This window comes from Cottoperca gobio, chromosome 9 (genome assembly GCF_900634415.1).
Source record: "Cottoperca gobio chromosome 9, fCotGob3.1, whole genome shotgun sequence".
In the NCBI taxonomy this organism is placed as follows: Eukaryota; Metazoa; Chordata; class Actinopteri; order Perciformes; family Bovichtidae; genus Cottoperca; species Cottoperca gobio.
In genome coordinates, this window is record NC_041363.1 from 22586045 (window position 1) to 22730223 (window position 144179).

Consider the following 144179-nt stretch of genomic DNA (forward strand, 5'->3'; position numbering starts at 1 on the left):
CAGCACGTGGGGTGATGATGGCCTAGTGATCTAGTGATACGCCTTAAGAACAAAACACTAGAAGTTCAATACCAGGCTGCCACCATTGTACCCCTGAGCAAGGTACTTAACCCTGAGTTGCTCCTGGGAGCCCTATACTTAGTTCAATGTAAGTCGCTCTGGATAAGAGCGTCTGCTAAATGACATGTAATGTGAAATAAATGACGCCATGAAATTTGGTAGAGACATTCATGTCCCTCTCAGGATAAATTGTAATACCTTTGGTAATAACTTTCCATTTAGCGCCAATTTGAATTTGTCTAATAAAAATAGCAAAATGCAAAATTAATGGTGCTTGTGCTTATTGCTACTTAGCAAATGTTAGCATGCTATAACGCTAAACTAAGACGGTGAACATGCTAGGCATCACCATGTAGGCGTAGTCATTGTGAGCATGCTTACAATTGTAGTACTTTGAGCCCAATGCTAAATTGGGCTCAAAGCACTACTATGCCTATGTGCAGCCATACAGAGCTGTATAGTAAAGCGAGTGAAAAAATATATTTTATTTGAAATTTATTGTCCCTTTTACCCTTAACCTAAGACACAAAACTTTTTCCAGCCTATTTCCTCATGCAGCACCCACATAAACACATGCAGCATCATGAAACAGAGGGAAGCTGAAGTCAACAAATCCACATCAGACATCATTTCAGCCAGAGCAACCAAAGAAATGGATCATTTTCTACAAAACGAATCAATATCAGAAGAGCAAACCAGCCAAACACTAGTGACAGGGACACTTACTGTCCTGAAAAAACAGACGGACAAAGATTTGAATGTACAGAATGTGCATATTGGACAGTTCCTTGTTTTCTCTAGCTGAGGAAAAAAGCTGAAATACAGCAACCTCAAGTCAAGCCAAATATCAGTTACAAGGCACATACATGGTATGTCAGGAAATACATCTAAATACAAGTAAAAACAAGCTGTGACAAACAATTGGATGCTTATACACGCTCTAATAAAATGCATGACTGGGAAATGCCCAAAGGCCCTATCATTTATCCTTCTGGGATCCAGCAGTTTGACAGTTCAAAAATAATTATTATTTTATTAAGGAATTATTTGTAGGTGGTATTTCCCAAGCGTGTATTGAACTGACACAATGCCTCTGGGCACGGAGCTTTTTAAACAGCTGAGAGTGAAACTACTGGTGACATGCAACAGAAGCTGTGAAGTTATTTACCTTCCATATCCTTGAGCCTGGCTGTCACCCTCTGCTAAACATAACAATTTTCCTTGTAAAAACTGTAGATCACAGCTGCAAACAGCATTTTGGAGCATGTATTTATTTATAGCCAATGTGTCTTATAAAATGTAACCATTCTATGGTTGGTTGGGATTTCTTTCCCTTCTCTCACAGTCCTCGGGATCTCCATGAAACTCCTCTTCCTGCAGACCCCAGAGGATTGCAGGAATGCAGATAGATGGTTTGCCTACATGCCAGCTGAATATTTGGTCAGGAGGGTATGTGTGGGAAGGCTGCAATATGGACATACAGTATATCTCAAAAGTGAGTACACCCTTTAGATTTTTGCAAATATTCTGTTATATCCTTTCAGGGGATAACATTATCCTACTGAAACTTTGATATAACTTAAAGTAGTCAGTGTGCTGCTTGAATAACAGTATAGATTTATTGTCCTTTGAAAATTACTCAGTACACAGCTGTTAATGTCTAAACAGCTGGCAACAAAAGTGAGTACACCCCATAGTGAACATGTCCTAATTGTGCCCAATGATGTTGTTTTCCCGCCCTGGTGTCATGTGACTCGTTAGTGTTACAAGGATTCAGGTGTAAATGATAAGCAGGGCTGTTAAATTTGGTGTTTTGGGCACAATTCTCTCTGAATGCTGGACAACATGGCACCTCATGGCAAGGAACTCTCTGAGCGGCTGAAAAAAAGGATTATTGCGCTTCACAAAGATGGCCTTGGCTATAAGAAGATTGCCAACACCATGAAAATGAGTTGCAGCACAGTGGCTAAGATCATACAGCGGTTTTCCAGGACAGGTTCCACTCGGAACAGGCCTCGCCAGGGTCGACCAAAGAAGTTGAGTCCACGTGCTCAGCGTCATATCCAGAGGTTGGTTTCCAAAAATAGACGTGCGAGTGCTTCCAGCATTGCTGCAGAGGTTGCAGAAGTGGGACCAGACCATACGCCGCACACTGCATCAAATCGGTTTGTATGGCGGTCGCCCCAGACAGAAGCCCCTTCTGAAACCGATGCATAAGAAAGCCCGCAAACAGTTTGCTGAAGACAATGAATCCAAGAACATGAGTTACTGGAACCATGTCCTGTGGTCTGATGAGACCAAAATAAACCTGTTTGGGTCAGATGGTGTCCGGCGTGTGTGGCGGCACCCTGGTGAGGAGTACCAAGACAAATGTGTTTTGCCTACAGTCAAGCATGGTGGTGGCAGCATCATGGTCTGGGGCTGCATGAGTGCTGCCGGCACTGGGGAGCTGCATTTCATTGAGGGACACATGAATTCCAATATATACTGTGACATCCTGCAGCAGAGCATGATCCCCTCTCTTCGGAAACTGGGCCGTAGGGCAGTTTTCCAACATGATAATGACCCTAAACACACCTCCAAGATGACAACGGCCTTGCTGAAGAAGCTGAAGGTTAAGGTGATGGACTGGCCAAGTATGTCTCCAGACCTAAACCCAATTGAGCACATGTGGGGCATCCTCAAGAGGAAGGTGGAGGAGTGCAAGGTGTCCAACATCCGTGCGCTCCGTGATGTCGTCGTGGAGGAGTGGAAGAAGATTCCAGAAGCAACCTGTGCAGCTCTGGTGAATTCCATGCCCAGGAGGGTTAAAGCAGTGCTAGATAACAATGGTGGTCACACAAAATATTGACACTTTGGGCACAATTTAGACATGTTCACTATGGGGTGTACTCACTTTTGTTGCCAGCTGTTTAGACATTAACAGCTGTGTACTGAGTAATTTTCAAAGGACAATACATCTATACTGTTATTCAAGCAGCACACTGACTACTTTAAGTTATATCAAAGTTTCAGTAGGATAATGTTATCCCCTGAAAGGATATAACAGAATATTTGCAAAAATCTAAAGGGTGTACTCACTTTTGAGATATACTGTATATGTTCACAGACATCCAGAAAGATTTAGCAGTTGCATTGCCTTACTGTGTTTTTATGATGAAAGACTTCAAGTGGGGTGAAAAATTAAGGAAAATACATCACAGGCTTTTAGAATGTGACTGTCTTTATCTGAAATAACTCGTCCCTTTGAAGTCCAGTAATGGCACATATTCCACGTACTTCTACGTATGCTTGGTGAATCATTGCATACATAGATTTGTTTTCCCTAATGACAAATCACGACCACGGCACAGACCTCGTCACTGCCTGCACAGATATTGTCTTGTTCCATTTTCCCTCTCAAATCCAGAAACATTGTTCTTGACAAAATTTCTCATCAGCCTCAGTTAACAAACACATCATTGTCACTTCTTATCTTGTGTGCGATTAGAATCTAAATGGATTAAAGTGCCTGTGGATGCTGCACTTGATAACATGCTGAGAATTTTTTCCAACACCCACACGCTGCTTCTTCAAACTCTAGGGAACACTTAACGTCCTTAACTGCCGCTGACTCACTCCTTATTGTCAAAATGCACAGGACCATGGATCCAATTCCAATTTCTATATTCATAAAATACAAAGGAATCAAATATGGATTATTTCTTTATATATTTTTTAAGAATCAATGTGGATTTCAACAATAAAAATCAAATTTGATCATTTGCTTTTTGGGATGTCATTTCACATGTTGTCTGACACGAGCAGGACACGAGCAGGACACGAGCAGGACACGAGCAGGACACGAGCACATGAATGGCGAACCCACAAAGAACACTGAGACAGACAGGGATATATACACAGACACTAAATGAGGGAACGAGACACAGCTGGGAGAGAAAGGCAAAAACACAAGGGCAGGAAGTAATAGAAGACATGACACAAGGGGAAGAGAACATTTTAAAAAAAACAGGACACCAAAGAACCGGCCTGGAGTCCGGACTGGAGGAAGCACTAGGGTCTCGGGAAGAGAGGGGAGCGAAGGGGTCTCGGGAAGAGAGGGGAGTGAAGGGGTCTCGGGAAGAGAGGGGAGCGAAGGGGTCTTGGTAAGAGAGGGGAAGCGAAGGGGTCTCAGGAAGAGGGGAGCGAAGGGGTCTCGGGAGGAGATGGGAGCACAGAGGTCTCGGGAAGAGATGGGAGCACAGGGGTCTCGGGAAGAGATGGGAGCACAAGGGTCTCGGGAAGCGATGGAAGCACAGGGATCTCGGGAAGAGATGGGAGCCCAGGGGTCTCGAGAGGAGAGGGGATCACAGGGGCTGGGATCCCGACGGACAGAGGGATCACAGGGGCTGGGGTATCGAGGGATAGAGGGAGCACAGGGTCTGGGGTATCGAGGGACAGAGGGAGCACAGGTGCTGGGGTCTCGAGGGGCGGAGGGAGCACAGGGGCGGATGTCAGCAGAGATCTGGCAGCGGGTACGGGGGTCTGCGGAGGTCCAGCAGCGGGAACTGGAGTTTGCGGAGGTCCGGCAGCGGGAACTGAAGTCTGCGGAGGTCCGGCAGTGGGAACTGAAGTCTGCGGAGGTCCGGCAGCGGGAACTGGAGGCTGTCGCGGCCCGGCAGCAGAAACAGGGAATAGAGAACAGAGGGATTTGTTTCTCAAAACTGACTTTCTGACTCATACTGGCTGGGAAGCATATCACACAGTAGTGTATTTCACAATGGGACAAATTACCTCTTCACTTTTTCTGTGGGATCAATACTCTAACTCGTTATACCTCCCGAGTTATTTTTTGTGAATGGGTCTTTTCAACCTTCAGTCCTTTGTAATTTACCATCTGTGGTGCCTTACTCCTCCCTTTGCTGCTGGGCTTAATTGGTTGCTGATGGATGTAGATTAAAATCCTAAATTGCTTAATGCCACTTTAAGGAGGAGTCATTCTCTGAGAGTTCTGTTGAGGGTGGAATTAAATGCAGGTTCAGTTTGTAATTGAGTCCCTCATCTGAGCTGGAGGTGATGCCCAACCAGCTTCTTTCAAAATCGATCTCCTCAGGTTTATGCATAAGTTAAATTGAGTTTAATGGTATTTAGCTCTGCCTCCCACCACTAAACGTTAAAGTAACTCTTGTCCCTGAATGTGCTTTATTTTAACAGTATCATCCAACAGACACAGAGTTACATTAACATTCATTTGGAGTCATGTCAGATATTGTCACTCTCCTTTTATCTCAGTTTTGCTCTCCACATCTGAAACAAATATCTGGCTCTTTAGCTGTTGAATACTACACTACATGTTCAACAGCTAGTGGATAACTTTTTAGTGCTGCAGTTTGCTGGTGGATGGTTGTATTAGCAGAACTTTCTTTCGGCTGAAAACATGCTGCATGGTTCTGCTGGAAACGGGTTGATGAGAGCTGTGAGAGTGAACCAAAACAGTACATTTGCAATCTGGAAAATCAAAACAATGAGCTAAAAAGACAAATCAAATCAAATCAAATGTATTTATATAGCCCAATATCACAAATTATACATTTGTCTCAGAGTGCTTTACAGACTGTACAGGATACGACACCCTCTGTCCTTAGAGCCTCGCACCGCACAAGGAAAAACTTCCTAAAAGAAACCCCACAATTAAAGTGGAAAAAATGGAAGAAACCAAAGACACAAAACACTTTGTAAAGCAGAAGGGAGATACAAACAATAATTCTCACATTTGGTTCTTTATTTATATATATCTTCATTGAACTTTTATTGTTTCAATAACTCTTCATGCAGATTGTGGTTATTTGTATTATTTAACACAAGGCAAGTTTATTTATAATGCATACTTCTTTTTTTAAGTTATTTTTGGGGGCTTTTTATGCCTCTAATGGTAGTGTAGTGAGGATTAGGAAAGGTGGCAAGGACTCAACCATTGTACATGGGTCGCCCGCTCTACCGGGTGAGCTACCGGGGTGCCCATATAGCATATTCCATACATAAAGGCAATTCAAAGTGTATTACATAAAGCCTAAAAAAAGCATGGACATAGGTAACAAATAAAACAGGAAAACAGACAACTTATGAAAGAAAGAGATACAACAAAGTAAATACACTGAATTATAAAGTGCTTTTATGCACGTGGTACCATCCATGGTGCTGCTGGCCCAACCATCTGGAGCATTTGGGGGTTCAACGTCCTGCTCAAGGGCACTTCAACATGTGGGGAATCGTAACACCAAGGGACACAGCTACCATCTGTCCTGGGACTACAAATGAAAAGTAGCCTTGGCTCGTACTACTGTACTAAGACCTTTGGGGCAGCACTGTAAACAGACTGAAATGGAAAAAAAAAGCCTAAGCTCAGATGGTGCAGCTGCAGAGGAAATGTTATCAGAAGCTTGAGCGGCTGAGCCAACAGGCTGCGATCGTCTCTTTCTACAATCAAGCCACCTGCTACGGCGGCCGCTTCTCTTTCAGATGTTGAATTCCTCCTGAGCACATCATGTTCAAATGGTTGAATGTAGAGACGACTTGAACACTGCCCACACGCCAGGCCTTCTTCTTCATTACACTTAGTTTGTCAACAAAGATGATGTTCCAGATTTTGTAATCTTTTTCAGTCAAAAGGCTCTTATATGCTCCTTAAAAAGTGCTGGCCCAACCATCTAGAGCATTTGGGGGTTTAACGTCCTGCTCAAGGGCACTACAACATGTGGGGAATCGTAACACTAAGAGACACAGCTGCCATCTGTCCTGGGACTACAAATGAAAAGTAGCCTTGGCTCGTACTACTGTACTAAGACCTTTGGGGCAGCACTGTAAACAGACTGAAATGAAGAAAAAAAGCCAAAGTTCAGATGGTGCAGCTGCAGAGGAAATGTTATCAGAAGCTTGAGCGGCTGAGCCAACAGGCTGCGATCGTCTCTTTCTACAATCAAGCCACCTGCTACGGCGGCCGCTTCTCTTTCAGATGTTGAATTCCTCCTGAGCACATCATGTTCAAATGGTTGAATGTAGAGACGACTTGAACACTGTCCACACGCCAGGCCTTCTTCTTCATTATACTTAGTTTGTCAACAAAGATGATGTTCCAGATTTTGTAATCTTTTTCAGTCAAAAGGCTCTTATATGCTCCTTAAAAAGTGCTTGGCCCAACCGTCTGAAGGCAGAGTAAATGCTTTGCTCACAGACTGTCTCCTCGACTTGCCCTTTTTAAATAAATTCTGTGAGATCTGGATAACTTGGATTGAAAATGTGTTCTTGACTTTCAAAGTTCTAATTGCAGACACATGAAGGGAGATTGATGTTTCAAATGTACTTTGAATGGTAATAATCTGTTCAGCCACTTTGGAGATATCAGTAAAAAACATGAGGCATGTAGCTAAGTGCTTTCATAAACATAAAACCCTTTGAAGATTCTTGTTAATGTGTCATATTACAAAGATTTTAAGTTGGGGAACCTATAGGAACCTGGGAACATAGATACGCACCCAACTCCATCTACTGAGGAAGATTGTGTGGTGGTTCATAGCAGCAGTCACATTGTGAGAATTTGGTCCTGAATTTCTGACACAATCCAATCTTCTGTCGGTTGACGTGTCTCAAAGTGAGAAACCCATTTTGGAAAGATTGTACCTTTGTTCTCTCACAATTCTGTCTCAGAAAGCCCAAAATCACACAGGCCTTTATTTAGGGATATTGCAGATAGCAGGAACAACTTGTTGTACACAAGTTAAATGTATACTCCTCGCTTGGTTGCATTTGGCTTACCTTTGATTTTACTAGCTGCATAACTACCATTGTCTTCACACCTTATGTGAAGACTGTTACAGGATACATGTGATAACACAAAAGCCTGCAGCATAATGTAAAGTCAAATCGTCAGTGGGTTTACTTTTCCACCATTTTTATATTATCTGACAGTTTCCAGAGTATACCGCTGCAACAAGAAATAGATAAACCCCCATAATCACCAGAGAGAAAATTGCCTGACAAACAATGGCGGTGGAGAAGCATCACACAGCATCTCGGTTTTTACCATCAAAGTGAAAACAATATAAATCACACGCGGCCAAGAAAAAATATGCTGCTAATGTCGTCATACGGTGAACAACTTTAAACAACGGCCATGTTCAGAGCGACATAAACACACAGCAATCCTTAAAATAATTCTCTTTATCGGGAGGAATCCGAGTGACGCCGGGATCGGAAAGTGGTTAATGGTTTGCCGTTATGGTTCAGCAGCACATGCCGAGAGTGGTATGTTGCTCGTGTTTCACCCGCATACACCGTTTCTGCTTGAGAGTGATATGTCCCTGTTAGAATGTCACCGCCGTAATGTCCCCTGATGCATATTTCTCATACATTTATATTTCTTGTCTTTAATAAGGGATTGTATAACATTAAGTCTCTCTCGTCGAACACCGTAGCCAATGTGACTAATTGATAACTAAATAATACTTGTATTATGTTGGCATGTTTAATAGCAGAACGTGATCACACATTAGGCTATACAAACGCAGCGGAACATTAACTAGGCATACGTCTGTCACCATAAATACTTTGAATGAGTACCTCTTGCCATTGTGGCATTGTGGCATTAACCGTTTTGAATACCGGCATATCACTCTTTTCCAGTGGCATACACCGCTTTTTCATTTGTTTTATACCGGTACCAGGTGTAATCAATGCATACACACTTTGTTAAATCAGACTATCCAAAGATAGATCATAGTGAGAAAATACTCAGCCTATCATATCTACGGCGGTAAAAACTGTTCTTGACACAATGAAAGCAACAAGTAGGCTACTCGTTTAAAGTATTTATGGTGATAAATTAATAATCCATACATATGCCTGATTAATGTTCCACAACGTGAGTTTTATTGTGTGATCACATTCTAATATTAAACATGCCAAAAATAATACCATTATAATTTAGTTAGTTGGCTCTAAATTTCTGTTATTGATTAGTCAGTCAACGGCAGGGGTGCCCACACTTTTTGGGCTTGTGAGCTACTTTTGAAATGATCAGGTCCAAGTGATCTACCTGTATTAAAAAAAATGCTGCAACTTTGTCAATTAAAACATAAAAGAATATACATGTATGGGAAATACGCATCAGGGGACGTTACTGGTGTGACAGTCTGACAGTTGAATACCACTTTGAAGTGGCACCTCCTGTTTGGAAACAGCATGTGCTGGTGGAACACCAGCGGCATGTGCCGCTGAACCAAAGCGGCCGGTAGATGACAATAATCTTGGTGCCAAGATAAAAACCTGTGAAAATGTCTCTTTTATATACAGATATTAAACAGTTTGAGTTACACACAAGCACACTACACCACAGCTGATCCCCCTTACATTGCTCCTCTCACTTGGCCAAATGTCATACCCTTCAGACATAATTATGGAATATAATAAACATGGCGGACTCATCCCACCATGTTAATGGACTGGACGTGGGCGGCTTTCACACAAGCTGAATGTTGTCACATGGTGCTATAAGAAACTTAATGTGCATTAATACTCCAGTGCATTGGGATGCGGGGGGTTCAGGGTCCTTTCTGGTGGTCATATTTAATATGAAATTTCTCTCCCTGTCAATCGCTGCACCACAGAGGCCCAGAGGCCAGCAGAGGACTGAATCAATAATTCACCCCTACAGCTCTTTGGTTTAAACCTGAGCTCTTGTGATACTCTTTTGGAGCCGATGTGGCAGAAAGGGCGTTAATTTAAAGCATGTACCAACATTTTTACATATTAATATAATTTTAGGTTAAAAAAATGAATGTTAGTATGATCAACAATAATTGCTGTAGTATTGATACACAAACCTAAGAGAACATTTCTTTTTTTTTTATGTTGTTTTTATTGTTAAAGACCTCATACTTTTCGATAGTTACATATTGAACTAGCAATGCAATTTACTGGCATAATATTTGATCATTTCTAGAATCTTTTAAGAGAATATTGACTGAATTTACTTCTCTTCCTTGAAAATATGCTGAGGAGTTTGCAGTATTTTTCAGTATCGAGTAGTGCATACAGGCCTCCTCAGGCTGCAGGTACCACAGTAGCAGTAGCCTGTATCTGAAAGGCAGAACCCGGGTCAATTAAAGCCCGGAGATCACTCATCGGTGCTCATGATTAAATTATAATAGAATTAAAGGAGACTAAGATGAGTGTATCAACAAAACTATCGCCTACTCTTTTTCCTCATTTGGATTTCAACAGCTGGACAGTAAGAAGATAATGTAAAGATATTTTAGTCAGTAACTAACTGAAACTGTCATGTTCTGCAAGAACTGTGAATCTATTTTAATTTTTTCTTCCCTAGTAGTCATTTGGGAGTAGTTCATTATTTTTTTGTTGACTTCCTGCTATTGTTTTCATTGGTTGTTGTAGTCATGTGACACGACCAGGTCGCAGAGCTCCAGGCTGGGACCCATGTCCGTCGCCATGCCCCATGGTGGAAAATCACGTATGTTTATTACGCTTCCTTATCAATAAATAACATTTACATGCCACTGTGTTATAAGCTAACCAATACAACCTTAATTTATATAACTAACTAAATAAGTTAGCTAATAACAAACATCAGTTTCTAGTAAATGATTTACATAAACTTCACCAGTTTAAAAACCCTAAAAGAAACAGCACTAGCATGGATGCAGCAGGAAAGCTAAAGTTAGTCTAATGTAAGCTAGCTATGCTAAGCCGTAAGAAAATGTTAACATTCCATAGCTTTATTCCTGTTGTTATTCCTGTTGTTGTGCGAACGTTAGTTTGCTTAGCATAGCTATCTAACGTTAGCTAATAACTTTCCTATTTGATAGCTTTACTGCTATCAAATAGCAATATTTACAAGTTATGTAGACCTACAGCTATTTATAGGCTATAGCATTCAGATGTGGTAAAGTTACACTGTAACGTTGTAGCTGTCATTTACATTATTTTATGCTTGTGGACGTGTGATGTTCGTATAGCATTCAGTAATTGTCCAATCCTGCATAATTTCAGTTTTACAAAAAATCCTTTCATGGAAATGGCGACAACAGTAAAGAGCATTTAACTTCACTCCAGCCTCTGACTTTCTCTTGAAGCCTGTTAGCCATCTGTCGATTTGTATACAGACATCCCCCTACCAAACAACAACAACAAAACTGGAGTGGGTACAGACTCAATTACTGGACAGAGTAAAGAAACAGTCAAAGTGACCTCTCTGGACTCATGGAGAACCAACAACAAGCTCCTGAGCACACATGAAGCTTCACAGCTCTGTCCCCGTCTCCTCCCTGTTTACTCTGACCTGCTGGTATTTGCTGTCACTGTAGAACGGATGATTTAAAGCATGTAGATGTTTACCTCTCAGGCAGAACAACATCAACGGAGTGAAACATCAGAGACAAACAACCACAATTATGGGGTTTCTTTTAGGAAGTTTTTACTTGTGCGATGCGAGGGTCTAAGGACAGAGGGTGTCGTAACCTGTACAGTCTGTAAAGCACACTGAGACAAATGTACAATTTGTGATATTGGGCTATACAAATACATTTGATTTGATTTGATTTGAAGCTATCAGAGTATCTACCAGAACTGATATTTCAACAGAACATGTGTCTGTTTCCCTCCAGTCAGTCAAGATTATGGAAGTCTTTAGTTTGGGCAGTCAGCGAGACCGGCTTAATGCTATTGTTGCTATGGCGACGGCGGCACATGTCGATGCAGCGGCCGATAGCTCCCATGAACTGCAGCGGACTGAAAGTTAAAGATGCCGGCCACATCATCGGCCCAGATATTTCACCATTGTTTTTGTTTGTTTACATTCCTCCTGTTAAAAAAATGCACTTAATGATGCATCACTAGTGCCGTGTTTGTTATATTCTGTTCTGTCATGTTTTTTATTTGTAGCGTCATGGACTACGCTACAACTACATTTCATATGGTAATAAATTATCCTTGAATCCTTATTTCTAAGTTTCCAAATATACCAAATATGTAAAAACCTTTTTGCGATATTTTGAGTTTTTTTAGATTTTCTGCCTTTCCACTGTGTAAATTCAAACTGCACATAAAAACAGGTGGATGGAAATACATTTAACAACTTCAATTCAGACAAGATTGAAGGTAAAAAAGGGAGGGAAAAGTCAAATGCGTTTGTCTGTCAACATTTGTTAGAGGTCCAGGCCTCATTTCTGAAGTTTTGATGGACGACTGGATGGATAGTTTGGCACGACTTTAGTAAATCGGCTTTTCCTATCACAGGTGTGTTTGTGTGTGCAGAAAAACCTCTAACTCAGACTTTATGGGATGTCCTTCAGCATTCCTCAGTATCAGGAAATAAAACAAACTAAATGTCCAATATAAATCAACTTTGACTGATTTGACTGACAGTTTTATGGAATAACTGAATTATGTGACCAATCCACAACATAACAGATAATTTCATTTAAAATAATGACTGGTAATAGGAAACTAATTCAACATTTCAGCAAGCAATGAGCATCTTTTGAGAGCACATGAGAATGTGCAGTTGCAGAAACAAAATAGTTTACTTCGCTCTGTCTGTTTTCAAAGCTGTGCTCAGGGAATATGTGGGCTGAATCTTCAAACAATATGTCTAACTGTAACACTCAAGTTCGATATTCTAAACACTTAATTTTCAAGTTCATGTCAGTTATTTCACTTAAGTTTCTATTTGTCAATTGCTGACTTTGTTCCACAGACCTTATTGAACCTGCAGAGCAGAGTTGATTTAAACTTTTATCTAAAGAAAGAAAAGTGAAAAATAAGGTACTTGTTCTGGAGCATGTCCCCCCTGTAATAGAACATGCCTCAATTAAATGTATTTATAGAGGTGCTATGATTAGTTGTTGGTCTTTTCTAGCCAAACAGCTATCGTGGCACTAACAGATCTCATTAAAGCAGCTAGGTGGCTTTCACGCTGTGGTTGTGCCATACCGAGGCTCGACCCTCCGATCACTTCTCTGCAGACTCTGGCTCCAAATGACATCAAAAGCACAAGATGTTAGCGCCCATATCCAGGATATATTGGCTTCACTTATATATAATTGTTTCACGATTGCAGTGTTTCCTACAGGATTTGATCTGACAGTGTTGGTTGAAACTTTTTTCTTCTTTTCTTTTCATTTGAAAAGGTGCAACATGAAGAGATGAGATCTATGATGAACTTTTGTTGTATAGATATAAAAAACCTAAAAATGTCAGACCCACAAACATGGAAAACGAGATGAGGTCTTTATTGATGTTGCTACTATCACAACCATGATGTGTCAACACTGTCTTTTGTAAAGAAATAATTATTTTATATTATGACATAAATGTATGCATTTTAAGTAAAGACTAGAGGCTGCTAGCAACAGAGAGAAAACAAAATGGCTTCTGTATACAACTCATGCATGACATGTCAGAAAGTGAGTTCTTGTCACCACCGTCAGGTTTTCTGTCTTATTTATGCTTAAAACATTGCAGTTGTAGTGTAGTTTTTATCTTGCCGTTCGCCATTGTTAATATTTACAGAAGGAGAACATGTACATAACAAATAGTTTGTTGTAATCAGGCCACTGTCACCACCGTGAGGTCTCAGTCACCACTGTCAGGTCCGTGTCACCACCGTCAGGTCTCAGTCACCACTGTCAGGTCCGTGTCACCACCGTCAGGTCTCAGTCACCACCGTCAGGTCTGTGTTACCACAGTCAGATGGAACTTTCTTTGTTTTAAATGAATATGACTACAATATGTTCCTCCAATGCAGTTGATGTATTGAAGTAAATCCATCCATCCATCCATCCATCGTCTACTGCTTATCCGGGGTCGGGTCGCGGGGGCAGCAGCTCCAGTAAGGAACCCCAATCTTCCCTTCTCCGGGCCACATCCTCCAGCTCCGACTGGGGGACCCCGAGGCGTTCCCAGGCCAGTGAGGAGATATAATCTCTCCACCGAGTCCTGGGTCTTCCCCGGGGTCTCCTCCCAGCTGGACGTGCCTGGAACACCTCCCTAGGGAGGCGCCCAGGTGGCATCCTTACTAGATGCTCGAACCACCTCAACTGGCTCCTTTCAATGTAAAGGAGCAGCGACTCTACTCCGAGTCTCTCACGGATGGCTGAGCTTCTCACCCTATCTCTAAGGGAGACGCCAGCCACCCGTCTGAGAAAACCCATTTCGGCCGATAACCTTCTCAGTCAAAGTCAGCAGGGTCCCACCCTTGCTGTACACAGCTTGGATGATTCCCCGCTTCCCCCTCCTGAGGTGCCGGATGATTTTCCAGAAGCACCTTGGTGCCAACCGAAAGTCCTTCTCCATAGCTTCTCCGAACTTCTCTGAATAACCCGGAAGGACTCCTTCAGTCGGACGGCTTCCCTGACCACCGGGGTACCACCACGGTATTCAAGGGTTACCGCCCCTTGAGGCACCTAAGACCTTGAGACCACAGCTCATCACCGCAGCTTCAGCAATAGAGGTTTTGAACATCACCCACTGTTAGAAAAATATTCTTAATAACGCCACAAAGTCAGGATTCAAATCAAATAAAAGTCTTGATCAATATTCTTATAAGAAGAAGCCACATTTTATTTCATACAAAGGATGATCAATAAAACTCACACAAATACAGGTTTGTAAGGTCTGCTGTGCTGCTCAGAGAAGCAACTGTCTCAGCCCTAATATATAAACATATTCACAGGATCAGGTCTCAGACTTGCGAATTCAATAGACTCCGCTATCAGACGTGCTAATTTACTAGGCTGAGAGCCTGGTCTTTAGAAAGTGCAGTTCACCTCCTGTCCCCTGCTGGGTTTAACACTTCTTTGTTAACCCTGTCCTGTCTCCTGTCTCCTGCTGTGCTTTACACTCAGTATTACAATCAGTATTATAATCAGTATTATAATCAGTATTACCTGTATCTTCCTATCACCCACTCAGGTTCAATGCCCCCAACCTCCACAGGGATGTCTGAAAAGCTCCGCCGGAGGTGTGAGTTGAAGATCTCCAGGACAGGGGCTTCCTCCAGACATTCTAGTTCACCCGCACTACCCGTTTGGGCTTACCACGTCTGTCCAGAGTCTTCCCCCACCCCTTGATCCAACTCACCACGAGATGGTGATCAGTTGACGGCTCCGTGCCTCTCTTCACCCGAGTGTCCAAAACATGCGGCCTCAGATCAGATGATACGATTACAAAATCGATCATTGACCTTTGGCCTAGGGTGCTCTGGTACCACGTGCACTTATGAGCATCCTTATGTTCGAACATGGTGTTTGTTATGGCCATTCCGTGACTAGCACAGAAGTCCAAAAACAAACGACCGTTCGGGTTTAGATCAGGGAGGCCCTTCCTCCCAATCACGCCTCTCCAGGTGTCTCCATCGTTTCCCACGTGTGTGTTGAAGTTTCCCAGCAAGACTACGGAGTCCCCTACTGGAACCCCCTGCAGGGCTCGATTCAGGGTCTCCAAACTGGGGCATAGGCACAAACAACAGTCAGAGTTTTCCCCCCCCATAACCCGAAGGCGTAGGGAGGCGACCCTCTCGTCCACAAGGGTGAACTGCAACGTAGCGGCGCTCAGCCAGGGAATTTGCCCTGACCCTACCAGGAGCACTAGGCTCCAGCCAACACAGCTCTCAGGTTCAAAGGGACACACAAACGTCTCCACCACGATAAGGTGATGGTTCCCAGAGAGGATATTGAAGTAAATGTCGATTTGAAATAAAAAATGGGATTTTTTTATGTCCACAATTATTATTTTGTATATATAATGCTAATGATGAAAGTGATACTAAGCAATGACAGGAAAAACACATCATTTATGAAAAAATGACAAAATCAGGAGGTTTCCCAGAAATATTGCTCAATTGCTGAGACCTTGTTCTATAAACCCATAAATTTAGATTTCTTAACAATAAATCTTTAATTTTTATCCAAATTCAAGAATCAGTGCAATAATAAAGAAAATTGGGAAAAGCAGAGTTCTTTTTCACAGCTTTATGGTACACTATTAAACTATATTTAAAAAGGTTTATCTCAAATTCTGGAAAACGATATTTGTAACAATGTTAACGGAGGTTAAATGATCAAAATTTGGCTCCTGATGCCAACATATTATTTGTGACAAAGTGTTACTGATCAGAAAACCACTGGAATAACTTCTGGGGAGAAAAGTATAAAAATAAAAAACCTTCTCTTATCTTTCAACAACCACTTTTTAAGCATCCTTCATGTGTACTGGCTGACAAAGAAAAGCAGGCATCTGCCCAGGGCTGCAGGGGGATGAAGGGCCCTGAAAATATGCACCAGAACTACGTTAACTTAAATGATAAGGGCATTAAAGCGACATATGAATTATGAGGCCATCTTGTCAAACACTTGTTTTATCTTCAGTTGGTACTGTACGCATGTGGGGCCAGGTGTGGCAGCGGAGGAGTACTGGTCAGTTATAGCAATATAATATAACTCCACAACACCCAAACTAATATTAAACTGCAAATATTACAGTTAATCTCAGGTTTGCAATTTCACTATATATATATATATATATATATATATATATATATATATATATATATATATATATATATATATATATATATATATATATATATATATATATATATATATATAGAGAGAGAGAGAGAAATTGCAAACCTGAGATTAACTGTAATCTTTGCAATGTTTGCAATTTCACTATATATATATATATATATATATATATATATATATATATATATATATATATATATATATATATATATATATATATATATAGTGAAATTGCAAACCTGAGATTAACTGTAATATTTGCAGTTTAATACAGATTAAGTATGTATATACAAGATACTGTTATGGGTACGTCCAGAGGAGACCCAGGCGCAGAACACTAGACTCTGGAAACGGAGTAAGTTTAAATAGTTTATTAATGCAATACTCTCCAGTAGGCAGATGGTGAGAGAAAAATGGTACAGCAGGCAGGCAGGCAGGAAGGCAGACTGGTAGACAGACGGTCAAACAGTAGTTGAGCGACAAATTATGCAGTGATCCTGGAAAGAGCAAGACAACAGGTTATCCATAAGATGCAACGTAAACTCAGATAGTGTCTATACTGAGCGGCCGAGATCTAAGCTACCGGGGTAGTAGAAACAACAATCTGGCGATGAGTGGCTGGAAGACCGGGGTACATAAACTGTGCTGGGATGAGTTGATTGTAGACAGGTGAGCAGATTGGAGTTGATGGGTTGAATGAGATCAGCTGCTGAAGTCTTTGGCCGCGCCCATGCCACACACACACACACACACACACACACACACACGCACAAACACACACACACACACACACACACACACACACACACACACACACACACACACACACACACACACACAAAGAGACAGGGAAAACATGTACAGGAAAACACTGGGAAACAGATGGGACCGTGACAGATACCACCATCACACAGTGGCTGTGATGAAATGCTACAAATGTTGATTTTTTTTGTTTGTTTGGAGCGATCCACAACAAATAAATAAACTAGCTAATATGTCAAACAAATTATCAGGGGTAGCTGTACGTGTCTGTTCCCAAATGATATTAAAATAAACACTGTTTTCTAACACAGAGTGTGGAAACGCTTTTCAGTGGAGGATTTCTTCCTGGGCTCTTAGGAAGCGACAGTCTAAAGAAAGTTATGAAATCTGTTTGTCTATTGATGCCAATTAGCTCTCATGTTGCTGCCAGTGGGACTGATTCAGGCTCCAAGGAGAGACTCATCTGATGTGAACACCCGCAGCCTGAGGTAGCAGCACCACTTTTTCCTTGTTCACTGGTGAAATCTTCCACATCAGGGGACTTTCCTTTGTGCAGCACAATTTCTGATATATGCAAGTTCATGCTGTTATTAATTTATCAGACAATGTATACATAGCCATCAATTTTCTATCTGAGAATTATAGATGAGTTATTCTTTGATTGCTTTCATTACATGGTGGAACATTTCCTGTACGGGGAATCAAGTATTGTATTTCTTCTGCCATTTTTATTAAGCTGAAAGCACACCAACCTGTATTTGTATGGAAATGTAACATACAAATGATTTAATGTACTATAACTCTATTTACTTGTCTTCATAGAAAGAACCAGACATTTCAATTATGTTCTGTTAAAATAAATCAGGGGGAAAAAGTATGTTACCTGCTTTAATAACATTGCGGAAGAGTGTTATAACCATTAATTAACAACAATATTGAAAATGTTTTTTACAATCTTGGTTGAGTGAATCACATACCGTCCGTACTGTATACCAGCTTGAAACCACATTCTGCAAGCCCTATCATGAAGCAACCGATCTTTATAACGCATATCCGCATACGAGTGCAGAATCTGTTGGGAACGGGACAACATTCAGGTACTCCGAAGTAGTATGGACCAATCACGTTTGAGCAGGTTTGAGCGTCATCCCCAGAGCCTAAAACATCATCAAACTGACAGCCAATGGGCTTCCGAGATTGTGAAACAAGTAGCTCATTAAAGTACACACAAGTGATTTCAGTTTATAAGTGCAGGTTTTAGAATGAATACATTATCAACAATCTATCTTTAAAGGCCAGTACAACAGTGTCTGCCATACTCTATGTCAGTGGTTCTTAAACTGGGTTCGTTGAGTCACTCTCAGGGGTTCGGCAGCGGTCAAGACACACAAAAGTATAGCCCGGTTCACACTAGCAATGTCGGGCCGTTTTTGTCGTCAATTTGGCAACACACAATTTTTCTTCGCTGTGTTAGTGTCACAGTCTGCTCCAGTATTTCATGACCAGTTTCATGACCAAGCCTGTTTTGGACCTGTCTGCCTTGCCTGTTTCCCGACCCTCCGCCCGGCCCCGACTTACCCCTTGCCTGCTACCTATTGGTTGGTCTTTGTGGATTATTATCATCCCACTGTGGATCAGTACACTCGGCCATAACCTGCTCCTGATTACTAATAAAGATCATTACCAATTATCCTTGGTTTCCTGTGTGCTGCACTTGGGTCCACCCTCGACTTGTGACAGTTAGATTACAAATATTTAGTTGCTTAATAAAAATGTGTTACACAAAATGAATTCAGCCCATCATTGGCTGCAGCTGATCACTGCCACATTGCTTGGCTTTGATATCTGTGCTGCAGGGAACTTGGTGCGCTCAGTAGTCGACTTGTGGCTGTTGTGATTGTACGTCATTTGTGATTTTCTTTTAATCTTTCAATCCCTTCATACTAACTGTCGAGCAAAAAAAGAAAGTGGTTGGACGAATACGTACAATATGGATTCACGTGTATAAAGGAACGTGATGCGAGTCAGCGTCCTCAATGCGTGATTTGCAATGCCAAGTTGAGCAATTGTAGTCTAGCACCGGCAAAACTAAAGGAACACTTCCTAAAGCTGCATGGAGATGGCAAATACAAGAACACAACGCTCGCCGAATTCAAGGTGAAGAGAGCCAGATTCGATGAAAAGGCTACTCTGCCTGTTCTCGGCTTTGTATCCATCGACAAACCGATCCTCACATCATCGTACGAAGTTGCGTACCTGATCGCAAAGCAGGGCAAACCACACACCATTGGTGAAACACTCGTAAACATGAACGGCAAATATCACTCTAGTTTTGGAGCGCTGGTGAAATCCGATGCACCGCACATCATCAGTACGCACTGTGTTCTGCACAGGCATGCGTTGGCAACAATAATCTTGCCTCCAAAACTGGCAGAAGTATAAAAAATTGTAGTGTAGTAGAATGTGTGAACTACGTGCAAAATAGTGCTATGAAGCAACGCATCTTCAAAGAGCTGTGTAAGGAAAGGGGCTCTGAATTTGAGGTACTTCTGTACCATTCTAACGTTCGGTGGTTATCCCGGGGAAAGGTGCTGAATCGTGTTTTTGCCATGCGTGTGGAATTAGCCCTGAGTACCAACATTGTCACGCAGATTGCTTCGAAGGTGGTAAGCTAACTTCATGGAAACGACGAACAGAGAACGATAACTTCGCAAACCTTCCAGTGCTGGACGACTGTGTAAGTAAGATCGAAGACGTGTCTGGAATTGGAGACATTTCTGTACCTGAGGATCTGAAGCAAGCAATTGCCATGCACTTAGATGAGCTGACAAAGTCTCTCATCCCCACCTTCCCCACCAGAGAGTCATATCCAGCATGGGTGAGACAGCCGTTCATGTTTAGTGTTGCGACAGCAGATGTCAACGAAGAATACCTAGACGAAATCATTGAACTTCAGCAGAGCCAGCTTCAACAGCAACTCTTCAGAACAACAACGCTCTCAACGTTTTGGTGTCACCAAATCGTACCATACCCTCTTATTGCTAAGAGAGCCCTTGAGATATTCACACCGTTTGTTACAACGTATCTTTGTGAGCAATCCTTTTCGAGGATGGTAGACATGAAAACTAAGAAAAGGAACAGACATTGTTGTGATAATGATCTGAGATTGGCACTTCCCAAGGTGAAGCCACGCATTTCTGAACTTGTATCTGAAAGGCAACAGCAAAAGTCACATTGATTTGCAGTAAATATTCATTGTGTTATGTTTTGTTCTTTGAACACAGGGATTTTGTGTGCAACTGATACATGGTTCATTTTGTGCCCTAATAAAATATATACCTATGTTTCGAAGAAATCATATTTCATTATTCCAATTAAGAAGGTGAATGCACTGATGAAGCTTGCAGGGTTCAGTACCTCCAATAAGGTTAAGAACCACTGCTCTATGTATTTTTATATAGCACTTTAAATTTAAATTTAAAAAACTATTAGAGCAACAACAAAAAGACATAGCAGATGTCTACAAGCCTACACACTCACAAGGAACAATATCTTAGTTAAATATGAGTTACATTTACATGTAATCTTTCTGCAACCTGCACGGCTGTAAATATAGTACAGCACTAGATGCCAAAAGCAATCTGAGAAATGTCTTCACTCCAGACAGAACTGAGAGGGAGGGAGACAGGACAGAGCCGGTTTAAAATGGCAAACAGTAATAGCATGTCTACAATGATTGTGAAGGAGAAAGATTGCCAAAAAGAGGAGCTGGGTAAGTTCTTGTCCATGTGTGTTGACAAAGAAGACATAAAGGTTGGCAGGACAAGTGGTGGAGGAGGAAGATTCCACAACAAATAAGGAATAACTCAGCCCTCCCTAAACAAACACAAGACAGTCCTGACCTGAAGACGTCAAACAAGAGACACATGAGAGACATGAAACTGAATGAAAGAGAGCACAGCTGGAGGCATCTCTGATGAAGAGCAGGTCAGAGATTTAAGATGGACGAGGCCATTGTAGCAAAGGAGCAACATCTTAAAAACAGCTTGAGAGTTCCTCAAAAAAGTGAGGACAAATCTGTGGACATTAGAACAAACAGCTCAAACAGCGAGCTCAAACAGGAGAAGTGAGATTGAGAAGTTAACTGATAAAATAGGAAAGATTGCGGATATCCTGAATAAATATACAAGAACATTCTGTTCAAGCTGTCGCCTCCGGAGTGGCAGGAGGCAGAGGCTTTGAAAGCTTAAGTCCTGTCTGACAGAGACGCTCAGGATCAACTTGAACTACTGTCTTCCACCACAACCCGTGCTGTCCTCAGACCACAACGACCGACTGGTCACAAATTCTGAACTGGATAGCGACAGCTCGTACGAAGAGGAGAAGCTGGAGCAATACTTCTCTGGTACCCAGCAGCTACTGGATGTAGTGACAAAGCTGACAGAGGAGAACCTGTCCCCAATAACACAAACTCTACTCTGGCAGACCATCAACACCACCTTGAAGAAAATGAAAGAGCACAGCACCAACTAAAAGAGTATGAGAGCTGTAAACCTGAAAAAGAAGGTTTACTTCTATAGTTAATTAAAAACATAGGACCGGGATGTTATGACGCTCTGGGTATGAAGGTGATGGAAGTGTATTGCCAACATCAGCACCTTGGAGAAGCTGTCAAGTGTCGATTACTGTTTTTCTTTATTGCTCTCACACATTGAGAGCATCCCTGAGGCAGCTAAAGGACAGTGAGAGAAGGATCAGGCTGTGAAAAGAAAAGCTGAGTGTGAAGAGCGAGAAAGAGAAAGAAAGGATGCTGTGATGCCTCCACCACGTCTGCTAGTAGTTTGGCCATGCTTACTGTGTGGCTCTAGGGATGGCGATGGCGCTCTCTGGGTCTGTCCATTACTTTAGTTCAAACTGAAATATCTCAACAACCATCAGATGTAATGGCATTACATTTTGTACAGAGGGGTATGTCATCCCAGAGGATGAAGCCTAATGCGTTTGGTGACGGACTTTCCTCTAGTGCCACCTTGAGGGTTTGTGTGAAACGCTCGACAACAATCAAATAGACTGTTTTGAAATGTGTTGAAGACGTTTCCCTCTCGATGAATTGTACAAACAGTGATCTCCTGATTTTACTATCGCTACATTATGAGGCTAAAATGTCTATTTTCCCATTACTTTTTATTTATGTTCATGTCCAAATACCTACAAAAATGAACATCAACATGTTGGCATTTATCTCAAAACACAGCTGTGCCTAAATACAGTCTGACAGAGCCACTAGCAAAATACAAACGTTTTCTCAAAAGCCCCAAATCTTTGAGGTGTTGTTGTCTTGTGTGTGTTGTGTGTTGTCACTTCAGTGAGCAAGCTTGCTTAGCTAGCTAGCTTATGGACTATATTTTCTTCTTCTGTGTGTACTTTAAAAGTCAACCTAATACACTTTGTAACAGACTGTGTGAAAGACACACACACACACACACACACACACACACACACACACACACACACACACACACACACACACACACACACACACGCGCGCTCAGCTGGCTGCTAGAGAAGACTTTAGGGTCCTGATGAACCTGTGAACTCATGATTATATCACAAGTGACAGAGTGAGTCACCCTCCACAGGAAGCTCCTCTAAGTCTCTTCGCATGTCTGATCTGATGCGTTCAGTCTCCACACACAGCTGTGGCAGAAGGTAAGGGTCAGGACAAACACTGAGATAATTACAGTAAATAGGAGTAAAGGTATAATTATTCAGGATGTCATTCAGGTATAATGTTAGAGGTCTCAAATGTTGTTTGTAAATGTTGAACAGTTATTAGATTGGGGGGAAAAAAGGTGAAACTTTTTAATAATTTTGTCCAAAAACATGTCACCAGTCCATTGCAGGTCCAGCTCACCAGATGTGTACAAGTGTACATGGCATTTGTTTAGATAGACAGAGAAGTACAACATTTAATGTGTGCTCCTTTGTCTAATGCCCTCACTCATCCAGCTGTTGCTAACCTCTCAAGAGCATGTTACACTTAAAACATCTCAGGACTATAAATTACACCACAGGCTCGCTCTGTTACATTTAAACACCAGAAGTCTGCTCCCAAAAAGTGACTCTATCCATGTTTTGATACAGGAAACCTCCCCAGAAGTCCTATACTTTCAAATGTTTTGTGTGCATCTTAATAATAATAAATAATAAGTAACTAAAGCTGTCAGACACATGTATAGAAGTAAAAAAGTACAATATTTCCCTCTGCAATGTAGTGGAGTACAAGTATAAAGTAGAATGAAAAGAAAAGAATAAAATAAAGCAAAAGTACTTGAGTAAATGTACTTAATTACATTCCACCACTGCTTTCAGCTTAAAAGGACTCGGCGCTGCAAAGAAAAATGAGCTTTTCCTCGATCATGCGTTAAACTGATAGTGAACCCCGGAATCCGAAAGAAGACAAAGCCTTTTCCCGCTCTTCCTTTTAAGTTGTGCAAGAGTTAGCATCGATCGGGCCCGTTTCCCGCCTTGAATGTGGACGGGTTAGATCAACTAATAATAGAGAGCACCTGGCCCTTTCAGATCACCGTTCATGAGTCATTAGGAAGGAACATTCCCTGAATCAGTTTGCGATTGGAGGGACATGCATCTGCTGCTTGGAGAATGTGATGATGGAGGACAAAAGCTACAGAGGAATAGCACAAATCACACTGGCACCTGACTTTTTCCAGCTGACATCTCTGGCACTCAGACAAGGATTAACATCCAATTTGCCCCTCTCTTCCTGGGCTCAAGTCTATCCCAACAGCTCGGCACTTCAAAGAGGGAGATAAAAAAAAAAAAGAGGGGGCAATGGATGGTCATTCTTCAGGGGGAATTGGCTTAGTCAAGCTCTGTTTAAAATGGCAGGAATACAAAAAGGAAAGCTGTTTTGATGTGTTGCAGAGTGTGAGGGTCCTCCCAACTGTACAGTATGATGGCCAGCCGTCTGCCCTCCAGTGTCTGAGCTGCACCATGCCATGAAGCCATGAAATACAGCCATGACGCAATGATGCCATGAAATACAGCCATGACGCCATGATGCCATTAAATAGAGTCAAGTACAACGGATGGCTGAAAAATATTTTTTTTGCGGACCAAAAATGTTACAATTAGCTTTGATGAACTGAAAACACTGTGAAGCGGTTAAAGTTCTAAGGCGAAAACACAGACACCAGCCAAACCGGCCAACACCATGTGGTAGTGACACAAGGTAGCCCCGCCCTAAAGCATAGCCTGCTATATCGTCTATTTTACTCTAAATGGGATCATCATTTACAAAATGAACATCACGCTGTATTCATGCTTGGAGAATACTCAAAGCTTTAACTTATCCTCATCAGGAAAATATTTACTGGAGGTAATAAATTAAGAAGTAGGGTCATTTTCTCATAGACTTCTATACAATGGGACATCTTTTTGCATCCTCTGGAGTCGCTCCCTGCTGGCCATTAGAAATAATGCAAGTTTAAGGCACTTCTGCAAAGGATTCACTTTTCATACCCGGAGTCAAACCAGCAGCCGTTACTGTAATTGAATAAATTAGACTGCAACAATGGTCTTTTAAAGTTTTAAAGATGTTCAATTTCTAATGAATTGGAAGAACCTTTAAATTAATAATTGTTGCAAAAATCTTTACACGAAAATCAAAACTAAACCATTCTAATTGTGAACAATTATACCCCCATTGTGGAGCTTGATAAAAAAAGGTTTGTGCTCCGCTTGTTTGCATCTTGAGGTGCCACTGTGTGTGAAAAGTGCTGTATAAATAAACTTGCCTTGCAAGTCTTTATCAAGTCATTAAAAATCTGACTTGATAAAGACATTTTTGGGTAAAATTGGAATTTGAAAATGTCCAACTTCTGACCTGCTGACTATAGAGAAAAACACAGCTCATTAATAAAAAATGAGGTAAGGCAGCAGCAGCAGCAGTACTAATACAATACGAGTTAAAGTTGAGAATAAGTTTTTCCCTCACACATTCTCTAGACTTGGGTGACCAGTTGCCTCGAGCAGAGCAACAACACGGAGAGTCCCAGATGAAATGGTTCTGTTTCCATCATTCCTTCTCTCTCTCTCTGCCTTTACCATCAGGTTTCACCACACCGTTCTCCCCGGAATTACAGAGCATATATAAAAGTATGATGACAGTAAACAAGAAAAAGCACAGCAGGGAATACACTGCAGATCTCCTCAGGTCAGGAGAAAAAAAACAAAAACAAATCTTGTGTAGCCACGCTGGCAGCTGGGCCGTAATGATCATTACACTAGAGAGCAAAATTGGATTAACAATGTTTGTAGTTTGTCAGATCCTTAAGATAAACGCCTCCAAAACTTCTGCATAGTGTGTGTTGTGTTGATAGATATGGAGGGAATAGATATCTGTGGTACACGTGTGATTACAAGTAGCTGTAACAGTAAATAGTGAAAAATACCCGTCACAATTAGCAAAGTGACATCATCAAATTGATTATTTATTTTCCGACCAAAATGAAAAATGAAAAAATTATTGTTTACTGTATTTCAAGCTGGAACTATGGAATTGCAATGTAGCATGAACATTGATTTACAGTACAGTAATCTATCAAAATAGTTAAATATTAAAATGTTAAAATATTCTGTCAATAGATTATTCTGCAAATCATTTCAGATACAATGATATATACACAGATGTGTGGTTTAATCTATAACAATGCATTATATTTTATAAGCACTGTATATGTTTTGAATGCAAAATCTTAATTTGTATAGCAACTATAGTCTAACAAATGTAGATAGATACTTTATTGATCCCGAGGGAAATTTAGGCATCCAGTAGCTTAAATGACATATGACATTACACATCTGCGCCCTCCACATCATTAAAAAGTAAGTAAAAATGAAAGTAAGAGTGTAAAATAGTGTAAAAAGTGTGTAGTGATGTAAAAAGTACAAGGTTTATATTTGAAGTCTAGTGGAGTAGAACTAGGCCTGCAAATACAAATACAAATACATGAAAGGTGTACTTCAGTGCAGTAGGCTACTTACGTAAATGTATTAGTTATATTCCACCACTGTAAGTAGCCTAAATTGGCAAATCTTCACTAACATTCTCAATACAACATTTAACACAACATATCTCACTGCAGTTTATTATTCAGTAAATGCACCAAAACTAGTTTTGTAACTGATATTACATTTTTAATATCAGTATTGCTATCTCTTTTATTTAACTCTATATTTAATATTTATTGGATTTAATCTAATATTTATTTCATATATTATTATAATAAATAAATTATTTTTGGAATATATTGATTGTACAGCATTTTGTTGATTTTAAATGTTCTTATAAATTGGGATGTTTTGACTTAATATGTGTTATCACTATTACTATCTCTTCATGTATAGAGGTAATTACCTTTGCACATGTATCTGTGCGGAATGGGCATTGAAACGTACAAACTAAACTGCTGAACCATGGCCTGAACATTTCAATAAACAAAGCTGTAAGAAATAAAAGAAAGAAATTCAGGCTTTTCCAGATTAAATAGCGTAATGTACAATAAATTCCATAAGCGCTGTTCACTGCAAACAGTTATACTAACGGGTAGAAATTGTTCCCAGTAAAAAATATAAAGAAAATGTATTTTGTGCTGAAAATCGGTGAGATTTTATTTGCCCTGGGCTATGAAATACAACCACAAAGACACTGTGCAAAGAAAGCAAAGATTAAGTCACACTTATGGAGTCGGCAAGCACATGTTACACAAACAAAAGAGATATATCTGCATGTACACAGTATATTGCCAAAAGAGTTCATGCTACAAACAACATATAAACTGATAAAATGAGAGCTCGAAACTAATACAGTAAATCAGTACATTGTTTAAAATATACTGTTATATTCAATGTCATTCAACTAAAAAAATTCAATCCCATAATACTGTTTTCTTTGTAATATTTTCCGTTGTTTATTGTCTTTCATAGTCTGTAAAAATCCAGCTAAAACTTGGTTCCTTGAAATCTGTTCAAAACAGGAGCAACATGTTTTCAGACGCTTTAAAAAGTTACATTTAGCTACAATAGATGCTCATTTTATTCAACAGCACAAGATGTATCCCAGTGAACGTGCAGCCTAAAACAACCAGCTTCTCAATCAAGATCCCCCAAACGCTCCTTTGTGACTGAGAAAGTGATAACAACGAAGCATAGCCTCCGCTCTGATACACGACAACTTGAAAGCATTACAGGAAAGGTTACATGAAACACATGAAACACATGGACTTGTTCCTAAATGTGCCTCCTACCAATTGTACGGTTACATGTCTCTCAATAAAAGGAGTTTAAAAAAAAGAATTCAGCATTTATGGCCACCACAAAGTAATGTCTAAGTCATCAAGCAACAACTGACATTTAGTTGTGCTGGCTGTAAGATATACGTATATATAGACTTAAGAAATAGTTTACACTCTCAAAATCTCTTAACTGAATGTTCGCTAAGCCCCATTCCTTGTAGTTACTGTCGCTACGCCTGTCAAGCTTTACATCTTCGCTGTTCTCGGTGGCAGATTTACTTTCAAAATCCTTCACATTTCATTCATATTGGGGGGAATATTTATTTCAGACAAAAGCAGGCTTCTCATTTCTAGCTGGCGACCGTGGATTTAGCTGAAATGTCTTCTGTCGCTGCCAGATGTAGTCAGCTAGCTAACGGAGATAAAGTTGAAAGACATGTTTCCAGCTGACTTTTTAACGTTTTCAGTTATCTTGTAAAAAAAAGTTTTAAATGTTGACTAAATGGTTTAATAAACTTAGGGAATAGTTTACAGATTAGGTTAACATTAGCTTTGAGTTGGTTGATAAAGCTGTAGCTTAACGTTTTTAATGTTTTCAACGGACTCATTTTATATCAAGAATCTTGTGAAGGAAGTCTAAACGACTCAATACGACATCATGCTCCAGTCCTGAACCGGATTATTAATGTGTCTAATAACCCAAATAATGTCACCTAGTTAGTTATTGATGGGTTTGTCTTGGCCTTGTGAGTTCCTACTGTAAGCTCGCTAGCCCCACATGCTAATGTCTGTTTAGCTTGAGTAGTAGTTAAGCTCTTCTTCTCCTTGGAAATAACGCTCGACTGCTACAGTATGTTATCATTAATAATGAGTAGTATTTTTAAAGCGGGATAATCAAACATTTGACGCTAACGCAGACGAACATGCTGTTTCTGCCCTTTTATGTTTGGGTTTGGAAAGACACCACGCTCCAGACTCTGACTGTCGTGTACTCTCGTACCACAGCTTTAAAAATGTGAAGAAATAGAAAGCTTGACATGAAAGGCCTGCTATGCCTAGTAACAGTTGCTTAGCTATGAATAGACAGTCGCTGGTTGGGGGTTTAGCGAACGATCAATTTCAACATTTGGCACTACACAAGGTGAAACAATGAATCTAAAATATTAAAAACTTGATTGATTGCCTTTTCTTTTTATAACCAGTGGCTCTCCAAATGAACTTGGGTGTCCTTGGCTTCCATGTTTTTATACCACTTTTTTTTTTCTTTTTTGATATTAATAATTAATGTTCTAAAAGTGCAAGCAATCAATTACAAATCAAGCAAAAGCACGTAAAGCATGACCAAATCTTTTTCTTCTTCCTTTTTTCATACAGAATTTAAATCGGCTTTCAAAGCAGAGTTAAAAAATATACTAAAAAATTGTCTTAAAAACAGGAATATAAGCAGATTGGTATTGCTGTAGCTTATCGAATATTAGTAATACATTTCCAAGCTGGTAGGAGAAAGTGCAACAAAACACACTACAAACAGACGACAAATGAAGTAAAAATAAAAAAATGACAGAAGATGAACCTGAACAACGTCGTTGGAAGATATTGCCCTTTTTGTTTACAAGTGCTATAATCAATATCCTCTTGTCCTCAGTCATCGTCACTCTTGTCTGACTGGTCCTGCAAAAAGAGAGAAAGACAAAAGGCATTAAGAGAGAGGGAGATTGAACATGCTGACAAAGAGGAGGACGCAGTGTGTTGAGAGGCGGTGTAGGTCGACAGGTTTATATCAACACCATGAAATAAAAAAAAGAACGAAAGATCTCCAGAGGAAAGAAGGTCTGAAGGTGAAGTTTTTTTCTTTACGTCCTCTCCTCCCACCTTCTGTTTCTGTGCAGAAGATGATGAAGAGGAGCTGTAATTTAGGATGTCCCTTTGGAAAATGAGGAAAGTTAAGTTTTTTAATCTGTGGTAAAGTAGTGAATTTGAACGCACTGCACACAAAGGCAGTTACCACCGTGACTGATGAGGGAGACGGTATTTATTTCTTTATATGTATCTATTTTATGTTTTTATTTGATACTTTTGGGAGTTTTATACTTTTAGGTTGTTTTCCACAAATTCTTCATTTTCAAAACAAATCCTTAAAAAAATTAAACATAAATAAATGATGTGATCAATGCTCGTCTCTTTTAAAACTCTTCAAATATAAAAACAGAGCAGTCAATAAAAAAAAGTGGTGAATCAAAGCAACCACGTAAGGTTCTCAAGATGCGCTCGTAAATTTGCACAAAAGAACCCTTGGGAACCATGTATTAGGCTCACACACACACACACACACACACACACACACACACACACACACACACACACACACACACACACACACACACACACACACCTGAGTGTCCTCACACTTTGCTGGCATATTAAGTTTTCATTAACGGGCTCATCAGGCCGAGGAACAAAGGTGTGGGAGAGCAGACGGTTAGACGCTGAGCCATTTCTGATTCTCAGCAATGTAATTATAACGACTTGATGAACAAAGCTTTGCTCAAAATATAAGACGGCGTTATGTGTTCCCCCTCAATATTCAAGCACTGCAAATGACTCATTACATTTATATTCATAGAGAAACATGGTTTTTGGCCACGCTCTACAGAAGGTCTTATTTTGGCTGAGCTGTTTACATTAACCGCTAACACCCTGCAGTTTAGTGTCACTGCGGGCATGAATAAAAACCTGCCTCCAGCTGATAACTTGTGCTGAATATTGATCGATTGGTACCAAAGTCAAAGCCTTGATACTACAACAACACACTGTGCGGCTGCCACCCTCTGTCGGTCGGTCGATAGGCGATTGACAGTCGCTGCTGGTGTTACTATCATTGAAACAAAAGCGCTTCTTAAAAAAAAAGACAGAGTTCATGTCTTTAATAAAGGGGTACTTGTTTTGCTGCTATTCAACAATAAAGAACACTGTTTGGAACAATGTGTCTGTTTATGTAGGTCCTCCCACTACTGCGGGCGGGGCAGAAAAAGCTGCAGCTGCTGCCAGCGAGAGGAGCTCCAACGAGCGGCTCGAAGAGAACCGCAGCGCTCAGTGTCACCGTCCTTGTCTTAGTCCTCAGTCTTGAAAATTGTGCTACTACTGATGCATCACATCTTGATAGGCTTTGAGTGTGACAATGTCAGAAGTGGCATATTTAAATACTTTAGGTCAAATAAATAGCCTAATAATATAAGTGCAGGTGCATCCCCTTGGGAAAGCTTCAACAGCTCCATCTATATTTGGAAATCATAGTTATGAAATCATAGTTATAGCTCTGAGTCTGTTATCGTCTAAGTATAAAATTATTATTAAAAATAAGTGAATATGTTTATTTATAAGTAATTTAGGCGACCAGGTAGAGTAGGGTTAGGGCACTGTGGCCATTTAGTTCGTCTAGAGCAGAGCTGTCAAACTCATTTTAGTTCAGGGGCCACATAAAGGTCAATTTGATCTCAAGTGGGCCCGACCAGTAAAATCACAGGCATATTAACCTGTAAATAACCACAACTCCAATTTTTCCCTTTGTTTTAGTGCCAAAAAAGTACATTCTGAAAATGTTCAAATGTAATGAACTATTTTTTTACAACCTGAAATTTCTTAAGAAATAAAGTTGCAATTTCAACAATATTATGCCTCAGTTGATCATTCACACATGTGCATTACAACTTACATGATCACAGTGTGTCTACAAAGGCACAACATTTTAGTCACAGGTATCTAGAACAGTATTTTACTTTATGATCAAAACAAATAATTTTTACACTTTGCAAAGTCATCCCGCGGGCCAGATGGACCCTCTGGGGGGCCGGTTTTGCCCCCCGGGCCGCATGTTTGACACCCCTGGTCTAGAGATAACGTGAAAACTTTTCCCCCACTTTGGTTGACTTCAGCGCTGCGACAGTAACCTGGAGAGAGAACTGGGACACAATGTGCCTGAATATAAAGAATGTCCCCGACTCTCTGAAGTCATTTATGGTGCGAGAGATAAGTGTCATGTGTCACTGGCTTGATGGACATCCAGAGCTACAGTAAGTGACACAAAACATCATTCATTTTGTTCTCACTGCTTTTATTAAATCTACAAGCTGTGCCAACAAAGTGTCCACTGAAACAAACTTAAATTGAATTTGGAGATAGAACATTGGAAATATTACATTTGTGGAGTTTGCTTTCAGCAGATAAACTTCAGATGTACGGGGACGGCTAATGTGTGCTAAGAGTCACAAAAGATCTATTAGGTGCTAATCCTATAAAAATGTGGACTTAAGTGGTAGTTGTATGGCTTTAATTTCCCATTACTGGATTTATTGTGTGCTGAGAGCACATTACACGATGCTGGGTGGTTTAAAGAGGAGGACAAACACAATAGAAAGTGCATAATATAGTAACATACATCATGACTGAACAATGGCTTCTTAATAGAATATTTGATATTTAATGGCCCACAACCTAAACGCTCCTGTTGATGGTCCCTGTCCACTGTGATTTAGAGGAGACTTGCATGTTAAGCTTCCTGCAGATTTGCGTACAGATTTCTGTGCTTCACTTTACTTTAATTTACTTGAACACATTTTGCCAACCATGTGAAAAGTTAGCTGCCGTTTAAGCATGAAATGTAATCGGAGGAAACAATTGCCTACTGAAAATTTAAGCCAACTTTATTACCGTGATATCATACTTCAGCATTGTTGTTGTCAATCTTTTTGACAGTAAAGTTTGGGAGGACGCAGAGCAATGCTGTTTTCTGTTTTGTTCTTCTTTCCTAAACTGTAGCAAATATGATTTAAATAATTTGATAGTTGTAATATGTCAGTGCCTTTCATATAAATGCGTCCTTCATTTACCCATTCAGAATTATATTCACATGGAGACCTGCTGAGTGTTAGACAAAGAAGCGAAACATTTAAAAGATCAGAAAGTGTTTTTTGCTGAATTATGACCTGAAGATACAGTAAAATGCAGTGAAGTGGAACGACCTACATTGTCATCCAAGTCTTCGTCGCTGTCGTCGTCGCTGACCACCGGCTTGGCCTTCCCTCGGCTTTGCCTCTTCTTGCCTTTGTCGTGGCTGCGCGCCTCCTTACTCAGCTTAATCTTGACCCGCACAGACTTGGCTGACGGAAGCACAAGACAAAACAGAAGAGATTTAAAATCCTTTACGTTGATGCTTTTATCAGAAACATGAACTCTGCTCGTCACGTGTCCACCAACATTTAGGCTCCGAGGACGAGGTGATTGCAACTGGAGTCTTATGTTTAACCAACAACGATAATTTATCATTGTTTTGTAGACCAAACGATTAACAACTAATCATAACAATAATCAGCAGAATAATTGATACTGAAAAAGATTAGTACCAGCCCAAATGGTATCTGTATTATCATTATCATTATCTACACAATTATTATTATTATTATTACAAGTACTCATTCTCAAAAATAAAACTTTATTTTGTAACTTTTAAACACTGTTAATATTGGTAATATTTAAGGATTACGTTCATTTCATGATTATGCTTGTATAATATTTCAGAAATAAGATAAACCCTTCCTAACATCTACTTACTAAGGTTTTCCTGGAGGTTTCAACATCGCAGTTCATTTCCACATTTTTCATCTCATTCCTTCTGGAGCTTTTGTGGACGACCAGCTCAAACCTCCCAAAAAATCTAATTAGGGAACTTCGATTTTCTTTCCAAGTGCAAAATACATGTTCATGCACAATTAAAACAAACTTTGTTCCTCCCCGAGTGCACTCATAATTGTGTTCTTCTCTCCTGTCTTTCACATTATACTTTCTTCTGTGCTGCAGTGTGAAGGCAACAGTAACGCTGCTCCCAGAGGGATGGTGGCAAAGTGAATCTCAAAGCAGCGTCACTCAGTTTATAGTGTAGAATTTAAATGAGTGTGTGTGCGAGTGTATTTGTATGCATGTCCTATAAATGGTGTCTTACCCTCAGTCTCTGACTCGTCCTCATCATCATCATCATCATCCTCATCGCTGTCATCTTCACTCTCTTCATCCTTGGCAATCTTCTGTCTGGCACTCTTGAACACAGATTGAAGGACAATGGAGTCTTCGTATATCTGAGGGGGGAAAAGAAAAGAAAAATGATGTAAGCAGCATACATGACATGCTCTACTGGGAATGTGGGAGAGAAGACAAAGGCGGATGTGTGATGATGAAAAAGAGAGAGACATGGGAGTAGAGTAAAACCTGTGGGTAGGGAGCAACAAATAGAATATTTATTATTAATTGATACTTACTCTTTGACTACAGGAAGTGGCTATTCAAAACACAGGAATACACTAAAGACTGTGTCCTTCAGAAAAACAATGAAACAGAGCTCAGTCCAGAGATGGTAAGTCTGACACCTTTTGGTAAACACAAGTGTTGAGAAGAAGAAAAGCCAAACCTCCCCAAATAATAACAAAAGAATAGAAGAAGAAGAATATAATGGGCGTCAAAACATGTGCGATGGGAAATGGGACATGAGCGTTAAGTCACTTGAGAGGAAGGCTACAACAAACGATCATGTTTTCGATAAACTAATTAATTGTTTTGTTTGTAAAAATAATAGCAAATAGTGAAAAAAGGGGCAATTCAAATGTCTTCTTGTCAGTCCGAGACCCAAAGATATTCAGTTTACATAAAACACATCAAAAACAGTCGACAATCAATTTTCTGTCAATTGACTTAGATATGAATTGTTTCAGCATCACCTGGTTCTCCATTATACAAAGAAAGATAAATATGATATAATAGATTAATTAGAGGAAGTGTTCTGACCTGGGATCCCTCCAGGTTGAAGGTCTGGGCGTTGTGACAAAGCAGCATCACGTCCCTCTCCAGGTCTCCCACACCTCTGTATTTATGGTTTCTCACACGGTCCTGTTGACGGAAACAATATCAGCTTAATTGACACTCACCTCTGTCAGGTTCTGTGAGCCCTCAACTAATGAGGTATTCAACGTCTTCCCTTACTTTTTCATTGAGTTGATTATGGCTGCAACTGACAGCTATTAAGTCTATATCTGTAAGTCTCTTGATTATTTTCTCGAGTTATGGGTTGGTCCTTAAAATGTCAGAAAATAGTAAAAGAAAAACAAAAATGGCGTAACAACTTCCAAAGAGCCCAAGTTGACAAATTTAAATTGATTGTTTTTCTTTCAGTCCAAAACAGAAAAATATTCATCTTAACATTCACATTTTAGCTTATAAAATAACCAAAACCATTAATTGATTACGGCATAAGTTGCCGATTATTATTCTGACCATCGATAAGTCGACTGATTGTTGAAGCGCTAAAGTTAAGGCTGTCTGCTGTATGTTCTGCATCAGATTTCTTTTATTCTGACCCCACTTGCCATCGTTATCACCATCCTATCATTGCTTCACATTATTTGCTGGGTCATCATAGTTGACGTACCTTGATCTTTTTAAAGTCTACAGGTTTTCTGATCAGCTCGTAATATTCTGGGAGCTCCTTCCTGGATGGTAACTGGACGAAGACTTCGCTTAGTTGTCTTCCTGACCTGGTGACACAAAATCATTTCACATCATTATTAAATAACCTGTTCAGAAGCAGATCGTTGCTTCAAACGCTCCAGAAAGTTTTGTGCCCAGTTTTCTTAACTATTAACAATTAAAATATTCAAAGTCATCTTCAAAAAAAGATGTGTTGTCTCCATTTGAATCTACAAAAACATTTCCAGTACACTACAGTATACTTCACAGTATGAGATCAAATGAAACTTTTATGCTGTTATTACTAAGAACTCTTCCACTGCTGAGCCTCGGCCACCCATCCAACAGCAACAACGTCTGAAACCTTTAGATTCTACTCACAGCGGCTTCAAATGGCAAAACAAGTTTTCAAGAAGAGCATAATCCTGAAGTGACAATTAATAATAACGGTAATAATAATAATACTTAAATTGTGAGTCATGTTTTCTGAGTCCCAAGCCTTTTCTTCATTAAGAATAATACATAAATAATGCAGCACAATTAATAATAAAGTGTTAATGCTTGGGGCCAGGTTGACTGTTTTTAAAGTTAACGAGGAAAACAACAATCAACTGAGCACACGGAGAGAATTGCAACATGGCAACAAGAGGGATAATAAAGTGACAACAAAGAAGCAGGATGTTGAATAAAAAGCAGACGTACAGAGAGTTGTTGTGGCTCCATCTGTCCATTATCCAGACGCCTACACACCAACTTATAGACTCCGTACTCTGAATACTTAAAGCAGACAGCCAGCTGTCCACTGAGGAATACTTCAAATCAAAGAAACCTTTTCTCTCAGTTTTTCACCGACAAGATTTAAATAGAAGCGAAGTACGTTTAATGCTCCATCGTTTCAAGGTTCTCCTGAGACAGTACGCAGTACACAGCTGCACAGTCAAACTACCCTTGAAACATTATCCTTCTGCAACAGAGTTAACATGAGAACATGAGCACATGGGAACATGAGAACTTGGGAACATGGGCACATGAGAACATGGGAACATGAGAACATGAGAACATGAGAACATGAGAACATGAGAACATGAGCACATGGGAACATGAGCACATGGGAACATGGGCATATGAGAACATGGGCACATGAGAACATGGGCACATGAGAACATGGGAACATGGGAACATGAGAACATGAGAACATGAGCACATGGGAACATGAGCACATGGGAACATGGGCACATGAGAACATGGGCACATGAGAACATGGGAACATGAGAACATGGGCACATGAGAACATGAGCACATGAGAACATGGGCACATGAGAACATGGGCACATGAGAACATGAGAACATGGGAACATGAGAACATGGGCACATGAGAACATGAGCACATGAGAACATGGGCACATGAGAACATGGGCACATGAGAACATGGGCACATGAGAACATGGGCACATGAGAACATGAGAACATGGGAACATGAGAACATGGGAACATGAGAACATGAGAACATGAGCACATGGGAACATGAGCACATGGGAACATGGGCATATGAGAACATGGGCACATGAGAACATGGGCACATGAGAACATGGGAACATGGGAACATGAGAACATGAGAACATGAGCACATGGGAACATGAGCACATGGGAACATGGGCACATGAGAACATGGGCACATGAGAACATGGGAACATGAGAACATGGGCACATGAGAACATGAGCACATGAGAACATGGGCACATGAGAACATGGGCACATGAGAACATGAGAACATGGGAACATGAGAACATGGGCACATGAGAACATGAGCACATGAGAACATGGGCACATGAGAACATGGGCACATGAGAACATGGGCACATGGGCACATGAGAACATGGTCACATGGGCACGTGAGAACATGGCACGTGAGAACATGGGCACGTGGGAACATGGGCACATGAGAACATGGGAACATGAGAACATGGGCACATGAGAACATGGGAACATGAGAACATGGGAACATGAGAACATGGGCACATGAGAACATGGGCACATGAGAACATGGGAACATGAGAACATGGGCACATGAGAACATGGGAACATGAGAACATGGGCAAATGAGAACATGGGAACATGAGAACATGGGCAAATGAGAACATGGGCACATGAGAACATGGGAACATGAGAACATGGGAACATGAGAACATGGGCACATGAGAACATGGGCACGTGAGAACATGGGCACGTGGGAACATGGGCACATGAGAACATTGGAACATGAGAACATGGGCACATGAGAACATGGGCACATGAGAACATGGGAACATGGGCACATGAGAACATGGGCACATGAGAACATGGGCACATGAGAACATGAGAACATGGGCACATGAGAACATGAGCACATGAGAACATGGGCACATGAGAACATGGGCACATGAGAACATGGGAACATGAGAACATGGGCACATGAGCACATGGGCACATGAGAACATGGGAACATGAGAACATGGGAACATGAGAACATGGGCACATGAGAACATGGGCACATGAGAACATGGGCACATGAGAACATGGGCACATGAGCACATAAGAACATGGGCACATGAGAACATGGGCACATGAGAACATGGGCACATAAGAACATGGGAAAAGAGACAGGTCAGTGAGGAGTAAGGCTCATTTGTGTATTTTACATCAAATGTCTCCTGCACTGCTTAACCTCACAAAAGCTTTTCTACGCCAACACAAAGGTCTCTGCAACACTTAAACCATCTGCCGCAGAATGATTAATGCAGGATTACTTTATTAGGGGTTAAATTCTGGCAAATGAATACTTCCTGCTGTTGTGTTTTGAGACCTTATTAGCATAAACTGGGTTTAACAAGCAACCTAGAGGCGAGAGAAGCAGGTCTCTGACTGGAAAGGAGTTCAAATGCTGGATCAGCTGCAAAACAGGCAAATTCAAACTCAACAATTACTGTTGTTGTGACCTTAAAATTGCAGTGATTAATTTATGACCACTAGCAGGCAGCGTGTAGAGCTACAGAGAGGGAAAACAAACATACAGTAAATAAACAACGTGAACGTGAGTCTGGTAACAATGTGTACAGGCGAGATCAATAATACAGGGACTCACCGACTGCTGTCAGCTTTGTTTTACTTAATCACCTTCTGCACAATAAATAATACATATTAGTCTGGTGTCCGCTGGACTAAAACCTTGATGACTTCTCAGCAACTAATCTCATCTTTTGCTTAACTAAACCTAACTTCCATCCAGATCCTACTCTTTGTCACTACCCTCGTTTTTAAAGAGCATATCAGTAAACTGTAAAGCTCTTCCACTTTAAAAACATTTTAACGTATTTCTTATAGACAATACAAAAATGCTTTATTAATCCCCCAGAAGGAGAACTGAGCGCCTCTATAGGCGAGACAACAGGAGACATACACATCAATAACAAGTGTAAACATCAATATTTTTACTATTGTGATTTGTTTAATTTATTTTACATTATGTCTCTTTTGCACTGTGTTTATCATACTGCACCGTAAGCACCAAGACACATTCCTTAAATGTCTGCAAACCTACTTACCTATAAAACTGACTCAAACTGATTTTCATGTCCGTATACATCCATCAAAATGTTTTTGTTTTTTCTACAGGACAAGAATACAGATCAGCACTTTACAATAAACACGGCTTCACAATATCCTTTCAGTAATATAAAGATACAAATGGGGAGAAAAGGCAAATTAACTGCCATTTACAAACCGAGCGGAACTTAAAATTGACAGATTAACAGATTTTTTTTATCAGTATTAAAAAAAATGTAATTACCAGATTTCACGTGTTTTGTAATGTTTAAAATAATACATTCCTGGATTCATGTTTTTAGCCTTATGTCTGGACTACTGTACTGCACCTACAGGTCGTCTGAACTCAAGGCTGCTGATCCGAGATAACTTTGATATTGTATCATCCACTGCGGTGCCTCTGAGTCATGAACCTGCTGTGAGCTTAGATGTGTGTGTAAAAGTGGATGGTATCTTCAAAATGGGTTTTTACATCTTGAATGCCTCTCAGCCCAGCGTCATGGCCATGGGGACCTCTGGGAACAGACCCAATTGTTGACTTCCGTAAAAGACGCATCACAAAGGCTTAAAATATGCTAATAGTTTGTGACGGAAAAACAACAACTGATAGTTTGAAAACAGCATCAACTTCTGTGTGCAACATACTGTATTTGTATGTACACATTATTCTGTGTTAAGCTGCCTTCACATGATAGGAAATGTTCTCTGCGCGAGGTCGGGTGCAGAGACTTGCTGTGAAGGAAGCTAGTTACTTTGGTTTCTATGGTTACATCCCCTGCTTGCCTGTGCCATTTCTGGCTACGTTACATACAGCTGTTATCTCATCAGCGGCAATCTAGATCAAAGTTGAAATAATTTGAACTCTGAGCGCAGCGCTTGGTGGCAATTCCCAGCGGTGCGATGCGCCAAGGGCATCGCTTTATAGAAAAACATAGAAAAATAGCAGCGCAGCCAACGCAGAGCTGTTTTACCGCAGATCCCGTGAAAGCTACGTTACAGAGGAAATTCATTTAATCAATTTGCACTCATGTTTGAACTCTTTGAAGGTTCAGTTTGTTTTACAGGGAAACAGCATTGAAACGTAGGAATCCTAAAGTTCGGGAGTGGAAATTTCTAAATCTGTCCCAGTCTAGTGAAGGGAGAGGAGTGCCAGAGCTATGATTGAGATGTTCTGGGATGAACAATCATCAACCAGGAGAGGAAAGAATTTGACTTCTGGAAAGGCAGGTAGCCGTTTCCTGGAAAAAGCTCCGGCATAGTAGTCAGCCACTGCATATTAGAGTAATGGAAACACAAATGCACATGTTGTTTCATGCTCTGGTGAATATTACACAGACAGAGATACGCATACTTACTTATTTTGCACATAGGCAAAAAAAGGGAAAATGCAGACGCAACAGGACAGACCACACAAATACACAAATACACAAATGCACTCACACACTCACTGTTGGACTGAAAGAATACAAGGACGTTCATCAAAGACGTTATGTCTGCTCACTTTTTACCTGCTGACCACAGAGGAATCTGAACTTTCTATTGGATCATCAAAGTGTGGCCTACTTGCTACACGCTCACAAATAGAGGTATCGTATCTGATCTGAAGAAATGCATCATTTAATAAAAACGTATTAACAGCACAGCCGAGAGCCGTCTGTTAAAACTGGACACAAGCTTTGCAGATCATAACCTTTATTTAAACATATAACTTCTACAGGATGTCCTCATCAGATTCCTTTGCAAAAGCGCTTAAAATGTAATATTTTATATACATTACCGTGCTATAGGCAGGTTTACAAGTGAGGTGCTAACGCAGTGATGGCGGCTACTAACACTACTCCTCATCTATGGCGTAACCAGGTAACGAAAAACGCAACCGTTCTACTTTTAGTCGTTCATCAGTGTCCACACGGGATGTGTTCAGCCACAGTACTGCATGTTGCCCAATGCACAATCAATGTAATTATGTGTCAAGTTAAGAACGTAGATATGACACCTAACAAGTAAATAAATAAATCTGCTCACCCATCCCTGTAGTTGATCACTGTATCGATGATGGTGTTCATTTGCTTGGTGATTTTGGGCGGGTTCGGGGAAAGTTTCTCAGTTGGTGGACGTCCACGTTTCTTCTTGCCCTTGGAGCCCCCGTCTTCTCTGCTCGACGAGTCCTTGTCTTGCCGTCTCTTGCGTTTGCGCTTTTTCAGCCGGATCTCCTCCTCCATCTCTTCCAGGTTTCCATCTTCAACGGCCTGGATTTGAAAAGAGCCAGAGCGAAGAGAGTTAATCCTCAATTGCTTCAACTTGTCCACTGATGATGAGGGTTATTGAAATATGAAATGTGCGAAATGTACAATTATCCCAAACCACTGCAGTAGTTTTAAGTCTGGCTGTCAAGCTGTTGTAGATACGCTACTTAGCACACCTTTCATTTCTTCAGCAGTGCATACAGCTCTCTACATGGCATTATTCTTTTAATTAGAGCCTCTCTCAACTACAGCTAATACTTCCAACATACTGTCACCTCTGTCTCAAATTCTTTGTTCTATTCTTGTTTCCCCTGAAACACCTGAGCCACAGTCAATAACGTGGATCTTCCAGGCCTGAGAAGTCTCTCCAGGGGAGAGTCTTACAGTCTATTTGGTGTGAGTTTCCATTAGCATCGGGCTAAACTTTGTTGTTTGTTTTAGTTGAGGCCCAATCTGCTGACCTTTTGCTAAATATACAGTGTGTGTATATATAATAATAACATTGTGAGATTACATATAAATCTGTAATAAAGCCCGACTGTAGAGTTCCAACAGGTGTGGAGCAAAGCAAAGTGTTATATCTTTAATTTACAAAGTTGCATTAATGCAAATCAGATCAGTCAGTATGTTACAAGAGGTTGTGAAGAAATGGAAAATAAACAAACTTTTCAACAGTTCTGCAGCCACTGTGGTTTGCTCTTTCATTACTATTAGGGTCAAATAAATAATTATAACAGTATAGCTTGCAGTTGAATAAATACATATTATTGCCATATTTGCACTTTCATTCCTGAGAAAAAGTTAAAACGTCATAAATGAATAAGTATACTGAGACTTTACCCTCAGCCACTGTTTTTCGGTCAGTGTGTCGCTGTAGTCAACGTCCCGACGACAGCGTGACCCTCGGCCGAACATCTTCTCCTCCTCCTCTTCATACGTGAGCCGTTCCACCTCAGCTTCATCTCTAATGATCCACGAAGGCAGCTCGTCCTCCTCCATGAGGCGAGGCTTACGCTTTGGGTTCCTGGCGTCCTCCCGCCGTCGGTCCATGTCCATGCGCTACAGAGGAGAAAAGACACATCTGGTCAAAACAGCAGATGGTGGCACAATGCTTCATTCATGAATGTTAGAGCTCACAAACAGAATCCTAAAGGTGGATTTCTGCTGGAAATCAAGGGCTTAAATGCAGCCTCGTAGATTTCTCCCGTTGATATCACCACCACATCACTATGTGGATGCATCGTACATCACGCCATATTGTGCTTTAATTATAATCCCCACTGTTCTGTGTTAACATTATTTCATTTACTTTGTGTTATAGAGCAACAGTGGGCCATGCATGTACTCACATACAGTAACTGGAGTTAAAGCCAGAGGACTATCTCACCTTATCTCCCCACAGAGACGTAGGCTCTTAAGATATGTTGTAACCTCTTAACACACGCAGCTGGAGATACGGTAATACAAAATGCATCTTTGGTCGCAGCCCTTTAAACAAGTTACCAACTTGGTGCCAACCCTGTCCTGTGGCTTGCTTCCACATGCTCATGAATATTGTATATCTTGCACCCAGACACCATAGAGCTAGTCAATACGATCGGGATGAAAGGAAACAGGAACCAGTGAAGCTTGAGGTTGTGTAATGCCAAGTATTTAAATACTTGGCATTTCATTTTGAACTTCAGTTGGTGTTTAGCAAACTAGTAGTTGAGCCAAGAGGCAGAACAAGTGTACTCTACATTTCCAACACAGAGTTTTGAAGTATAAAACGGTGTACTCTGAGTGACATGATGACGGTATGGTGAGTCATGTATAAATGGCAATTTAGTAATTTACTATGCATGAAGAAGCGTTAGTAGTTGCCAAGGCTGAGATGTCTGAACAAATAATGACATTTAACCTGAATAATGGTCGAGACATGATGGACAACCAACAATTATTTTGAGGGGAGATGTAAGAAAACACACTGTTAGCTTCTCCTCTTCATTTCAGAGTTTCACTCTGCAATTTAAATGTCGATTGGATCTCAAAAAAAAATTTTTCTTACCATGAAGAGCTCAAATTCGTCTTCATTACGGGCTATCATCTGGTTAAGAGTTTCATCATCGGGAATCTCGTCTTCTTCCTAGAGTGACATTTGGAAAAGCATCAAAACACAGTCTCAGTTTAACTGTTTCAGCGAAACAGAAGAAGAAGTACGGACACGTACGGCTTTCAGATTTGACCAAATACCAATTAAATAGCCGAGATTGCATTTCTAAAACATGGAATATTATAAGTGATGGATGGCTCCCTGACCTTATCTCAATCAAATGTAGCATTCATAATTCAACTAAAAATGTTAAAAATCTATTTAGGGCCTCCTCCATTCATTTTATAATTAATATGAATATTAAATAATTCACACCTCATTCTGCTCCTCAGTCAGTAAAATGGCCTGGAGGAAAGCCTGGCGCTCGTGGCTCGAGGACTTCTGGTCGAACATGCCCGCCTGGATGACCTTCTGATCCACGTTCAGTTTATATTTGGCAGCCGCCAAGATTTTCTCCTCAACACTGTTCACGGTGCAGAGACGAAGCACACGCACCTCATTCTGCTGACCGATGCGGTGAGCCCGGTCCTGAGCCTGCAGGTCCTGGAATCAGCAGAAAAAAGAGAGCCATGAGATCATTTCAGTTGCCTCAACATAAAACATCCTCAGTAAATAGCCCTTTAAATCTGCTTGTGTGTGCATCTACCAAGAACAATACACTATATACTGAACACATTCTGTGATCGATTGTTCACACTGTCGCTACAGCCTATAATAACAAACTGATGGACGTACCTGGTGTGGGTTCCAGTCACTGTCAAAGATGACGACAGTGTCAGCAGCCTGCAGGTTGAGGCCGAGGCCGCCGGCTCTGGTACTGAGCAGGAAGATGAAGTCCTGAGATCCTTCCTCACTAAATTTCTTCAGCAGTAACGCTCGGTCGTCAGCCTTGGTGGTTCCTGAAGCATCAAACACAAGTTAACTTTGAAAAGAGTGCTTGAACTTCTTCTTGTTCATCTGATCTAAAGCGTATTGCAAGTCAAGATGTCCAGCCGTATACTGTGCCTCAGCTCTGATCAATTCCACTGTTTCAGAGGTGTCTGTCAGGCAGCGACTAATGAGGCAGGATTCAAGATGTGATTAAACCATTGAACAACCAGTTTCTGATGTCCAATGTCTCATTGAATTAGAGGTTCACAGTCCACAGCTGGCGATCTGAGACATGTCTATTATTAGTTTGGTTGAGTAGTGCTGAGTGGTGTGAAAGCTGATCAAAATGATTACTTCCATTATATTTATTTTTTTAGGGTTGTAGACCAAAATACTAATTAAGTGAATGAATTGATTGACACATTTCATGTCGCTGTAGAATAACTAAACATGAGGGCCATTGGGGGACTGGCCATCTGCAAAACCAGGAGTTTTTCCCGGTGGGCCGCTGGACAATTGGGCCAGACGCAAAATATATACTGTATATTTTCAAACCACCACAGCCAACAGTTAAGGAGACACATCATGCTCATTTAGTTTTTTTTAGGTTTCAACTAAAACATGTTTACATGCTTTAATGTTAAAAAAAAACAAAACAATATTGTTGTCATATTGTCTGTCTTAATATTCCTTTATCCCCCTCTGTCTGAAATGCTGCATTTAGCTCCTGTTTCTTAAAGCCACGCTCCCAAAAAAGCCCAGTCTGCTCCGATTGGTCAGTGTTTCCTGATCTTCTGTATCTGCACCGCCATTGTGTCCGGGGAACTGTAACAGCACTGTAGTGGCGCTTTCTACCTGAATACAGTGTGCATTTCTCCATGAATTGAGCGTTTCAATATTTTTTAACAGTATTTATATAGCACCTAAACTTACAATACATGGAAATCTCACTTTTTACAATATGGCACGTTTAAATAAAAAGAACCAAGTGTTGTGTGGCTGACTGGTCCAGGTGAGTGGGCTGTCGGCCAGCTGCGGATGGGTATCTGTCAGCCTCTCTCTCACAGCCGATGACCTTTTGTCTAGTCCACTCTAACTTTACCTGGGCCTTTGTGGGGACATTTGGAGAAATAGTGGAAAGTAGCCAGATGGACAGACATACATGAAGTCCTTTGAGGCTGATGCCAGTTACCAGTCAATCATCTCAGCCCAGTGAGCCCCGAGTCAAAAAGTCCTGGGCCATCTTTCTTTCCCAGTCCGTCTCTGCTGAGTGCCTTTCACTCTCAGCATTTCATAAGCTTCTTTCAAAATCCTGACTTACTGCCCAAAACACACATAACACGCTGTGAGTTACTGCGAGGTGGTGCAAGGATGTCTTTGGTACAGGACCAGGTCGCTTAAAAGTGAAGGACATGCCGGTATGGGACAAGCTCTTCGTATTTTGTCATGTTGGCCATGTGCCTGTTCTATCACTGCTGAGGAAAATACATTTGCCTCATCTGTCACTCACACACAGCAGTCAAGGAAAAACGGGGTGAGAGATCACATCGCACATTTTATTCTGTTTCAAAAAGAGCCCAAAAATGAATTTCCTCAGTGAACTCAGGTCTCTGTTTCTGACATTATGTGATGAGATTTACAACGAGAATATCGTATCAGTATTCATTTAGTCTGAGTCAATTTAAATTACAAATAAGGAATTGATCTTTTTAATACACCAAATTCATAAAGGGAATATGGGAGTACAAAATCTGACTTAATCTCAGATTACGATCATGTTTGTCTAGTTGCACGAACAAGTTTGAAATAAGGTTTTTAATTCTCTGTTTGGTACATAACATGTGTTGTGTTTTGATGCATTATGATAAAGATACTTTTGACTTGACTAAAATGCGACTCCTGGAATTGATGTGCCGTGATCCGCTACAGAGAAGAGGTATCGCTCTGCTGGAACTGCAGAAACAGAACTCAGTAGTTCAGTGATGCTACAGAGTGGAGCTCCTTCCTTCACAATTTGTCTTTGGCTGAGTACAGACACACGGCATGCAGAAAGCACTTTAACCAGACACCAGCCGGCTGAGGTGGACACAACTCAACAGAGTGCCGTAGAGGAGGGAATCGATTTTGCATTATTTTTAGGCAAGGGGTTTTCAAAGTCTGAGAAAATGGGCCTCCCCACAGACAAAGCTTGCCCCCCCCTATGGGATCAGGATAATGTTATTTATTTCCCATACTTCCCACACTCATCAACTGAACCAAATTGGCCAAATATTGCTGTTTGACATCATTTCAGACTTCACCAAACACATAAAAAAGGTCTGTTCTAAGGCATTTAATAGTTTATCAGACTTTAACCTAATCACACACATTCAGGCTATTCTATGTGATCTTCTTCTGATAACTAATGTCATATTTGTTCACTTCCCTTCACTGAGCCTCCCCTGAAAGCTTTTGGAGCCCCCCTGGGCAGGCTCGCTTCACACTTTAAAACCCTGTTTTAGCCAATAAGTACATTAAAATATGTCCAGATATATGTTATACGTTAAACACATGATTCAGATGTAACCACCTGTAGATTTGATGAGCACAGGTGTTTGAAACATTAGTAGAGGTGTGAGCTTACCGTCGAGACGTAAATACTGAAAGTTGCGGTAGCTGAAGTAGTCCTCCATGATTGTCATGAGAGTGGTCATTTGGCAGAACAACAGGACTCTGTGGCTGGTGGCATGCAGCTTCGGAAGGATGCGATCTAGGAGCTCGAACTTCCCAGAAGCTCGATAAAGCTCAAACCTGTTGTGAGGCAAAATATGTAACATAAGTCATCATTACCCAAGTATTGATTACTAAAGCCTCTGTGGCATCAAGTTTGACAGCAGTTAACATTAACTAACGGTCAATAATACTCCGATGCTATTTGTTTGGTGTGGCAACCTCTTCGTATTGTTTCTGTAACAACAGTCTACAGCAGGGGTGTCAAACATGCGGCCGGGGGTCCAGTCCGGCCCGCGGGATGACTTTGCAAAGTGTAAAGATGAGTTGTTTTGATCATAAAGTAAAGTACTGTTCCAGATACCTGTGACTAAATGTGTTGTGCCTTTGTAGATACACTGTGATCAGTAAGTTGTAATGTGTGAATGATAAACTGCGGCATAATATTGCTGAAATTGCAACTTTACTTTCAGGTCGTTCATAATGTTTTGTAAAAAGATAGTTCATTAAATTTGAACATTTTCAGAATATTCTTGTACTTTCTTGCACTAAGACGAAGGGAACAATTTGGAGTTGTCGTTATTTATAGGTTATTATGCTGTGATTTTACTGGTCGGGCCCACTTGAGAGCAAATTGTGCTGCATGTGGCCCCTGAACTAAAATGAGTTTGACAGCCCTGGTCTACAGCCATGCCAGCAGCTCTGAGAGGCTTTAGTTTGGCACAATGGTGCTTTGAGTTAAATGCTCACATGGGCCTGCTAACATGCTGAAAATTCTAACATGCTGGTAAAACGCAAATTAAATCAGCTATTTAAGTATCGCAATGATTTATTTTGCACTCCTATAACTTCATTGGACTCAAGATGGACAGTTTTCTTTTTTTAGAGAATCTATGACTTCTTCCTAGTGAGAAACCAGGCTCATATATTACTCACAAAGTAATTATATCGCTCAGAGATTTGGGTGTTATGCTAGTAGTAGGTCACTTGTTTCTAACTTCACAGCTCCAGATCTTTTCCATTTTTAAACTTATTGTCTTCAGATTCAACTGACTTTGCCTCAGGTTAGGCTGGGGAAAATACATTTGCCTCATCTGTCACTCACACACAGCAGTCAAGGAAAAACGGGGTGAGAGATCACTTTGCACATTTTATTCTGTTTCAAAAATGAATTTCCTCAGGGAACTCAGGTCTCTGTTTCCAGTGGCTAATACAATTGCCTTTAGTTTGAGATGCTGAGTGACATTATGTGATGAGATTCACAACAAGAATATTGTATTATTATTCTTTTAGTCAAAGTCTTAGCATTGTAAGCTATTGTGTCGAGTTGCCACTGAGTGAAATGCCCTCTACCAGGCAGTGATGCAGTGGATATGTCTAAGGCTTTTAATGTGAGAGGTAAAAATGGAAGTAGTGTCGCTGAATGCAACGTTAAAGTGTACTTGTACTTGTAAAGAAAAGTGTATTAAAATGCATATAGGTCATTAAAGAGTCAGTAGTTATAACCCACTACAATACATATTATTCTGAAATAGGTCATTCTACATAACTATTTTTAGCTTTTTGAACTTACTTAATACTTTAGTATTTTTACTCGAGTAAACATTTAAATGCAGGACTTTTACTAACACCTGAGTATTTCCTCTCAGTGGTGTCGCTACTTTTACTTAAATAAAAGATCTGAGTACTTCTTCAAACACTTATTCTAAATAGTTTGTCTTTAAAGCTTTTCAAAGAGGAACGTGCTTAAAAAATCAACACATAACAAACTATCTACATTTTAAGGTTTGACACAAGAGTGTGTGGTTGTACTGAGTGTCTGTGTGAGTGTGTCAGTGAGCACTCACACCACGCAGGAGCAAAGTAAAACTGCATTACAAAACTCCGTGAGTCGTGTAACCAGCGTATAGAAAAGAACACATATTTGCCTGGAGCGTCCAACTGTTTTACTCTCATTCACACCAAAATCTTTTGAGGTGTAACAAGATATTTTATTGATATAAATCATAGAAATTCTCTTGCTTCAATGTGTTGCACGTCTTTCTTTTTAACGATTCTGTGCTGTGGTACTGTGTTTCTGGTTTTTAGTGAATCAAAGGTGCTTTGTTTGTTCTACCTAATTATGTTGCAAGGCAACAAGAGAGGTAAAATATAAAATAATATTACAGTAGTGCAGGGGTCGGGAACCTTTTTGGCTGGGAGAGCCATAAAAGCCAAATATTTTTAAATGTATTTCCTTGAGAGCCATATATTTAATAAAATTGAGTTTTAAGTATATCACGTCTCCGAGTACTAAAAGCGGTATCAGTGTTATCCCCCCCCCCCAACTCAAGGCGACAGTTATATCCGCGAGAAAATATCATATGTCTATCATAACTGGCCCGCTGGTTTTGGTAATTAAATCAAGGCATGGCCCGACCAGGGGAAAATACATATTTGAGGAAGTATCTAAATGTGTGAATGAAATGAAACTGCCCCGGGACAAACTGACGAGTCCGACGACAGACGGAGCCTGCGATGTGATGAAAAGAGCGGATTAGTGCAGGATGCGGGAGAAGATGCAGCGGGAGAACTGTGCAGGTGAGCTGACGGTGTATCACCGCATCACACACCAGGAAGCGCTGTGTTGTAAAGCTCTGGAGATGGAACATGTAATAAGCACCGTAACACAGACAGGAAACTTTATAAGAGTCAATGTAAGTCTTTTCTTCAGGAGATACATTCTGAACATGGCGGTGCGATGGCTCAGTCGAGGGAAAGTGCTGAATAGATTTTTCGAGTTGCGTGAGGAAATCTGGCCGTCTTTGGAAGCAAAGGGAAACACACCACAGATCTCTGGGACGAAAAGTGGCGATGTGAGCTGACCTTTATGTACGACATAACGAAGCATCTCACTGTTAAACCTGCAGCTTCAGGGCCGTGAGATCACGGACATGTATGATGCAGTGACAGCGTTCCAAGCCGAGCTGCCTGTGGGAGTGTTTCCAAACACTAACCATCTCCACCGCTGTGTTCCCGACTGCGCATGAACTGCTCAGCAACCCGTTTGCAGTTGACATGGAAACAGCACATGTGAACATCCAAATGGGGCTGATTGACCTCCAGTGTAACGACACACTCATGGCAAAGTGTGACTCTGTGGGCGCTGCACAGTTTCCAAGCTTCACCCCCGAAACGATGCCTTAATGTTGGCCCTCTCTGTGATTGAGTTTGACATCCCTGGTCTACTGCTTGATTTGCAGTTTCTCCTCAGCTGTTTCGCGAAGGGAAGGGCTCTGCCCCCTACACACACACACACACACACACACACACACGTGCGCACACACACACACGCACGCACACACACACGCACACACACACACACACACACACACGCACGCACACATGTGCGCTCACAGTTACAGTCAGAGACGGAGCGGAGGATAGGACAGGGGAGAACTAAAACAAAATCCGCTGCTAAATGTTTTCATTTAAATGACACAAATAATTATTTATTACTTGTTAATCATGTTAAAAAATGTCAGCGAGCCATATCTCGTCATCGAAAGAGCCATAGGTTAGTGATAATGGAAATGTGTGTGCGACAGGACTGGAACATGAATTCTCTGCTTTGAAATGCTGCGATGGATAATTTATAAACTGATAATAAAGGACAATATAGTAAAAGACAGTTTAGGAGAATTTATAATTGTTGACAAATACGGCTCAATAATAAACACTTAAAAATGTACTTAGCGAGTTATAAACTATTTCCTAAATGACGTAAAATTAAAGTGTTACCAAAATAACCAAAGTTTTAAAGATCCTACACATATTACATCTTTGAAGGCGATGCTCAGTGTTTCTGTGAATACACACAGAATCCTGATCTCGGGTCAGTCTGGTATCTGTCACTTCCAACCCTTTCTAGCTTTGGATGACAGAAATATGTCCTGGTCCCGTCCGTGCCGCTCCCTCATTCCTTGCGTTTCTGCTTTTTTCCCCCCATGTTTGCCTGAACCTAGTTTAGCTGTGTTTGTGTGCCTCAGGTTCATTCCCCGTCTGTCTGACCCAGCGCCTCGTCAAACTGCTTCCCACCGTCTGCCCTGCTCTCTCTGTCCGAGTTCTGCCTGTGGGTCCAAAGACTTTAACTGAGCAGAATAGAATATAGTACAATGCGGTGTGTAAGGGGGGGGGGACTTACCCACTGATGACGCCATTTTGAAAGCCCAAGTGCTCAGCAAAAGATTCCTACAACAGAGAACAATTACTAGTTTAAATAGGGATCAAACGAACACCAACAACTAACTTTGGCTGAGGTTACACTTCTAAACAAGAATCTGAGCTGTCTTAAAATCAGGAGTCAGCAACTTGGTGTTTTGTAAAGGCAGACTTGTCAAATTAAATCTGAACATTTACAAACACTTTCTCACGCGGACTTTTGTTAAAGTTATAACCCTGCAGATAACAGCTCAGCCCTGGAAGAGACTTATGACAAATCCCAAGTTTAAACAGGCTGATCTGAAATAGATTGTTGTGCAAAGACCCTTATTCAATCTAAGAACAAACACCATTTGAGAAACCAGCCCAGATGTTTCTTTCTCAACAAAATATTTAACATTATTTATAACATATTTATCTGTTATAATATATCCCATTGAACTGAAGGTAATGACAATTAGCTGACAGTTACAGTAGGTAAATTACACAGACAAGTGGAACCCAGCGTCATATTCTTCAGTATTCACAAGCGTTAAACAGCTGCTCCGGGATCCTGCCGTCAGCAGCACTCACCTCAATGTGCTGGAACATGTATGGATGGTTGCAGATCTTCTTCAGCTGCATGATGGTGTTCATCAGGGTCTTTGATCCTCCTTTGCCCTGAGGAAAATTGTAATGGATATAAAAAATGTGATGCCAGATCAAAACAATGATATTTGTCTGTATGTTGAGTTTAAACTGGGAATAACTGATTTTTTGGCAACAGAAACGAAACAGAAAGTTGTGAACACTTATTGATATATTATCACCTTTTATAGTTGATCATGTCAAACTTGTGAGCAAAAGGTTGCTTATTTCCACATTCAGCCGTTATGCAGCAACATTATCATTCATTTTGACTTGTGTTTGACGAATGTAAGTCCAATATTCTCTCTTTTTTAGCTCCGGTTTTGGTCTCTCAGCAACTCCTGAGGGTAAATATCTAACTGCTTAGCAGCTATATGCTCCACTATGTTCCCCAGCTACGCTTTAACTGTCAGTCTGCTGTTTCCTGCTGCGCAGGTAGTGTACGGTGGGTTTATCAGAGCTTTTTCTCTGAAAACAGCTGCCTGCTGCCGCTGAAGAACAACGCTGTGAGCTGAAACTTATTATAAAGTTCCATAAAGCCGAGGGGGGCTGCACATCCAGCGGATCATTCTCTGTAGGTTCATCAATAGGACCGACCCCTCCCACATTCTCACACTATTTTCACGTTGTCATTTGATAGATTGTTATTAGAACAGAAACATATAAATGATATCCATTTGAAGTATTTTTAACAGCACTGACCTCAGAGAAACTTAGTTTAATCTAAGTCTGGCAGGTAATGCACCAACATGATATTAACTGTTTGATTGCTCCTTTAAAATGTAACAGAATTTGAGCCGTGTATTCCAATTTATCTCAACACCTATGCAGCCTGCAGCCCAAGGTGGTTTATAAATACTCAATACTAAACTGATGGAGGGATGTAGCTTCAGAAGTTGAATGAAAGCTGCAGTATACTCTCTATGTTTAGCAAAAGCACGGCGCAACTGTAACACGAAGTATACAAGACCCCTCTGGTATCAAACAGCAGGACACTGTAAATATCACTGCGCTGCAGCTCAGTTTGACACAGCATGTCACACTGATAAAAGAAAGCCGAGACAGTGAAGCCACAGGGGTTTCTGTATATTTACCTTCTTGTCTTTCTCTGAGCCGTCAGTAAGGAGGATGCCTCTCTGCATGTGGCGGTACAAAACCTTCTGAATGGCAGACATGTCACATTTCACGACATACTCCACCTGTTGGAATGACAATAAAAACAATGCATCAGAGAAACAGTGGTGCCTTTTCAGTGGCAAGGCTGTTTGATCTGACGACACTTCATTCTTGACATCATGAGGAAGAAACAGATGGTAAGAGAGGACATTTAAAGCAAGAGAAAGAAAGGCACATTATGTACAGGTACCTTGTGTTCAACAACCTTCCTAAAATATACATACAATCTCCTGAGGTGAAGCTCAGTCAATGCAAGTCCATATTTTTATAAACTGCAAGTTTCTTAAACGCATAAAGTTCCGTTTCCCAATAACGATCGATTGTGGAGCTTCTTACCGTCGGCTGTCCGAGGTGCTGAAGATGAAGCTGAATATATAGTAACTGTCAACAAGCCGTGCTATATAGTACAAATATATACATCACAAAGTGTGCAAGTAAACCTCACAAAGAGATGTTTATTACTTGGAATTGTTCAGCATGAAAATGAAGCCTAATGTGCAGAGAACCGTCGACAGCGTTCAGTTCGCTGCCCTGTTTGAGGAAGTAAACTTTGATTGGTTTAGCTGCTGCTGGACGTCCAACTCTGAGTCACACTTACCATAAATACCTTATATTTCAGTTCATTCCCTACACAAAAGATGAAGCTACAGTCAGAACTTAAGTTCATAACAAGACATTTGTGTTGCCTTGTTCATTTATTTGTTACCCGGGCCACAGAGAGTATTTGACTCTTTTGAGGAAGGGGTGCACATTATTCTGAGGCTTCTGCACAGTGGCCTCATCCAAATGAATACTTACAGATGAAAGGTCCTGCAGCAGTTACAAGGCTACACCCTCTAATATTTTAATACTTGAAGTAGTGTCAATTTCAAGGATGTCAAAGACAAGTTTTCGTTTAAAAAGTGTGCAGCCCCAAAGTAAAAATGTAAATGCTTGTGTCTGGATCGGTCGTGCGTGATCAGTTATTAAAACGCAGTCTGCAGAAGTTATTAACCACACCATGGGAATTATTTTGGGTAATGGCATGGCTCCTTATTATTTACATAAACAAACATGCTCTGTTAAAATAATAATAACAACGGTGTGACAATGTTTGTCTGTAATATACTAATTTAATGAAAACAGTTAGAACAAACAGGCTGACTCAGGGTTTCTGCAAATATAATCCTGCTACATCAAAACAAAGTAGAAACATTTAATCCAGAGGCGTCAAACTCATTTTAGTGCATTGGCCACACACGGCATTATTTCATCCCAGTAGGACAAACAGTAAAAGTACAAACTTTATGCTGAAAACGTTCACTATTAACGCAAAATCCAATTACAGAACAGATGATGAACAGAGATGTCTCGCTGATCTCTCGGCTACGACTAAAAACAGAATTCTGTTTCCTCACATCTGCCAACAATTCATTTATCTTCTCTGATCTCAGTTGTCTTTGCAAGTTCTTGTATTTTCCGCTATGATGAGTCTGATAGTGCCGCTGAATATTGTATCCCTTTTACAGACATTTTCCACTGCCATAAGCACGTGGGATCTAGCCAATCCAGCAGAGAGCCTGCTACTCTTATTAGGACAGTGTGAGCCCCAGCGGACAAATAACAATAGCAGCGCATTTTATAGAATGAATGACTTTCAGTGGCCGGATTGATCCCTCTGGCAGTCCGGTTTTGGCCCTTGGGCCGTATGTTTGATTAAAGTAAACTTTTTCTCACCTTCTCTGGCAGCTGTGACTCCACCTCCTTCTTGAGTCTGCGTAGCAGGAAGGGGCGAAGCACCTTATGCAAACGCCGGATGATCAGGATGGTCTCCTCCTCATTTAGGTCGACCTAAACAAGACAGAAAGCAAACGTGATAAAACGTCACAGAATGTTGTGTTCTGCATGCTGGGACAGCAGGATACAGCGCCACAGTAACACTCTGTGACGCGTTGATGTGTCCATAAAACGGCAATATGACCTGATATGATATCACATGAACAGGAAATATTACACATGAACAATTTGTGTGACTGTGTCTGAATCCTCCTGCTAGTTGTCACACTAAAGGTACCCTGTTGAGTTTTTGACCACCGGTTGTAATACGGAGAGATGTTTTTACAAGTGACTCTCTGTTCACACGCACAGAATGCACATGATGTGCGGGCGTCACAGGTCCTGCTGCCGCTTTCACGCTACAATCAACAGTTCAAAAAGCAGTGGAAAAAAAAAGGCTGCAGGCATGGAAGCAAACACTGAGCAATTCACATTATAGCGGAAATATACATTTTGTGTGTGCGTCCTCCATTATTGTGTATGTGGTGTGTTGCGACTGCTCTCTGTGGTTGTCCGTGGTGCGTTGGTGGAGTGGGGGAGCCCTGAAAATTCTAATTTGTTGAACATTGACCCAAGCTGTGCTGACTTTTGTGGGCGCTGCTGTGACCCTTGACCCTTGAACTGAAAGATGGATGGAAAACAAAGGATTCATGTTTTCTGAATGTCCAGAACTGTACGATAGCAAATTGGCTTCATACTGAGACCAAACAAGAAAACATATTCACTTGGCAGCAGGCAAATGCAGCTACCAGACAGTTTGAGTCTTTGAAACGTAGCGATCTCCTGCTCGCAACATTAGCGTTGTAGCAAGTTCTGTAAAATGCTGCACCAACCGACGCGGTGTGTTTCAGCTGTAACGTGAACACACCTTCACACATCGAGGATACACACAATGCATTTTGGTGAGTTACACTGAATGCAAACACAGCTGTTGTTTGTTTACAACAAATCTCCACAAGGGCAACTTAAAATGAATCTAATGGAAAAGGTCTGAGCCATTATTAACTTTCATCAACTTGTTTAAGTACGCTTGGTGCTCAGCTCTGCCTTGCAAAGCTTAAACACTTTGTTTCACTTGCTTGCTGCTTAAAAATAAACTGTTCATAGGTGTCCGATGCCATTTAAAGGTGGACAGCTCAACCTACAGTGTCCTGATGTGAGCGAAGAGAACAGTGCTATCCGAACAGTGTAAGAACAAAAACCCACATTGCAGGACCTTTAAATATGTTTTTTAAAATGTCAAACTACAAAACTTTATAGTTTACTTCACTTTGCTTCCTTTTCAGGAGAAATGACAGGTGTGAGTACTGTGAAGGGGTGAAAAGTCCTCAGGGGAAACAGATCTGAAGACAGACCCATCTGAAAAATCCTTTTATCAGCTTTTTCAAAACAAAGAACAAAATAAAATGCACTCTTTGCCTCAAGCAGCAAAGTCAAATTTGGGACGGTCGGGGAAAGAAACAAACAATAACAAATAAAGACAATAAAGAATGATTGGACCAAAGGATTTCATCAGCCAGCAAAACTCTATTTTTCTATTAATTAAAACTCCTGTTTTTTCTTTCTTCTTCTCCCTCTATCCCCCCCCCCCCCCCCTCCCCTATGGCTCCTCTACACTCGCATGCACACTCACAAAACCCTTCACAATACACTGCTCTGCACCGTAGCTAATACACACACCCCACACCATGAGATCTAACTCATATGCATTACAATAGAAATATCCATGTTTAGCTAAATCATTTTACAACTCATCTCAAAGACATTTAACTTCTACGTTTATAATGTATATGTAATCTCAGATTTAAAAGGCAGCGATTCTCTACATGGGTATGAGTTTTAATGTTGCAAAACACAAAATAAATTCCACAATCAAATGAGACAACCTGAGGAGATAGGGTCATTAGTTGAATCTTTTGAATCTTCACCACTCTACCTTTGTAGCCTTGGATGCTTTGTTCTATTTGTGACTCTGGTACTTCAGATAAATCCCTCACATGCAATGAATTCAGAGCATTTACAAAAACTATTTGTTCTACAGTATCTCCCACCTCCACCTAAAAATGTTAATATTTCACCAAAGGTTTAACAGACTTGAGGAAACCAGGCGCTTTCGTACGTACTCTCTCTCCTGTCATGGCGAACGGGGCGTTGAACCACTGCTCGAAGGTGCTGCAGCTCTTGAAGATGGTGGGCAGCAGGAAGTTGAGCAGGGCCCACAGCTCAGGCAGCTTGTTCTGCAGTGGTGTACCGGTGAGGAGGAGGCGGCGGGGCGCCACGTAGTGGGTGTTCAACACCTGGGTCAGCTTACAGTGGTGGTTCTTCATGCGGTGACCCTCGTCCACAATCATGTACTTCCAACGAATCTGTACGTGGAAGAAGACTTATTAGTTCCATATTCTACACTGTGAAATAGTGAAGAAGAAAAACTCATGTCAAAATTTGCATTTGGAATACTATTGATCGCAAAGGAGCTGTGGAGTGGCTGCAAAGAAGAAAAACTTGACTTCCTTACTCTGACTACCCTCAGGGTACATAACACAAATGAGAACTTTCTTACTTCCCTCTTTCATTCAATATGCTTATAATGATTGTTTGAGCACAATGTTTTTCAAAGCGATCAGAACAAACTTTAATAAAGTAGCTAACTTTAAGCTTACTCTGAATTATTTCGGCTACTTAGCACCAAATGTTTATTATATTTACTGCAGCTTTATAGAACTTAGTTGTAATACAAAGCTTTAGTCTCCAGATATATAATAATATATAGAGCAGATTGGCTGATAGTGACTGCGGAGTACCAGATAAGACCCACTTTTCCCTCCAGAATACACTTTAAGCCATGGACTGAACAAAGTGCCATGCACACACCTGACATTACAATGAATGAAAATGTCCCTCTAGTGTCGAGTCTGATAAACAGCTAAATGTGTATGGGTGTGAGTCCCAGCTCATTGGAGTGCTTCACAGTAATCCTTTCTCATTTCATTTTCCAGCCTGTCTCACAGTTACTGTGCACAAACACACAGTGTACTAAGGCAAGATAACTGATTTCCCAGATTGTGTGAAAAGTATTACAACTGTGTGCAGCCCAAATACACACATCGTGCAGTCAATAATAAAGGTTATGGGCTAGAAAATTATTGACATAAATATCAATATAATTAAGTCCAACCCAGACCTGATGTCTTTATTATCTCCACCAAGGGATCGTGCATTCGGTCTTTGTGCGTGCTTGAGAGTGTGTGGTTGGTGTGTGTGTGTGGTGTGTGACATCGCTGTCTTTGCCACATACTACTGGATCAATCTGATATGATCAACCTGACTTAAAAAAACGATTTTGTTGACTGATTATTTATAGTTCCCTCCTCTCCTTTCCTCCGCTCTGTCTCTGACTGTGTGTGTGTGTGTGTGTGTGTGTGTGTGTGTGTGTGTGTGTGTGTGTGTGTGTGTGTCGGGAGCGAAGCCCCACACTTCGCAAAACAGTGGAGGAGTGAATGTGCAAAGCAACGCTGTAAACACTGAAATGTGCACATAAATTAGATAAATAACATAAGTGTTTACTTTATTTAATAGAAGAGCACCTGTTCAATGTGAAAAGTGAGTTGTGAATATAACAAAAAAAAACACCTTGAATTTCAGGGGGGGCGCGGGGTTCCGATGGGGGGCCTTCTTTCAGTGAAATGGACTCATTAAGTCACAGAAAACACTGACGTGGTAATTTCATAAATTCTTTAAGTAGAAATGTATGCCGAGCTGTTATTTGAGAAAAAGGTTTTCAGGAGTCTTTTGTTTTGTTTTGTTTGTCAGGATACCTATTGCTTCTTTTGCTTTCATGTATATTACCATGTGTTTACACTGTTACGACCATATCCAAACAGCACTAATTGTGCCTTTTGTTGTATAAGTTTAAAAAATACTTTATTTTAATTGAAATGTTAGAATAATATCCGCGCTGGGGTTGAGGGGGGTCACGGGGACGATTCTCATTTACATATTGACATTGATTTTGGTCGACGTACAACCGAGTGCTAGGGTCCTTCCTCTGGCCCCTCAGTCTCCTCTTCTCTAACAACACTTTTGTGTGAAGGTCTTGTGGTTCAGAGCACACAAAAGGCTGCATGTATAGTTAAACATGAACCTTTTATGAATATTCTGTGATGAAAGGTGTGTGTTTGTATCTGCTGAGTGGCACCAACATGAGCCTTACTTTCACATATAACAACTATAAATTAACATTCACTGCGAGAGGTTTACAATGGATTTTCGGGACAGTGATGAAAAAACTTTGTCTAAAGCCCTGCCTCAGAGTCAGACACAGCTGAGTGCACTTTTCTATTTGGAAATGTTTCTTTTATTAAACAGCAACTGAAAGTTTTCATTATTTTTGAAAGATCATTTTTTGGGCTTAATGCCTGATAGACCAGCCGTAGAGAAAAAAGGGAGAGAGCGAGAGGGGAGGACATTAAGCAAAGGGGCGCTAATCGGATTAGAACCCAAGCCGCTGCATAAAGACTCAGCCTTTACAAGGTCACCGGTAGACCCTGTCGGCATACATTTGAGTTGTGCATGTATGATAACCATAAATAAAATATGACACTGATAGATGAATGATCCAACACCTCCTCTGACTGAACGAGGACAAAACTGAGGCTCTAGTTTTTGCTGTGCACCAACAGCGCATTACACCTCCGTTTGATCACTAATTTAACTTTCCAGTCACATACAAGGAACGCGGCTAACGCAGCGTTCTATCATCAGACGAGAATAACAAACATCAGACTTTTTTATTTCTTTAAGATACTCTGCAGCTTGTGCTTTCACTTATTACAAGCAGTATCGACTACTGCAGTGCACTGTTCTGAAAAGTCGATAAATCAAGTGCAGCTCACACTGAGTGCTGCTGCTGCCGTATTCTGAAACTGGAACAAAGAAAAGAGTTTGTGTGCTTCCAAGTTCAGCACTGGTGTTAAGTTATGTCAGTCTAACGACCCTTCTACTCATCTACAAAATAATGAATGAACTTGGGGCTGATTGTAATGTCAACATGTTGCTGTATGGTGCTACTGTATATGTCCCCGACAGAGCCCTCGCATCCACAGATTCTCTGCTCACTGTAATAAAAACTCAGACAAAGACCTATAATGAAGCTTCTCTTGCCGTTTTAGACCCACATTATCTCACTCTGGATTTAAGCTCCTGCTATTACTTTTCCTTCACGTATAATCTGTTATTACGACGTCCTTGAATTCTGCAATCAAGTAAAGAGACTTTCAAAATTGTTCTGCCGTGGTGGAATCTCAGACATTAGTCATCTAACTACTGATTAGTGAAGTTGAATAAAAAACTTTTTTTAAATTTGAGTGAATAAAAGAGTATGAATGTGTAAAATGTGTGGGACACTGTGTGTTTGTGTGTGTATGAAGGGTACAAAATGAGTGCAAGCGAGAAAAGTGGATTAGACAGAGACGACAAAGCTCTGATCTCCTTCACCTTGGCCAGTATGTGTTTGTCCTTGATGATGTATTCATAAGTGGTCAGCAAGACATTGAACTTCCCACTGCGGAGTTGAGGCACAAGCCCACGGCGCAACACAGGGGTGCCCTGGCATGGGAGAGACACAAAGAAAGATTAACCACAAGCAATCAGGTGGAAAAGGAAAGAAATAACATAATAAAGGATTCTTACCTTGTACGCAACTTTGACCACAGAGGGTGACCACTTGTCAAGTTCATAAACCCAGTTAGACAAAGTCCTGGGGGAAAACAGAAATCACCACACGTGTTGGATGTTACATGTAAGAAAATGTTATGAATTAAGAGCAATTCAGGACGCACTCTAGCCCAAACATGAAGCGGAATCAACATGAAGAGGGCAGAGTAGTCATTGAAATGTCTGTCATCAGGGTTAAAACATAATTTGCTGGATAAACTTCAGAAGAAAAGAAAATCCACTGAAGTGGCAAAGTGCAATATCTTTCAAAAGGGTCAAATAGATGCAGCTCACAATGTGAGAGAGCTTTGTTCAACACTACGCCCCCCGGGCAGATCAAACTCTCTGCTCATTAACTTTGATTTCCCGACACACAACTATGAGTGAAAGAGGGCGAGTTCAAGGCTTTTCTTTACATTAGTTCCCTGTGCATATTAAAAAGAATATTTAACACAGAGGCCCTGAGCTCAGATTTAAGCCTCTGCTGCGCTCCGTTTGACTACAAAAAGCAGTGCACTTGTCATAAAAACAAAAAAGGTGTTGTTCAAAAAGACACACCCCATGTTCACTCTAATCCTTTAACACCTGCAGTTGTAAACTATCATGAAAAATAAATACTAATGAGGGAAAATGTTTAGAAAGGCTGAAAAGAACCCAGGAGCATTAACCCAATTATACAGTTTTTTGGGGGGGTAGGTTTGAAACTCCAAACGACTGCAGCCTGCTCTGCCTTGGAGAGGTGGTCTCCTGCTGCTTCCAAGTGAAAGTTGGTGGAGTTGGTTTGTGTTTGATGAATTCAAAGAGCTTAATTGTGGGGAAATAACACATTTTCACACTAAATGAATGATTCAAGAGATTTTTATCTCATGCCTTTAAAATAAGCGAAGGTGGAAAATAATGATATGAAAGGATTGCTTTAATAAAGTTTGTTGGAACAATGTAATGGGTTTCTTATTTTCTGCAACTTTTTTCAGGTAGAAATGTTGTGCACTACAAAATGCAGAAAGCAGTAACTTCCTCACTGACCCAGTACAAGATGAGATTTAATGTTGCGGGGCTAGCAGGTTTCTACAAGTCTGTTTATGCTGCGTGTTTTAGAGTTAATCAGCACTAAAAGCGCTTAGGAGACAAAGTTTAAGAGTTTTTGATTTTTGCTCCCACAAAGGAAACCGAGAGACGTCTCTACTACAGAAAAAAAACAAAACATCTGTGATGCAGCCAAGAATGAACGAACCAACACACACATGGACACTATTGCTAACAGGCAGTAAAAAAAGTTCTGACCACTTCAAGAACCTGTTGACTGAAAGACGAGCTACACAAATATAAGGAATGAGGACCCTATTCTCCTTGGAATAACGGTACCTGAGGGAAACAGGACTATTTTGATAAAGTGTTTATTATCTTCAATAATCATCTTTTTTTCTAAAAATAGGAAAGAAAGAAAAGGGGTAAGGGCCATCTCATAATACTTAAAGTTCAGCGCCATACTGAAATATAGCACTGGTGAGTCCAGCGTTGTCTGAGCAGAGTAGTGTCTTTGCTGTTCTAGAGATAATTAGTGTTTGCTGCTAACTTTGACTCATCACTTCCTGTAAGCAGGCGAGTGCACACCTGACACTTGAATTTAATTTGAGCAAACAGGTGCATCAACCATGGACGGGAGTCCCGACTGACCTGTTCTCCATTACAGCCCTATCTTGTGATTGAGCCTGACGTCGGTGTATTTCAATTTATAATTATTTCTGAGAATAACTTTAAAAACTGTGATCATCGATCCCTTGCTAAACATATTTTAGGGTGTCATAACGCTGCACGATAAGAGCTGTGATGGATGCAAGTTTAAGAGTACTGACGAGAGAGGAACAATGATGAGAAAGGGTCCGTTGATCCTCTTGTGCTCCATCAGGTAGGTGATAAGGCCGATGGTTTGGATGGTTTTGCCGAGGCCCATTTCATCAGCCAAGATGCCGTTTAGATTGTTGTTGTACAGGGAAACCATCCACTCCAGCCCCTGGACCTAATAACACAGAGAAAGAAAGGCATGCCTAAAAATATGCAGGCAGAGAAAATATTATTCACATTATGGACATAAAAGACTAGAAAACTATACTCTGATCAAGACAGAGAGCACTTTGTGTTGCAAAACTATGCCTTGTTTTAAGGGACCGGTTAAGACAATCTGCATATTAAATGGGAAATGACTCAGATGGGTAATAAGCATGTTGAACGTCACGTCCTGCTCTTTCTTGTTAAATTGGGATGACCGTCTGGTCGTTGCAAGAAAATGCCAGTTTCCAAAGCAAAAGGTGACTTCTTTAAATGGCTTGCTTTTCTTTTAAACAAAGAGATTCAGTTGTTTATCAGGTAAGATAAAGAAAATCAGCAAATCCTTAAAAATGAGAGGCTAAAACAAGAAAATGTTTAGCCTTGTTGTTTGCAAAATGGTGAGGCAGTGGGGTGTTGTTACAGCGCCTGCTGCTGGTGGAGAGATGGGAGTGTCTCAGCTGGAGATCAGACAGCTGGACGGAATTAGGTAATCGGTCACACAATATACGCGTGGTGGTAACTTGGTCCTAGTCTCTTGCAGTAGGCTAGGACCGCTTGTCAGAGAACGGCCTGAGGACTGTAGGAGAGACCGTATTAGAGCGTGTTGTTTTGTTTTGCCTGGAAAGGCTAAAGTCTTTCACCATTAAAACTGTTGTTATTTACCAAACCTCCTTCTCCTGCCATCCTTTTATCTGGGTACTCTGGCCACCACGGTGATTGAGAAAGATGAGCTTGGAATGGCGGTAATAAAAACCGAGAAACCAGACCCGGTCTGTTGTGACGGCCATCTTTCACAGGGTCAGAGAGCAGACGTTGCCTCGTTGCAAAGGCGTTTTGCCGATGTGTTCTCCCCCCTTCCCAGTTGCACGGCTCTCTTACACCATCACATAGTGATGCCCCTAGGCATGACGGTGCGGTCATTGCCCTATCGACTGCATGAACACAAAAATAATGTTCAGGCGGGCCTTCAGGCCATGTTAGAGATGGGGGCAATAGAACAGTGCCCCGGGGCAATAGAACAGTGCCCCGTCGCTCTGGTACACAAATCCGACGGGTCAATATGGTTCTGTGTGGACTACCCCAGGGTTAATGAGGTATCTAAATTTGATCCTCACCCGATGCCTCGGGTCGACGAACTCCTGGATTGGCTGGGCACGGCTCGTTTTTATACGACAATGCATTTAACCAAGGGCTACAGGCAGATTCCCCTGTCTCCAGGTCCCATGAAAAAATTGGCCTTTTCCACTCCGTACGGGTTGTACTAATTTGTGACTCTTGTTTGGAGCCCCAGCCACCTTCAAGCGGCTCATGGACCGGGTTTTGCTCCCTGGATGAAGGCACCATCCACAGCGGGACGTGAGAGCAGCATATGCGGCAAGTGGAGCCGGTGCTCCAGCTGGCGTTCCCAACTTTGCTTTTCATTCTGTGTTGCAGACAGACACCTTGAACAGCGGGCTCGGGGTCGTTTTTCTCATTAGGTGGAGGGGGTCTACCGCCCCGTACTGTACATTAGCCAGAAGCTGGCTCAGTGGGAGGTGAACTACAGTACTGTGGAAAAGGAGTGCCTCGCCATACAGGAGTCAACTTGCGGCCAGGGGGATCCTGGCCTGAGTCGGGTGGTGGGAGTATGTGGCATTGAGGTGTGGTTACGGCGCCGGCTGCTGGTGGAGAGATGGGAGTGTCTCAGCTGGAGATCAGACAGCTGGACAGAATCAGGTAATCGGTCACACAATATAATGGGGTGGTGATGGTCTGGTGGTACGCCTTCCAAACAGAAAACCAGATGGTTGTGAGTTCAATACCAGGGCTGCCATCACTGTACCCCTGAGCAAGGTACTTAACCCCAAGTTAAGGGACTGTCCCTGTAGTTAGTTCACTGTAAGTCCCTGCTGACCTGTAATGTGATGTAATATAAGCGTGGTGGCTGTAGGGTCCTGGAGGAGGGACGTGTTGTTCAGAGAACGGCCTGAGGACTTCGGGAGAGACAGTATTGGAGTATTATTATTATCGATTATTAGATTATCAAAATAGTTGCTGATTAATTTTACTGTGGATTGGCTAATTCTTTAATCGAGCAATAGTTTCAACTCTATTAAAGAATAATTGAAAAGTGGAGTTTTAAATGTCTTTCTAATGCCTGCCTACATGCAATTGTACAAACCTTAGTTAATTTACTGCTTTTCATAGTGAGCTTCACAAATTCACTTTGATCTTATTGTCATTTTTGCATTTTAAATCCCAAGTGATTTAAGCGTGATGGCAAAATATCAACCGTATTACCAACTGCGTAGCTCGCCTGTGGCCTGCGGAAAACAATCAGCAATAGATAGTACTGAGAAAAGAGAAGGGCACGAGGGCACTGGCAGGGGACCAAAACATAGCTGACAGCAGAGCTAATTGCACAGAATAAAAGGCTGGGAAAGGCTACAATTTATAGGAAATATTAAACTGAGAGTTGTCTTATATAAATGTAAAATTCAGTTTTTCGTTGGCACCAGTGGTTGCGTCATAATCATTGTTCGTCATTTTGATGGATAGGGTGGTAAAACCTTTGTCATAATCTACTATTACCCATTATTTGAATTTCATTTTAGGATGACGCATGATTAAAAACATTTCATTTGAATTTTTTTATATGAGTAAACAGAACTATCTTATAGATAATGTATTTATAAGGGCGTGGAGAGAAAAGATGAACAGAGACCATGTAGCTTTTCATGTCAACACAAGGAAGCAAATGAAAGATTTCTTTTTCACAGTGACAGCGAAGGACATTGTCTCTAAACAGGCAAATACAATTCCTTTGACAGACGAGTTCTCATGGCTGTTTTAATTTTGGTCTGAAGGCTGAACCTGTGGCGCTCTGCTGCCACACTGGAGACTGGAATTAGCAGGCAGCGCCACTTCAGAACAAGTTTTGAAGTCGGGAAAATGTCTCCCAGGGAAGTAATCAGAAGCTGGCAAGACTCCCTAAACGTGTGATTTATTTCCATATCCTGCACGTAGTCCTGTTGCATGCGCTCCTTCTGCAGCAGTGGCAGTAGCTGCACCTCAGAGAGACGAGAAGAGAGAGGAGGCTGCAAAGCCTGCAGGTTGTAGCTCTTCAATGCGCTGTGAATAATTAAAGTAACAGTAGATCGCCTCTTAGTGTTTTAATCTGTCAAAATGATGGACGTAACTTCAGATTTCAGATTAAAATATTCGGTTAAAGCAACCTCTGGTCTCACAGCAGACAAGTGATCCAATTATTGCACAGCTGAACTCGCTTCAATTTCCCCAAGGAGCCTCTACAATATCTCTTGTAAAGCCAGCCACACTATAAATCAGGAGTGCTAGGACTTCAACCTGATTGTGAGAAAATAAATGTTAGCAGCATCGAATTTCCAGTTCTTTAGCTCTTGTAAAATACCATCTTTCACTGCCATCCTCACTCACTACATTAGAGACATGATTATATTATTATATTGTCATAGTTAGTGGCAGACAGCTGTCTATAAACGTGACTGAGATGATTTAGCATTCAGTTGCCTAGCAGCAGATATATTTTATAGGTATGATGTGATCGTTTAGCCTATTGACAGTAAATTCATCTGCAAGTATTTCAGTGAGAACATCTCACTGGCTCCAGCTTATAAAAGACATTTAACGATGTCACCGTGGGCTCTGGGACTTAATCGAGAAAGATTAAAGGAGTTTCATATATCTTTAAGTCTGTCTCAAAATACAGTACCGTAATTTTCGGACTATAAGCCGCACCTGACTATAAGCCGCAGACGCTAAATTGACTAATTTGTACATATATAAGCCGCACTGGGCTATAAGCCGCACACGCTAAATTGACTGATGTGTATGTAGCCGGTCTGTAGCTGACACCACGATCGACTCTGCGTTGTGTTGTGTAGAACCAGGAAATAACGATGGAGAACTTCTGCCTGTTCAATCAGCATTTATTGTCTCTGACCGTTGGTGTTTTCCTTAATTTGTCCATAAATTACCGTTGAAACAGAAGAAACACATGGAAAGTCATCATCATACGGTAACTCCACAGTCGGGGTTTTTGGACATGCCACCCCTCTCTTCAGCGTATCCTTCTTTCCGTCTCCCGAAAAAGTGGCGCGAACCCCCAGAAAGTGCCGGTTTCAGGAGTATCCGGTTTCAGGAGTATCAACATAAAAGCATATTTAACAAAATAAGACTCCTCGAAATAAATATATATATTTCCATAATGAGGGTGTCTCACACACTGCCTCGCTCTCGTAATGTCCGTCTGTCTCTCGTACCACTCGCTACTTTTGCGCGCTCTTTCCCTGCATCCGGTGGACTGTAACCTGTAAAATCCATAGATTTAGGAATTCCCCTAGTGGCCGTTAGCTGTAAAAATCCATAGATAAGCCGCACCGTTATATAAGCCGCAGGGTCGCAAAATGGGGAAAAAGTTGCGGCTTATAGTCCGGAAATTACGGTAAGTACATTACGTTAACCCGTCGCTGTTCCTGCTGTCCGTACTGACCATAAATCCCTTTCTAACGTCATTCTAACATACATATATATATCTATATCTATATATATATATATATATATATATATATATATATATATATATATATATATATATATATATATATATATATATATATATAAAACAGACAAAGGACAAAATCCACAGTGCTGGTCCAAAGTCCTATAAAGTGGGAAATTCCCTCTTTTTGTTTCCCATAACAGCGCTTTCTTTCTGGGTCATGGTGGAGAGGTAGTAGTAAAACATGATAGAAACTTCTGACCAAATACACTAACTTTGGAAGAAATTACTTTTATTTGCCTACATCAAACGTCTGGAGCCTCTTATTAACTTTGGCTAAACTTTCAAATGCATCATTGCACAGAACAAGGATTTTGTCTGCTATAATTTACATTGGAATTGCGTTATGATGGGGACAACTACAACCATTAATAACTATTTCAATTGTATTGTGCATGTGAGTATTGTTTTAATGTAAACCATCATTTATTGTATTGTTCATTTTTGCAGGGACAGTGCACAATCAAAAGTTATTGCACCAGAGTTAGCTAGAAGCTCATTTACATCCGTTGCCCCGGGGCAGGTAGACAACAAACAACCACATAATAACAAATACACTCCTTACACAATAAATAAAAGTCCATCAGTGTGAGATAATAAATAGAATCCGTATTATGATAAATGTTAATAAACACTAAAGCTTTCTGAGTTTGTGGGAAGCTTTTCCCACTGCGATAACCGAGAAGGCAGATCAAGCTTTCAATCAGAAATGAAAACCATCATGAGTTGCAGCCCTGTGCTGGAGTATTACATGTCTTGAAACATAAGGGTGTTTGTAATCTGCCTACACTTGAAGCTTAATTAAGATTCCCACTTAATAAATATATATCCTGACTGCAAATGATGCTTTGACAAGGAACTTCCCAACAGCACATACTGTGCAAGACCAAAAACAGAGCAAATACCATTTAAACTCACAAGGCTAATTGAACCCTATCGGACTTGTCTGGTGGCGGAGGCACTGGGCCACCCAGCAGCCAGGACTCAGACAAGCTGTCCAAGAGCGGTTTGGGAAGTCCCGCTAGCTCAAGCCAAAAGTCCGTAATACTCAGAAATGTCCTTCTGCTGAGGTCGAGCATCATTTTAGCTACAACAACAACAGTTTGAGCTTCTCTACTGGTGAAAGAAACACTTCCAAAACCCTCAAATACCGTTTGACAATGTGCTACACAATGCACACAATACTGGAAAAATACCAGTGATGTACGTTTTCTCTCCTTCTCGTAAATGTACATGTATTTTACATTACTTCGATTTCATGAATGGAGACGGAATTGCTACAATTTAAATGTCATTGTGCAACCCTGTCTTCTAAAATGACAAAGAAAATGAACCTTGAAGATTTAAAAGGCTCCGAAAATATTTGTTTGATACAAAGCGAAATGAAAAATTAAAATTTGAATTTCTTTGCTTCTTCTTGAATTAAAAAGTTGTCTCACAGAAAGTTGCTGAACGTTCAACACTCATTTTAAAAACACATTGCGGGTACATATATATATTTATATAAAATGACAACTTCAATTGTTCAAAAGTGAGCAATAAAAAAAAAGAAAAAAGCAGTGTGTGTGTGTGTGTGTGTGTGTGTGTGTGTGTTGTGTGCTGTGTGTGTGTTGTGTGTTGTGTGTGTGTACCTGGTAATGTTTGAGTGTGCCGTTGACGAGCAGCGCCGACTGCTTCTCCACCCTCTCAATGACAGCGTGGGCCACACCATAGTAAGACTGGGAGCTGGTTTGTCCAGTAGGAACACTGTATTCATCGTCCACATCCTGCTTAACAGACCTGAAAGTGTGTGTGATGTAAAAGAGAGTATTTGAAACCCCTCTCACCCCGCTGAAAACTGTGCTCTTTCAGAATTGATTATGATCAGTATCAAGGTGTAGCAGGGTCTGACGCCGGGAGCTCAGCTGGAGATCAGAGCTCTTTGCTAATAGTCCTCTGGAAAAGTCTCAATTCAGTAAAAAATCTTACTTTCATTAGTTTCATTCTTAGTTTCTAACATGTTGACTGATTAACTCCCACATAGCTCCCGCTGGGAAAATCCAAAAGAGATTCTTTCTTGTTTCGTTTCAAAATCAAAAAGCAAAACATTGGACCTAAAACTTTGTTTCCAAGTTATGCAATTCCTTGACGGAAAAAAAACAATTGCCAAGTAAATCTGAGATAGCATAAGTATAATATATATATAATACATTACTCGATAATGTGCTTGGTAGCCGCCACGAACATTCCTTCTCCATGGGGATCGAGAATCATCTTGTCCTCCATCTCTGCTTTAGTCCCCTCCTCTTCGTCCTTATAAGGCAAAGTTGATAAGACATGACATGAGAGCGCACCTAATATAAGAACTACAGCAGAGACAGAAGTGCATACAGCTAATACAGCTGGTGGATTTTGATGTGCGTGTTTAGTGTCTGTGTGTATAAGTGGAGTTGGTCAGACTGAGATGTGGCTTATATCCTGTATGATTTGAAGTGCAGCAGGGTGAGGCTGATCTAAAAATCCTCCATTAATAAGAAAGTCACTAACCTCCTCCTCATACTCGGAGCTGCTCTCCTCGCTGTCCGACCGCGGGGCAACTTCATACCTGGTTTTTAAAGGAGGAAAACGAGGGAAATAGAAAGTACAGTTACTATATTTATTTTACGTCTGGCACACATCAAAATAAAATACACCGTCAGCAGAATTAACAAGCTGTTACAGGCAGCACAGGGGCCTTTTTACTTTATTTAGGATGTTGAATCTCACTCAAACTTCACAAACTTTACATCCTTAAAAAGCTTCACAATCATGTCCTTATACACTATTTAAAGATCACAGTATGCCTGCAAAAATAATTGCTTATTTTAAAAAAGGAAACATACTCGCAGTGTAAAAATACGCTTTTGGTGTGAAACAAGTGAAAAAGGAGCCAAATGCAGAAACTCACGATATTCACTTATTAACAAAATACAAAAGTAACATGACTTTCATTTGTCAGATGTTGACAACAGTTCTATGCAGTAATGTGCCTCCGCCTCACCCAGGGTTCATCTCGAGCCAGGCTTCCAGCTGGCTGGATTTGGGAGCATCCGTTCCCTGCAAAACTTTCCCAGTCTCCGTCTGAACCAGTTTGACTGGCAGCTCACTCGTCTGGCTGCTCTCATCCACGAGCTGCAGGACAAACGAACCACAAGGTGAAACATGTCATGATAGATATAACTGAACTTCTGTTGGTCCAATTAGGAAAATGTTAATGTTTTTTCTTTAGCATTTTTTAATAGAACAAATGTTTTTATGGCTGCATATGACAAAAAGGCATACACACAAAGATTTATGTAAATATTGCCGACCAGATCGACGATTGAAGAGACCATGGCCACTTGTTGTTTTGCTCCTTATTTTACAGAAACCCGTTAACGATCCCTTTTCCATCTTCAAATCCCCACAAGTGCGCTGTGCCATCTGACAAAACCCAACATCTCCACATGCCTGCTAACAAAACTTCTGCTCTGCATCCCGCTAGCTTCGACATCTTTATTCTATTTTTGCCGTATTGCCTCGCGTGTGAAGCGTGAAATTCACTTGTGAAACAATGTATATAACTGCCTGTCCAAAATGGACCATCAATGCTTGTTTAGCGTATCCACTTCTGACAGGAGACAAAAGAGAGAATAAGCTTAATTAAAAGCTGTGCGGAGCTGTGAGGGAGAACAAACGCTGCTGATTACAATTTGTTTATTTCTGGCATTATTTGCAAGAGGTGCAATTTGCTTCGGTTGTAAGATCATCTAGGGTGCAGTCAGCCTCTGAAAGGATAATTACTGTTTGATCTGATTTTTGCTTTTTTCATTTCTGCCAGAGCACATTTGGTAGACTGAGTTTAAGTACAGGTTTGGTTTCACAGCAGCCATAATTACTGTCTCAGTTAATGCAGCAGAGCAGTAAATATCACCACGAGATTTGCTCGATAGTTAAATAGCCTTAAAGAATGATGGACAGCCTGAGATCCATCTATAAATCAGGTGCGAATGTAACATTTGAAAGGCCCTTTAAAATAACTGATAACTGGGTTTTTTGTACACTTGGGGGCAAACATGTGGACACAACATTGACATATAATCAACTGTTATGTTGAACTTGTGAGCAAACAGTTAGTTGCTTATTTACACATCCAACAATATCGTTCATGTGGAGTTATGTTTGTGTGTGATGAATGTACGTCCAATATTCACTCTCTTTCAGCTCCGTTTTGGTCCCTACCAGCTCCTGAGGGAATCTCTGGCTCTTTAGCTGCTTAACACTCAACTATGTTCACCAGCTAGTCTCTTACACATCTAAATGCTGTTTGCTGCTAACCAGGTTGTGAACAACATTGGGTTTTTACCGCTTTTACACTGAAAACAACTGCGTGCAGCGGCCAAAAACAATGCTGTGAGAGCCGGACAGCTAAACAATGAGCTGAAACTATAAAGCTCCGTGAGGTGAGGTGAAGGGGAGCTGCAGATTCAGCTGATAATTCTCTGTAGGTTCATCACTACGAGCGACCCCTTTCCCATTGTCACATTATTTTCACAATGTTATTATAAAAACATTGATTATTCAACAGACAGTTACACAATATAGTTTCATATACAATATTAAACTACCAAATGGACAAACACTACAATAAAAAAGGAAAACATAATTTAAAGCTCTGCAGCTCACCTCTCCATCAGGTCCAATGGCGCTGGTGCCTTCACAGTCTCCATCCACCTTCTAGACATCGAAGACATGACACCAATTAGCTGACATTTCATTAAAAATGTTGTTATTTTCTATAACAGGAGGGTATGTTTAAAGTATTTCATAATCTCTCATGAATAACGGTGGCTCTATGATGGCATAGTTTCCTCCATTACGGCGTTAAAAAGCAACAAAGAGCTCTCCAACGGGATTATCAATGGTCATGTAGGGTACTGTGTTGTGGTTTCTTCAGGTGCCATTCCCAGGATTACCATCAGACATGCTCAACTGAGGTGGCACAGTATGCGGTCACACAACGAGCCTCTTTAAATCTCTTTCAGACTGAGAGTCTGCAGGAGTTTTTTCCAGTCAAAGACAACACCAGATGAGTTCACTGATTAGTTCTGCGTCTCTGAAAGAAGGTGTGAAATTATGTCGGGTAGTGTGTAATCCCACCATTTCACTAAATTTGACAGTGTCATCGGGGAGAGGCTTGAAATAAACTAAATAATGAAGCATGAGATTAAGATGATTTTAAAGCATCATTCATGTCGCAGTAAAACCGTGGTGGTGGTCGCTGCTCATCGGGAGGATTTGATTGACTGGAAGGCTAGAAACCCAGCCCCGTTGAAAGAACATGAGCACCACCCTCACTATACGTGTTTGGAGCAAAAATAAATGTACTGCTAGGGTTTGGTGATTGGTCGAATGTAACAACTGTCTGCGATTGGAGTACATTGGGAGATTGTTTTTTATTTTAATTTAGCTAATTAAATGTTAACACACACCTGCGCAAATAAATCGACAATCGTCGGTTGGAAAATCTTAACATATCGGCCAACACTATTTACTACTTTGATCAAGATTCAGTGAAAATAAAACTACACTGTATATTTGTGACCCATTTAAAAAGTTGTATTTCTTCTGTAGAGTGAACAGGTTTGACGTTAAGTGCCACACAGAAGGCTAAGAAGCCAGCGAGTGCTGAGCGACGGACTAACACGCTGGTGGTTTTGCTCTTTTCATGTCACAGAATACAGAAAAAATACAGAATAACAGCAGCATAAAGGTAAAACCTTGGAGCAAAACTTTGCTTTTCAGAAACTAGTATATAGAATAATCACTACTTGACCGTTTCTCTTCCTACCTTCTTTTTCTTCTTCTTTTTCTTCTTCTTCTTGTCCTTGGCAGCTTGGGCAGCTTTGTGTTCGTACACCAGGGTGGTGAGGTTGGCCACGTATTCATCCGTCTGCTGCAGCAGGTAGGCCAGACGCTTGTCCTTCTTTTGGTCAATTAGCTTTCGGTAGCCTTCCTCATCTTCTGCCTGAGTGGGGGACAGGAGGTTAGTGGTGGAGACGAGCAGAACTTCTTCAGGATAACAACCATAACAAATATTTCCTACAACCTGATAATATTCATTTAAAGCCAGTAAGTCTGTGCTTTATATAACCAGAGCAGCTCTGGTGTGCTAATGCATCAATCTAATATGTATTAGATCAGTGTTGGTGCACATACTGACAGTATTAAATGGATCAGTTATCAGACACATGTGCACATTAAATACTGTTTCCTACACACACGTACTACAAAGCTCCACTAAGTCTTATAGACAGGTGCCTCGGATCGTGAACTCTGACTTCAAAAGAACCAAATGTTTTACCAAAAATAAACTTCCATGTGAACACGCATATCTATTCTAGTTCGTCATAAAATCGACCTTACATGTGAAATAAAGATTACAATGAATTCTCAGTCGGTGGTCAACTACTAGAAGGTGAAATATTTACAAAGGCATCAAAACCAATAAATAACAGTGGCAACTATTCAGTGAGCTCTTCACAGCCTCTGGTGACATTAAGTAAAATGGGACACAACCAAAAATTGATGCTCATAACACACAGGGAAGGGTTACAAGAAAGCATTGGAATCACATTTTGCTTATAAGGACCGTGGTGGGAAGCTTTTGTGACATAAGAAGTGATTTGGAACTACTATTATATTCATACAATGTGTGCTTTGTGTTTGTTACATCTGTACAGCTGACATATTTCATTCTGAAAGCTGTGATATAATACATATTTAGATTTTCAGTTCCTCACCATGAGTCTCCTCATCCTCTCCTTCTCTATTCTCTCGGTCTCCTTCTTCTGTTCCCGCTCTGTGTTGGTGTGCCAGGTGGCGATAGCTCTGGTGAGTTTCTGCATTTTACCGGACACCGAGCGGTGATACTCTTTGAAGTCCTTCGCATGCTGGAGGATACTGTTGAGATATTCCTGAAAAACAAGTCAGAAAACTTGTTGAAGTCAAAATGCTACTTTGAAAACATGGCACACTAAAACAAATAATTAAGCGCTGTATTGCCAAACTCCCAGGTACTCTTGGAAGCTGGCGCCTTACAAGCCTTCAGCTTTCTGACATTGTTACATTTTAGTTTTGACGGTGGATGTGGACTTTTAAGAAATAGACCGCTGATGTCTGTTTTAATGTTTAACTTCTTAAGATGCAGCTTGCAGAAAACATTTGGTGAAAGTCTTCGTTTTTTCTTTAAACATCAGCTCAAAGTAGTAGTGATTCACAATTGCATTTTCTATCAAAAATCTTGACAGCTCTTGTTTCCAGGGCATTCATGACAAATTCATGCAACAACTAGAAAAACACATGTTGGAACACAGGGCTGCTGTTGCTGCTCTGTTTCAATACCAATGACTACCCTGAAACCATCCCTGACACACCTGAACTTTATTATAAACACTGTAGTGTGGATCACCTGGTGTTTCTGTCTGCGCTTCTTCTCCTGCTCGAGCTTCTGCTGTTTCTCCAGCTTCTCCGTCATGCGTGCCTCCCTCAGCGTCTGCCGCTTGCTGCGTCTGTAAGCCTTCGAGTTGAGGGCCGTCTCCAGGGTCGTGTCTCGCCTCATACATGCCACCACGTCCTGTCTCAGCTGAAGATATGCACGGATTAGGTATATCAATAATGTCGGAACTGGACATGTAATCATTTAAACTTAAACAGTAAGCAGACGTGAAAAATATTACATCAAACTGCAGCTTATGAGACATTATTACATTTTTTGATGGCCTGAAACATCAAACTAACAACAATTTGAAAGTTATTTTCCTCAAAACTTATTGTGACGATGTGGGATTGCTGCTGAAGATATAACAAATGTGGAAGTACCGTGAGGAAAAAAGCAAAGTGAGATCCATTAAATTAAATCAGGGCTATCACTCTTTTCTAGAGATCATTTTCCAGAACATTTTCAGTGATGATCTAGCTGGTATGACCGACAGGTATTGTGCTAAACACTATTTTCCCTTCACTAGTAATATTTAGTGGAGTTTTTAACAAGGCTAATCACTCCCATTGAGAGCTAGCACTACACGAGTTAAACATTTCATGTTATGACCCATTTACCTTAACAATGCTGCATTGCTTCAAGGAGACAATGCAAGCAAAGTGAAACCCTTATATTGACTCTTACCCAGAAAACAGTTTAACATTATTATTATTATTCAACCGTTCAATCAACGTGCATGTGCTACCATGTGAAGTAACTTGGGGGGGTGTTCCATGTTTCAAAGTGCATAAACCACCATCTGAACGTGAATACGATCCTGAACATAACTTAGCCGTTTCAGATAGCAATGTTATATTTTGGGGAGCTTTGATAGATAGCCTTCCTTCTCAGCTAAAGGAAAATAGCACAATGTTGAAATTATTTTTCAAGACAACACAAGATTTCCCAGTGTTCCTTGTGTTTTCAATGACTGGAAAATTGGTCAACTATTTTCCATACGGATTGGGAACCCTGTAAATTACTAATTTACATAATGTGTATTAAGTTATTTTGTAATATCTAATTCAACTACACCAACATACTAGAATACAAATGTGTGTTTGTTGGATTATTATACAGAAAAAGGAACTAATTTCATATGACTCTTTCATCCTTAAATAGTTCATTAGGAGTAAACCGAGGGCAGAAAACTAACACCTATTGTATGGATTCAATGTCAACGTGTCACTGATTGAACTCCCTCAACTTGAGTTATTCTTGGTAAATGAATATTCTGTGCAGTCACATTGACCATGAAACGTAGCAACTGCTGTGTACCTGCCGCTGGAAGTTGAGCAGACGCAGTGCCTTGAGCTCCACTGTGGCTTTAGTCCTCAGGTCGGGGGGCAGAGAGCCTGGCAAACTCTCCAGTTCCTGGATTCGATGTGCAATCCGAGCCTGCAACCTGGGGAACATTATGACAATGGTAAATCAAACTGTAACAACTACCCTGGAAATACTCTCACTTTCCTTAGACACCCTCAGTTCTGTAAATGATCCTGTCAGATGCATTGATGACATCAACCACTGGATGTCTCAAAACTTTCTACAACTTAACAAAGAAAGAAAACTGAAACTCCGATAGTCGGCCTAAAAGTGCAAAGACCGGAGATTGTATCCATGTTATCATCATTTTCTCTGAAGCTCAGTGAGCATGTCAGAAAACTGGGTGTTATTGCTTATGCCAACACATCACCACTATTATGAAAACAGCTTCCTGCCAAACATTTCCAAACTCAGGAGCTTCCTGTCCCAGTCTGACTCCCTGCAGTCATCTCCAGCAGATTAGATTACTGTAATGCCCTTTTAGCAGGACTTCCCAAAAAGACAATAGGTAGCCAAAGTGCTAACTGGGACTAAAAAATAAAACACATACTGTACTGAAAACACTCCACTGACTGCTGGTACAGTATATAATTGTGTTTTAAGAATAACTGCTTGTCTACAAGACCCCAAATGGTATGAATCCTAAATATATTTCCGACCTGCTCACTGGCTATAGACCAATCAGATCCCTCTGATCATCGAGCATGTGTCTTCTGAATGTGTGTGTGAGTGCACCTGCTGCAGCCCATGTGTGAGTGTAGTAGGAATAGGAAGGGGTTATAAAAATCTGTATTTTATGTATGTGGGTGTGGGCCTTGTATGGTTGGCAATTACATTTCTATCTCATTATGTTTTACTGCAAAGCACATTGAGATGACATGTGTATGACATTTTCTATACAAATAAAATTGACTTAATTTGGCATAATAAATGCTAACTTGGAATTGTACTTTTCTCAACCTCCGCAGTCTTGATGGCAGAATTGCCTCATCCCAAAAAAAGACAAGACAAGAATGTTAATGCACGTGTGCACACTGTCATACACAATTGCCCTAGAAAAGGATGACTAAAGTTGTTCTGCACTGAATTTATTGAGCCGAACATTCTGACTACAAAGTGATAATGATTTGAAGTAAATCAGCAAAAGATTCCTTGTTTACCCGACCGTCAGTGAAAATACCAAGGCTTGCTATTTTTGCGTGTATTGAATAGGACAGTATATAGAAAGACTGAACAAGGGGAGAGAGAGGGTTGTGATATGCAACAAAGGTCCCCAGCTGGAATCAAACAACATTTTAAGCCATATAAAACCTTAATGAGTTCATTACATTGTTAGCACAGAAGTGTTTACCCTAATAAAGGGGAAACACTAATGTATGATACACAATCACTTCATGAGGGCTCTTTTTAGTACTGGTTATCAACTGATCCTACGGTCACCTATTTGGCTTCTAAACAGCAGATGAAGTTATAGCTTAAGTAAGATTTAAAGTGCTAGCACAGTTTTTGTAGGGCTCATCATCTGAGGCAGATGAGTATCTTTGTTCAAGTATAAAAACTTAGCTTTGGCCTCCTCCTATGTTTCTGTTTGAAGAAATCTATTGCAGGTACGCAGCGAGCTGTTTACTTTGTTTCCCTCATTAAAATTCAACAACACCTGCTGATATTTCGTTGTCATGGAGGTTGTTCAGGAGAGCAGACAGCGATGCTAAATGGTACATATTTTGTAGTATTCTCATGTAGCTTACCCTACCTCATACTAGCCTGAGGGGAATATTGGATAATAATTTATAAGCTCTTGCACTATTGTTTTCATTACTCAACTGTCAGGTGCCTCAGATGTTTATCAATAAATAAATCTGTTGGCGGAAAAAACAACAGATTTAACAACAACAGTTTCACAGGGGTGCTGCATGTTCACATGGCCTAATTGGAGAGAGGTCGGCTCTCTCTGCCTTTCTTGACCAATGCGGCTTTTCATGTGTGATCTGAGAGCATGAACAACAGATCCTCAAAACAAGAGCCTTGGAAGTTGTACGAAGGAAAGAAAACAGCAAGAAGGCCCCTGAGCCTTCCTCATATCTTCATCCGTGTCTGTTTTCAGAAAATTATTCAGCCTGTGTGCGCAGATCAGTGAGTTGTGTTGTGTGTGTACAGAAGCTATACCAAAGACCGTAGGGCAGGGGTCGGGAACCTTTTTGGCTGGGAGAGCCATAAAAGCTAAATATTTTTTTATGTATTTCCTTGAGAGCCATATATAAAAATATATAAATTTGAATGCAACTTTATGCGTGCATTTTTTAAGAATAACACGTCTCCGATTACTAATAGCAGTATCAGTGTTGCATTGAACAGGTGCTCTTTTATTAAATAAACTAAACGCTTACGTTATTTATCTCATTTATGAGCACGTTTCAGTGTTTACACGGGTGTCAAACTCAAGGCAATTATATCCGGCCCGCGAGAAAATATCATATCTGTCATAACTGGCCCGCCAGTTTTGGTAATTAAATCAATGCATGGCACAACCACGGGAACAGACATATGAGGAAGAATCTAAATATGTGAATGAAATGAAAGTTTTTGGAAAGCAAAGGGAAAGACACCACAGATCTCTGGGACGATGTGAGCTGGCCTGTTTGTGCGACATAACGAAGCATCTCACTGTTAAACCTGCAGCTTCAGGGCCGTGTGATCACGGACATGTGTGATGCAGTGAGAGCTTTATAAGCCAAGCTGCCTGTGGGAGACTCTGATGCAGAAGGAAACTTTGGTCGTGTTTCCAAACACTGACAAACCATCTCCACCTCTGTGTTCCCGACAGCATTCTGCTGATCAACTGAGCGCATTTGCCGACTTTGCAGCTCAGAAATTTAAATTGAACTGCTCAGCAATCCGTTTGCAGTTGACTTAAATATGTTCCATATCTTTTTGCACTTTATCCAATATGTGTATCCTGTTCAATAAATGTGGACCGTGTTTGACCCTCCCTGTGATTGAGTTTGACACCCCCGGTCTACTGCTTGCTTTGTGCAGTTTCTCCTCTGCTCGGTTTCGCGAAGGGCGGGGCTCTGCCCCCTACGCACACACGTGTGAACATAACTTCACCTACAGCCAGAGACGGAGCGGAGGAAAGGAGAGGGGAGAACTAAAAACAAATCCGCTGCTAAATGTTTTTACTTTAAAATGACACAATATAATTATTTATTACTTGTTAATCATGTTAAAAAATGTTAAACGAGCCATATTGCATTATCGAAAGAGCCATAGGTTCCCGACCCCTGCCGTAGGGGCTCCAACACATAATGTTCTTCACATTATAAATGAACATGTATAGGGATGGGTACTGAAACCCGGTTTTAAACAGGCCCTGGGACTAAAGTATTGAGTATTGATAAGCTCCAGCGTTATCGCTACTTTTGGTGTAATTTATTTTCACACTCCAGCCTCTCCTCTACATCGGGGCTGAGCTCGTCCACATACACACACACACGGAGCAAAGACAGCAAACAGCAGAGCAGGGAGGCCGCGGTGGAGACAATGAAGTGAAAAAAGCCAATAATTTATGAATACACCTGTTCAACAAGCATAAACACATTAACGTTGAGAAAAGCAAATTGTTACAAACAAAAGCTGTCCTATGTATCTAATTATTTTGCTCAGTTTTGTCTTAAAATTTGGAACATTCTTGTAAACTTCGCAGCTGACTGAGACAAAGCAGCCCCTTCCTCCCTGGGATTCACTGCCTGCAGCAGGACCTGCATCAGAGCAGGACAGAGGACAGGATGAATGACCAATACTGACATTCATTCTGTTTAAACTTCACTCGCCAGCAATATTATTTATTTTATTGACATTTTAGATCAGTTTCAAGTGAGATATTATTGAGTTTATATAGTGACTTTGTCGTTGTAAACATTACTGTTACTAAGAATTATTATTTTGTACTGAAAACTGCCTAAAAAGAACATTTCTGTCACACTTCCTTTACACTAGGCTTGTGCTGATTGGCAATCGGATCGTATATGGACGATTGAAGGGATGATCGACAATTGACTTTCCCTACGCCGCTATTAACTAACTTACTATCACAGATAATCTCTTGAATCGGCACCGTAGTGTGCATTTAGAGATGTGGCTGGTGGAGTGGCATGACTACTCGCTGAGCCCCGTTAATCAGCACGAGTGAATTTCAAATCCTTAAATACAAACCAGGTTTTTCCATGGATCTATAACCCTGCATTTCCATTCTCCATATGCCTGCTCACCAAAACGTTGCTCTGCACTCCATAAGAGTAGTTAGCGTTACGGATATGATTTGGATGGTGATTTTAAAGATAAGATAATAATGTTTAAACGGAACATGATGCTACGATATTGTTGCAGCAAGCAGACACAGATTTTATAAGGGAGCCGTTAGGAGACAAACTGTACTATCCCCAAATATAATATGTTACGTTTTTCTGTGAGACTTAGACAAAGTCGTCCATGCTGGCATTTCACCAGCGTGCTGCGGCGTAACTACAAGATGTCATTTAATGACTGTTTCATTAAATGTAATTTAAGGAAGGTTGTCAAGACAATAATTGTTCATGAATTGTATGTGCAGTAAGAGTTTCCTGCAGTACTGTATGATGAGAAGAGGTTGATACAGACCTATACTCTCTCTCTTGCAGGATCCCCACAGGGTCCAGGCCCTGGGGCTTCTGGATCGGTGTGATGCGGTTCTGTTTCTGCATCTGGAGCATGGGGGACACCTGCTGCCCGGGAGGCTGAGGGGTCACTGAACTGCCTGGCACGGGACCGGGTGGAACAGCAGAGGCTTGAGGTGGTGCAGGAGACGGGCGTCCACTGGCAACAGGGGTCAGGTGCTTCTGAACGTTGGCATGATTTTCACCACCCTGACCTGGAGACCAAAAACTTTGTCTGTTATTGAGTCACTTCTGAGTACTTCTGGTTCATACAGACATGATCAAAAAACATAATCATAAGTTATTTTGATACTGAAATACTATACATTATATTGTACATCTGCAATCATATGTTTTATAATTATATATATTTTTTTTTTTAAACAGGAAGTGCCATAGCATGCATTGGAGGGAAGCCTGAAGGGACGGGCTCTCAGTGTTGCCGACTTGCTGACATTCTCGCTAGATTTAGCAACTGTTGGAGCGAGTGCAACATTGGGCTGGGTTTTTCAGTTGGATAATCTAGCTTTTGCTGGCATCTATTTATTAAAGAAAAGAAAAAAAACTTAAAAGATTTGGAAATCAAATAATATTTTTTAATGCCACCAAGAGAATAAAAGAACTGCTTCAATGACAAAAAGTCAGAACTGAACTTTTTAGACTGATGATTCATCTTACTGGGAATTTATTCAACTACGACATTTATTAATCGTAAAATGGTATTGTACTCTGTGGCTTTTCACTTGTTTCTGGCTTTGAGTGTAAATGATAGTTGTCCAAACGGCACAGTCCAGATGACCAGCAAACATATTCGATGGGTTTTAGCCAACTTCCCTCTTTGTAGCAGAAACCCAAGCGGTGTGTTCAGAGCCAGTGCTGTTATACTGTATTTACGTTTAAGTCAACCTTGGATTGCAGCATCTTTCATCACTATCCTTATAGCAGCTTCAAAGAATTCACTTGAGTCTCATTTCAAAGAGAATCTGATATTTGACCATACATCAAACAGCTGAGTGCAGCCTGGTTAAACCTTTCAATCATACATTAAATTCTGAATGTGTGGAATGAAAAGGTGTATTGTAAGTCGAAGCTAATGCAGCTCACCGTAGCTTAAATCTACACATAGTTAGCTCCACACTTTTACAGCACTTACTTACCATCAGACCAAGGCTTGGGTCCTGTGCTTTGAGTGTGTCCTTGCATGGTTGGGGTAGGGCAGGGACTTGACTGGGGACCACCCAAAGTTGCCATTGGCATACCTTCCAACACAATAACAATTCATATTTAAATAGTTGTTTTGTGAATCAAACAGATAATGTGAGCCTGTGAATGGAGCTTAGCTACAGTTTGACAACAGTGTTTTTATGTTGTTGTTTATTGATTGTTTCTTGTAAAAATGGTACACATTAACAGCTTCTAGAAAAGTTAGGAGTCTGTTGCTTTTCTGTTTTATATCATTGTAAACTGAATAAATATAGGTTTTGTACTGTTGGTCAGACAAAGTTATTAGAATACGTCAACTTGTGCTCTAGCAAATTATGATGGGCCTTTTTACAAATGTCCTTTTATAGACTAAGCCATTATTCAATTAATCCTAAAAAGAAAATTCAATCTTATTAAGGTGAAAAAACATCTGACACCTATTAGATAATTTCCAACAAAAGGCCTCCAAAAAACATAAAATAAAATATGATATTTGTGGATTTTGGATGCGTCAAACACTAAGAAGACCACTGTAATATCAATCCTTACATAATAATGAAAAGGTGATCATACAATGTAACCACACAAACTAAATAATGTCCATCATATCAATGGTTTACGACACTTATTGGCTGATATCACATTTCTTCATATTAGCTAAGAACAGACATTTATAAAAAAGAGTTAGTAAACCAAAATATGTTGACACCAGAAATTGTGATTCTTACCATGACAAACATCTCTGACACCACAAAATTATTTGGATTTGAGAAGCTTGACTTTATGGAGATCAATGGTCATGATCACACCTGTCTTCTCAATGCAAGATAACATACTGTTCATGGCAGTCAATATTTCAATTACAGGTGCGGATGTACTCACTAAGATATGAACTACCCACATTTTGAGGTGGCCTGGCTCACATTTCATGGAGGACACGGAGCTCATATAAAAGTGTCAAGTACGTTCAGATCTGTTGCATCGGACGACAAAGTCAAATAAAAGATCAAATGAACCAGTTTGTATCACTGTATCTTTTTACCTGGAGGCCTGTTGTAAGGACTAGCACTAGGTGCCTGCTGCTGCTGTTGTTGTTGTTGTTGTTGTTGTTGCTGTTGCAGTATGGGTAGACTCCTCTTGCCCTGAACAGCCAGTTGGAGGTTTTCAGGCAGGGGTTGCCCACGACCCAGGATCTTGTAGGCCAGGATCTGAGCTCTGAGCTGCTGCAGCTGGACCGGACTGAAAGCAGAAGGTCCCCGGCCCTGCTGGCTCATGTTGGACATGTTGGGCACGGCTGACTGAGGATCCATGGACATCATGGGGCCTGACTGGGAGGGAGGCATGTGGGGTGGGGTGGGTCCCCCACCACCTCCACCACCTCCACCTCCACCTCCTGACATGGGACTAGACGCATGCTCATGGACAGTCATGGGGGATGGATGCGGGGATATGTATCCTACAGGAGACAGGAAGGAGTTGTAATGATTTTACATACTTAAAATTCAGATTGGCAACCATAAAGCAGTGCTTCCCAATCTGGGGATCGGTGCCCACCTCAGGGGCTGCAAGATTATTAACATGACTGAATACCAGCAAAAACATATTTTCAATCTTTTTTTCTCGTTAATGACTGGGTTATTTTACCTCTTTGAGACTATGAAAAGTAAAATAGTATGAGTAGGAAGGATTACTGATTACCATTTGGTTGAACTAGTTATAAACTCTGTAGCTATATGCAAAATGTGAAGAGGGATTGTTTTAAGGGGACACAAGCCGAAGAGGTTGGGTACCACTGCCTTAAAGTATTTTAAAAAGAAATCAATCAGATACCTTGGCTGTGCTGGTCCATCGGACTCTGTGGGGGTCCCATACCACTATGCAGAGATCTCATCCCCACACCTTTCATGTGACCAAAGTGCATCGCATCTGCCATGGTCTTCTCATTCATCCCCTCCATGGTCTGACAATAGAAAAAATAGATATTCAAGAGTAAGATTAATTCATTGGATAGAACACATTTTCCCTGCAAACTGGATTTATAATGCAACCCTGAAATTAACATCTACAAAACTGAAGACTGTGATGAAAATAGTCCAATCAGGTCACACCTTTGTGAAAAGGTGATCAGTGGGCTAAAGTTGTAGATTAACAACTGGCTATGAAGCTATATTTCTTAGGTGCTACATGCAGATATTTGGAAGAATAACTCAAAAGAAGATAAAAAAAAAAACACACGAGCAAAGATGAACTGCCACTTGTAGATTTCCACACATTGCATAATTGGATTTGGATTTTTCAGTTGTAATTTTAATTCATATATTTTATTATATTATATACATTTGTGCGGTCAACAGAGGACAAGTGACAATGACAAGTATGGCCCAACCAATACTTATTAAACGCATAACATAAACCGATAGTTCTTAAAATAAACATAAAGAGTAAGTTATCCTTGCGCTGAAGGAAAAAGTATGCCATAAATTACCATAAATATATATTTGGTATTTATTTACTGTTATTTATTTCTATGTCTTGTTATTTATTAGGCAACATACAATGCGATGTATCTGCAATAAGCCTTGAGCAGTAGTTACATTAAAAGACACTTAACAGCAGAAGGCCCACAGTACCTTGTGCAGAGGATACATGCTGTCCTGAGAGTATTCACTTTGTCCCTGCATGCCGTGAGGTGCATTGGGTGTTCCAGGCCCAGGACTGGGTCCCATCATACTGTGAACAGAGCCTGGTGAGGGGTCCGGTCCAGGGCTGGGACCCAAGATGGGCCCTGGGGATAGACCTGCCCCAGGAGAAGGGCCAGGATGGGACATACCACCTGATGTGTCTGAAGGGGTGGACATCTACAGAATTGCTGGGAGCATACCAGACAGCTTCAGGGGAAAAGGAGGGACAGAGTTTTAATGCCATGCAATACAAATCCAATACCACCATAAAATGTCTATGTATTCTAATTATTATCTGTTTTTTAAATTGTCTTGTAAATAAATACTGTCTATCAACCTCATTATGAACAGGTCTTAAGTAACAACAGCATCATGAACATCAAATCAACCATAACATACATTGATTATGTGGAATGCTAACCTTAATGTAAACAAGTGCCTATTTTCTGTGGTTAATACGGCTGACTGCTCTAACTGTGCCATCACTGCCATCTTTCCATCGCATCAGTCTGACTGACCACTGACAAACAACAAACTGTTAGTCTATTACTTTCCGATGTCAAAACCTTAGAAGCATAACTACTGGTGCCCAAAGGCAGATATCAGCTGATCGCATTTGTCTCGCCTACAGTTTAAAGACTCAACACACCTCTCCCTTGTCTCTCTGCGGGACTGATTATATACTTCGCCATACTGTTGATATGTTCTTGTTATATATTATACTATACAATATGATACCATACTATACTTGATATTCTATTCAATTCTATGTTCTATTGCTGTGCTATACTACATATCATATTATGTTATGTTACACTTGGTTATACAATATGTCATATTTCCGTTATATACTTATATAATAGTGTTGTACAATACTATATATTATGTTATACTACGTCTCATATCCCATACGATATCAGAATGTACCATATTATACTATATTGACTATTTTATTAAGACAAACAACACTGAGTACCATTACTTAATCATATCAAATATGTGTCTGGTGTACACTGTTAACATAGACATAGATCAGGCAAGCCACGTCTTTCTCTCTTTGAAATCGGTTTTAAAAACACACTTTTTAAAAATGTGCTTTTACTAAATTAATTGCTATGTATAATAATCAATTATATTGTCTCATTATTTTCATATCTTATCATATACTTATAATATAATTAATTTCTTAATTGTATGTTCTTTATTACTTTATTGTTTTAATTATTTTATTATTAACTACACAACTGTCATTTTTCAATGTGATTTCTTCTCCAATTGCTCTTATAGTAGAATACTAATATTTTCTATTTTTATTTTAGTTAATGTATTCTCTTATCTCTCTGTATTCCCTCTTATTTTTCATTCCTGTGACTTTCTATATGCATCTGTATTTATTTCTATTTGTAAGGTATATTATTTTATCACGTAATTTCCAGCAGAAAAAACACACCACTGCGTTGTAACGTATGTCTACATACGTCAATTACCAATAAGACACAGATTAAATAGCGTGATACAATTTACATAAATAGGTTAACATTCGTTATATCGTAGTTTTCTGACATCTCCTGTACAGTTACAGTAACATTAGCTATCATTCTGTAGGACTAACGTTAACTCTGATGGGATCATGGCATCCCCAAAATCTGGTGGCCATCACGGTTATGCAGGCAAACTCAATGTTTTGATGAAAGTCAAGCTCCTGACACGATCTTGGCCATATTTAAGAGACCAAAATCCACTTTAATATTCAATTTATAAGCACACAGTTTTACAGAACAAAACGCTTTAGGGCTGTCTGCTTCGCTCGATCGTTGGGGAGCTTTGCTAACTAGCTGATGTTAGCTAGCATAGCAACTAGCCTGCTAGCTAGCTCCGGGTACAGAATCTCCATCTAGCAAACAGTGTCCGTGTCAGAAAGTTTGGACAGTTAGCTTAACGCTGAGTATTAACACGTCATTATGTATCACAAATGAAGCGCCGTTGGCCAATTTACCTTTCGGCTGAACTGTTACTGCACACAATTAGATGAAAATATTGTAATGTTTCTTCAAAATATGACTGCTGTCCGAAAGTTCCCTCCCCCTCGGTGTTGTTTTGCTGACATGTTAAAGTTTTTCTTCTGTTGCCGTTTCTGATTTGTCAATGTAACCGAAAATCTCCGCCCAGCTCCACAGTGATTGGCTGGATCACAAGTCAATCATCTTATTTTTCTTCTGTAGCCATTGCAGTACGTTTTTGATGTAACTTTCTTCCTGGTTGAGTGGCCATAACTGCAAACAAGACGGTACTCGTGCAAAAGTTTATGACAAACTCGGAGATCTGGTCAACCATGATGACATTAAAATAATAATAATAATGTAATAAATTGTGTTTAATACTGTGATAAGCACCATTGCAAATGTGAAAGAGGTTTTGATCTGCAGTGCTAATCCCTCTCCCTGCTTTTAACAATAGACACAAGTTGACACATAATATTCCTTTGCTTTTACTATTAATATTTACATTAAGATATCGCTTTTTAAGTGCAGTTAAAAATAGAGCACTGGTGGAATACAACAAAATACTATTCCGAGGTATTATACTTAAGTAGTTTCACTCCACAACATTAAAGAGAGAACTGCTGTACTTTTTGCTTTACTACAAACATTTAAGCTATTTTGCAGATTGCAATTTTACATACGAAAACCTACCACAAGCTTATAAAATCTGATGCATTTTTAAAGATTAAACAACTCTACAATGAAGTAGCACCAATAATAATCCAAGCAGTAATATATATATATATATATATATATATATATATATATATATATATATATATATATATATATATATATATATATATATATATATATATATATATATATATATATATATATATAATTGGGGGGCGTGCTTTCTGCTGCAAAATGCGCACTTTGGCTTTTGATACCTTTTACTTTTACTGAAACATAATTATTATGAATATGGATACAGTTTAATGTCATAAATCAAATAAATATGGCTGTTTAAAGACAGTTATCATATCGGCAATGGACAATCACAGGCTAATGACCTACATTTAATAGAGGTAGATATAATATTTGGATGTTTGTATATATGTTCGTCTTGCTGAAGTTTAACGAATTATGTTTAAAAAGAAAAGAGGAAGAAAATGGTATAAAGACATCTACTATGATGCTGTAGAATCGGTGAAGCCGCAGAAAACATGTCGTCTGATTGTTTCACCCAATGTCAGCATCATATAGGCTATTCAAAAGTGTTTGAACAAATAAGAACAAAACAAATATGTGACAGTGTTTGGACTATAAACATTTAAAGCTACTGGGGGAACTATTAGAGGCTAAAATGTTCTCAAAGATCTATGAGCTCCTTGGTGCAATCCTTAAAGTGAACACCAGATGGCAGCAGTGACCAGCAGTTTCCTCAATACACTGACCTCTGCGGCTCTGGGCTGTAACACATAAGCACCTGGCAGGTAATGAATTACCAGACATCTCAGCTCTAAAACAAACATGCCATATCCAGAGTGAGTATTGAGTGAGATTGAGTACTAGCCCTCATTTACATACAATAACTTAGTAAGTCTGATGATAGCAAAGTGGAGTTTCAAAGGCAAGCTATGCAAATGACGCACAGGTTTAGTCTGGCTCTATTTGCATCCTTCTGATATTAGAACCTTTGTTTTGTTTTCATTATGAAAAGATAAAGCTGTTTTTACTGGGTATTTGTTTGTTTAAGCTTGACTGAACTATTATTCTTTTATGTCCTGTTTTTCCCCTTCATAGTACAGTTCATAATGTGTCTGCATTTACATCAAGTGTATCTTATCCAAATAGATTAAAATAAATATTATAACCTGTTTTAGGACTAAAATTTGTCAATACATAAGAACCTCTCCATTTTACACACCCAAACTCCATGCTGCAGTCATGAACAAGTACTGGCAGATTTAAGCTTTAGTGAAGGGAAAACATATGCATGTGGCAAAATATTTAGCAGTTATAATTTATAGGAAAAATTAGGCATACATATAATGACTATTTTAAGACCAAAAATATGACCATGTGCTCATCCTATCTATCTATCTATCTATCTATCTATCTATCTATCTATCTATCTATCTATCTATCTATCTATCTATCTATCTATATATCTATCTATCTATCTATCTATCTATCTATCTATCTATCTATCTATCTATATATATCTATATATCTATATATATATATATATCTATATATATATATATATAGATATATATATGTATCTATCTATCTATCTATCTATCTATCTATCTATCTATCTATCTATCTATCTATCTATCTATCTATCTATCTATCTATCTATCTGTCTATCTATCTATCTATCTATCTATCTATCTGTCTATCTATCTATCTATCTATCTATCTATCTATCTATCTATCTATCTATCTATCTATCTATATATATATATATATCTATATATATCTATATATATATATATATATATATATATATATATATATATATATATATATATGTATCTATCTATCTATCTATCTATCTATCTATCTATCTACCTATCATCTATCTATCCGCGATAACACTTGCATGACCTTGTAAGACATTCAAAGCACTCCAGCCTGACAGCCCATCATTTGAATACCTCACATATCAATAAACAAATCCTCACGTTTAAACTTTGATCTTAACTTCCCCTCCTCAACAATTCTGCCCTTTCTTATATTTCTCCATAAAGGACAGGGTTCCTGAATGTAAATGTTACCCAAATAAACAAACCTAATTAACTTTGTGGTGAAACCCTCCCTTGAAATTCAGCCATCCAGGAAAGGGCTCGGCCGCAGTCATTTGGCAGTGAAAGGACTAGTGGTTGTGGCTTCCATTCACCTTGAAACCCTCCGTAAAAGACTCCGGTGAACCACTGGCGTGACATTTTATTCAAAGTCTTCAGGTTTTTAAATGGAAGGCGGAACAATGGATCACTCATTTACTGGTTCAAAGAAGGTGCCTTGAATTCATTTATTCTTTTTGCAACAGAAAGAGATTTGCTAGCTTTATAAGTTAATAATTTTTTTCTGTTATTATTTGCACTTTTGTATAAGCAGTATGTCATTTGTTCTCAGGTCACATGTAATTTCCTAATTGAATGAAGAGTTTTCTAACCAATTCAGACAGTAATGCATGAGTAATTGTGTTCATTTGTAGAGCAATCATGATTGAAATATATTGTTATGTGAATATTATGTCATTAAAAAAAATCTGGGGGCGGGTTTGGGGCAGCTTTTGATGGGCAATTGACATTCTCTTTGATACTTTATGGACTGAATGATTAATCCATTTATGTATAGATTAATTTCTGTAAAGTTCAAATTAATATATTTTTTAATTATTATTATTTTATTTAGTAAATGAGGCTACAATGCTCATTTATATATCTTGTCCTAGGCTAGTTGTTACTAAGACTTTAAAAATACAATAAAAATGTGTTACAAAATTCCTGTAAAAATATAATAAATATGCACAAAATAGTACCGTGCACATTGACTAATAAATAATGCCACATGGAAGTTAGCTATAATCTGTACAATAACAACAAAATGATTCTTATCCCTGTATAAATAAAGTACTTATGAAGGACATTTGTTATTTATTATATCTCCTAAATATTGTCACAGTTCTTGCACTACTGTTTCCTGTTTTATTTTGAAGTGTTCACTCCCCCTTGTTATATGTCTAGTGGTACTTCCTGTCTGTGTCTTTACCCTCACCTTCTGATTGTTAATGTGTTCCTCCTGTGTCCATTTACTCTGCCCTTGTGTTTCTGCCTTTCTCCCCAGCTGTGTCTTGTTCCCTCGTTTGGTGTCTGTGTATTTAGCCCTGTCTGCCCAAGTGTGTTTTGTAGGATTGTCATTGATGTTAGGTTGTGTTTGTGCTGCTTGTGTTTGTGCTGCTTGTGTTTGTGCTGCTTGTGTTTGTGCTGCTTGTGTTTGTGCTGCTTGTGTTTGTGCTGCTTGTTTGCTCTGCTTGTGTTTGTGCTCTGCCTGTGTTTGTGCGCTGCCTGTGTTTTTAATAAAGCTCGCTTTTTGTTAAACCCTTGTCCTGCATTCTGCTTTTGGGTCCTCACCTTTACCACACCGTAACAAATATAGACATTTCTGGCACAAATTGTTTAGCATAATTTATTTGAACAATGATGTAGTTCTACTTTTTTTTTTTTTTTTTGGTCAACTATGAAATATTGAAATAAAACTGTCTATGTAACGCATGTATTATATATTTGTATTGAATGATATTTAGGAGCTTTTGTTTTTTGGATTTAGTTTTACTGTCAAGCATCAGACACACACTTATGGAGGCATACACACAGACAGACACACAGACATGTGTGCACTGTGTTGCTATCCACAGGTGTGTGCAAACACAGGGAGTGTTATAATTAGTTTTACATGAGCCACATTTGGCAGCGAGCTGTTTGCTTTCTCCCTGTGTTATTTGAGAGTCCCATTTGAATAACCAATGCTTACATTGTGGTGCACTTTTATTTATGACAGAGATGATGGAGTGAATGTTTAAACAGAGAGGACAGCTGGTATTAAAATAATAAAGAGGCCATATTTGCTATGAGTAGATACTAGCAAATATGCTTGAGTATTTTACAGATTACATTAGACTTGTCGCTACTTGTGAGGTTTTCTAGTTTTCACAAAGTCATACTGTAGTTCCACAACATTTTACAGTAGGCATTACATAGAACCTATTGTCGATATCAGCAATGTGAAACACTGACTCATATTTATGCAACCACAACAGCAAAAATAAAATTTCCCTCCACAGGTGAAGCTCAGCCAAATGGGATAAATGGGCTGATGCTTGGTCAACTTTAGCCGGTCTTGTGCACGTCCTTGTCGAGTCGACAGAGGAGGTTAAATAGGAGTTGCTTGCTAATAGCATGTTAGACTCTCCCAATAATGTCCCTCTGCAGAGCTTCAGGCTCAGGCCCACCTCGAGTGCTGGGACCCATCTCCATCACAAGCATGCTGGAAAATCACATGTTTATCACGCTCCCTTATCAATAATACACTTTTCAAGCCACAGTATTGTATTGCGCAGTGTTTTTTTTTATTGCGCTTATCGTTAAAAAATCGCGGCCATTGTTTCACGTAGCTACATACCTACCACACAACTATCACCAATAACACTAAGCTAAAAAATACAACCTCAATATTTCAAACTGTGACTTATTAAGTTAGGTAATGTAACATTAGGCAGAACATTACTTGTAGGCTACTAACTTTATAAGTTGACAAATGTTAGCTAGCTATGCTAATGTTGTTAGCAAACTAACGTTAACATTAGCACAACAGCAGGGGGGAAAAATGCAAAGCGCTTCATGTGTAGCCAAATCATATCAGCTAACGTTAACGTCAGCTTGCTAATGACAGTAGCATAGCAAGCTAACGTTAGCAGACTCATAAGGTTAGTAGGCTACAAGTTATTTGCTAATACATTAAGTTACCTAACTTTATAAGTTACCGTTTATATCAAAATATTAAGGTTTTATTATTTAAATAGATCTTATTAGTGGAGGTCGTGTGGCTTATTCAAACTAATGAATGCATGCCATCGTATCTTGATGATCTTGATGGTGTACACAATTTCCTTTTACAGAAAGGGTCCGATGGAGGAGGTGGGCCCAAGCCTGGAGCTCTGCGACTAGACTCTCCATCCCCTCAAAGTACAAGAGGGGATCAAGATGGCTTGCTATAGGCCTTTTTTCACAGAAGACATTTTGATTTGTAGGATAGTAGGAAAATAACAGCTGTTACTAATAAATTAAAATAAAATAAATAAATGAAATTCAGAAATCAGAAATCATTATTATAATTCTAATTTTTTTTATACAGCTTTTACCACTATGTCAAAATGTCTTTAAAAAGGCTGTCTGATAGTCATACCCAAAGTTATTGGGTATAACATTTCAAGAGCAATCCACAATCAGACAGACCATGTGTCTGCATGGTTGACTTTTGGATCTCAGAGGTGTCCAGTTTGGCCCTGGCTGTTGTGTCGTTTCAGTAAAAGATTTCCTAAACATCATTCTTGGCTCTCTGCTTTATCCCCTGGCCTTCTGACCAGTGTTTGTTATTTCTCTCTTCAAGTGCTTCTCGTGAAAGGAAAACCTCTGCAAGATTTACGGGCAGGTGCACCGTGCCCTCCTCCATCACTCCACCCCAATTTCTGCCTGCCAGTGCTCAATTTGCAAGAGCTGCTTTTGAGCTCTCTCCAGGGACCGGCGTCTGGTCCAGAGGAACGAACGCTGAGATCTTTTTCCAAGATGGTGCTGGGGTCATGCAGGAGGTTGAAAAGAGAGGAAATGCTGTCAGAGAAAGTCCCTTTGTAGTTGCTTTTGTTGCAGGTGTTCTGCCATTCGTTGTTAAAGAACGCTGTTTAATATTGCAACCTGCCTGACATCTGGTGTCCCGCGCCGGACCAGAGCAGCAGCTCATGGTAATCAGGGATAACCCTGGCTGATAATATCTTGTGACAGATTACACATAAGCACAGATGTTGATTATCAGATGATATGAGCACTCTGCACATAATGTTCAGCATTCTGACAGAAACTATGCAACCATTTGTGTAAATAACTGGCAACTTTGCTTTGTGCTATCAAAGATTCCACAATCGGCAGGACGACATCCTTTGTTGGTGCCTTTCAAAATAAAAAATGTCCACTATGGTTAAGGTTTGGTTAGGTTTAGGTACACAAATTACCTATGAGTGGTTGAGTTGACATGCAGGTAACTACTTGATTGTGGTTCGGGGATCTTCCACGTCATGGTTAATAACTTGTCGTTGTTTAAGGTTAGGGAACAATCCTGGTTCCACGAAACCTGACGAGCTGTAAGAAACAGAAAGCCTCCCTCCGAGGCTATAAAACAACATCACATTACTTCCTTAGAGGACTCTGTTACTTTAATGTTTGTCGAACATTGGCTGAGTCTCCACAGAGACAGCAACGAGACTGGTACATCTGTAGCAACAGCCTCCTTGGCTGAAGCCTGAATATGAGATGTCTTGCTGCCAATTTGTCCTCATGCAGCCCAAAAAGCATTTTTTCAAATGGACCAGCATTATAAAATGTTAACATGACACTTGGGACTGCAAACAAGGTCAATTATTCAGAATCAGAGTCATAATCAGAAATAATTTATTAGTCCGGGGAAATGTACCTTGTTACAGCAAAAGAACATATGAAGTAAAGTGGCGAGTACACAATAATTAAATAGAATAAAATAGAATAAAAATAATATAAGTACAAAGTGGTTGATAAAAGTTGTAGAAGTGAATATTGCACATGGCAGTGATAATTGTGGGCCGTGGTGATTGTACAGTCTGACCGCTGCAGGAAGAAAGGATCGACGTTATCTCAACAAATTATTCCTTCTAATGTTAATTTTTCATTCATAAAGGCTTTATATTTATAAAACCCTCCCAGAGCCTGAAGCAGAGCAAGCAGAGCTCTGAAGTAACGTTTGCATTAGTTTTAATGTGTCAGCGTTTAGTCTCGTCCTGCTACTTTATACCACTCCACTATATTTTGGAGCCAAATATTGTACTTTTTACTGCACTACATTTATTTTGACAGCTTTAGTTACAGGTTAATTTGAAAAATCAAATATAAAAAATATACAATCAACAAATGGATTATGATTTGATTTTAGGTAAAGATACAACTTTATTGATCCCTGGGGGGAATTCACAAGATACCCTGGGGTATATAGTTAAAATGAGCTCCAGCTTTACCAGCTGCAACAGTGATGAACAGATTAATGCATCAATAATTAAAAATCCTTTAATTAAATTCAATTGATTCTAATACTTTTTAGGCTGCTTTAACATATGTACTATTTTGTATTTGAGATTTATTTGTGTTAAATTAGTAATTAGTAGCGCTACTTTTGCTTAAGTAAAGTATCAGTTTTTCCACCACTGTTGCGCCAACAGCCCAACACTGTAACAGTATGTTTTCTGTATTAAGGGGGGATTAATTCCTCATTGCTGCTTGGAATTTGTGAGGCTTCCCTTGAAGAGAAGAGCTTTCTCCGCCAACTACAGACCCTCAAACTTCATCAACAAAAGGAAAAAGACATTGTGATTCTGCCCCGAACAGTTTGATTGACAAGCGAAGTGCAGAAACAAAACTTTTGAAAAATGTGTACTTCAAAAAAGTAACTGCTTTTGATACCCGCCTGTTAATGACATCTGTAATTGAGCTGTGTCCTCTTCTTTCACCGGCGGTTGGAATTGGATGAAACAGATGAAACAGGGCAGAATGGTTAGTTTGGCCCTTTTTCACCCAAATGTGTTTCCAGCCCTTTCAACTTGTAGCTGAAAGTGCAACGCCAGCATGTGTTTTGAACTTGTCACAGTGAATCGCTGCAGCCTGGGAAAGGGGGGGCGTGAAGTCAACCCTGAATACCTGCGCACCATCAACGCATGGTGAGCATCTGTGAGCATCTGTGAGCTGTTAAGACCACTTCATCTTAACCACATCCACAGGGTGGGGTTAGTGGTGTTAAGATGTAAAGAAGGGTACAATATGTCTATCTGTATTTGTAAAAGGAATGTAAGAACCCAGTGTCAAAGGAGAAAATGTATGAAAGTGTTTTGTCTTTTAGTTCCTTTGAAATATTAGTGCAGAAAGAAGATTTGAGAAGCCCAGGGATGATATACTATGGTATGTATGGCATGCTGGGAAACATTTAGCGTGAAATGCTTTAACATTGGACACTTTTAGTCATTTTTGATCCCTAAAATGTCCAACATGTCATTACATCCAAGGAATCCATGATAATAAAAAAAAGAAATGGTATCAACGTTCAAGTGGATATTTTTACAATTTAAATAGATAGCTGCTCCTGTTTGACCTGCAGCAGTTTGAAAGTAGGGTGTCAGAAGCCTCTATGACTGTAGCAGCTGAAACATACTTCTCATCTTTGGACTCGTCGCCCTCATCACTAGTTTTTCTACCGGCCGTAACAATTCTTTGTTAATCTTCTCCACAGCACTACAACATGTATACAGTGTGCAAGGAGCCCTTATATAATCATTTCATGTATTAATTTGACATAAAATTGACATTCTTTATGTATGTTCATTTATTATTTATTCCCTAAGTCTGTTTTATTGCACTTCCATTTCAATGCAATTTCAATGTTAGTATGATATTTCTTTTTCACTCAAGTATTTTTTTTATCGAAAGTGCGCATAAGAACAGATGGATGGAAACACACTTTCAGTGTAAGACTTTAAAAAAGAGAGGATGATGTGAAGAGAATTGCCACGTGTTGGATTTAAACATGCGGTAAAGACTCAGCCTCAGTAAATAGGTGCCCTGCTCTAACAAGTGAGCTACCGTGGCACAATACACAAAAACCTTTTAAGTAACTTTTTTTCCAGTCTTTGTGCTAAGCTAAGTTAACAAGCTACCGGTTCCAGACAGATTCATCACACAAACGTAAGAGTGTCATCGATCTTCACATCTATCTCCTTGCCAATGAAGCAACTATTTATATTCTTTTAAGATTTTTAAGTCAGTAAAGTATTTACCGGTAACCAGATCATAAATGGAAAAAAAAGTATCCGTGCATAGACAACTTCCTGAAATATATGTTTAATTTAGCATTTCTTGGATTGCTTGTTGCATAGAGTTAAATGTTTGCCAAAAAATAAGAGTGGAAAATGTTTGAAAGTGCAGCTTTGTTAGACACACACTGTATTTGTACAGAACCACAGTGCATCAGTCTGGAAATTTCACTAAAGATTTGGCCTCCTCTGTTTGACCATCTTAACAGAAATGATATATTGTGGTATTATGTAGTATATTTTCACATGGATTCTGACCTCTATGTAAACTCCTCTCCCTTTGTCTGTCTGTGTACTGAACAGTCTGTCATGTTTCTGTTGTCTGACTGGTTTTGGATTTGTTTGTTTCCGTCTGCACTATTTTTATAAATGATTTATTTTTCCTTAATTTCTTTTCCTTAAAATTGCACATTCTTGCATATCTTGGACATAACGATACTCTTTCTGGTTGTATCACCTTTTTAAAATATATTTTTAATCTCTCTTTGTTTGTTTTTGTGGTTTCTTTGTGTGTTTTGTTCACTGTCACACAGTTTTTTCCACATGGATTATAAAGTGAACTGAGAAGAACAAGAAAGTGGCACTTTGGTGATTCTTAAACTTGCTTTGTATTGTGTATTTGTATTAGGTATTCACACAGGTTATCACTTGCTGTAAAGCACACCATTCTTATCGGAGTTAACAGTGTGTAAGAAGATGATGTATGTTTTGTCAACCCTGTGCTATTTGACAGGTTTCGAGGCTTAACCCATTACCGAGGTAACGACAGACGTGTTTTTGACACAGCGCTGCCTTCAGATACATCTTTTCACAGCGGACTCAGCACTCACTTTAAGAAGAACAATAAGTGTGATAAGTATTTAGTTGTTGAATTCAAGCCTGTGGTATTTCACCTGGCATTGCAAACTTAAAGCCCATTGACAGTAAAGGCAGCCGCCCTGCGCTGCAATTAATATGTGATTCCTCTGCTCACAAAGAGCTTGTCAAAGTGCCCCACCTCTCTCCTCTCAGGCCTTTCACAATACAAATCCCCCCGCCATTCTCCAGCCTGAAAGTTAAAGGCCTCTGTCGTGCATTCAAAAGGCTCCTATATGTCTCTGTCTCTGTCTCTGTCTCTGTCTCTGTCTCTGTCTCTGTCTCTCTCTCTCTCTCTCTCTCTCTCTCTCTCTCTCTCTCTCTCTCTCTCTCTCTCTCTCTCTCTCTCTCTCTCTCTCAGAGCAGATGTGTATGTAACTTTTTCACCCTGGAAAGGAATCTTGTGATGACTTGTTGTCACTCGCAAACAGATTGACCTGTCATATTTGTCAGAATCAGGTTTTGTTATGGCATTAAGCAGGTAAGAACATTCACAGGAGTCAGTGATGTTCAGGGATTGGTTCACATCCAAACTTATTTTTCTTTGTAACCGTTCCAAGTATGAGCTGATAAATTTAGCTTTGATTGCCATAAGACACTGTGTCTATCTGTGTTACTGTCGACTCTTTTTGTTTTCATTCAAGGCAGTGAAATGTTTACAATAGGAGGAGGTGGAAAGTAACACAGTACATTTACAAGTACAAGTATTAACTTAAGTATTTCCATTTTATGCCACTTTATGGGTTTCTGGGTACCTGCCTAGCCCGGGAAGGACCTCTGTGTGAGCAAAAGGCTTCTAGGTCTCTGAGGAGGAGATTTGGCCGTGCTAGCCACCGTCATTCCAGCTCCCAGTTCACCGTTCCTGCAGCTGGGCCGCCGCAGCCCCCTATTTCCGCTGCTGGGCCGCGACAGCCTCAAGTTCCCGCTGCCGGGCCGCGACAGACCGCTGTTTCCGCTGTTGGGCCGTGACAGCCTCCAGTTCCCGCTGCCGGACCTCCGCAGACCTCCGTTCCTGCTGCCCGGCCTTTCGAGACTCCAGCTGTTTCCCAGCCACCTCTCGAGACCACAATTCTCCCCCTGCGGCCCCTCGAGACCCCAGTCCCTGCGTTCTCCCGGCCCCTCGAGACCCCAGTCCCTGCATTCTCCTGGCCCCTCGAGACCCCAGTCCCTGCGTTCTCCTGGTTCATCGAGACCCCAGCCCCTGTGCTCCCTCTGTCCCTCGAGACCCCAGTCCCTGAGTTCTCCTGGTCCCTCGAGACCCCAGTCCTTGCGTTCTCCTGGCCCCTCGAGACCCCAGTCCCTGCGTTCTCCTGGCCCCTCGAAACCCCAGTCCCTGCGTTCTTATGGTTCCTCGAGACCCCAGTCCCTGCGTTCTCCCGGTTCCTCGAGACCCCAGTCCCTGCGTTCTCCTGGTTCCTCGAGACACCAGCCCCTGTGCTCCCTCTGTCCCTCGAGGTCCCTTCCCAAGCCCAGCCTTTCTGCCGGCCTCCTGAATGGCTCCAGCTGCATCCAGCGCGGCCTCTCCGCCTGTCTCCTGAACGGCTCCAGCCGCATCCAGCCCAGGCTCTCCGCCCACCTCCAGCACGGCCTCCAGAGCGGTCCCGTCCGCCTCGCCGTCCTCCTGCTGGCCTCGTCAGGTCTTCTTAGAGATCTCTCAGCAAGAGGTTGAGGACGTCCACCTGCGCACTGGACCCTTCACCCACGGCCCTAGTAAAATCCAACATTTGTGCTCCAAGCCCCCTGATCACCAAAGTCATTAACATCTCGCTCCAGACTGGTCATGTCCCATCTTCTCTAAAAACTGCCGTCATCAGACCTCTTCTCAAAAAACCCACCTTAGACCCGAATGTCCTCACCAACTACAGGCCCATCTCCAACCTGCCATTTTTATCAAAGGTATTGGAAAAAGTAGTTGCAGCCCAGCTTCAGGACCATTTCAAAGCCAACTGCCTCTTTGAGAAATTCCAGTCCGGTTTCTGTTCCGCCCACAGCACCGAAACAGCTCTGGTCAGGGTCACAAACAACCTGCTGATGCCGGCTGACGCTGGCTCCCCATCTCTCCTCATCCTCCTGGATCTGACTGCAGCGCTCGACATGGTCAACCATCAGATCCTCCTTCAGCGCCTCCACTACACCATCGGACTCTCTGACTCCGCCCTGAGTTGGTTCCCGTCCTACCTCTCTGGAAGAACAGAATATGTATCCTTGGCAGGTGCAAGTTCGCAGATACACCCAGTAACCTGTGGTTCAAGGATCGTTTCTTGGCCCCACTCTACACCCTCTACACTCTGCCCCTTGGCCGTGTCATCAGCCAGCATGGAATACCATTCCATTGCTACGCTGATGACACACAGCTATATATAAAAACCGACCCAATGCCACATGCAGCCCCACTGTCGACATCTTCATCATCATCATCATCATCATTGAACACCTGCCTTGAGGAGATTAAGGCTTGGATGAAAGACAATTTCCTTCAATTAAATAGCTCAAAAACAGAGGCTATTTTAGTTGGTACATCACACCAAGTCCAGTCTTCCCCCATAACCCACATCACCTTTTCTGGTCAAAACATCCCCCTATCACCATCAGTCACCAACCTAAGTGTAAGATTTGACCCTCATCTGACCTTTGACACCCACATCAAACATCTGTGCAAGACCTCCTTCTACCACCTCAGAAACATTGCAAAACTCCGCCCCACACGCTCCCTGTCAGATGCTGAACAACTCGTCCACGCCTTTGTCTCCTCAAGGTTGGACTACTGCAACGCTCTCCTCATCGGGATTCCAAGCGGGAGCCTTCAAAAGCTCCAATATATCCAGAACAGCGCCGCTAGGATCCTGATGAGGGTGTGAAAATCTAACCACATCACACCCATTCTCCACTCCCTCCACTGGCTTCCTGTCGCATTCAGGATCGAATACAAAATCTCCCTACTCACCCATCAGTGCATACATGGAAATGCTCCTCTGTACATCAAGGAATTCCTCCCCCAACAAACCTCCACACGCAACCTCCGCTCCTCTAAAAAAGCTTTGCTCCACGCCCCCCAGGACCAAGCTCCACACCATGGGCGATCGGGCCTTCTGCTCAGCTGCTCCTCACCTGTGGAATTCCCTCCCAGAACACCTGAGGGCTCCACAGACCACCGACTCCTTCAAGAAGAGCCTAAAAACCTTTCTTTTCACAAAAGCCTTTCCTTAAAATATTATGTCTGTTGTTGTTGTTGTTTTTGTTGTCCTGCATTTTAGTGCTTTGAGATTACTTTTAGCTTTGAAAGGCGCTTTATAAATACAATTTATTATTATTATTATTATTATTATTATTATTATTATTATTATTATTATTATTACATTACTCTACATGAGTATTTTCTTTTTATGCTACTTTATACTTATACATTTCTTCAGATTCTGATCAAATCAACAAATATTATTATTATATATTATTATGGATTAAGTCATTAGAAGTAGCTCCACCTTTACCAGCTGAAACATTAAAGTGATGAACACTAATGCATCATCATTTAATACAGAAGTAAAAATTAAGCTTTAAATCCTGCAGGTGTATACGGGCCACAGAGAGAGTTGGCTTACGATTCAGAACACAGCCAGGCGCTCCCACACAACATCCTCAAACTCCACTCATGTCATGACTTTGGCTGCTGTTCATGAAGCAACTTGCTTTCTGTTCCTTGTGTACAATGTGGTTTCTTATACTCAGAGGTGGAAGAAGTACACAGATCAGGTACCTTCAAGTAATAATCTTGACTGCTAAGCCGTTTTCTATCGCATAATGTGGTCACACAATGGTGATTGAGCCGAATGCCCACTCATTAAAGCCCTTGCATTTGCTGTATCATGAAATGGGTGTCTGTGATGACATTCCCAGGAAAAAACACACACCTGCAATTACAGATTATCGCCATAGGTGTCGCCAAAGAGAAGGAACCGGAGAGATTGTAACTTTAACAGTAGAAATACCACAGTGTAAAAATACTCCATTACAATGTAACATTCCTTTATTAAAAACGTTATTTAAGTTAAAGTACTGAATTATTATCAGCAAAATGTACTTATATCATCAACATTAAAAGTATTCATTATGCAGAATAGATCATTTCAGTGTAATATTATTATAGAATATTATATTATTCAGTTTTTATCAATAGCAGAAACATGTAAGAGAATTCGAAGGATTGCAGTTCAACAATGTGATACGTTCTGTACTGGGTAGATTAGTAGTATATTACCGCATTATATAATATACTGTATGTTTTTCATGTAAGAAGTACTACATTTCTTATAAATTGTAGTGGAAGTAGAAGTATAAAGTAGTGTAAAATGGAAATACTTAAGTACAGTACTTGAGTAAATGTACTTAGTATATTCCACCACTGCTCATACTGCAGTTAGTGGCTACAAAGTCAATCCATATCAGACACCAGCAGGTCAGCAAAGACTTTTGCATCTCACGTTTGCTTATATTTGAGCACTTTATAACTATATATCCAAAGAACCACAACATCAAACTCTCAGAAAACCTTCAAAAGCAGAACCGTCTGTTCCATCTCATGGAAAAGTTATTTATGATGGTGTCACTTGTAATACATTCAAAGCCTGTATTACCCTGCTATTCATCTCCTGACAGGTTTCCGCTGAACTCGGTGTTACTTGTCTGAAGAGGAAAAAGCACACACATGAGCTGAATGCCATCTCTGAGAGGTGTGCTGACATAAGTCGGTTTGCTTCTATTTTTATTCTGACTCAAATAACACACGTTACAGGAAGGAACATCTCTGAAAATCCATTTGAAAAGCCAAACATGCCTGTAATTGTCACAGTGATGCGTTTTCCAGAGGTTGAGCCGTACAGCTGGGATAAGTTTGTTCAGGCAAATTGCTTTGCGAGTCCATCAGTGAAATGTAGACAGGGCTGGCTCGGAGCCAGAGCATAGCAGGCCCACTGCAGTCATCAGGAGGAATTCACTTTTACAGTCAGAGCAGTGATTATGTGACCAGTAGAAACCTGTTGGTGAAAGAAAGTGTGAACACTGTGAGTAAAACACACAGTGGCCTACTGACAGTTAAACACAGCAGAGAAATTCAGTTGTATTCATTAATGTCATTAACGACATGTTCGGACACTCTCACAACACAGGTTTCATGCTCGATTCTTAGTTTTTTATTCAAGAAAATATTGAAATGATACAATGCCAGGTAGCCTGAAGTGTTCATCAGCACCATCTACAAAAAGGAAGTATGGGACATAACACCCAGAGATGAAGATGTACAACTTTTTCTGTTGTATCCTTGCTTTATTGTTTCTTACTTGTACTTCTTCTGTGTATTATATGCACCTCTGACCATATTTGTTTTTTCCTTCTGGATAATACAGTTACATTTGATTTGATTTAGATAATAGGTTGCCAAAAATGGTTAGCCTTTGCCCTAAAACTGTCACAGCTGCATGGTTACCAGACTCCAAACACGGTCCAATGCTGGCCTGAGTGACTTCTTTCTGGAGCCGAATGTCAACTCTTCTAACTGTCTGGAGTCTTCTCCCCAAAGCTCTAACCAAAACATTTGTAACCAGACCATCTCACATTTGGTGCAAGAACATAGCAAAGTGAGTGTCAGCTGATCGGATATCAACGTGGATTTATTTGGTTGATATCAGCCACAGCGAGCAGACAAAATAATGTAAATCCTTGAACTCTGAAGAAAATTAATCACAGTTACAAACTCTGGTGCACAGATGGCAGGAATTCATTTTATGTTTCAATTTCAAACCATTTGACTGTACAGGTTGAATTGTTCTTTACTATTAACTGATCAGCATTTTAAAGAACAGATTATGTGAGATTCTGAAAGTGAAGTTGAACACTTTCAATGCATTGAGATTCACAAACTGAGCTCCACAAGGCCAAATCATCTGTTTCCAAACTGCAGGTGCACATTTTAAAAAGTATAAAAAAAGTTTAGACAAACTAAATCATAAAAGAAGATTCCCGGTCAGCTGAGAAACACTTTTAAGTTTGAAGCGATTTGGAAAAGGATGTTAACTGACATTCAAACTAATGTCTACAGCAATATTTTATGAAGTGTTAATGTTCTGTTTTCAACCCCCTGCAGACTGATTAACTACAGTAGTAATAGTGTCTGACTGGTTTTGGCTCGTTGTGTCCAGATGCATTATTTCAGCTTGATGGAAATGTGTTCCTTCCAACACAAACACATGAAAATACTTTGGCATCATGCAGCGCAAATGATATTCGAGTGAATTTAATGATTAAAAAAATTAAATATGATTTCAGTTCCTGTAACTTTATCCAAGCATGACGGACTTGTTTCCGTAGTTTTGCTGCTCCGGCGTTCACACCAAGGAAAAAAGAAACACCTGAGTGTCAGATGGTTCCTGTTTGTTACGAGATGCTTCTGGAAGAAGACAAACACACATTTTATTCTATTTAGGAATGAAAGGGGAGTTTGATTGCACGTTATATGCACGGAGATGCTAACACATGCTGTACTGTGGGGAAGTGCTCACCAGATGCTCAATTCAGCTCTCAGTGAGCATGGATACAAAGTTTTTTAGTTTTCATATTTTTCTCCTTTCAGCCACGTTGGAAGGTTTTCGCTTCACTGCAACAGCATTTCAGAAACAGTCAAAGCACTGAAAATATTTTCATGTTCATGGAGCTGCTGTCTTTTATCATCAGATCTTCACACAGGTGAATCAAAAAGCAACTAATGTGGTGAAACACAACACATATTTTCAATTCTGTTGATGGATTTGGTCTTGAATAGTGTAACGTGTAAAAGAGGAGAAGCGTGATGTTTTCATCTCTTTTTGAATGAAACCTTGAACCTAAAATCTATTGGAGCAGACTCGCTGACAGCACTGATTTTGCGTTAGTTTGAAAATATTCCGAGTTAACAGCAACATGGTGTGACTTAACGGGGAACAGGTGGACCTCCTTAAGCTGTAAGAAAATAGCGAAAGCATAACAAGGCCCCTGTGGTTTCCTAAGTGTGCCCTCATTTACCATATATACCCGCATATATCAGGGTTATAATCATTAACAACCAGTTCAGCATGAGTTCAGTGTGCACCGTGAAGCCTGTGGAAGCCTGTTCTGAATGGGATATTTTGGTTTCCCCTGAAACCACACGAGAGAGACAGACCCAATGTTATGGTTTACTTGTTTCACAGAGCTCAATGGAAACTATTTCCTTTCACTGCATAGAGAAATCAAACGGGATTGAGTTGCAAATAATGGCTTATTTCTCAGCGGCTTCTCTTGTGGGTAAAGCTCGGTGCTGAAAATTGCAAACGATTTAACATACATGACACTTATTTGAGTTTTAAGGAAGAAAACGGTGCTGCTGCAGGCGCCATTGTCCCGCTTTGCCCCACAATAACGATTAAGGCTTCTATCAAATATCAGCGGGGGATCTTAAGTGGCTCTGCGGCGTCACATTGTCTTCTGCACGCCTCACCTCGGTGCAGAAACGTGATCACGCCGCACTAAGCGCTGCTGGGGAAAAAAGTTCTAGTACTTTGAGAAGGTAACCATTAGACTTTTTAAAACATCACCTTTACATGAACTTCTCTGATATCCCTGCTCTCAAAACCTCAAAGAGCAACAAACAAACTCAGGAATTGTACACCTGGGACGATTCTAAGAATGACACCACTTTTTTAAGAAATGACACCTAATCAAACACTCTTAAAAAGTTGAGTGCACCCAGCGTCAGACAGCCTTAAGAGTCCCCCCCCCCGTGCAACAATTACCCTTTTAGGATTGGCTAATCCTGAAATATGGGCCTGTGACTAATGGTGGAATTTAGCAAGAAATCAGCTCCAGTTTCACCAGGCTTTATTGACTCTAATGCATGATGCAGATACCTTCAGCTATGATGAATGAGCGTGGGGATACAGTCAGCCTACACCCCCCCTTCTCCTCCTCCTCTTCTTTCGCTGTTGCTTTTGTGCAGGTGATAATGAAAAGTGTCAGAGAAGCATGCAACAGGCCCTTTTCTCGCGCTTGCCAAAAGAATAAACTGTCATGTCAACAGTGGTGGTTGAATGGGAACACTTGAGCTGTTTTATTCCTTGTTGTTTTATAGGGCGAGGTGGCCTCAGAGACGTTTTTCTTTTTATTATATCTCCGTAGTTAATAAACTGGAATATTGTATCTTATTTTTGAACGTGTGCCAACCTGCTCTGACATTTTGCTACAGGGGGGATTGAGCACAAAGGCACAAGAGCGGGGTTTAGTGTACTTTACTGCACAAACAAGGTATCCATCAGCCTCTGAATGTGGATCCCAACAACGTTACGGATTTGTGAAACACTTTTATTCGACAGTGACAGATATTGTGCTGATGAATTAGAGCAGATTGCTCCATAAAACAACCTCTCAACTGTTTCAGACTTTCTGTACTCATGGTGGTTTTATTTTTGAAGGGACCAAAGTCAATATTTGACTTTTGACAATTAACTTTCAACGTCACAGAAGGTACTGCACTGTATTTTCTTTTAAAGTCTTGTTTATGACCAGCGACTTTTAGACATCATCTTAAAGAATCTTAGAGAATTTAGTCGACCTGTAGACGAGATTCTTCATCAGATCTAGAAGCATAAAGATCTCCGAAATTGAAAATATGAGATCAGTGAAAAGTTGTGTAACCTCATCTTTGTGGTATTTTCTTTTATCTCTATTAAATGGAAAACCTTTTAGGGGATTAACACTCTGACAAGGTCTGTTTTCACACATAGAACATTTTGCTGCTGATTCTTTGATACATTTTAAATGTAGGCACGTGTGCTTCTGACATGAACATAGTTATGTTTGTGTTTATAAATAAATGTATGTTTTTAGACCTTATTATTTTACAATTGATATTTTAATCATTAATATGTTTTCCAGTTAGTCTATGTATGGAGGATGTTACATTACTGGGGATGGGAGAGTTTTTGTAAATGTTGTAGAGGTTTTTTGTTTATAGAGTAAAACTAAATGAAGTTGTGTTTTTATTTCTATCTTCCTATCGTGTGATCACTGATCTGTAATACTGCAGTAAGCGTTACTCACTGAGCAGCCCATCACACATATTCCTGAAAAGCTTGAATACATATTTACATAATACACAGGCAGCATTTGACCTCAACAGCCAACTCTGCCACTTGTTTGATGTCAAATAGGATTTTCTGATGAAAGGAACAGTACCCTTTATGAAAAGGTTGTTGTATAAATACAAATGAAACCTGTGCTATGGGGATTTTATTTAATGAATAAACAAGTGTCTATATTATTTAAACAAAAAAGAAGAAGAAAAAGTACAGGGAATATTGAGGCAACAAAGAAATTAAAACAAGTTGACAGCAGGTAGACTTTATATTTTATGAAATATACTGCAGGTTGGGGTCTGCTGCATGAGTTATTAAAGGGGTAGATCCCAGGGAACAGCAGAGAGAGATTACATCTCTGGCAGTTACAAACCCAACAGACTATTTGAAGTGAATATATAACAACGGCAATGAGTCACGCTCATGAACCCTGAAGGCAAATGTGACATGGTGATATTTTGAAAGTGCTGCAAATCAAGTTAAAGTGATACATGTTGAGAGCTGAAACTTTTGGAAGCAGAAATATTCCTCTGATCAACAGCGCAGATAATATTACCCTCTTCTGCTGCATTTCTCCATGTTTATCTTCTATGAACTGAAAAATAATGTACTGATTACACATGAATGGTGTCCAAAAGTGTGTTGTTATCCCGGATTAACCCCCTCTGATTCAAGTCCATCAGCAGCCTCCTCTGCTCAGAAAGTTAAGAATCTGCAGTGCCCTTTAATGACACTGGATCCCCCTTTATTGGTAATGTTAAGTACCAATATGAAGTCGGGAGCCCAGTAATGACCCCCTGGGGATGGAAGCACTTTGGTGAATGGGGGGAGATCATAAACTCCCGAGTATTAAAGTGCTCCAGCAGCTGCAGCACTCTCGTGAAAAATGCTCCTCTGAGCAGCCATTTGTCATTTTTCTGTCATTTTAAAACACAACACATCAACATGGACTGTTTTAAAACTACAATTAAAATGTGTAATGTTACAAATACTCCAGTTTCACCCCCACCCCCTTCCTTTCATTCAAATCATTGTACAAAATAAAACGTAATTATAGTTTAATCTATCTATCTCTCTCTCTCTCTCTCTCTAGCTCTATATATCAATCTATCTCTATCTATCTATATATCTCTCTCTATCTCTATCTATCTCTCTCTCTCTCTCTCTCTCTCTCTCTCTCTCTCTCTCTCTCTCTATCTATTTATCTATCCTCTCTGGGAACCATCACCTTATCGTGGTGGAGAGGTTTGTGTGTCCCTATGAACCTGAGAGCTGTGTTGTCTGGAGCCTAGTGCTCCTGGTAGGGTCTCCCAAGGCAAATTGGTCTCGGGTGAGGGGCCAGACTAAGAATGGTTAAAAAACGACTTCCTGAAAGAAAGGGAAAGGAAAGGAGAGACCCTGCCCGGAGGAAGCGCGGGGCCCCCGTCTGGAGCCAGGCCCAGAGGGAGGGCCGACAGCAAGCGCCTGGTGGCCGGGTTTGCCACCGAGCCCGGTCGAGCACAGCCCAAAGAAGCTATGTGGTTCCTCCCATCCATCCATCCATCCTGTGGGCCCACCACTCATGGGAAAAACCGCTGGGGTCGGGTGCGCTGTCACACGGATGGCAGTGATGGTCAGGGACCTCGACGGACCAGACCTGGGCCACAGAGGCTGGCTCTGGGGACGTGAAACGTCACCTCTCTGTGGGGGAAGGAGCCGGAACTAGTGCAGGAGGTGGATCGCTACCAGTTGGATCTGGTGGGGCTTACCTCCACGCACAGTCTTGGCTCTGGAACCGTACTCATGGATAGGGGTTGGACTCTATTCTTCTCCGTAGTTGCCCAAGGTGTGAGGCGTCGGGCCGGGGTGGGGATACTCACTAGCCCCAGGGCTGAGCGCCGCTACGTTGGAGTTTATCCCGGTGGACAAGAGGGTCGCCTCACTACGCCTTCGGGTTATGGGGGGGAAACTCTGACTGTTGTTTGTGCCTATGCCCCAAACCGCAGTTCTAAGTATTCAGACTTCTTGGAGACCCTGAATGCAGTCCTGCAGGGGGCTCCAGTAGGGGACTCCGTAGTCTTGCTGGGAGACTTCAACGCACACGTGGGAAACGATGGAGACACCTGGAGAGGCGTGATTGGGAGGAAGGGCCTCCCTGATCTAAACCCAAACGGTCGTTTGTTGTTGGACTTCTGTGCTAGTCATGGAATGGCCATAACAAACACTATGTTCGAATGTAAGGATGCTCATAAGTGTATGTGGTACCAGAGCACCGTAGGCCAAAGGTCAATGATCGATTTTGTAATCGTATCATCTGATCTGAGGCCGCATGTTTTGGACACTCGGGTGAAGAGAGGGGCGGAGCTGTCGACTGATCACCATCTGGTGGTGAGTTGGATCAAGGGGTGGGGGAAGACTCTGGACAGACCTGGTAAACCCAAACGGGTAGTGCGGGTGAACTGGGAACGTCTGGAGGAAGCCCCTGTCCTGGGGATCTTTAACTCACACCTCCGGCGGAGCTTTTCAGCCATCCCTGTGGAGGTTGGGGACATTGAACCTGAGTGGGCGATGTTCAAAACCTCTATTGCTGAAGCTGCGGTGATGAGCTGTGGTCTCAAGGTCTTAGGTGCCTCAAGGGGCGGTAACCCTCAAACACCGTGGTGGACCCCGGTGGTCAGGGAAGCCGTCCGACTGAAGAAGGAGTCCTTCCGGGTTATGTTATCCGGGAGGACTCCGGTAATAGTTGCAGGATACCGAAGGACTAGAAGGGCGGCAGCTTCTGCCGTGTCAGAGGCAAAGCAGCGGGTGTGGGAGAAGTTCGGAGAAGCTATGGAGAAGGACTTTCGGTCAGCACCAAGGTGCTTCTGGAAAACCATCCGGCACCTCAGGAGGGGGAAGCGAGAAACCATCCAAGCTGTGTACAGCAAGGGTGGGACCCTGCTGACTTCAACTGAGAAGGTTATCGGCCGGTGGAAGGAGCACTTTGAGGAACTCCTGAATCCGACTAACACGCCCTCTATGGTAGAGGTAGAGCTGGAAGCTGATGGGGGATCATTGTCAATTTCCCTGATGGAAGTCACTGAGGTAGTCAAACAACTCCACAGTGGCAAAGCCGCAGGGGTTGATGAGATCCGTCCAGAAATGCTGAAGGCTTTGGGTGTTGAGGGGCTGTCTTGGTTGACACGCCTCGTCAACATTGCGTGGAAGTCAGGGACAGTGCCTAGGGAATGGCAGACTAGGGTGGTGGTTCCCCTATTTAAAAAAGGGGACCAGAGAGTGTGTGCCAACTACAGGGGTATCACACTTCTCAGCCTCCCTGGTAAAGTCTACTCCAAGGTACTGGAAAGGAGGGTTCAGCCGGTAGTCGAACTGAAGAGGAACAATGCGGATTCCATCCTGGTCGTGGAACAACAGACCAACTCTTTACTCTTGCAAGGATCCTGGAGGGGGCCTGGGAGTACGCCCATCCAGTCTACATGTGTTTTGTGGATCTGGAGAAGGCGTAATACTGTGGGAGGTGCTGCGGGAGTATGGGGGTGAGGGGGTCACTTTTGAGGGCCATCCAATCCCTATACGCCCAAAGCGAGAGTTGTGTCCGGACACTCGGCAGTAAGTCGGACTCGTTTCCAGTGAATGTTGGCCTCCGCCAGGGCTGCGCTTTATCACCAATCCTGTTCGTGATTTTCATGGATAAGATATCGAGGCGTAGTCGTGGAGGAGAGGGGTTGTAGTTCGGTGACCTGAGGATCTCATCGCTGCTCTTTGCAGATGATGTGGTCCTTATGGCATCATCGGTCTGTGACCTTCAACAGTCACTGGATCGGTTCGCAGCCGAGTGTGCAGCGGTTGGGATGAGGATCAGCACCTCTAAATATGAGGCCATGGCTCTCAGCAGGAAACCGGTGGATTGTCTACTCCGGGTAGGGAATGAGCCATTACTCCAAGTGAAGGAGTTCAAGTACCTCAGGGTCTTGTTCGCGAGTGAGGGGACGATGGAGCGAGAGATTGGCCGGAGAATCGGAGCAGCGGGGGCGGTATTACAGTCACTTTACCGCACCGTTGTGACGAAAAGAGAGCTGAGCCAGAAGGCAAAGCTCTCAATATACCGGTCGATCTTCGTTCCTACCCTCACCTATGGTCATGAAGGTTGGGTCATGACCAAAAGAACGAGATCACGGGTACAAGCGGCCGAAATGGGTTTTCTCAGACGGGTGGCTGGCGTCTCCCTTAGAGAAAGAGTGAGAAGCTCAGCCATCCGTGAGAGACTCGGAGTAGAGCCGCTGCTCCTTTACTTTGAAAGGAGCCAGTTGAGGTGGTTCGGGCATCTAGTAAGGATGCCACTTGGGCAACTCCCTAGGGAGGTGTTCCAGGCACGTCCAGCTGGGAGGAGACCCCGGGGAAGACCCAGGACTCGGTGGAGAGATTATATCTCCTCACTGGCCTGGGAACGCCTCAGGATCCCCCAGTCGGAGCTGGAGGATGTGGCCCGGAGAAGGGAAGATTGGGGTTCCTTACTGGAGCTGCTGCCCCCGCGACCCGATCCCGGATAAGCGGTAGACGATGGATGGATATCTATCTCTCTCTCTCTCTCTATCTATCTATCTATCTATCTATCTATCTATCAATCTCTCTCTCTCTCTCTCTCTCTCCATCGTTCTATCTATCTCTCTCTCTATCTCTCTCTCTATCTATCTATCTATCTATCTATCTCTCTCTCTCTCTCTCTATCTCTATCTATCTATCTATCTATCTATCTCTCTCTCTCTCTTTATCTATCAATCTCTCTCTCTCTCTCTCTATCTATCTATCTATCTATCTATCTCTCTCTCTCTCTCTCTCTCTATCTATCTATCTCTCTCTCTCTCTCCATCGTTCTATCTATCTCTCTCTCTCTCTCTCTCTCTCTCTCTCGGTGCATGCTGGGAGTTTGGTTGTGTGAGTGAGACGCTGAGCAGGTGCTAATTCGATACTTTCTTTTTCTTACTTTATTTAATAATGGGTTTTGATTTAATTTAGTTCATTGGTGACAGTTTGATTTAGTTTACTTTTTGGTGCGTTTGGGTGGATAGTCGGGGTGCTCTTGGGTGTTTTTCTCCTGCCGGTGTTCTGCCGGCCGGCGTCTGACGTCATGGCAAATGGAGACTATACCAAGCTAACGAGGAAGCACGGGATCAAAATATCAGCCGGCTTCCCGTGTAGCGTTGAGGAGATCGGGTTAGCTGTGGGAGACAAGGTCGGACATGGCAGTGTGAAGTCTCTGGCGCGGATGAACGGGGCTGTTGTCATCTTCCTGGACCAGGTGGAGCAGGTGCACCGCGTCATCGAGACAGGTATTACGGTGAGCGGAGTGTTTGTGCAGGTGATGCCACTCACTCTGCCCGCAACCAAAGTTGTAATATCAAATGTCCCTCCGTTCATAACCGATGAGTTTCTCAGCAGAGAACTATCCAGACACGGGAAAGTTGTTTCCCCGGTAAAAAAGATTCTGTCTGGATGTAAATCTCAGTTGCTGAAGCACGTAGTGTCTCACCAAAGACAGCTCTATATGATACTGAATAACCGAGATGCGGAGCTCAACCTCCGCTTCCACGTTAAAGTAGATGATTATGAATACGTGTTATTTGCAACTTCATCGGTTATGAAATGTTTTGGTTGCGGGGAGGAGGGACACACCGCGAGAGCCTGTCCGAAGCGCGGGGGTCCAGCTCCGCCTGATCCTGGAGGAGCGGCTGCCGCTCCCCCGGCGGGGGGCTCTTCGCCGGGAGAGGCCGCGGCTTCGGAGGAGGGCTCTCCGCTGGGGCGGCCGGTGGCCGCTCCACGCGCCGCGCCAGGACGCGCAGCTGCTGTGTCCAGCTTTGTACACGGGATAGGTGGTGTTAATTCACTTGGTGTGGTGGAAAAAAATGGGGAAAAAAAACAAAAAAAACAGGGAGAGGAAGTGCAGGGGGTGTCAGGTGGTATGGGAGGAGAAGAGGTAGAGGAGATAGGTGGTGTAGAGGAGATGGGTGGTGTGGAAGAGGTAGGTGGTACAGAGGAGGTTGGAGAGATGAGAGTAGAAGATTTAAAGGAGGTAAGTGATGTAGCAAAAGAGGGGGGGGTGCAGAGGAGGTGAGTGAAGTAGGAGTAGAAGAGGTAAAGGAGGCAAGTGAGGCAGAGGGGGTGAGTGAGGTAAGGGCAGAAGAGGAAAAGGAAGCGGGCGATGTAGTTGAGGAAATGGGTGGTGTAGAAGGAGAGAGGACAGAAAAAATACAGATTCCGTGGAGTGAGCAGGTAGAAGAGGCAGAGATGGAGGAAGAGGTTAAAAAAACAAAACCTGCCACAAAACGGAAAAAGACAAGTCAGAGTGCATCCAGTGATGCCAAGAATAGTAAAGTCGGGGAGGAAGGACAGACAGGCAGGAAGCAGGGACAGGCAGAAGACAGTGCTAGTGAAGAGGAGTGTGTGTCAGACAGCAGCGACATCCCTGGTTTTACTCTGAGCAACAGCCAGAAAACAAAAATGTACTCAGTTGAAATGTTGAAAGTTTTTCTCCAACAAACAAAAAACCAACACGGAGTAAAAGTGGAGGATTACTTCCCGGATTTACTCGTTTTTATTAGCTCAACCAGGTTTCATATGAGCCAAAAAGAGTCTGGCCTCATTGAGCAGGAGGTGTATAGATTAAAAAAACTTGTGCTTAAAGTAAAAAAACAAATAAATAGTGATGATGGGGGTCTTAATTAATTAATTTGTTTTTATTTTTTCTTATTTTAACATCTCAGCCATGGATACTTTTAAAGTGGGTGTTTTAAATGTGAACGGAGCCAGAGTTTTTAAAAAAGGACACAAATTTATGAAACTGCAAAATTAAAACACATTGATGTCCTTTTTTTACAGGAGACGCACAGCGACGGCTCTAACGAGATAGACTGGAGGAGGGAGTGGGAAGGGGAAGTCATTTTAAGCCACAACACATCTCTTAGTGGAGGAGTGGGCTTCCTCTTCTCCAAATCTTTTACTCCAGTCTCACTGGAGGTCGAGCATTTTATCGAGGGGAGGTTGCTTTTAGTAAAAGCCCGGTTTGACCTTTTTAATGCTGTTTTTATAAATGTATAAACAATCGGTGCAGAGAGGAAGTTGTTTTTCCAAAAAATTAATGATGTTTTAAATAGCTGTGCCTCGGAGGATTTTTTATTCTTGGGGGGGATTTTAACTGTACAGAAAATGCTTTTTTAGATCGGAACCACACAGAGCCGCATCCAGCGTCCCAGCATGTTCTGAGGCAGCTGGTCCGCTCTCATGGTCTGGTGGATGTATGGAGGAGGATGAACGCAGAGGCTAAACAATACACATGGTCCCATTGCAGAGGGAATAGGATTTCCTCTGCCAGGTTAGATCGTATTTATTGTTTTAAACATCATTTTAACATTTTTAAAATGTGTAATATTATACCTGTTGGTTTTACAGATCACTCTTTGCTTTTATGTAATGTTTTTATTAGAAATGTGTTGCCAAGAAGCGCGTACTGGCACTTTAACTCAGTTTTAACATTTGATAAAAAAATTTAGAGAAGCTTTTATTTATTTCTGGAGTGTTTTTAGGCAGAGGAAGAGTGATTTTAACAGTCTTAGGCAGTGGTGGGACCATGGTAAGACTGAAATTAAAATGCTTTGTCAGCAGCACACCCTCAATGTCACACATGACATCACCAGATCTATGAAAGACCTGGAGGGTGATATAGTGGAACTAGAACAAATAAGTGAGTCCACAGGAGATCGAGGATATATTGAAATCCTCAAAGTAAAAAAAATGGCATTAGCCGACCTGCTAGACGTTAAAGTCCAGGGCGCACTGGTCCGGTCCCGGTTCCAAAACGCCACGGAAATGGATGCTCCATCCAGTTTCTTCTTCGGCCTGGAGAAGAAGAACAGACAGAAGAGGGTAATCCACTCACTGCTCTCAGTCACAGGGCAAGAGATAACGGAACCAAGCCAGATCAGAACACGGGCTGTGAGTTTTTATTCCTCCCTATACTCGAGTGAGTATGAGGGGGAGGAAACGTTTTTAGAGGGGTTTTTAGGGGGACTACCTCAGGTAGCAGAGCAAACCAACTCACAGCTGGAGGGGCCGTTGACCACACGGGAGCTACAGGCTGCTCTGCAAAAAATGCAAGGACGGTGGGCTCCCGGCATCGACGGCCTCACTGTTGAGTTTTTTAAAGCATATTGGGACATTTTAGCAACAGATCTTTTAGATGTTTTTAACGAGAGTCTGGCCTCTGGTTCCATGCCGATGTCCTGCCGCAGGGCTGTGATAACGCTCCTGCCCAAGAAAGGAAACCTGCAGGACATCGGAAACTGGCGCCCTGTGTCTTTGCTGTGTGTGGATTACAAGCTTCTGTCCAAGGCTCTGGCCACCAGGCTGGGGGGGGCTATGGAGCAGGTCATCCACCGGGACCAGACCTACTGTGTGCCCGGCAGGTCCATGGTAGACAATGTCTACCTAATTCGAGATGTTTTGGAGGTCTCCAGCTCATTGGGCTTTGATACTGGTCTGATTTCTCTAGACCAGGAAAAGGCGTTTGACCGCGTTGAGCACAACTTCCTCTGGAAAGTAATGGAGAAGTTTGGTTTCAGCGCTGGTTTCATAGGCAAGATCAAGGTGTTGTACAGTGAAGTTGAGAGTGTGCTGAAGTTTAATGGTACTCTGTGTGCTCCTTTTAGAGTGTGTAGAGGGGTCCGGCAGGGCTGTGCTCTGTCGGGGATGCTCTATGCGCTCTCCCTGGAACCGCTCCTCTGCAAAATACGCTCCAACCTACAAGGTCTGGTTTTACCTGGTTTTAAAAGCAGATTTGTTTTATCCGCATACGCCGATGATATTATTGTTTTTATTAAAAGCCAGAGAGATGCGGACATTTTAACAGATATAGTAGATAGTTTTAGTGTAACATCGGCAGCGAAGGTAAATTGGAAGAAAAGTGAGGCCCTCGCTGTCGGGGAGTGGCGTGGCGGTCTCCCAGTTCTTCCCCAGAGCCTCACCTGGAGAACTGACGGCCTGAAATATCTCGGCGTGTTTGTAGGAAAAGAAATTATTGTCCAGAAGAACTGGGAGAACGTCACAGAAAAGATTCTGGGTAAGCTTTCCAAGTGGAAGTGGCTGCTCCCTCAGATGTCTTTTAAAGGTAGGGTTTTGGTTTTAAACAACCTTGTAGCATCCCAATTGTGGCACCGTCTGACCTGTGTAGACCCTCCCTCAGGCCTTTTAGCAAAACTGCAGAAAGAAATGGTAGATTTTTTTTGGGATGGTCTACACTGGGTGCCACAGGGGGTGCTGTTTTTATTCAGAGAGGAGGGGGGACAGGGCCTTGTCCACCTGGCCAGCCGAACAGCCACTTTTAGACTTCAGTTTTTACAAAAATATCTTACCGGCCCGGCTGATTTGGTGTGGAGAGATGTGACCAGCTGCATTCTCAGACGTGTAAATAACCTGGGGCTGGATGCTGCTCTGTTTTTAACTGATTCTAATTTTTTAAAGTTAAATGGGCTGCCTCCATTTTATCAGGGTGTTTTTAAGTCTTGGGCCCTTTTTAATCATAAAAGGTGTCCAATGTCGGACTCTCTGCACTGGTTGTTGAAGGAGCCTTTGATTTACAGAGCCAGGCTGGACGTCAGCAGCAGCAGCACACCCAGCCTGATGGTGGCGCTCTGCAGGTCCAGAACCCTGTGCTTGCAGCAACTGGTGGATGCAGTGTGGCCGGCGCTGAGTGATGCCCGAGCCCTGGGCTTGCTGCTGGGTCTGACCTCCGTTCGAGTGGCTGAGAGGATTCTGGAGCTGTGGAGCCAGAGGCTATCGGGGAAGGAGAAGAAATAATAAAAGACTACAGTGACGGGAAGGCTTCTCCAGACCCAGCAGACCCTTTTCCAGAGATCAACCTGAGCCCAGGGCTGGGAGTACTGACCGGTCCCCTGCTCAAGGTCACCAACCCGGCAGGACTGACGCTGCACAGAGCCGACAAAAAGACTCTATATATGAACTGTGTAAAAAGCATCCACAAGAAAGGCCTGTGCAGCAGACCCTCCACTGTGTGGAGTAACAGACTGGGTTCAGGAAGTGGACCAAGCCCACAGTGGGGGTCTTTTTACAAATCTCCCCTCAAAAAGCGAACAGCCGACCTCCAGTGGAGGATTTTACATGGTGCCGTCGCTTGTAACGCTTTTATCTCCGTCATTAATCCTGCTGTTTTTAACAAATGCCCTTACTGCAACTTACGTGAGACTGTATTCCATGTTTTTACTGAGTGTAAGAGACTCACAGAGTTTTTCTCTCTTTTAACATTGGTTTTTAGTCTTTTTAACATAGTTTTTACCGAGAGTGTTTTTATCATGGGAGTTGCCTACAAAAAAGATAACAAAGAAAAGTGGCAGCTCCTAAATTTCCTCTCGGGAGAGGCAAAAATGGCCATCTACATCAGCAGGAAAAACAGAGTTGAGAACAGAGAGGGGCAGGAGGCCAAGACAGTGTGGCTGTGCAATATCAGGGCAAGACTCTGGCTCGATTTTAGGTTTCACAAACATACCGGGGATCTCGCCACTTTTAAAAAACGTTGGTGTTTTAAAAATATTATCTGCACTGTGAACAATGAATGTTTACACTTTGCACAGGTTTTTATTGGATCATTTTTATATATTTATAGAGTTGTTATTTATAAATGTATATTTTTTGATATGATAATATGATTTTTCGTTACACTTTATGAGTAAACTGTTTGTTTTAAGAATATGTAAATAAAGTGTTTTTGAAAAATCAAAAAAATCTCTCGATCTATCTATCTATCTCTCTCTCTCTCTCTCTCTCTATCTATCTATCTATCTATCTCTCTCTCTCTCCATCGTTCTATCTATCTCTCTCTCTCTCTCGATCTATCTATCTATCTTTCACTGTAAATGTGAAATAAACATTTCTAATGTTTGTTAATGCAACAATGTGTGTAGGACTTTAATGGATGCTTTTCATTCCTGAAATTCCTCATTATTTTTCAGTTTCAGGGACTTATGATGACCTTGATATTTAATCACTTACATCTCCTTCACAGATTCCTCACTACTCTCCCACTAAAGTTATATTGTCTCAACATGGACTGTGTCTCCCCTCTCGTTTTTTTCCCACAGGTTAGTTGGTCATTTATTTTGCAGGCAGTCTATCAGCGCTGGTGTTGATAGACAGCCAATGGAGCATGGCCAAACAACATGGACGCAGGTGTTGCTGCTGTACTTCTGAGATCTGAGGAGCCATCTTGCTGAGGTCGTGATCAAAGCAAAGACCCTGACCGGGGGGGGGATTTTCCCATCTGCGAATCAACGAGGCAGTTTATCGTTCATGCTAAAATTGATAGGATGATGGCATTTGGATAGTTTGAAAGTCAGATAAAGATCACGGTCGTCCATCAAAATATTAACACAGTTCTACTCACGTAAGCGTGTTAAATAGAGCATTGTATCCCCTCCAGAGAAATGGCAGCATCTCTGCTATCGCCTCCATCAGCGCCAGGCCTTTTGTTTGGGACCGTTATCAGCACTGGTCGCAGTCAACCATTCTTCTCATCACCTCAATCATATCTGCCTTGGTGGTGGTTTATGAGTATCGTTTATCATATGTAATCCAAACACCTGCATGCCCGTAGTGGAGGGCACAGTAGCACAAAGATGACTTAAATTCTCACTTCTTTTGTTGGTTCAGCCGGTTCAAGGAGAAAAAGATTATCTGTGGATGTCTGAAACCTCAAACAAAGATGTCATCTTTAAACCTGAAGAAACAAAAGACATTTGTCAGCTTTGTTGTTGGCATCGTTTCAATGTCAATATAATGAAATATGATTATTTATGATATCAGATTAACTGGGAATCTAAACCCGTCAAACATTGGTTTAAAGGATAGGGCTCAACAAGTCCCATGAAAAGATCAAAACCAACAATGAATTGATCTACTAACAAGTATGATCTGTTATCTGATATATTTATATATATATATATATATATATATATATACTATTACAAACACAATCCAGTGGGGTTGGAGCTGAGCGCCACAGACAGGATCATGAACCGGGAAAGTAAGAAGAGATTTGTAATGCAATGTTGGATTTGTGTGGATTTTCATGGGATTTATGGGGTTATTCTTCAGTGATTTGGAAATCAAAAGACATCAAGACATGTAGTTTAAAACAATGCAACATTTTGTTCAAACTTCAGTGTTATATATCTGATGCCTACAGGAAGGATGTGGAAGTGCTTTGTAGTTATGAAGCCTGAGACAGCACTCATTTGCATAATTTGCTACAGCTCATAATTACCAACCAATCATTTAACATCACATTTTTTTCTTGCACTATTATCTCACAAAATACCTACCTTGATAAAAATTGGAAACACATGAAACTGTAAAAATTCATTTATCTTCCAGCAGCCTGAAAATATCACAGAGCGTCTGGTTTTAGACAAATCATGGGGATCAATCGGACATGACATGAAAATGATTTAATGGAGCAGAGGCTTCAGTCCCAGTGTTAAAGTTCATTATTGTTAAAGTTCATTATTGGAGCCCAGTAAGCTGGTTTTAGTGATTTACAGGTGAAAAGAGATCGAGGTCTCTGATAAAATTAGGATACATTCTTAAGTTTTAAGTTACAGATAAAGATCAGTGTACAAGTAAAAAGGACAAATAAAGGAGGGAGAGCTGAAAATACATATCTAAATTAAATTAAAAGGATACAAAAGGATAAGTAGAGTAGAGTACACGGTAAGAATAAAAAACTAAATACATTTAATAACTCTAGGCCTGGGTAAATAAATGTGCTTTTTGTGCATTAATGCAGTTTATGTGCAAAAAACAACTTTAACTAAGCTTCATGTTCCTGAGCAAATTACATTAAATTTGTTCAACTGCATTCAACATTTCCTGAACATATTTCTTTGCAAAATTCATGTATTTTACGTAGACTGCAGCGTTATAGCGGAGGTTTATAAAGCAAGATGCTAACACATTAGTAGAGGCTATACAGTTTACTTTAGCACTACCCAGATTTGGCTCAATAACTAAAAGAAATCACTCTTCAATCAATTCAGCCATGTGTTTACCAGGAATATACTCATTTTTTACCAACAAATCATTAAATCGTTACCTACTGGGCAGGCCTGACAGTTCAGATAAATACAAAAAGAGGACTTTGTCTAAAGGATAAAATGTTAAATATGATGTATAGCCTGCACAAACATAACTTCTAATAGGTGTGAATAAGAGAAAAGTGGCGCACATTTTGAACACACATGTTCAGAGAGGATGTGCTGCCTGCTGTGTGACTGATAGTTTGGTATTTCTACTTGTGAAAGACGTACACTTTATTGATGTGTTGAGCCTGTTTCGCTCCTCTCTGGCGCTGGGAGGCTGTGCCATGTGTAGATTTGATCACGCCTCGCTCTCCTTATGGCCACCCAACTGGAGCTGGAAGGTTGTTGTTTTTTTACCTTCTTTAAATGCAAAACTATATGGACGCCCTGAAAGGCAAGTGAGAAAAAAAAAACTGGTGATCCATTTTCTAAATCTGATCCAAACGCCATTCTCTCCTAGGATTAACTCATAGATTGTGACTTTTCCACGATTATCTTCCTAAATCCCTTTTTCAACTGTGAAACAGATGAATTTACTTTTTTTTAACCAGGTGAGAGTTTATCTGTGAAAACAGGTGGAATAATGTTTTTGGGGGAGTTTATTCACTTGTTTTCACAAATGAAAAAAAAAGAAAGATAATCCTGTCAAAACCTTTCCCACCCATTCTGAAGTCATAAACACAGGAGACAGAAAACACTTTGGATCAGACTCGGATCACCAGAATGTGGTTTTTCTCATTTTGATTGCAGGGCTTTCGTTAAACTCATTCTGTATTGTGGATTTAAAGGAGGTCAATAAAAGATAAAACACCACCACCACCAAGGCAGATATGATTGAGGTGATGAGAAGAATGGTTGACTGCGACCAGTGCTGATAACGGTCCCAAACAAAAGGCCTGGCGCTGATGGAGGCGATAGCAGAGATGCTGCCATTTCTCTGGAGGGGATACAATGCTCTATTTAACACGCTTACGTGAGTAGAACTGTGTTAATATTTTGATGGACGACCGTGATCTTTATCTGACTTTCAAACTATCCAAATGCCATCATCCTATCAATTTTAGCATGAACGATAAACTGCCTCGTTGATTCGCAGATGGGAAAATCCCCCCCCGGTCAGGGTCTTTGCTTTGATCACGACCTCAGCAAGCAAGTACTTTTACTCGAGTACTCTACCATGTTATGCTACTTTATACTTCTACTCCACTACATTTCAGAGGGAAAATATTGTAGATTTATTTGACAGCTGTAGTTACCAGTAGTTTCTACACTGTGGTATCGTTACTTTTACTTGAGTACTTCTTTCATCTCTGGTTAAAACTCCACCGACCGCTTCTTCACATTGATTCATCAGTATGACAGTAATATTCTAATAACATGAAATATAATAAATCCAAGAACAAGTACTTTTACTTATGATACTCTTAAATACATAAAGATGATCTATACCTCAAGTAAGATTTGAAATGAATTACTTTTACTTGTAATAAAGTATTTATGTAGTGTTGTGTTGGTACTTTCACTTTTATGATCAGAGCATTTCTTCCACCTGAAAAAAGCTGTCAAACAGGACACACTGAGACTTTCACTGTCTTCAGTTATTGTTCAGAACAAAACATGTTGTTTGTTCTATTTGTTCAACACTTTTTGGTGTGTCTGTGGAATAACTGACAAAGACAAAGTTCAAACAAACGATCACTCTGCCGGTTTTACTGTCATTTTGCATAAAGGATGACTGAGGTAAAGATAAGCACCAGTGTTTTCCCTGATTATGAACTATTTGCATAGTAGTTTCATCAGCTTTCTCTCCTGTCACTGAGAGTGATGATAGAAGAAATGTGGAAGCAAACTGGCATTTTCAACAATGTTTGCTGCCTTTTGTCTTAATACATTATCTTGTTAAGTCAATCTGATGTGTTTGTGTCGCAATTATAACTGCAATTTAATTATTTTCCAGATACTGTGTTATTCACACAGCCCTTGACCAGGATATACAGTATTACAACAATGACAGTTGGTTTGGAGGCATATATTAATTTAATATTATTTCTATTGGATTGATCTACTCTAAATACTGTCGGGTATCTTAAAAAAACACGTCATTATTTATTTGTTGAAAATAAATAAATGTTGTAGAAAAAAAAGTATTTTAGTAAAGTATAAAGTAACATATAATGGAAATACTAAAATACTACAAGTACCTCAAAATTGTACTTACGTAAATGTAGAATTAAATATACTTTAATTATCAAAAGAACTCATTACGCAGAATTTCTGAATACTATTGTCGGATTGTACCACTTAATGAACTGCGGTGTGGTTTAATCCATAACGACAGTGAGTGCATATGAGTACAATAAAGCTGATTGTTCCAGGACGTCCCATCACAGTGTGGTAACCTGCTGCTGTTAAAACTCTGTTCTGCTTCATTGGTGTGAAAGGTTGAGCGGGAGGAAAGTGAGGCACTCACATCGGAATATGTGAAGTGTTATTCCTCTCGTTTAAAAAGAATAGAGAGGTGATGGTTTAAGGCTGGTGTGTGTGCCTATATGTGTCTATCTCATTGAGTTACACGACCTGGTGATGAGGGAGCGAGAGGGGGAGAAGGGGGGAGAAAACACCTGCCTCGTCCCTCTGTCCAACAAAGCGGTTATGTTCCAGTGAAAAGCCACCATAAAGCAGGCACGCAAGCCCTAATCGACTTGATCCCGAGGTGTCCAGTCTTCTCTGAAGTTGCTGCCAAAAAACTCTTCCTCCCTTCCAGACCCCCCGCCGCCCTCTATATGCCCCGCCCCCCCACTGAGCTCAGGCCTGCTGGTGTTTCAGCCCATCATTTCCAGGGTCTCAACAAGAAAAAGTGTTTTGTGTACATGCATGTTTGCAGCAGTGGTGGAAGATTCAGATCCTTAACTTAAGTACAAAGACCACACTGTACAAATACTCTGGTGCAGTTAAGTATGTAAGTATACTCACAAGAATTTACTTAAAGTGTCAAAAGTCAAAATATTCATTGTGCAGTAAAATGTTCCCTGTCAGTGTTTTGCTATTATTTATAATGTTTCTGGATTAATATTTCTGCTGCATTAATGCTTGCATTTTCCTGCTGTGGATGTTTAAGGTTGTGTTAACTTGAACGGCCTGTTTTTAGATTTGTGACCATTCTTCAGCCGATCCAAGAGGCTTTCTAAAACCTTTATTTAGCTATAAGTAAATAAATAAAAGTAAATAAGTAAATATTAAAATATATTTTTCATAATAAGTAAAATGTACTCATTATGCAGTGACCCATTACAGAAACATGTATAATATGTAATTGGACCATCTACTGCCTGGTAGCTTAATCCATAAAAACACATCATAAATTGATTATATTTTGTATTAATAAACTAAATCGGCAAAGTAACTAAAGCTATTAAATATCTGCCTCCAAATTGTAGTGGAGTAGAAGTAAAAGTACCTCAAAGATAGTACAGTGCTTGAGTAAATGGATACATTCCAGCACTGATAATATGAGACTCGTCCGACCAATGTCTCCTCTTACCAGAAATATCTTTGAAATGTAAATTACTTGATGGGAGGCTGTGAAGTGCGCACCAGCAGGCGTCTCTGTTGGTCGGAAAAAAGGACGGAAAGAAGAGCAACAGTCTCAAGGGAGCGATCCGTCTTGTACTGGAGCTCTTGTGAAGTGCTTTTTAGTATCAGGTGCATCATCTTGAGAACACATCTGACATTCCTGGCTGAATTAGTATGAAATTCCCACATAAAAAACTAAAAAAGACAACGTAGCAGAGCCAGGTGGCTGACCATTATGTGTGCATGCTGTGTAGAACTAAAACGTTTTGCATGTCTCTGAAGGAGGAATGTTTGGGTAATTTTAAAGTGAGGTCATTTTTTACTCTCTGCCACAGATACCTTTAACTGGAGCTGTCAGCAGAGACGCAATTTTTCACCGAGCTACTCGCTGTCACACAACTCTAATTCTTTATCTTCATAAGCAACATGAGAACCATTTCTTTCTTTATTACATTTTGAGGCAGAGCAGCATTTAAGATGACATCACTTTTAGCAGTTTGAAGTCAAGAGTTTGTTAACGTGTGTTCTCATAACAGGCGAAATGCTGCATGTAGCAGTATTGGCCCTAGATATTCACCAGTTTGGCCATGTTAAGATTGCTCCAAATAACAATTTATATAAGTGAGCTCGCACCCATATTTGATGCATCTGTACCGTGCCATCTTTTCTTGCAGTAATAAATCAACTAAATAATCTGAGAACGTTTATGTATTTTGGAAGCATGGACCTGAAAAGTTCAACATGTTTGCATATTAGAGTAGAAATGTTAACGTGCATTTTGATTTGACTGATCAGTTCTAGAGGAAAACATGCTTTACATTTTTTTGTGAGATGCAATCATGACATGATGGTAAAATGCTCAAGCAAAGAACCACATGAGTACAAAACACACAAATACTGACAGTAATGCCAATTAAACAGCATTATCTATAAAGTTTGCTAGCGTTAGCCACGGTTAGCTTCTGGTTGCACCACACAAAGTAAGGCTGCAGCAGGGAAACCCCGGAGGCTCGTGACTTGAGAAAGTCATTTAACTTTTTAATTTAGTTCGATACTTTTTAAAGACTTGATTTTGTTTTGTTTTCTTGCATTATGTGCCACTTTATTTAATGTTTAATTTTAGATAGCATTTAACAAATATTGATAGATCTTGAAATAAAACAACTCATGGTAAATAACTGAATTTTGTTCAAATAATTCTTTATCGTCCAAATAGTCTTAATTATTGTTGGCACTAACAATGCCTTGTGCATTATTCACTTTTACAACTTTTTATCAACGACTTTGTACTTATATTACTTTTACTCTAATTTATTCTATTTAATTATTGTGTACTCGCCACTTTACTTTCTTGTTCTTTTGCTGTAACAAGGTACATTTCCCCGTTGTGGGACTAATAAAGGATTTCTGATTCTGATACCTAGAATTGAATTTGTTTTGTTTTATTATTAAGGAATTTGAAAAGTATATATGCATTGTCATGTTAATTATAAGGTGGTAATCACTGATGTCATGATATGTATTATCCTGCAAAACATTTATTTCACATTTCAAGTCAAGTCTTCCTTTGGTTGAAGGTGATACGCTAGCAGAATTAGTTAACCTCTTAAGTGCTGGTTGGCCAGTCATTACAAACTCGTACTGCGTAGCCAAACTTTGTTCAAATCAAAGTACACCAAACGACACAAAACGTGTATGAAACAATGGACAATACATTTAAATATTTTAAATTTGAGTTTAAACATCATGCAACTTCAATGAGGAGCTGGAACAATAGTGTATATATGATATATGATACTGTTAAAACATTTGGAATTAGATGATTTTAACAATACTGAAGTTACTTAAATGTAAATACAATGGGAGCATTTAAAAATTTGGAAGGTAATAATAATAATAATTAGCCTTTGCTCCAGTATCCAGACCCTGTTATCTCTCTGTTAGCTGCCTGTCTGGTTTTTGTTTTCCACCTCCAGGATGGTAATTGTCCACATGTTGTTCTCTGAGGTATTTCAACATGACTTATGGCTCGATCCTGAGATGGGACGCCTCTGTTGGGCCGTGCCCCCCCCCTCCAGAGCACCCACCCCTCCTTCTGTCCATATGGTTTGACTTGGTTACAGCGTGAGTGTGGTAAGATACTTGTTAAAATGTGGTATGTGGCGGCTGCTGCACTTGCTGAGACTCTTCTTGAGCCGTCTGATGTTTTGTTCCTCAGTTCAGGGGGATACGATACCCTCCTCGTGCAGGGTTTCGCTACAATAAGGTCAAAACGTTTGGAAAAATGTGCATTAAGCCAGAAAATTATTATCTAATGTGGACACAAATTATGTTTCATCCATTCTAACTTATATTAGGTTACAATATCCGGGGTTGGGCGCAACATTTTCACCTGTTGGTCACATAAAAAGCTTAGCCAACGAGAAAGAAACATTTCTGGGTTAGGGGGAAGCTAATAACATTTTAATTTTAATTGAATATATATACATATATATATATATATGTATATATATATAGTCATCTCTAAAGTATCCAAGTTAGGTATTCAACAAAACAAAAACACATGCACTTCCTTCAGTGTATCAAAGCTCCTCTACATGTTAACACAGTCAAAACATTTTTATTTCCTTCCAGGGATTAATAAAGTCATTTTTCTTCTTCCTCATAAATATTTGCTGGCAAGAAATGACACAGGATTGTCAGCCAGTTTGATGTTTCGCAAGTGGGAAATTGGTTTCAATAGATTTTTCTCCAAGTGAATAAATCTGCATATTCATACAGTAATAAGTGTCTATCTAGAAGGTTCTAGAAAAAACGTGAAATGCTCTGGAAAAATGCTCTGTAAGTGGACCCTGAATAATTTGTTGGGGGGTGTAAAGAATCATGTTTTTTTGTAAGAAAAATGTAATTGTTAATAAGACAGATAAAACCCATATGGAACAATGTTTAACTTCTATAAACACAATAACAATACCACATACATTTACATTTACCAGTTACATTAGCAAGAAGCAGTAACAATAAAGAAAGATATTTATGCACAGTTTCACTCTCTGAGCGAGATTTGTTCTCCTTCTTTAAGTTTGTGGTGAATCATCCGATCAGTTTCCTGTTGGATAGCACGAGATATCGGGGAGACATGAGGGACTTCTTCTTTTATTGAGCTCTTCCCAGACCGAGATGCGAACACATTTGAGCCAGAGCCCCAAATGAGTCAATCTGATGTGACATTTGGTCTGAAAGAACATCTGAGTTTCTCATTTCTGCTGGACTTTGGCCCGATGCAGCCTGTTGGTTGGTCTGGAGAGACTAATTGTTTTGGGTCTAACTGTCCTCCTTCTTCTCACTTTTAACATTATCTGGAGCACAAACAGCCGGAAGAAACCTGCTGGCTCTGCTGGCTCTGCTGGCTCTGCTGGCTCTGCTCGCTCCGATCGGTTCAGACGGGCTGACACCCAGATCAAATCGCACCGTCCCATAAAACTGTAATTTATGATCCATTACCAATGTTTTCTTTCTCTCTCTCTCTCTTACTTCACATCAGCTCATAATATCCTAACAAAGTCATTCTTTGATGGCGGCAGTTCTCATGACTCCTGTAAAGTGGCTGCGCAGCGAGGAAGAGAAAGAGACCGTGAAGGCCAAGCGCGACGATGGAAACTGAAGAACTCATCAAGCTCATTCATCTTGTCGGATGTGAAGTCCGAGAACGCCAAACGGAGAAGATTTCACACTCACTCATCTTTCTCAACACACTCTATGAATCTTATCAGATGACAGGTTGCATTCTGAAGCCACTGAGGACTTCTCGATAATTACACTCCCCCTTCGTTTGACTCTTTGAGGGGATGAGGTTTGTTTAGGCATCATTACAAGATAAACTGAGATGCAGTTCCCCTCCTCCTGGCAGCCTCTAGCCGACTATCAAAGAGGTAGTTCAGGAGATTTATATCTCTTTGTCGCCCCTCGCTGCAAAGCAACTGGGACAGGAAAGGAAGAGAGTGAAAGGCGACACCTCACTGAAGACATAATCTTTGCAGAAAACTTGCCAAAACATGCCAAACTGTCTGGATGCTCGGCGAAGTCGGGCAAGTGGCCCGAACTGCTCCTGCTGTACAGTAAGAGGCTCCAGGCAACAGATGAAAGACGTGAAAGTGTGTTCACTGAGAACACTTAACGACTGACAGGAGAAAGATGAAGCTGGTTTAAATGTTTATTATTTCTTCTATTGAGTTTGATTATGTTAGATTACCATATATTTTATGTGTAAACTGCTATAAAAGTTAAAATGTGTTTTTGCCATTAACTCTCTTACTATGATTGTACATCTGACAATAAACTTCATTTGATTTATCGTATATATTGTTATTAATCCATTGGATATCCATTTTTTCTGTCATTGTGAATGATTTTATTTTCACATCAGATTATTTGCATAATAATGGTGGTGTTTTCAGAAACCAAACATTTCCTATATTTACCCACCAGCATCAAATGCTCGCAACATACTGAAGTCATACAAACTTGAAGAGCCAATAGTATCCTCCCATTCCAAGCTTTAGAAATACTGTATATTCAAAAAAACATTGTTAAAAAGTTAAGTTTTAATAATATTGCAATACACGAGATCTTATCTGATCTCCTACCTTTAGACAGATTTTAACAATGAATTTGTTACTAATTTAAAATAAAAGTTATTAATTAAAGATTTTCTGTAGGTGGCGGTGTCTTCTGAGACTGATCAGCTGTGGGGGCTCTCGCTGTTTATGTACAATATTCCTATCAAAATGTATTGAAATAGAATCAAGTAGTTGCACACAATTTAAATACTCTGTTACAAAGTACCTCAACATTTTACTTAAAAGGATAGTTCAGATTTGTTGAAGTGGGGTTGTATGAGGTACTTATCAATTTGGTGAAACAAACAGGAGTACCAGCTTAGAAGCTAAGCAACGTACTGCTGACGGGGAGCAGCAGCTAAATGTATCGTAGCGACCTAAGAAAATCAATATAAGTTAGTGAGTGTGATAGTTAGTTCGGATTCACCAAAAACACAAACTGATCGAGGCAGCAGTAGACCAGCAACTCCTGTGTTCTGCAAGGTTAAATGAATGTTTTTGTCAATGGAGTCTGGTGCTTTGAAGAGAACATATATAACGGCTTCAGTTCCCCATCAGAAAGGTCTGGCTGCAAGGTAAAGCGGTGAAAATGTAAAGATCTTTTTAGGTGGACCTTCTTTAAGGTGAGTAAAATACCTTTTGCTGCTGCCCCCGTCCACAGCAGTACATAAATACCTCATACAACCTCACTTCAAAAAATCCAAACTATCCCTTTGAAGACCAATTTTCAAGTTGGCATTGTGAGTGTTGTCAATATACAATTTACACTACACTGAAATTGAATGTAAAGGAGACAGCCAAGCAAGGTCGAATTCAATCGTAGTAAATATGGATCCTAATGCTTGTTGTGACAGTAGGGAGTTTGAATAAACACATTCAGATGTCACAACAAGCATTAGGATCTATACACATAACTTCTTCAGTAAGTAAAAGATCTGAGTACTTCTTCCACCAATACGTATCCTGTACATAAAGGGGTTGTGGTTTTTTGTCAATCTTTCCTTTACAAACAAACTGCTGCTCTCTGCTTATTTTTTAATATGTCCAGATAATGTTATATACTCACCAATAAAATATAATGGTCACGCCACATTTTCCTAAATTGACGCGGAGCATCTGAACGCTCCATTAAAACAGCTCACCATCAACTCAGCAGGACACCAAGTGCTGCAAACTGTTTTGTTTCCTCAAAATTTGGGCAGGAAAAGATTGAGATTCCTGTCTTTTTGAAATGGTTAAGTCAACATATCTGTGTGGCAGAAATCAGCTTGTTTCAAGTTCCATTTCTAAAAAGAAAAAACATCCCTGACAACAGGTGCAACAATCTTACCCTAATGGCAGAAATCATTCCTTTTTGTTTTTACCAAGAATAAATGTTCAGGTGTGAGATGAATGTGTTTTTTCTAATGTGACAGGCCTTGTTGATTTGTTGACGTGTTTGAAATGCAGATTTCGAAAGACCAAGCCTATGATTTGGGATTCAGGATGAAGGATCACTGTGTTGTGTAATGCAGGGAAATGTTACTGAATTAAAGAGCCAAGATGTTCTGCAAGATACAAAATAAAGTGGTCTAAATGCAACACAGGTGGTTCAGGGTCTTTCTCCACGGTGTGTGCTGTGGCCCTCTAACCTGTTATCTCCTGGGGCTCGTTGTAGTAGTCCATCTCTTTCATGGAGAAGCAAATCAATCCGCTGCTGTCATTTTGAGGATTGCACAGCAGAAGGGCTCGGCGGTGTGAAACGACACCTTGAGCTGAAGGGGAAAACACTGTAGCATGGCCTCTGATGTGTTTCACCTCCCTCACAGCAGTTGTTCGGAGGTTTCAACACACACACACACACACACACACACACACACACACACACACACACACACACACACACACACACACACACACACACAGGCCTGCTGTCCCCCCTCCCATGACCACATCATGACCTCATTCCAGTCACCTGCTGCTGAGACCGTGGCTAACCTGCCCTTCTAACCGGAAAATCAGCCGCCTTTTTACAAATGCTCATAGGTCAACGTGCTACTTGGATGGATACATACCTTAACTTTTCTGACATGTTTGTGCACCAAAGCAGCGGGTGGAAATTGTTTTTCTTTTTCCAAGACAAGACGCTTAGTTACATGCAAATGTGAGCCGAGAGTGTTAAAGAGAGAGGGAGCTTTTGGTTTGTTGCAGCTTGAGAATGAATGAAAACCAGCTTGCAAAGTTACATCCTGTACGAGGAACAAAGAGCGATACTGAACGAGCCCCACGGGATTCCCTGGCCACTCTTAAACATTTGGAACATTTATGCTGCTTTAAATTTATTTTCTTTTTTAACATCTTCCCTTGATATTTGGTCCGTGGTATGAATTTTGTTTGCCAGAACAATTCAACTCTCTGTTGTGAATACCTTTTAAGTACATGTGGGGATCTTGTGGTTTGCAGTATTATGTTTCTAGATGCAATTTATTACAGACTCAAAGAGGACGCATGAAATAGGTCACTTTAGCGTCAGGATGACTTGTGCTCACACTGTTAAATCTTTTTTTAAAGGAGTGCAGTGTAAATGTTATGTTTCCATGTGCTGAGAAGTTATGGCTTCAGTATAATGATGAAAACTTCTCCCAGCGCTCCTCTAAGCCACAAACACGTTCAAACACATGATGGACTTTTGTTGGAGCCGTGTTTCAAAGTTATCTTTGTGTAACCATAAGAGGAAACAGGCAAAATCTCCAAGTGCTCACTTGCTATTTTAACTGCTAATAGCAGCGCCAGGCAGCTCAGGCCATAGTGGCAATTCCCATGAAATCTCCCGATATTTCTTTCATTTGTTCTCCGTCCACAATTAGTCGTGGTCAGGCTGATCAAAGGCAGCGGTCGGGCGGTTGCATGTGAACCGGCCTCCACTTGCAATGACATCCACAAACCAGAATGAAATATGAAATATCAAGTTTCCACGGATGTATGGACTTGTAAAAGAGAATCTGAGGAATAGGAGGGTTTTCACACTGGGTAATGTGAAACATTTGGTGCGGATTGTAGGCCTCGGTAGAGGGAAGACGAGAGCCAAAATCTGTCTGGCAGTAAAAACCAGAAGCCGGCAGAAGTTAAAACAACTGCAGTCGCTGAGTCCTGTTGATTTAGACGTCATTAGTCTTCTTCTGTACAACATAATCTGCTGCTGTTTAGTGCTTTATATTTAAAAAATGAAGTTACATATCTTTCCTGTCACCAACAGATGTTTAGTCTTTCACTCATATAATCTTTTTTTTACAGCAAATTTATGGAATATCTTTGCAGTTTCCATCAAATATTAGCATTATTTTAGAATTATGACTGTTATTTCATAAAGCTATCTATCTCTCTCCGTCATGTTGCAAGCTATACATTAAAGAACTCAAACACAGTAAACAGCACTTTTTACAAAGGCCCCTCACCCCGATAATAGAAAATAAATCTTTAGTATCCATCGCTGCTGTAACACTAGGGCTGGGTATCGTTTAAACATTGTTACGATACCAGTACCAGAACCTTTGAAGACCGATACCAATAGAGTTAGAGTAGTTTTTGGTTTTAGTTTTCAGATTTACATACTTTTCTTGAAGATTACTCACCTGTTGTTAAAAAAACATACAATAGTAAAATGTCATTTGTCAATCCATCTTTATCACCATGCTATACATTACACACATATATAATATATATATATATATATATATATATATATATATATATATGGTGTGTGTGTGTATATATATTGCAGCAGTCTGTCGTATCTCCTTTAATACTTAAATATTATAATGTATTAATTGTTTTTGTTCTGCTGTTGTTTGTTTGAGTGGATAAAAGGGCCATTTCTGCTTTTTAGAAACCGACTATCCTACATTCACACTTTTGATTTGATTTGATCAAAAATAACGTCTCTGACCTCAATTAGATTGAACTAAATCAACAACAGTTAAATAAACATAAATATCATCTACATTATGGATCAATACAGGTGGTCTTGGCTGATGAATACCATCATATCGTCACCATGAGAGAAGGACTGCTGACTGCTGTACGTGATGGATCTGCAAGCCTGCAGAACAAAGCCTGCCTTGGACAAATAGTGTATCTGAACCAAATGGGCCACTTCATCATTCCACAGCAATCGCTAGTAAATGTGGTGTTGGGTTCCCTTGAGCGTACTCACCTCATCGCACTATAAATACAGCACGGACGCAGACAGGTTGTGTGAATGCAGAAGAAGAAAAAGTGCAGCAGGTAAAATAACCGAACAAATGAAGCAGCCTTTGTTCCAATTAGTGTTGAATGAGACAGGTGCAGTGTTGGTTATTGACCTTTGAGGCTGAATGGGCTCATTTGCAAAGCTGTGTAAGCAAATTAATAGCCATCCGTTAGGAGGGTGGGGTTGGGTGGGGCTGGGTGGGGGAGCGGGTCTCTTCTGTGTAACAGAAGCTGTAGAAAGAGAATCTGTTTAGCAGGCGTCCTCCTGCTCCTGAAGTGTCGGGAGCGTCGGGGCGAGAAGCCTCTTTGCGACGGACGACCTTAAAGCTTTTAATTACTTCCTATGTTTTTTCCATCTGCAGAGGGAAACATTTCTTTCTTATACAACTACAAAATGGTTAATGTGTGATCACTGGTCACATCATTTTAAAGAGGAAATCCTCGTTTTTCTTTTTTTCATTGCTGGGTTGTGTTTTTTCTGCGCACTTCTCAGAGGTCACCTGTCAATCACACATTGTGGGGCAGTGGTGGAAAGTAACTAAGTACATTTAAGTACAAGTACTGTTGTGTTAGTTATGCATAACAAACACCAAATCCATCTCCTTTTCAATCCACACCCCTTTAGTCCCATTTAATCATTATTGACAGCATGTTGAGAAAAAAGGTTGCAAGGATACACAATACATTTGATGCCCTCTTGTGTAATGGTTATATGAAACACTAAAAACACCACCATGGTAACATTTTACAGCCTTGTGAAGACTTTCAAAATTGATCCAGTTGTCTATTAAAGGTCTATATCTGGAGTGGTAATGCTGGTATAAGCACCATCTCTATAAATAATAAACCTCTTTGGAACCACTCAGGGATTCTTTACGTGCAACGACATTCGGTAAAAAGATTTGTGCAAATCTTGTTTTATCCTCCAACGAAAAAAACCTTTGCCAATGTGCGATACTAGTTTCTGCAAAATGACATCAATGGTCATAAAAGGTGTCTTCATATTGAGTTAATCTGTTACTATGGTTTCACCACTTAGGAAGTCATTAAATGCTGTTGGCTCATAAAAGGGTGATATTGTATTTTTGCAGAATAGGGGCTCATGTTCCAATTTCTCATCCCCTTTTTGGGGCAATTTGCCGATCTCTACTAATGTGAATATTTTACTGGAGGTTCGGTAATACAGAGAGCAGCTTTTTTAGATCAAAAAGAGCTTGAGGGTTTTCATCGGAGCGGATCCAGCGAGCAAAGTTTCACAGTTGCCTTTGGAGACTCAACTCCATCTCCAAAGTCCTTTCTCAGTCTGCAGGAACACATTGTGAGTTCAGAGTAGTGACAATTAAGATAAGAATAAATCAAGTGTCTGCCTGTAGGCTGTTGTCGGTTGGGAAATGTTCTCAGTGTCAGTTTAAGAGGATGAAGTTCCTCTTAAAGTAACGATAAAGACATGGATGAATACATTCAGCTTCATTTCTCACCCGTTCTCAACCATAACAGTGTTATATATATTATAAGATATGTTATAAATCACTGATGTGAGATCTACTTATACCTGGAGCTGTAGCTCACTAGCTAATAGGTCAGTTTGTCAGCTGGTTGAAACCGGCAGTGGTGGAGAAAAAATAAGCAATTCCACAGTGTACAAATACTCTGGTACATGAAAATATACATAATGTACAAAAAAGTAAAAGTAGGCTACTCATTATGCAGTTGACTTGCATGTTGTATTAATTCCCCAAATAATGTGGTTATTACTGATACAACATCACATTAGCTTACTGCTGTGGGTTGTAAGCTAGTTAGCCTGGTATGCTAAACATTGCAGCTTACATTGAAGAGTTTAATTCATTCTTTACACTTTTACTCTTCTGTATTCTGGTTTTGGAAAAGCTATAAAGACACTGGGACAAGAGTAAATGTATTTCTTTACTACTCCCATCATTCAACAGTCAGTTGCAGTCATGATGGACAACTTTTCACTTAACAATTATTAAGAGCGTCTCGTTGATTCCTGTCCAAACAACAAAACCGTTTTATTCAGAGATTCAGTTCACTGGTTTTCATTTTTAACAACATCATTAATGGTTCTCTTTCAGGTCCATCTCCGCCTGGGAAAACCATGTGAGAGCACGGAGTAAAGATTCAAGAGGCACATTTCCAACAATGACTTCATCTGTTTCATGAGTTCAAGTATCAAATCAACTTCAGAATCAGAAATCCTTTATTAGTCCCGCAACGGGGAAATGTACCTTGTTACAGCAAAAGAGCATATGAAGTGGCGAGAACACAATATTAAATAGAACAAAATAATATGTACAAAGTGGTTGATAAAAAGTTGTAAAAGTGAATATTGCACTTCACAATAGTGTCAGCTGACATCATTTTGATTTATTCTCACAAGTGCAGTAGATACTTCATTAACTCGTAATAAAAACTGCAAAAGAAACTGCTTATTACAGTATTGCCGTTATAATTTAAGATAAGATTAGATAGATAAGATATAACTTTATTTATTATAAATTGTTAAGCATTTAAAGAAAATATCAGGTTTTTAAACATAATTATACATTTCAGTTAGTTTGACATCTTTTCACACACACGTAAATGCAGGTGGTGGTCAAAATAATAAGAACACCTGGCAATAAAAAGCAAGTCAGGTGTACATGTATGTATATTATATTGTAAAGTGTTTGTGATATTTTCTCCATCTTAGGGACTAGTTACTTTACAAATTAAGAAACATACCATGATCTTATAAATGATGAGGCTTTGTTATAAATTAAACTACCCAACAGTTTGTACAAGTTCAGCTGAAATGATTTAAGCAAAAATCCCAAACAATTCATTGTTCCGGCTTTTCAAAGGTGGGGATTTGCTGCTTTTCCTTTTAATTATTTGCATAATCTATATTTTTTAAATACATTTAAAGGCCATTTGTTGGACAAAACAACAAACATGATGGTGGTATCACTTTGGGCATTTGTCTTTTATTTTCTAATTTTCTTTAATCATCAAAAATAATCCATAATGAAAATAATCATTAATTCCAGTCTCTACAACAGTAAAATCCTGCTTTAACATTAATGCATGAGTATTAATGATCTATTAATATAATATATTATAGTATAACAGTCACAGGGGGCATTTTTCTGCATTGTGTACTTTTACTTTAATACTTTAGGTCAGGGGTCGGGAACCTATGGCTCGCGAGCCATATATGGCTCTTTCGATAACGCGATATGGCTCGCAGACAATTTTGAGCTGACATTTTTTAACTTAACAAGTAATAAATAATTATACTGTGCCATTTTAAAGTAAAACATTTAGCAGCGGATTTGTTTTTAGTTCTCCCCTCTCCTTTCCTCCGCTGTGTGTGTGTGTGCGTGTGTAGGGGGCGGAGCCCCGCCCGTCGCGAGACTGCGCAAAGCAAGCAGTAGACCGGGGGGGGGTCAAACTCATTCACAGAGGGCCAACATTAAAAACTGGGACTACGTCGAGGGCCAAACACGGTCCACATGTATTGAACAGGTTACACATAAAGTGCAAAAAGATATGGAACATATTTAAGTCAACTGCAAACGGATTGCTGAGCAGTTCAATTAAAATATCTGAGCTGCAAAGTCGGCAAATGGTCTCAGTGCATCAGCAGAATGCTGTCGGGAACACAGCGGTGGAGATGGTTTGTCAGTGTTTGGAAAGTTTCCTTCTGCATCCGAGTCTCCCACAGGCAGCTCGGCTTGGAACGCTCTCACTGCATCACACATGTCTGTGATCACACGGCCCTGAAGCTGCAGGTTTAACAGTGAGATGCTTCGTTATGTCGCACAAACAGGCCAGCTCACATCGTCCCAGAGATCTGTGGTGTCTTTCCCTTTGCTTTCCAAAAACTTTCATTCCATTCACATATTTAGATTCTTCCTCAAATGTCTGTTCCCGTGGTTGTGCCATGCATTGATGTAATTACCAAAACTGGCGGGCCACTTATGACAGACATATGACATTTTCTCGCGGGCCGGATATAATTGCCTTGAGTTTGACACCCGTGCAGTAAACACTGAAACGTGCACATAAATGAGATAAATAACGTAAGCGTTTAGTTTATTTAATAAAAAAGCTCCTGTTCAATGCAACACTGATACCTCTATTAGTACTCGGAGACGTGTTATTCTTAAAAAATGCACGCATAAAGTTGCATTCAAATTTATATATTTTTATATATGGCTCTCAAGGAAATACATAAAAAAATATTTGGCTTTTATGGCTCTCCCAGCCAAAATACAAACTATATCAAACATCTGTTTACAAACTCTCGCACAACTCATGCAGTATAATCCAAGTCTCATTTATCCAGTCACATGCTCACTACTTCCCAAACACATTTATTTTCGCCAAAACCAGTCTCATGCTTGTTCATAAAGACTTTGCTTCGTGTTTTGATTCTTCGATCAGCGTAAAGTATTCCTTCAACTAACATTTTCAAGGCAGTGCTTATACTTGTAACAGTCCAACAGAGTATTTCCACAGTGTGGTACTACTTTTACTTTAGCAAAGGATCTGAACAGCTCCTCCTCCACTGCCAAACTTATATAAAAATAAAATGCAATAAAAAACTAAATTAGGTATTTTGCAGGTTATATCCTGAACCTGCTGCATGTGAAACAGATTTTGTAGCACTGCTCAGAGTCAGAGCTGTTCTGTATTTCCAGCTGGTCGCAGCCTCCGCGGGACACTTATCGACCCTGACACCACTTTTGAAAAGAATACACACTCTCTCTCACACACACACACACACACACACACACACACACACACACACACACACACACACACACCCAGTTATGACTTATTTCCTCACATCATTTAACGCCTCTGTTGCACCTGGGGTTACCAGACATGGCCTTCTCAGTTACACTCGACCAGGTTGGGTCACTTCTCTCTACCAAGTGCTCTCAAACCACAGAGCGGTTTTATTTCCTCCTCCTGCTCAGGATTAAGTTATATGAGGACTGTCAGCATCTCTTTGATTCGGCCCTGGAAGTCAACACGAATGATTTCAGCATGTGTTGAAGCGTCCAATCATTTACAAGCAAAGTAGAGCCATTTAGTGAAGTTTGAATTAGAATCAGTTTTTCTGAGTCTGAGCTTTGGTTCAGTTAACGTGCTGTCAAAGAACCAGTTTCTCTGACTAAAGCTTGATTTATTCTTCTGCGTTAAGGGGTTCAAATGTAGAAATGGAGCCTCCTTAGCGACAGTTGTAGGCTATGCAAGCGCTGATGCTACTCTAAAGTTTTACCGCACAGCAAGGAGACCTCATGAACTGTGATTGGTCATCTTGTGTTTTCTCCTCCATCTTCTTCTCCATTTCGCCAAAATCTCTCTTTTTTTTATTTTCCTGTAAGATGTTATAAATATGTTTTTTGATCATTCATCTTGAATTCGGGGGTGTACCATTAGCTCATGTGTCACAGTAGTTAGCACACATTGTGCGTATGTGTGTGAGGCACTAACTTGGTATTAAGTGCTTTGTTCGTTTGTTTGGTGCTGTTCTGTCACTGTGTAGAGTTTTAATAGTGACCTGCGTGCTAACTCTGGTCCAATAGCCTACATCAAATGGTAACATTTCTGTTTAATATTTCTGTTTAAAAACCAGCTCTGAGAAATCTTCAGACTCTAATCTGGCAACAATACATGGTAAACAAAAAATTGAAATTCAAGTTTTTGCCGTTCCCCTCGTCTCTCTCTCTCTCTCTCTCTCTCTCTCTCTCTCTCGTCTTCGTCAATTGTTGGAGCTGACCTCTGCACTTGTCTGATTCATTCTGGGTATGCACCGACTCTACAGAGTGGAAAAGCTCAGAATAATAAAGTTGTTTTTTGTACTGAGCAGCAATTTTACTGTCCAATAAACAAGTCCGACCGCCCACAAGACTTTTGAGAGAGGAAGAAAAACATCATTAGTAGTGTTTTTTGCGCCGCTGTGGTTTCCGAGTGCAATTCCCTAAATATTGACAGCTGTACCGTTCCACGTGCATTTGTTATGATTACATTACTTATGATCAAAAACTAGCGAGTCGACAACTTTGCTAACACAGCCAAACATCAAGCAAGTGCAACAACACAACACAGGCCAGCTATTATTATTTACCCAGCTTCGCTGCTCGCCCAAAAAACTTCTCCTCCCAGTGATTTAACTTTAAGGTTGCTTCAAGTGGAAATGGAGCAAAGTCTCCCTCTGTCTAGCCCTGCAGCTGAAAGGTGCTTTAGAAATAAACTTCACAGGCGAGCAACCTGCTCGAATGCAACCAGCATCTAATGTGACACATGCTGTTTGAAATACCAACACAAAGCTTGTCAATTTTTCCACCATAACAAGAAATGCTGGTCTCATGGAAACAAGTCTGAAAGTAGCCAAATTCATGGAAAGTCCCCATATGGGTCTGGCTGGTCAATCTGCACACACCAACACTCTCTGTTTTACCCAAAACACGAAGGATGTCAGCTGCAAAACAAAAAAGGATTGTGGGTTCTTCACTCTCGCGAGAAGAATCCAGATCACTTCATCTCAATAAAGTCTTTCCCTGGGAGCAGTACACTCAGGTTTTAACCAATCACAGTTAACTCCCTGCAGAGTCAACCAGAAGAGAGAAAGAGGTCTGCTGGGGTCAGAAACATGAGAAGCGCTTGGCTTTTGTCTTCTGAGCGTTGAGTAACACAAGCCGGTGGGAGAGTACAGAAGTATTTGCGTGTGAAGTATTAAAATTAATATGCGTTTCCTGCTTCCATTAGCACTCCATATTTTGTCAGGGACTAGTGTGTGACCTCTTTTCTTTCTTCTTTTAACTCCCTCTTCACCTCCTGTGGTGCCGTTATCTTCTTATTCAAACTCATCTGTCAAACGAACAGACTGCACCAAGCATCCGTTCAACATGTCAACAATAACATCTCAATGTTCTGTTAAAATATCACCTGCTTAGTCAGGATTTACTTTGTTATTGTTGTTGACATCAAAGTTTAAAAGTGTGTCAAAGTTCAGGGTGACATTTCACTTCAGCTTGATTAGTATTTAATAGCTGTTTCAAAAATCAACAAAGCTGAGCATGCACATGCCTGCTTTGCATCGAATTACAAGCAATAATAATAAAGAAAGCTGCTGTTTGCTCTTAGTTTGTTCTGTTAACGGTTAAAGACGAGCAACAAGTAAACAATCACAGTCAAAAAGCTCCAGTGGTGGAGAAATATTCAGATTCCTTACTTAAATAAACCAGTGTGTGAAAATACTCTGTTACAAGTACAATCAGGAAAATGTACTTAAAGTATTACAAGTAAAAGTACTCAATCCAGAAAAGCCCAAGTGACTGTGATTTAAACAAGACAGGACAGCGAGGCTACAAACATGATGATCTTATAGAACATGATGTGTTGCTGTAGATTAAACTACCCAACAGAATATAAAGGAGTTAAAATGAGCACAACCATAAACATCTACAGCAGGAAAATGCAACATTAATGTTTTTTACTTATCTTAATTTTATTTTGAAAGGTTTATTATTATACTTTCATCATTGTTATTTCTCACAGGCATTAGTCTGTAATTGTTTTACGGTTTTTATCTTTTTATCAGCTTGTCAGTCTTCTGTAAAGTCCTTTGATTTGCACCCACGTGTATAAAAGATGCTTTACAAACCGTTTTATGGGGCCATGAGCCTAAAAGCTTGGGAACTACTGGTGACATCTTTAGGTATTGATTTGTTTTGTTTTCCCATTTTATTTCTAAAGCTCTATCGGTTCCCTTTACATTGATGTACAGTAGAACACTTTAGCTCAGGGTTTAAAGTAAACCTGTTTTCCACCCAGCAGAATATAACTTACTTAAGGCTTTGGAGAACAGGATTCAAGATTCATAGAGCAGTGAGAGATCTCTTTATGTAGACGAGATGTTGGACGCACAAAGCATATTTATCTGTCAGGGCTGGCACAGAGTCAAACTGACCCCTCAGGTTTCCACTGAGCAGCTGAGATCAGGCCAAACTCGGATCCAGATCCCTTTGAGCTCCATGATTTACTGACAGGAATGATGAATCTTTACTACACCAATTTCTCCACTTGGATCATCGTTAGGCCACCGTGGCCAAAGGTGAGATGACTTCCTCTGCCATCTTTTACTTGAAGAATTATGCACCGTGTTGCTTTTTTCTTTTCTTTACAACCTGGATCTTATTTGTCATAGTATTGCCCATTTTACTTTAAGTTGTGAAGGCCAAAAGATTATGTAGACTTCCTGGCTCAATGTTGACCTTCTGTACTTACCATAGTTTTACAGTGGGGTGGAAAATCATAATGGAAATTTCTGGTTTCACCTGCAAACAAGTAGTTTGGGTAATACGGTCAAACTATGGGTTTGTTTACTTTACTTTTATCATCGTCTGGTTGCTGGTGTTGTTGCCTTCATGGTATCAGCTTGTGAAGTCACAATTATCTTGGAAAGCACCATGTTATAGTAACAGATATAAAAACAGGACCCACGTTGTTATAAAAGTCAGCTTTTCTTTAAAGCTGCTCAAGATTTCCCGGGAACAAACAAAAGTTTTCATGTTAAATTAGAAAGTGGGATAAACAATAAGCTGTTGAAGTTACACCCCGAGGAAGTGACAAAGTTAAGTTTAAGTGTGAAGTTTTCCTTCAATGAAAGTTGTGGAAAAAAGCAACATTAAAAGGAATAGTTTACCTCAAAACAAAATAAATTCTATATAGTAGGTTCTCTATGGTACCAGAATGAGTTTCCTATTGAATGGCGTTGAGGAGAGCACATGAATGTAAACAGACTTCCAGAGAGAGCGGGTACTATATGCAATGTATATCGCTTTTGGTAGAACTATTCCTTTAAGTATTTTTTTCTGTCTCTTTAGAAACCAAAACAGATCTAATCTGTATAAGTTTAAACACTATCAGCCATTTAAAGCGCCAATTTGCAAATCTGTGCAGTGCATGAATAAATAGAGATCATGGAGGTCATTTTTAAGCAAAAAATTAACTGGTTCCAGCTGCTGAATTAAAAGGATTAAATGCTTTTTATGTTTTGTATAATTGCAAACTCATCTCTTTGTGTTTTGAAGTGTTGGTTGTACAAAACAATACATTTGAAGATTTTCTGCCTTTTTTAGACACAACAATGAAGCGCTTCTTTGAGAGAATAATCTCCAGATAATAATCATTAGTTGCAGCTCTGGTAATAAAACTCAAGGGCACAAAATTCATAAATTCAAAAACATCATAAAATGAAACTGAAGCACGTCTTTAGATGCAAGCATCAAAATGCGTCACTGTGTTGCATCTTCAATGTCACAATGAAGTTGCATTTTGAGAACATATGTTCCTCTTAATTTAGTGTAGTTCCTGTTGAAACAGGACGTTTGGATTGGACAAAGAATGGATCGTTCCCCAAGGTAAAACAATGAGATGTCTGTTTATGTGGTGGGAGGGAACAAACTGTGAAATCACCACTAAATAGTTTCCATTCACAAGTCAAAATACAGCCAGAAGTTCCATTCAATGCACATTTGGGCACAATTTAGAAAATACATGTAGAGTACGATTGTAAGATTTAACTCAAGATTGGTTTTTAACTTCAGTGTGAGTTCAATAAAATAATGAAAACCCTGTGCCACTTCTGTTTTGTATCGTTCGGATACTGCAGAAACATATGAAAGAACTCAACACAGTGTGAGGATACAGTACGCTCAATATTAAAGACACATGTTGCACCAGAGACAGCAGAATACTGCACCTTTGGGACCAAAATAACAAAATATGGGATTACAATAAATAATTTGATGGCATCAAAACAAAGCAAATGATATCCTATTCTTTTCATATCATTACATTTACATTTTCCATAAGAGTGACACAATATGCGATCCAACGATCCAGAAACAGCGAGTAAGTGAATATTGGGTAAAGATTGTTTCCAAGGTCAAACAACACGTCGATGGGAAACACGTTCTTGCAGCCAGTTTCATGTTTTTTTATTGAAAGACAGTTGGTGCCGGTAAAAGCGCAGATGAAGCATTGCATTGCAGTGAAGAAGTAGATTGCCAACTAGTATACATGGAGCTAAATAAAACAGGATTAGGAATATTAAAAATAATCGTTTTGAAAATGTCTTTTTCCACTTGGGGGCGGCGAAAACACTGAGGGCAGCAGATTCAGGTAAAACACACTTTCACGGTGTTATCTGATACGTTGTTATTCTAAAACTAGAGACCATCTTGCAAGAGAATCACACCAGCTGCAACACTAAATAGGGCCAGAGGCGTATAGTGGGTGGGGCAATGGCCCCTTCTGCACTTTTTTATTCCCTTACAGCCGCCTTCCTCACCACACCCATTTTCAAACTCAGCCTTCATTTTGATCTCAACTACACACCTGTAAAGTTTCGTGACTGCATCATGAACGGTTGTGATGCTAACACGGTGACAAAATCTGTCCACAGACATACATAGAGTCACGAGGTGAAAACAATACAATACAAAACAATCTACCAGCATCACTGTCGCGGCTGGTAGATATTAATCATAGCCACTTTCAAGCACTGTGTTGCAAATGAATTACTTTCTTCGTGACATATTGTTTATCCATATATCAGTGGTGTCTTATATCTGATATGTTTTCCTTCTTTAACATCACACAACAGGCAGCTAAAGCGACTGAGGTTACAGTTTCACTGTAAACTTTCTCTCTCATCGTGTTTATCTGTGATAGTAACACATGGCAATAAGATGTTTCGCTTGTTTGAAGTTTCTTTTCCCCCTTCTCCCTCCATGTCTTTAACTTAGAATACAGCTTCTGGAGCTGGAAGCCGGCAGCACATCTGTAAGCCAGCGGAAATACCGAAATCTTGCATGCCTCTTTGATTGTTACATTCAAGATATCATGTGCGCTACCAGCTCTGCTGCTGCTGCAAACCATTAGGCTCAGTAACTGGTGGCTTGTAAAATACGTTTGGAAATCCTGGAGACAAGGCAAAAGGGATGAGATGGGGATTCCACATGGTTATCCAAGGAGATGATAAACAAAGGGAGAAGGTGATACAGTCTAAGTGATATATTGGGCACATGTGGGATCTTGGAATAAAAAGAGAGGATGAAACAAAAAAGACTTTAGAGGAAAAAGGAGGGGAGGGCAGAGGGGAGTCGCCTCTGATTTATTCAAAGCTTCAGGGCTTGTGTATCCGAGAACAAGTTTAGTTCAGTAGATCACATCACCCTACATCCTTTATAGATTTTCATCCTGCTTCAACCCGTCCCGACTCCACCAGGGCTGGAAAGTAACTAAGTACAATTTTGAGGTACTTGTACTTTACTTTTCGCCACTTTATACTTCTACTTCACTACAAATCAGAGGGAAATATTGTGCTTTACTGTAAGCTAAGATTAAATCAGTGATTTCCAACATTTTTGTCTTGCGACCCCTTACAGAATCAGTGACATCTTTTAAATCCAAATTATTAATGTTTTTATCTCATTATATTTGGGTATTTTATTCCATTTAATTTCTAATTTAATGATTTTATTTGCCTCATTTCGGTCCTGAAATGTTTTAATCCTGGTTGAACCATGAAGGCTGATTTAGTTGCAATTCATTTTTCATGATTGCAAATTCTAACCAAAATTGGCAAAAGAAAATGCAAATGAATGCACGTTTTTATCCACCACTGGGAGCCTTTAAATAAATGCAGAAGAAGAGGACAACAAGGTGATGCAATTAAAAGAACACAAGTCAAACCTCAACCGAATGAAAATAAATTGATGCAGCAATATAAAATATAATAATATACCAGTCAAGGTCAATATTTCTGCAGAACAAGTATTTATGACGCATTAAGTATACTTACTGTTGTACTTTTACTTAGGTTGCATTTTAAATGCTTTCACATGTAGTGAAGTTTTTGTTGCCTTGTTGTATTGGTACTTCTTCCACCACTGGCCTCGATTCCTCAAACTTACCAAAAGAGAAAATGAGAGGAGGCGAGGGGTCGAGGCATCTTGTTAAACCTCGAATTGGACAGATGCAGAGGTCATCGACCGTCACTCTCTCCGAGCACAAAGGGAAAACCTCCAGCAGAGATTAATGCACTGCTTTATATGTTCCAATCTAGATTCCAGATCCCGTTTTCTCTTTTACGGCTTTGCGAGCATTCCTGTTCCTATAACCTGCCTGCACGGAAATAGCTGCGTCATACTTGCCGAGGCTGATGATTTGAAGTAGCCCTATAGGAGCAGCTGGCCTCTGCCAAAAGGACCAGATCTGTGCAGGTCATCAGCGAGCCCACATCAAGGAGCTGAAGCACTTCAAATCCTCTGTGTTAACTTTTATGGCAAGTGTTTATGCAAGGTCATGCACATTGACTTACACCTTTCTTTTATGTAGGGTTGAAGGGACACATGTGTCAGATGGAAATGTATCTTGTTTGGTCACGTCTGGACCTGTTTTCCCTGCTGCTTACTCTTATGAGTATTTTAACAATCACTGTTTTCTTTTAATTATTCTCAAATTTTTGTTTTGTGGTTAGTGAAGTTAGACTGTTTAATCCTGCAGCCGGCTTTCTCTGGGATGAAAGTATTAGCTCCGTTGCTATTCCACAGAACTCAGATGTGGTACTGAATCTACCCAGAGAAGA

General features: G+C 40.6%; 1 protein-coding gene across 2 annotated transcripts; it reads right to left on the minus strand.

Moving 5' to 3' along the window:
- Positions 1-27066: 27066 nt before the first annotated feature.
- On the minus strand, positions 27067-86422 carry smarca2 (SWI/SNF related BAF chromatin remodeling complex subunit ATPase 2). 2 transcript variants are annotated; one of them, XR_003832768.1, is made up of 35 exons: positions 86316-86422; positions 84269-84526; positions 83469-83598; positions 82681-83094; positions 81593-81694; positions 80401-80650; positions 75697-75823; positions 74350-74523; positions 73682-73855; positions 72730-72906; positions 71565-71615; positions 69901-70031; positions 69408-69465; positions 69076-69173; positions 68513-68660; positions 62110-62273; positions 60230-60296; positions 60035-60145; positions 56665-56907; positions 54443-54556; positions 52645-52749; positions 51497-51583; positions 50907-50953; positions 46638-46804; positions 43880-44043; positions 43460-43687; positions 43100-43177; positions 41893-42111; positions 40832-41055; positions 35187-35292; positions 34547-34648; positions 33711-33843; positions 33323-33447; positions 32738-32871; positions 27067-29386 (listed from the first exon to the last, which is right to left on the minus strand). XR_003832768.1 is itself a non-coding variant. In XM_029439170.1 (34 exons), the coding sequence occupies exons 2-34, from the start codon at positions 84494-84496 to the stop codon at positions 29357-29359; spliced, it is 4785 nt and encodes a 1594-aa protein (XP_029295030.1). In that variant the 5' UTR covers positions 84497-84526; positions 86316-86422; the 3' UTR covers positions 27067-29356. The 2 variants fall into 2 exon arrangements, 1 of the variants encoding a protein (XP_029295030.1); XM_029439170.1 differs by lacking the exon at positions 33323-33447.
- Positions 86423-144179: the final 57757 nt, after the last annotated feature.

What these genes read in the sequence shown, in the direction of transcription:
- smarca2 (XM_029439170.1), bottom strand. Translation starts at nt 84,496, where the DNA reads ATGTCCACCCCTTCAGACACATCAGGTGGTATGTCCCATCCTGGCCCT. An exon ending in ACATGTTCCAGCACATTGAG is followed by an intron (nt 50,954 to 51,496) that starts GTGAGTGCTGCT and finishes TCTCTGTTGTAG; the next exon opens with GAATCTTTTGCTGAGCACTT. An exon ending in TGACTGAGGAGCAGAATGAG is followed by an intron (nt 43,178 to 43,459) that starts GTGTGAATTATT and finishes ATGTCACTCTAG; the next exon opens with GAAGAAGACGAGATTCCCGA.